Source organism: Eulemur rufifrons, chromosome 8 (assembly GCF_041146395.1).
Source record: "Eulemur rufifrons isolate Redbay chromosome 8, OSU_ERuf_1, whole genome shotgun sequence".
NCBI lineage: Eukaryota > Metazoa > Chordata > Mammalia > Primates > Lemuridae > Eulemur > Eulemur rufifrons.
Window position 1 is genome coordinate 86,476,029 of NC_090990.1, and position 144,179 is coordinate 86,620,207.

The 144,179-nt window shown below is 45.5% G+C and overlaps 1 protein-coding gene across 1 annotated transcript; it reads right to left on the reverse strand.

Annotated features, from left to right (window-relative positions):
- Positions 1-607: 607 nt before the first annotated feature.
- Positions 608-80,522, reverse strand: TNR (tenascin R). The gene is made up of 21 exons (XM_069478382.1): positions 80,024-80,522; positions 77,071-77,547; positions 70,906-71,169; positions 68,067-68,182; positions 65,642-65,792; positions 60,439-60,708; positions 54,180-54,365; positions 43,007-43,096; positions 41,689-41,952; positions 40,826-41,095; positions 39,516-39,635; positions 38,479-38,625; positions 35,534-35,653; positions 32,518-32,661; positions 31,728-31,858; positions 30,658-30,790; positions 9,285-9,436; positions 7,761-7,857; positions 5,899-6,060; positions 1,680-1,843; positions 608-730 (listed from the first exon to the last, which is right to left on the reverse strand). The coding sequence occupies exons 1-21, from the start codon at positions 80,520-80,522 to the stop codon at positions 611-613; spliced, it is 4,077 nt and encodes a 1,358-aa protein (XP_069334483.1). The 3' UTR covers positions 608-610.
- Positions 80,523-144,179: the final 63,657 nt, after the last annotated feature.

The window sequence follows — 144,179 nt, forward strand, 5'->3', positions numbered from 1 at the left end:
TCAGGGCTGCAACAGAGCCACTAGCTCTTGAAAGGTAACAGGACACTCGGCTGGTAAGAGCAAAGGTGTCAGAAGATGAGAAGCTTTGGCCAATTAAAAAGGACTTAGGTTGTCGGGACAGGGTGCTATTGATCTCTTTCTCTTAAGGGAGGTTGGTGGCAAAGCTCTCGTGCTGAGGCTTCTTTTCTCGGCTGATGTGAGAACCTGGCCACCAAAGGCAGCAATCAGACCACAAATAACCTGGAAGGTGAAGGACATCTCAGAAGAAGGGTAGAAAAAGAAGGTATGAGCCTGTTACCACAACAATCTGCACTCCACGACTTGCCGTTGAATTGGTCTTTTAAGAAAACTTCCCACTTGTCCTCCTTGGTGGGATAGGAGGTAAAGGTTAAGGGTGACTGGATGGGAGGCAGAATGGAGGCTAAGGGTCAGGATCTAGGGCAGAAACCAAGAGCGGATGGTAGCCAGCTGATTCCTGCTCCATCCCTGCTTCCTTCAGATGCTCTTAATATGTTGCAAAGCACATTACTGTTACCCTACCCCCTTTTTTCATTTTATAAAATACAAACAAATGACAGAAAAGATTGGTTGACTCTCAGCTGCCCACTGCTCAGAACTGTAAGGACCGGCGTTTCCTCCCCGCCGAGAGACGGTGGTTGTAGGGGCGCATCTTCATTTCCACAAAGGGGATGGAGAACTCGTGGCCTTTCCAATGGTACCAGTTGATCCCCTAGTGTGAGAAAGATAAGCATGTCAGGTTACCCCCACCCTACCTTCTCCGTGGAATACACTGCTTGAAAAGAAGGGTAATGATGGGAGTAAGGAACCCGGATGTGGACTTAGCTATTCTCAACTAACAGGAAGCTTTGAGTTCCCAATGAAGGGAGAGGAGCAGAGTCTCTTTCTAGCTTTCCCCTTAAACATGCATGTGGCCTGGACCTTCGCTGGGAACATGTTTCAGGTCACTCTTTGTCAGTTTTATGATTTTGGCTTTCAGGAGTGGCGTGCACCAGTACATGGTGATCAATTTCAAAATCCCAACAGTGTGGAAACATTTGGAAGGGAATAGCTGTGCCTAATGGCTCATGCCTGATGGATGACTCAGGTGGCTTCTACCTAGGATGACCAACCCTCTTGGTTTACCCAGAACTAAGGGGTTCCCTGTGCATGGGCCTTTTGGTGTTAAAACCGGGAGTACCAGTTGGTCCATCTGGTCTCCTTGTCACCCAGCCTGGCCTATGGACTTGTAGTCTCTGATGGGGAAAGATGGTCCAGTCCACATTGGTATTTCTGATCTCTACTGTCCTAGGACCCCTTTTTAGGTTAAAGGTGAGCCCTTTAACCTAAAGGGTTGCTGTCCTCAGAATTGATAAGCTCTTCGTGGGATCTGCTAGATGAGGAGATGAAATGGAACTTGACTGGTTGTCAAGGGCTCCTCTGGGTGAGTTCTAGCTCCTGGGTCCAGGTGCTTTCCTTTCCTTTCTCTGGCTTTTCCTAGGCCCTGTCCTCATCCCCAAGCGACTGCATTACTTTTCTCTCTTTGACAGTCCTTTCTCAAGACTCTAAGTATTTCTTTACAGAAGGGAGATGCAAGGCTCACATGCGTGTTTAGGACATAAAGCCTGAGCTCGGGTTCCACGGCTCAGGGTCACTCATGGCAGCCACAGCGTGTCACCCACCTGACTGTGCCTGGACTCCCCGTACTTCCCATTGAGGTTGGTGCGGTGGCAATTCTTGTACCACCAAGCTCCCTTGTATGACATGGCACAGTTGGTAACCGCAACATCATTATCTCTATCCTCTGTGGAGAAAGGGCGTCCCTGATGGTAGCTGAGGGAGTCCCCTGCAAAAAAGATACATTTGTGAGGCTGTCCCATTTATCACTTCTTCATCAGGATTTTCTGGACATTTGGCCCACTCCCAGCAAGCCTGGCCTCCACTGACAGAACCTTCTGCCTACCTCTGCCATGTCCACCTGGTTCCTCACCCCACTGTCCTGAGCTCCTGCCCCAGCTTACCCCAGGGTGGTCCCCTTCCACGCTGCTCTCTCCAACCCATCTCCTCATCCCCAGCTTCTTGCTGAGAACCCTGCCCACTTAGCCCCCCTTACCAACCCTGGGGCTTCCCCCAGGCCTGCACTGGGACACAGGACACTCAAGGCTCCTTTTGTCTCCAGAGGAGACAGTGATGAGTCAGGCTGACCTGGGCCATTCTGGGTCACCACTGCGCACCCTCAGTGAAGACAGCCCCTCCCTGGTTCACGTGGTCAGACCACACCCAAAAGCTCACATTCAGAAGTTGGTGCCACATGTCGGAAGGGACATTAGCAAACTGGAGTTCCCATTCATACGACACAGGATGATGAAGAATCATGGCCATGTCAAAGCAGCAGCGGGCTCAAAGGGGGCCCATGATCACTGTGGCCAGATATGCGATGTGCTACTGAGAAAAAACACATAATCTCTGTGGGGAGGTCTGAGGACTCGCAGGTGGAGCCTTAAAGAGGCATGTTGTGGCTAAGTATACATGGAGAAGTTACCTGGACATTAGAGCTGTTTACCAGTGGAACAGCTGCTTGGCGATGGGAGACTTCTGTTCTTAGAGGGAAGCAGAGGCTGGGAGTTCTCTTTGGGGGATATTGTGAATTGAGTATTTGAAATGAGGCATCAGAGTGTAATTGAGTATAACAGTTGGGGAAGCTTTTAGGAGGATTTGTGGCTAGGAAGGGTGGGAAGGGTGCTCATGCTATTTACTGACTGGAAGTGGGCTTAGATGCTTCTGAGCTTGCTTTAAGCTAAGAGACAATAGTCTGATTCTGTGGCTTCTGGTCCATGCTGACAGTGGCCACTCCATGCTTCTGATGTGTCCCATCACAATTTGACTCTCAGGATTGGTCTTTGTTTTTTAGGCGAGGCTGACCTCTCAAGGGGAGTCCCTAACTCAATGTGTCATTGTCTCTGTCTTTCCCTCTTCATCTTCTCCTTCAGCCTCCAAGGATTCAGAGATTGTGTCCATCTAGAGCTAATCCCACCACCTGCAACTCATTCTTTCCCATCTCTTCCAGATCCTGGAAAAGGCAGACAAGATTTCTTACTTTTTCCTTTTATTTTCTATTTTTTAGCATTTTCACCTCTTCCTTGCCCCAAGTCACGTCCTTTACCTTAAAAATTATTGGATTAATCCTACTCCCCAGTGATGGTCTCTTCTACCATCCAGTCCTTGACTATGTCTCTACCCACATCCCTGTCTTCTCCCTGTACCTCAGAATCCGCCCTCCTCGCTCCGCTGGAGCAATTCTCTCCGGCCCCGTCTGACGCTGGCTGCTCTCATCTCTGACATGCTCCCAGCATTGGTCTTGTGTCCTCCCAAAGTCTGCCTCCCCTTCCCATTTCTGCCTCATATAGCCACCTCATGTATCCCACGTTAAGTCCTGGTTTTCTCTCTCAGACCACAGTTCAGATTCGTACTCCCCCTTAATTCCCGACATTAGTCAAGGCTCCTCTTATCTCCTGTCAGCATGAGCGCAGCAGCCCCCAGCCGCTCTCTCTGCTCCTCACTCACACTTACTGCATCTTGTTCACGGCTGTTACACTGATCTTCCCAAAACCCCACTTTCCTTCTGCCACTTGGGACTCACAACGCCCGTTGCCTGCCATGCTAAGACTAACTTCCTCTGTTCTCTCGGTTTCGGGCCCTTCAGGCTCTGGCTCTACCCGCTCTCCCAGTCTTCCTCCTGTTCCCTCTGAACGAATCCTCTGCTCCCAGCCAGGCCTGCCCCAGCCTTCCCTCCTCCATGGCCACTGTTTCTTCTCTCACTTCTCTTCTGGGGTTTGTCCTCCTGGCCATGGGGGGATCCCAGGCATGTGCTACTGCCTGCATGGACCCTCCTCACCCACCCAGAGCCCCTGCTCTGGACACCCTTGAATCGGAGGTGAGTGCCGTTTATTGCGTGGCAGATGAGTTACATCCTAATCGTTTCTTTTTGAACTAGATGATTAGTTCTTTAGAGGCTGTGTTTTGTGCTTCTTTTGAGTCCCCACGACTTGTATAGTAAGCCTTTAGGAGTTGCCCAACAACTTCCTTTTGACAACTTGATTGGGAATTTTCCATTCCAATCCAAGTAGAGTCCTAGGTAGACTTGAGTGTTCATAGCCTTGAGACACCGGAAGCAGAAGAAAGGGCTGAACTTGTACTAGAGGCCCTGGGGGTGGGTTATTGCAGGAGGGCCTTGAAAAGTGAGCCATGACTAAAGATAAAGGCCCGGGAAATAGAGCTGTATTAACCACCAGAAAGAGAGGGGATGGGCTCTTCCTACCCGTAATCTTTCTGATCTAGAAAGAACAACCCTTGTGTGGAGTGGCCTAGAGAGGGGCGGCAGCCTGAATAAGCCCAGGTTTTTCATCTTCTGAAGAAGACAAACCAGATATTTGAGGTGAGGGATCAGACCCTGATTAATTTATGGTGACCAGCCAAACCGTTGCAGGATCTGGCTCTGAGCCAAGAGTGGTTAGTGCAGCCCAGAGTCCTGCCGTCCATGGGCCCAGCAGCAAGGCAGAGCCAGAACAGAAGCTGCGGGCTGGGCCCAGGTGAGGCGGACAGAAGCACAGGCTTGGAGCAGGACGAAGACGAGGGAGGGAGGAGACCTGCAAGGAGTGGGAGGGCTCACTTCTCCTCCGGTGGGAAAAGTCAGGATGGCTTTTCTACAGGCGCAATCCTAATCTTACGGGTGAATTGGCATCAGGTGATTTTTGAAATGATTTAGTATGACATCTCATTTATTACACTCCATTTCAATGGCTATTTTATGCCCCAAGTGTGGCAACCTGGGCCTTTTGTTGGGGCACTTCAGGCTGGTCTGGCTGCGGTTGGGAATGATCCCAAATGTGAACAATACCAGAGGAAAGTGTGTCTTCTCTTTGGAGTATCTGGCTGAGAAGAGGCATAAGTGAACAGATGCAGTAACGGGAAGGGCAGCACCATGAGTGATGCTCTTCTTAATTCCAAGAGGCATAAAAATATTGCTAAACTTATATGCCAGCATTTAGTCCCAGAATTGGACTTAATGAAAGAGCCAATAATTCCATATACCAAGCAGTAGAATATTTGGCAAAGCAGGTTTTACGAAATGGGTTATAGTACAGCCCAGGAAACAAACAGGCAAAGCCCAAGAAGCAGACTGGATATTATGTTCTGATGAAACTGGCAATGCAACAGAGCTCGCTGAGAGGCTTGTTTTGCTTAAGAGAAATACAGTAAAAATCTATACCACAAACCTGGCCATCTGTGTGGTTTTCGTGGAGGAATGAAAAGAAACATGGCCAGTGAGGAACATTTAAGCGGCATTGTTTGCTTCTTGACCGGGTGTTGCATGACTGCTGATGGCCAGGGCAGGGCTGTGGGGGCATCTCACAGTGGAGAGAATCTGTATTATTTTCATTAGTGCAAAGGTGGTTTTCCTAGATGTCATTGTAGAGATTTCTACCCAGACAATAGGTGATTCTGCTCTCACTGGATAAGAGCCCACAGTGATTAATCTAGATAAAAAAAGCAACCTTTTTGCTCTCATGTTGCACTTTCTTTTTCTAACCTTGAAAGCACTTTCACTGCATTTATCTCATTATTTTCTGAGTACTTGGTGAAGTAGGGCAGGTGTCATTATTACGATTTCCAGATGAGGAAACCGAAGTCCTGAGGAATGGATTTTAGGCCAACTGAGCGATCAGGGAGGGCTGGGCCAGGAGCCAGTGATTCCAGGTGTCTGGCCCTGCTTGCTGGCTCATAGAGGGTTCCGGACCCCGTGGGGGCTGCCACTGCCCTATGCAGCTCAGGCCTAGGACGTGGGACCCTTGTCCTGCCACACGCCCCCTGCCTTTGGGGATTGTCCAGGGGCATAGGTACCTGCGGTGCCGTTGTAGACTCCTATGCGGAGTTTGTACAGACTTCTGCCGTCCTCAACAGAGAACTTGTCATAGTAGGCGAAGACAGCCTCCTGGCCGTCCCGCATATCCACGCGCAGCTCGTAGCGGCCCTGGGAAGTGATCCTGTGGATATTGTCCAGCCCTGTGGAGAAGAGCAGAGGACCCACTGAGCCTGGCCCCAGCAGCTTTGGAGATGGGAGAGAAAAGGCAGTGGCCTCGAAACAGATGTTGTGGGGAAGCGGAGGGGTGTCCAGGATGCCTCTGCCTTCAGTGCTTCTCAGGCTGTTACCAAACAGATCCTGGTGGACTCCCAACTTCCTCCTGAACGCAGCCCAGCCTGGTCCTCTGATGAGCTCCCACCAAGGCTGCTCAAAGGTCCTAACACCTTTTCTTGACCCTGTAACTGACAAGCCCCCAGCCTCAGGATACCTGCCACCTCCCATGTCAAACTAGGGCATCAGACAAAAATTATGAGAGGCATGACCTACATTGGCCAACACACATCTGGGTGTCTAATGGGCGTCCAATTAATTCTTATCATTGGTTGGTTGATGGAGATCTACATTTTAGGTACCTACTGTCCCCCAGGAGCTGTAATAGGTAGTGGCAATAAAAGATATGGTCCCAGCCCTGAAAGAAGCCTACATTGTGTAGTCAGGAGAGACAGGACATAAAATGGGTGCTATGATTTGGGCCACAAAAGGAGGAGTAGCCACTTCTCCCACAGGCAATGGGTGAGAAAATTGGTTAGGATGGGTGCTGTGGAAAAGAGTGTAGCAATGTCTTTGCGTACGTATGGACAGATGCCAAGGTGTGAGGGTGAGGGGGCAGCCCGCTGAGAGAGTTCCTCACGGGGGAAACATCGGGGGTCTGCACGTTTGGAGACCGGTGCTGGGGGGAGTGGGAGAAGAGCAGGTGGGGTCCACAGTGGCAGAGACAGGCTCTGGAGGCAGGCTGGCGAGGGCTGTGCCTTGGCTAAGGTGCTCGGCCTTCACCTGGTGGCGATATGGAATCACTGAGAAGTTTCACAAAGGAGGTTAACCATCCGTTGCTCAGATTTGGGGTGTGAGGAAGATCATTCTAGTGGCCATGGGGACAATGGGTTGGTGCTGGAGGCAGGGGTCGTAAGGAGGGTGTTCTCTGGGCATCCAGGAGAAGGTGGCAGGGCTTGGATGAGAGTGGCAGGGGAGACAGAAAGGAGACCATGAAGGTGGAACATGATTACCTGCCTTTCTCTCTGCCTCCCTGCATCACGCCGTGAAAATCTACCCACGAGGACGTGCAGGCAACGACACATTGACTGCGTTCCGGGCTCGGTACCGCCGCCACCTGCCTGGCGCGGGTGTGTGTTTACCTCCTCACACCAGTTTGCTTCTCAATCTGTAACTCCTAGTGTCAGACCTCGAGGAAATTGCCAGTCACCTCTAATGCCACTTTCATTTTTTTCCCCCTTTCCTTCCCAAGTCAGGTAATAACATTCTCGAAGGAACGAAGCAGAGTGACTGGCCCCATTCCCCGACCTGCAGGCTGGCTGGCTGGGGCTCCTGGTGCCCGCCCCACCAGGCAGCTCACTCACTTTGTAGTAGTCTCATGTCAAGACCCATCAGCATAAGAGACTATTAATGAGGATGGGAAGAGACAGAGAAAAGAGGAAAACACCACAATAAGATAAAAACAGATCAATAGTGGAGCCAAACAGAGCAAGAGGTTCTGAAAGCAATTCACGAGCTGTCAACTTCTCAGCAAACACGGGGTTTCTGATAATCCCAGATGGACACAGGAAGAAGAGAGATGGACAAAAAGCCAGAGAAGCACATCAAGGGAAAACAACTTAGGTGCTACCCAGCCAAAACTCATCCTCCAGGTTCCCAAAGCCAACACGGTAATCAGCCCATTTCCGGAAAAAATCAGTCTGGCCATTCTGCCGCCTCTGGAATACCTAAGAAGAGAAAGAAAAAAATGAGGAGATGCTAAGGAAAATAAACTGCAATAAGTAAAATGGATATAAGTGGGCTTTATATCTGCAGTGACAAAGATGCCCAGATAAGGAACATTTCAGAACAGAGCTCAGTATTTACGCAGCAGTTTTTGTAGGCGATGCTCAGAGCTGTTCTGTTGAAGGCCAGAGGCCCCTGATGAATAGGCTGGAGGACGGTGCTGACACTAATTTGCACCCCTGCAATGCAGAAAGGACTCGGGATACATACCAAGCCCCTAAATAGTCAAGGGAAATAGGCTTGGCTCTCAAATTAATCTTTTGCACCACAGAGTGCAGCAGAAAGCATTTCTCACCACAAGAACAGGACCAACTTCAAATCAGCTAGTAACAGTCATCATCCTGTTGCAGGCAAAGCAAGCGCGTATCATTCACTTTCCAAGCTGTTTAAGAGCTGATTTCATTTAACCTCCAATACATCAGCCTTGGCTTCAATTTCCAATTATGCTTTAAGAAGGAGGCACAAATATGTCAGAAACATAAAAGAAAATGTCTCCCAAGAGTAGCTGTTATGAGCACAGCCACCATTTAACTCTATTCAAAAGCCACCTATTTTGCACCAGGAAAAATCCAGTGCCGTGTGCTAGCAAAGCTAGAGGTGGGGCGCGCAGGAGGGCAGAGGGGCTGGGTCTCCATCCCGAGTCGATTCCGCTAAGGCTGGGCTGCCGTGGGGCCAGGCTGCGGGAACTCCCCCCGCACAGGCCTGCCCGTTTGTGACGCTGCCCTTTTTCTTCCACCTGTCCTGCCTCTCAGGCGTGGGAGGAGGGTGGTGACAGAGAGTGATGTCTCTCTTTCCCTGCCCACTGGTGTTCCCTGAAGGCTGTGACAGCTCTGGGGAAGAACCAGGAAGGCCAAGCAAGGATGGGGATGGGGTGGCCTTTGTAACTGGAGGTGGCTGTCTGTGTTCCACCTGTCATCATATGCAACCCAGGAAGGAGGCTCCTAATCACTTCTCCACAGAGAGGCTCCACAGCGCCTCCTTGGCGTTGCCTCTTCCTCCGCTGCTGTGCCGCAGCTGCAGGCCCCCCACAGGGAGAGCACTTCTGGAGCCACCACTGCCTTTCCCCAGCGCCTTTCCGCATTGACTGTCCTTGCAGAAGGAGCAAGAGTGAAGCAGCCATCAGAAGGCCCCTTCACTGGGCCAGGCCACTGCAGCCTTGATGTATTTCGTCCTTCTTCTGCCCAGCCAAACCTGCGCTTGGGCTGCCAAACAAGGGCCCTAGGGGCAATGAAGAGCCCCAGGGTGGACATGGAGGGCAGGATCAAAGGATGGCCAAAGGACGGTGCAGTTTGGCTCGGCAGGTGCTGGGCTAGGTGCACCAGAGCTCTAAAGATGTTTTCGTGCAAGGAGGGTGGCTGCATGTACTTACAATCCAGCCACCCCCGTTGGTGGTCATGTCGCAATACACTTGCAGCTTCTGGCTCAGCTCCCCATTGAGGAAGATGGTGTAGACCCCGCTCAGAGTGTCTCCATTCATCAAATGCTGGGCACAGTCTTGAGGATGAGAGAATATCCGGCCCCCTGCAAGGAAAAGAGGCAATTTCCAGAAAGGATCCTTTCTCCCACTATGTATAAGAGCCCCTCGAGTCACAGAGGGTTTTAGAGGGTTCCTGGTACTTCATACAGAGCTGGATCTGCATGGGTGTGAGGACTCTGCATCACCCTGCTTTCTCCCTTTTCAACTGATGGTGAACTTATCCGACGATATATAGTTTTATGGGACCTGAGGACCAAAGGGCTGGCTCCTCTGCTTACCTATTTGTTTGACTTTAAGCAAATGGCCTGACTTCCTTGGGCATCAGTTTTCTTATCAGCAAAATGGGGATAATAAAAATCTCCCCCTCGCAGGGCGAAGATGTGTTAGTGCAGCTATTGACTGGTTACTCAGGCGATGGTTAAGATGCATGGGCCACAATAAATCCCTGTAGGGTCCACTTTTCGAAAGTATGAGAGGCATGAAGCAAAGCATTCTGTCATCTTCACAGTAGCCATTAAGGAATGCCCAAACAAGCTCAGTGTTAGCGAGAAGATGAATATCTATTCCCTGTGCAAAATCATCTCCTGATTGGACTAAACAATCAAATGGCCATGTTTTACAGTTCAGTTTATGTTTAAGGAGAGGGCAAGGGAAGTAAATTGCAGCTCATCTTTCAGAGAGAACAGCCCAATTTGTAGAACAATATCTAATTAGCCGAAAGTGAAACTTAAATCATGTGTCTTGAAAAGCTTAGCTTCAGGGCAAATTTTAATGCTTAGCAGGCAAACCAAGAAGCAGAGAAAGCCCACTGGAGGAGTTTTTCTGGACCGCAGGAGCTGATAGAGCAAGCTAACAGTAGAGCTTGCAGCGTGAGGAATGGTGGTTTGGGTGCTCTGTAAGGACAATTATCTCCTGGGTCAATGAAGACCGGGCTGCAATTTTTTTTTTTTTTAATTTCATCTTATTGTTATGGAGGATACAGAATTGCAGGTTACATAAGTTGCCCATGTACCGCCTTTCCCCCCAAGTCAGAGCTCTAGGCGTGTCTGTTCCCCAGGTAGTGCACGTTGCACCCATCATGTAAGTATATATCCCTCCCTTCCCCCCCCCTTCCCGAGTCAGCACCTTCAAGCGTTACCATTCCCCAAACGGTGCGCAATGCACTCATTGTGTAGGCATACCCCCATCCCCTCCCCCACCCCCCACCTCAGTCTGATATCCGATTGGTGTCGTTCCCAGATGTGTATTTAGGTGATGTTCAGGGAAACCAATTTTCTGGTGAGTACATGTGATGCTTGTTTTTCCATTCTTGGGATACTTCACTTAATATAATGGGCTCCAACTCTCTCCAGGAGAACCATAGAGATGTCGTATCTTCATTATTCCTTATAGCTGAGTAATATTCCATGGTATACATATACCACAGCTTACTAATCCAATCGTGTATTGATGGGCATTTGGGTTGTTTCCACATCTTTGCTATTGTGAATTGTGCTGCTATAAACATTCGGGTACATGTGTCTTTGTTACAGAATGACCTTTTTTCCTTTGGGTATATGCCCAGTAATGGGATTGCTGGGTCAAATGGCAGGTCTACTTGAATCTGTTTAAGATACCTCCATAATGCTTTCCACAGGGGTTGCACTAGTTTGCAGTCCCACCAGCAGTGTATGAGTGTTCCTGTCTCTCCACACCCATGCCAATATGTGTTGTTTTGGGTTTTTTTGATAAAGGCCATTCTCATTGGGGTTAAGTGATATCTCATTGTGGTTTTGATTTGCATTTCTCTGATGATTAGGGATGTTGAGCATTTTTTCATATGTTTGTTAGCCATTTTTATATCTTCTTTCGAGAAGTTTCTATTCATGTCATTTGCCCACTTTTTGATAGGGTTGATTTTTTCTTGCTGATTTTTCTGAGTTCTAAATAGATTCTTGTTATCAGTCCTTTATCTGATGTGTAGTATGCAAAAATTTTTTTCCCATTCTGTAGGTGGTCTGTTTATTCTCTGGACTGTTTCTTTGGCTGTGCAGAAGCTTTTTAATTTAATCATGTCCCATTCATTAATTTTTGTTGCTGCTGTGATTGCCTTGGGGGTCTTCTTCATAAATTCTTTGCCTAGCCAATGTCTGTAAGAGTCTTTCCTACATTTTCTTCTAGAATTCTGATTGTATCACGCCTAAGGTTTAAGTCTGTTATCCACCGTGATTTCATTTTTGTGAGAGGTGAAAGCTGTGGGTCCTGTTTCAGTCTTCTACAAGTGGCTAACCAATTCTCCCAGCACCATTTATTGAATAGGGATTCTTGTCCCCAGAGTATATTCTTTCCTGCTTTGTCAAAAATTAGGTGACTATATGAGGATGGTTCTATATTTGGATTTTCTGTTGTGTTCCACTGGTCTGTGTCCCTGCACTTGTGCCAATACCAGGCTGTTTTAAGAACCACGGCCTTGTAGTATAGTTTGAGGTCTGGCAAATTAATACCTCGCATTTTGTTTTTGTTGCTTAAAATTGCTTTTGCTATACGGGGTCTTCTTTGATTCCATACAAAGTGTATAATTATTTTCCCTACGTCTGTAAAGAATGATGTTGGTAATTTAATAGGGATTGCATTGAATCTGTAGATCACTTTGGGTAGTATAGACATTTTAACAATGTTGATTCTTCCAATCCACGAGCATGGTATATTTTTCCACCTATTTGCAAGTTCTGCTATTTCTTTTCTCAGTGTTTCATAGTTTTCCTTATAGAGGTCCTTTACCTCTTTAGTTAGGTATATACCTAGATATTTTATTTTCTTTGTTGCTATTTTGAAGGGTATTGAGTGATACCTTCTGCATCCTTGAACTGCTGCCGTCCTGAAGAGAGGCGGGGGAGGGACCTCACATGTCAGTCACTGCAGTGTCCCCTAGTGGCAGAACCAGCACACTACAGGCATGGCATAGGGCTATTTGGAAGGCCTGCTTGTGGGTCCGAGTAAGTGATAGCATAATGCCACACAAGGAAGGTGACATAGCAACCTCACTGGAAGCCCTGGCCATCTCAGATCCCATCTCAGATCACCAGTGGAGCCTCCTGTGTTAGGAGGAGGTCGTTGGAGTTTGGTAGACTTTATACAAGACCCCTTCGGAGGTGTGTTATCTTCTCCTTGGACCAGGACTGCCCTTCAGTTTGCTGACACGCCAGGGTGAAGGGGGCACTCATTTAGGGTAGTTTAGAAGAAAGGCATTGCCTACCGTAGGTGTGGTTATGCCAGGGAATAATAGCAATATATTTCTATAGAACTTGTCTTTTCCAAAGTGTATTTTTATTTTCATTTAATTTTTGCAAGAGACTTGAGAGGAAGGCAGATTGGTACAGATAACAGACTCATTTTACAAAGAAGGAAACTGCACTCAGAAAAGTCACGACTTATGCAGGTTGCCTGAACTCATGTTTTCAGACCCCAAGTCAAGTGCTCTTTGCACTCAATTAAAAAAGGAAATATAACGTGTGATAGAGTTTACTGGAGATCTACATCTATCCATACAGCAAAAGACTAATTAATATCTGTATTTACCTTATAAGCATATAAAACTCCAAAGTTCTATATTCTATTAAATACAAAAAGTTCTATGTTCAAATTAAATATCTTTACCTCCCAAACTGATTTCCTTAGTAGCTACAGAAAAGCTATTATGTGTCATCTCCCTCATGTCTTAGAACTCTTTAAAGCTCCTGATCCTACCTATTCCTGTAGGTTAGTTACAGCTCAGGTGACAGGTGTGAGTTGCTTCTGTCCCCTGTCCCTGTTGCTTTGGGAGCGTTGCTGTGACTTCCTGACTTCCAGGCCATTCTTGACCCGGTCTCTGGAGCAAGCAGCTTGTCTGCCTCCCTTTCTCCCCTCTTTTCTCACTGCCAAGTTTCTCATTTTAGAACATCAGCACATAATGTTCTTGATCTCTGCTTACTCCTACTTTATGCACGAATAGCCCTTTCTCTCAAAGAAAGGTTTTTTTCATTAAATCAACTCAACTTCTTAAAGGAGCCAGACTCCCAAGTTGCTTCTAATACCCAGTGTGTCCCCAACACAACATCTCCCTCCAATCTCAAACAGCAATCTCATACAAATACACATATAAAACCAAACCACACTTCAGACTAGGGAAACAAGTGATTTTGTACAGGTGTCTTCCCATCAGTAATGTAAACGATTTAATGTTTATGTTACAGATACTTTCAAAAGGCCCAAACATATTAGTTACATTAAAGCTAGACCTATGACAACCACATATAAGTAAACTGAGCTGACTTGTCCTGAAGAAGGGGAGTTTTGAATACCTGAATGACTATCATATAATGAGAGATTAATTTTTTTTAAGTCAGAAAATGGGAATAAAATTAACTTAAGATAGAAGCATTGTCTAAGGGGTGCCAAAAGGTTGGATGGGGTAAAGGTCCCAGACTGCACCCTGGGAGAGGAAGGATCATGCTTTCTTTCTTCCAGGCCTCTAGCACTGAACTGGTTGGCGGAGGCGCTCTCCTGTGTGCGTGAGGCTGACAGGTGCACCGCCCCACCCTGGACAAATTGCAAGGCCATCTGGTTGTTTATAGGTTCAGCTGGCTGCAATCTAGTCTGTGGCATTAACGTAAAGACAACCAGCATGCACTTTGCTTGTGCAGACTATCAGAAGCAGCAACCTGGATCTTCGAGAAGATATGACATTTACCATGAAACCACTTCTTTCTGACCTGCACCTGTCTTCAACACTACCAAAGTTTTGCCTCACCCTACAAGTCCTTGATCAAATTATTATTCTTTTCACCATGTAAGAGAAAGCAGAGGCTCACTAATAGTTCTCAAACCAGGGACTTTATTAAAATTCATATTCCTGGGTTCTGTGGCAGGCAGATCTACTGAATCAGAATATCAGAGGGTGGGTCCCTGGGATCAGTGTTTTACCAAAGCTGCTCAGACAAGTTTGGAGCCCAGGTGGGCTTGAATTCCACTGTTGGTAGGGCATATTCTCCTCTTCTCCTCAGAGAGGTCAAGACGTGGAATTGGTCAATTAGACAGTGCCCAGAGAGCCCTTAGGTCTACTTTCTCTGCCTAGAGATCCATATGGCTGGGTGGATGAACACCGTAGGTTAAATCTCTCTCTCTCTCTCTCCCTCCCTCCCTCTCTTCTTCTCTCCCTCCCTTTCTCAGTAGGTATGTCCTGAGTGGGCTGGTCTCAAGAGTTAGATTGGGTGGGATGGGAAGGAGAGGGGATGAGAGATCCTATTTAACCTCAAGTTTAAGGCTTATGTTCCCATTTTTCTGATTTCGTTCTGCTTTGGAGGCTATTGGACTTTGGCTTAGCTAATAATAAAGAACATTGATTCCCGTTCTGCTGTGCTCAGTGTGAAAGTACTGGGGCTTCATACATTCTAGGAAACTGTCAGGGAAGACTTCAGGCATTCCTAGCTCTCTGGATGTCGCACCATTTAGTATCATCAGAAGCTCACCTTTAACCCTAACATAGATCATCCCAGTAATTTTTCCCAAGGCAGAAGTTTTAAGACCAAGAGCAAAACTGGAAGGCCTTTCTTTCCTTGGAGCAGTAACTGGAGCCTGGCCTGATGAGGAAGAATTATTTATTTTTTTTTAGCACAGGCTCTGATGGTTACCAAGTTAAGAGTAAAGCAATGCTAAGTGACTGGTACAGTGAAATGTCTCATGGTTAAGTGTTTCTAGATGTAATTGTGAGATCAACATGAACAGGGGACCCCCAGAAGAATTGCTCAGAAATTGCTTTGTGTTGGGTGTCGGAGGCTGAATGCTGAGTCGAGTGGAGTGAGCTTCATGACACACAGTGCAATCAGATGGCCCCAAAGTAAAAATATAGTATATAGGATGAATAAGGGATTTACATATACCTAAAAATAAATGAATTGGAAGATCTGATTAAGGAACTCTTTGAGAAGATAAAAAAAGGATAAAGAGAAAGGAAATATAAAAAGCTAAGATATTTGGAAGATATCCAAATATCCATTTCAACATCAAGCTAATAGAAGTCCTAAAAAGAAAAATAAACCCAGGAGGAAATGCTTAAATAAATAAAGAAGATAAACATCTCAGAATTAAAGAGAAAGCACCTTAGATTTAAAGAGTTCATAGAGTGTCAAACTGAAGACAGAAAGATAAATGAACTTCAAGACATATAATGAAATGTAAGCATTACAAAAAGAAAGAAAAACATTTTTAAAGCTTCTAGAAAGAAAGAACAGATCACCTACAGAAGAACAAGAATCAGATTGACATTAGCCTTTTAATGGCAACATTGCATATGAGAAGACAATGGAATATTATGTTCAAATATGATGGAAACAAATATTTCTACCTAGTATTTTATATCTGATCAAATTGCAGTTCAAATGTGAGGGTATGAAAAAAACCACAAAATTTCCTCGGGTATATGAGATTTCAGAAGGTTTGCCTTACAAAATCCATTATTGAAAATTTAGAGTAATTACACAAATAAGAAGAGTGACAAATCCTGAAGATATGAAAAGTAAGAGTGATTAACTACTTGAGGAAAATTTCTTATTTTTGTCTTAAATGAAAGGCTGTAATCAGAGAAGAGAAAAAAAAAAAGCCTATCCGTAACAACTCAGAGCCAAAATCTAGACAGGGTTTGTTGGGTGGAGGTGAAGTGGGTAGGGAGTGAGAAGGAGTCCAGAGGGATTTGATAGCCTGCTCAAGTACTTGGATTGTTACAAAAGATACTATGTTGATGCATTTAAGAAAGTAATAAAGATAATTAAACATGACTGTGGATCTGAAATCTAAAATCTGGTTCTTTGAAAGTATTAATAAGAGAAATATATCATTGGCAAGACTGATTAAGAAATAAAGACAGAAATGAAAAAAATTAAATGAAAAAGGGAAAATAGCTACAGATACAGTAGAGATAAAAAACAATAAAAAGTCTTTTGAAGAATATTAGGCCACTAAATTCTAAAGCTCAGATGAAATGAATAAATTCCTAGAAAATTATAAATGATCAGAATTGGTAAGAAGAAATCAATAACTTAGATAAATAATTAATTTTAAAAACCTACAAGTGGTAGTCAAACATCTCCCATTTCCAAAACAGAGAAACCAAAAGAAACAAACAAGACAACAACAACAACAAAACATGCCCAGATGGTTTTTAGTCATGAGTTCTGTCCTAAATAAATTATTCAAAATAAAATAAAATACAAAATAGAAAAGAGAAAAAAGAGTGAAAGCTGAAGCTGTCCAGATGTTTTAGAGAATCAGGTAAGTGAAACAGGGATATTAGAACCTAATAAAGAGGTGTATACAAAAAAAATGTATAGGATAATCTCATTTATGATTATAGATATGAAAAGACTAAGCAAATAGTAGCTAACCAAAAAAAATCATATAATAAACTAAATTGGTGTCATAAAAACAATTTGAAGAAGTTTAACAACAAAGTTTATTATAAAAACTCTTAACTTGGAATAGAAGAAAATTCTATAACTTCATGAATGTTTTAAACTTCAAATCTAAGCAATGTTCTTGCTTAAGGTTAGCCAATTATATAGTTTCTTTATTTTAGAAAAAATTAAATAAGCCTTTTTATCTAAAAGAGGTTTAAAAATGAAGATTTATCAAGGATCATGCAACATGAAGCTTTAGTTGTATTCCCTTTGAGAATGGGAGCAAGTCAAGGTTACCTCATATAACTGTGACTATTTAACATAGTTCTAGAGGTCTTAGCTAATGTGATAAGGAAAGAAAAATAAGAGGTATAAGAATTAGCAGCATAGAGATCAAACTGTCATTATTTATAGATGTATAAAACATTTACCTAAAAATAATAACAGAAACAATAGATAGTTAGAATTAATAAAAGTGTTCAGCAAGATTGCTAGATACTGGATCAAGACAAAAAAATCAATAGTATTTTTTTACATCAGTAATAATCAACTAGAAAATACTTATTTTTAAATTAGATCAAAGTCACAAAACAATAAAAATTATATAATGTTCTGAAATTAGCCAACAACATAAAGAATGTCTATGTTATGAAGATAAGGAAAAACTTAAAACTCTACTTAGTTTTAATAGAGTTCATAAGGATGATTTTAATAAATGAAGATACATTACATGTTTTTAGAAGGGATGACTCAGTGTTAGAAAGATGTCAGTTCTCCCCAAATTGTTAATAACATAAATTCATTGTGATTCTAATCTAAAGTCAAGTTGAAATTTCTTTTAGGGAACTTGATAAACTAAACTTTATAAACAAAGATGCCTATGAAAAAATAAAAGTCACCAAATAGTAAGTTAACCTTGAAAAAGAAAACCAAAGAAATTTGTTCTATGACATAGTAAGATATTAAGCTATAGATATAAAAAACATAATGTTGTGTTTGCAAAAGAACACATAAATAGAGAATGGAGTAGAATAGAGAGCTCAGAGGTCAGAGACATATCCATGTACATATGGAAAGTTAATATGTAATAAAGCACCACAAACCAATGGAGAACAGATGGATTATTAAGTAAATAATGTTGGGAAAACTGGTACTGTATAGAAAGAAAAATGAAACTGTATCCCTACCTAGTACCACATATGAAATAAACTAAATATGGAAAATAAATCTAGAAAGCTAATAGAAGAATATATTGAAGACTACCTTTTTGGCCTACAAGCAGAGAAGGACTTCTTAAGAAAGATTTCAAAAGCTTAAATAATAATAACTAATACATATTTAGTACAGGAACCCTGGTGGGGTTCCATAGAAAAATGTTTCCAAAAGAAAAAAGAAAAAAGAAAAGACAAGAAAAATGGATAACTATATGAACAGGCAATTTACAGAAAAAGGAAACTCAAAAGGCTGACAAACCCATGAAGAGATATTTAAACTCAAACTTACTATTATTTAAAGAAATGCAACTAAAACAGTGAGATATCAATTAAACCTATGAGATTGTCAAAAATTACAAAGCTGGACCCTGTTAAGTCATTAGGAATGATGCATATCATTAGGAAATAGGAGCCTTCATGCACTGTTGGAGAGAGTGTCAACTGGTACAGCCATATGGGAGAGCAGTACTTAATTAAATTATGTAAACACATAACCTAAAACCGAGCAATTCCTCTTCTGGATATATATGCCAATGACATTGCCTCACTGTTCCATAAGTGGACATGTACAAGGTATTTACAGCAGCATCTTTTGAGGTGGTGGAAGGTTGGAGACAATCTGATGTCCATCTTTGGGTGAATGGAGAGGTAAAATGTGATGGGTGCACACCATGCAGTATTTTGCAACAGTTGGAACCAAAAGACTATACACATACAGGTTTCAAAATGGTGGCATAGAAGCAAGCTGGCTTCGCTTCTTCCCACAGAAAACCAAAAACAAATATACAGTGCTAAGATTATCACCAGCAACATCTTAGAACTCAAATATGAGGACAAAACATTTCTGGGGCCACAAAGAAGTGAAAAATCTCTGCAAAGATGTCAGAGAATTAAATTTCTATGTCTGTGATGCCCTTTCTCCCAATCTGCCCCGCAACAAGTGCATGGAAGATTTCTTCCTGATTCACAGTTTGTACACTGGAAAAAGTGAGATCAGGTGGACAACTATCTTCCCCACCTTCTTGGGTTCCCTAGTAAGAGATCTGTCCCTGCCTTAACCTATGGGGCAGCATAAGGAGTGCCATCACGGAGAAATATCACTGAAGACAACCAGAGACAAAGTATGGTATGGGGTGCGTGGCTGGGTGGGGACTACCATCCCCAGCCCTGGAAACTCTGCTCTGTAACTTGGCCAAAGGAGATGTCAAATCAGAGTGGCTGTTCAGCAGCATCATGCTGTAGGAGGTTCGTTCCACAAGTCCTCTGGGCGTAAACTCCCAGCCAGCCTTCCCACACTAGCAGAATATTCCCTTTGGGACCTCTCCCATTCAGGACTGGCGGCACTCTGATTGTGTACTAGAGTGGAGGCAAACCTGGGCTTAAGGTGCCATCTATTGCTAAAGAGGAGACAGCAATCTAGCAGGAAAAAAAGACAATCAACAGGTAAATTACGGCCGGGCGCGGTGGCTCACGCCTGTAATCCTAGCACTCTGGGAGGCCGAGGCGGGTGGATCATTTGAGCTCAGGAGTTCGAGACCAGCCTGAGCAAGAGCGAGACCCCGTCTCTACTAAAAATAGAAAGAAATTATATGGACAACTAAAAATATATACAGAAAAAATTAGCCAGGCATGGTGGCGCATGCCTGTAGTCCCAGCTACTCGGGAGGCTGAGGCAGGAGGATCGCTTGAGCCTAGGAGTTTGAGGTTGCTGTGAGCGAGGCTGATGCCATGGCACTCTAGCCCGGGCACCAGAGTGAGACTCTGTCTCAAAAAAAAAAAAAAAAAAAAACAGGTAAATTACAAAGAATCTCTAAGCAAACATATCTGATAAAAACTAAACCAAGCCAGATAGAGAAGACTGGAATAAATAATTAATACTTCAGTGCAAAGACAAAGACATACATCCACAAGAAACAGTAGCAAACATGGAACTATGACCTCCTCAAATGGACAAAACAAGGAACCAGTGACTGACCCTAATGAGACTGCTATATGTAAACTCTCCTACCAATAATTCAAAAAGCAGTTTTAAGGAAACTAAGTGATCTCTAAGATAACACCCCCCCCAAAAAAAAATTCAAGAAATTAGAGAAATTTAACAAACAGATTGAAATAATAATAAAAAATCAAACAAATTTGGAACTGAGAAATACATTTGCTGAACTGAAAAATTCATTACAGGCCTTCAATAGCAGAATGAATCAAGCAGAAGAAAGAATCAGTGAGCTTGAAGACAGGTTATTTGAAAATACACAGAGGAGAAAAAAGAAAAAACAATGAAAGGTAATGAAGATAACCTACAAGATATAGAAAATTACCTCAAAAAGACCAAATATAAGGATTATTGGTCTTCAAGATGGAGCTGAGGAAGAGCAAGGGGTAGAAAGCTTATTCAAGCAAATAATAACAGATAACTTTCTAAAACTTGAGAAAGATATAAATATCCAGGTACAGGTACAGGAAGGTGAAAGAACACCAAACAGATTTGACCCAAATAAGACTACCCCAAGGTATATAATAATCAAATACTCAAAGGTCAAGGACAAAGAGAGGATCCTAAAAGGAACAAGAGAAAAGAAGTAAATAACATAGAGGAGCTCCAATTTGTCTCACAATAGACTTCTCAATGGAAATCATACAGGGCAGGAGAAAGTGGGACAATATTTTCAAAATGATGAGAATAAAAAAATACTGCTATTCAAGAATACTGTGTTCAGCAAAACTATCTTTTAAATATAAAGAAGAGAGAAAGTCTGTCACAGACAAACAAAAGCTGAGAGAATTCACCACCACCAGACCCATCTTACAAGAAATACTAAAGGGAGTTCTCCAATCTGAAAGAAAAATAATCACTAATGTGCATAAAGAAAACATTTGAAGGTATAAAACCCACCAGTAGGCTGGGCAAGGTGGCTCATGCCTGTAATCCTAGCACTCTGGGAGGCTGAGGTAGGAGGACCACTCAAGGTCAGAAGTTCAAGACCAGGCTGAGCAAGAGCAAGACCCCGTCTCTACTAAAAATAGAAAGAAATTAGCTGAAAACTAAAAATATATAAAAATAATTAGCCAGGCATGGTGGTGCATGCCTGTAGTGCCAGCTAGAGCAAGACCCTGTCTCTACTAATAATAGAAAGAAATTAGCTGAAAACTAAAAATATATGGAAAAAATTAGCCAGGCATGGTGGTGCACGCCTGTAGTCCCAGCTACTTGAGAGGCTGAGGCAAAAGGACTGTTTGAGCCCAGGAGTTTGAGGTTGCTGTGAGCTAGGCTGACACCACAGCACTCTAGCTCGGGCAACAGAGTGAGACTCTGTCTCAAAAAAAAAAAAACCAAAAAAACAAAAAAACCCACTGGTAACATTAAGTACACAGACAAACCCAAAATACCCTAACACCATAATTGTGGTGTGCAGCCCACTCATAACTCTAATATTAAGCCCAAAAGACAAATCTATCAAAACAGTAGTAGCTACAGCAACCTGTTGTAAGATAGGCAATATAAAAATATGTAAATTGAGACAACATAAAATCAAAAAACAGGAGGAAGGAGTTTAAGTGTAGTTTTTTTTTCAGTTTTTCTTTCTTCATTTCTATTCTTTTATTTCTGATCTAAGATGACTTGTCGTCTCTTTAAAATAACTTATGATATCTATGAGATGTTTTTTGTAAGCCTCATGGTAGCCACAATGCAAATGCCTATAATAGATTCACTAAAAATAAAAAGCAATGAATTAAAATATACAACCAGATAAAATTACTTAACCACAAAGGAAGACAGTAAAAAGGAATAAAGGAAGAGAGGAGTTACAAAACAACCAGAAAATAAGCAACAATATGGCAGTCATAAGTCCTTACTTATCAGTAGTAATACTGAATTTAAATGGACTCAGTTCTCCAATTAAAAGTCATAGAGTCGGCTGGGCGTGGTGGCTCACGCCTGTAATCCTAGCACTCTGGGAGGCTGAGGCGGGTGGATCGCTGGAGGTCAGGAGTTCGAGACCAGCCTGAGCAAGAGCGAGACCCCATCTCTACTAAAAATAGAAAGAAATTATATGGACAACTAAAATATATATATACAAAAAATTAGCCGGGCATGGTGGCACATGCCTGTAGTCCCAGCTACTCGGGAGGCTGAGGTGGTAGGATCACTTAAGCCCAGGAGTTTGAGGTTGCTGTGAGCTAGGCTGATGCCACGGCACTCACTCTAGCCCGGGCAACAGAGTGAGACTCTGTCTCAAAAAAAAAAAAAAAAAAAAAAAAAAGTCATAGAGTCTGAATGGGTAAAGAAACCAGTCCCAAATATGTGCTGCCTACAAGAAACCCACTTCTGCCTAAGAACGCACATAGACTGAAGGTGAAGGCGGAGAAAGACATTCCATGCAACTAGGAACCAAAGAAAAGCATAAGTAACTATACTTTTATCAGATAAACTACAAATCAACAACTGTATAAAGAGACAAAGAAGGTCATTATATAATAATAAAAGAGTCAATTCAGCAAGAGGATATAACAATTATAAATATCTATGCAGTAGAGCTCCCAATAGTGGAGCTCTCAAGTATATAAAGCAAACATGAATAGATCTAAAGAGAGAGATAGATTGCAATACAATAATAGTAGGGAACTTCAACACCCCACTCTCATTAATGGACAGATCATCCAGACAGAAAATCACAAAGAAACATTGGAGTTAAACTACACACTAGACCAAATAAGCCCAACTGACATTTCCAGAACATTTTGCCCAACTGCTGCAGAATACATATTGTTTTCATTAACACATGGAAAATTTTCCAGAATAGACCATATCTTCGGCCACAAAACAAGTCTCAACAAATTCAAAAAAGTAAAAATCATATCAAGTATCTTTTTTGACCACAATGGAATAAAACTAGAAATCAATAACAAGAGGAATCTCAGAAAATACACAAACATATGGAAATTAAACAACATGCTCCTGAACAACCAACGGGTCAATGAAGAAATTCAGAATTTAAAAAAAAAAAAAATTGAAACAAATTAAAATGGAAATACAACATACCAATATCAGATGCAGCAAAAGCAGTACTAAGAGGGAAGTTTATAGCAATAAATGCCTATATCAGAAAAGTAAAAAAGTTCAAATAAACAACCTAATGATACATCTAAAGGAACTAGAAAACCAAAAATAAACCAAACCTAAAACTAGTAGAAGGAAAGAAATAATAAAGATCAGTGCAGAAAAAAATGAAATTGAGACTTAAAAACTAGATCAATGAAAGAAAAAGTTGGTTTTTGAAAAGATAAATGAAATAGACAAACCTTTGGCTAGACAATGAAAAAGAAAGAGAAGACCCAAATAAATAAAATCAGAAATGAAAAAGAAGACATAAGAACCAAGCCCACAGAAATATAAGGAATCATTAAAGACTTTTATGAACAACTATACACCAATGAACAGGAAAATCTAGAAGAAATGGATAAATTCTTGGTCACATACAACTTACCAAGATTGAACCATGAAGAAATAGAAAGCCTCAATAAACCAATAATGAATAATGTAATAAAAAGCCTCCCATCAAAGAAAAGCTCAGGACCTGATGGCTTTACTGCTGAATTCTACAAAACATTTAAAGAAGAACTAATATCAATTCTATTCAAATGCATTAAAAAAAAAAAAAAAACCTGAAGAGGAGGGAATACTTACAAACTCACTCTGTAAGGTTAGCATTACTCTGATACCTAAACCAGACAAGGACAGAACAACAACAACAAAAAATCTACAGGTCAATATCACTAATGAACATAGATGCAAAAAACCTCAACAAAATATTAACAAACTAAATTAAACAACGCATTAAGAAGATCATTCACCATGATCAAGTGGGATTCATCCCAGGGATATAAGGATGGTTCAACATATACAAATCAATAAACATGACACATCACATTAACATAACCAAAAAACAAAAACCATTTGATCATTTCAGTGGATGGTGAAAAAGCATTTAATAAAATTCAATTTCCCTTTATGATAAAAACCCTCACCAAACTGGGTACAGAAAAAGCATACCTCAAAATAATAAAGGCCACATATAATAAACCCAGAGTTAACTTCATACTAAATGGGAAAAAATTGAAAGCCTTTCCCTTAAGATCTGGAACAAGACAAGGATGTCCACTTTCAACACTTTTATTCAACATAGTACTTGAAGTCTGCAAGGACAGAGCAATTAGGCAAGAAAAAGAAATGAAGGGCATCCAATTGGAAAGGAATAAGTCAAATTAGCTTTGTTTACAAAGGACATAATCTTAGAAAAGCCTAAAGACTCCACCAAAAAACTGTTAGAACTAATAAATGAATTCATTAAAGATGCAGTATACAAAATCAAGATACAAAAATCAGCATTATTTATATACTCCAACAGTGAACAATCTGAAAAGGAAATCAAGAAAACAATCTCATTTACTATAGCTACAAAGAATGCAGATAACTAGGAATCAATTAAACCAAAGCAGTGAAAGATCTATAGAAGAAAAACTATAAAACAACGATGAAAGAAATTAAGAGGACACACAAAAAATGGAAAGATATTCCATGCTTATGGAAGAATTCACATTGTTAAAATGACAATATTACCCAAAGCAACTTATAGATTCAATGCAATCTCTATCAAAGTACCAATGACATTCTTCACAGAAATAGAAAAAACAATCCTAAAATTTATATGGAACCATAAAGGACCCTGAATAGCCAAAGAAGTCCTAAGTGAAAAGAACAAAGCTGTAGGCATCACACTATCTGCCTACAAAATAAATCAGCATGGCGCTGACATAAAAATGGACATATAGACCACCAGTGGAACAAAACAGGGAACCCAGATATGAATCCATGCATTTACAGTTAACTCATTTTTGACAAAGTCACCAAGAACGTACAGTGGGGAAAGCACAGTTTCTTCAGTAAATGGTGCTGGGAAAACTGGACAACCATATGCAGAAGAACGAAACTAGACCCCTATCTCTCATCATATGCAAAAACAAAATCAAAATGGATTAAAGACTTAAATCTAAGACCTGAAACTATGAAACTAACTACTAGAAGAAATCATTGGCAAAACACTCCAGGACATTGGTCTGGGCAAAGATATTTGTGTAAGACCTCAAAAGCACAGGCAACCAAGTGAAAAATAGATAAATGGGACTACCTCAAGCTAAAAAGCTCTGCACAACAAAGGAACCAATCAACAAGGTGAAGAGACAATACAAAGAATGGGGGAAAATATTTGCAAACTATCCATCATACAAGGGATTAGTAAAAACCAGAATATATAAGGAGCTCAAATGGCTCAATAGCAAAAAACCAAATGATCTGATTAAAAAATGGGCAAAAATATGAATAGATATTTCTCAAAATAAGATGTACAAATGGCCAACTGGTATATTAAAAATGGTCAATATCACTAGTCATCAGAGAAATTCAAATCAAAACCACAATGAGATATCATCTCATCTTAGTTAAAATGGCTTTTATCAAAAAGGGAATAATGGATGCTGGAGAGGATGTGGAGAAAGGGGAACACTCTCACACTGTTAGTGGGAATGTAAAATAGTACAGCCACTATGGAAGACTGTATGGAGATTCCTCAAAAAACTAAAAATAGAGCTACCATATGATCCAGAAATTCCACAATGGGGATATATTCAAAAGAAAGGAAATCAACATATCAAAGAGATATATGCACACCCAGGTTTACTGCAGCACTATTCACAATATCCAAAATATGGAATCAACCTAAATGCACATCAATGGATGAATGGATAAAAAATGTAGTATATATATACATAGTGGGTATTATTCAGCCATAAAGAAGAATGAAATCCTGTCATTTGCAAGACCTAGTGTTTGACAGATCAGTAGGATAACTATACTTTACAATAACCTATTGTGTATTTCAAAAGAGATGGAAGAGAACAATTTGAATATCTCTTGTATAAAGAAAAGACAAATATTTAAGGTGATAGATATCCCCATTACACTGATTTGATCTTTGCAAATTATATGAATGTAATAAATTATCATGTGTACTCTGAAAATATGTACTTCTATTATGTATCAATAAAATTTTTAAGAGTCTATATACATGCAAAATAACATGGATTGGTCTAAAAGAGAGTGCTAAGTAAAAAGTATGAGAATAGGGAGTGAGTTATGTAATCCAATACCAGCTGCATATATTTAAAACATTTGTATTCAAAATAATTTTATAAGAGCATTTTTCGAAAACACATAGGAACAAAAGGTTACAGATTTAACACATCAGAATCATTGCCTGTGCAAGGTGGAAGAAGAGATGAGATAGAAATAAATAAATGAGTAAATACAGAGAGGGACCTTGCTGGAGACTGATGTTAGTGCTATGTGATACACTGGGCAGTGTGATTCATTGAAACTTGGATCTGACACCCATCCGTCTATTCACGGGAATGGCTTGTTCAGATGGGATGATTAGTGCCCTACTTCCTTCTCCACACCAGGTCCCAAAGAAAAAAGAAGTTAGACCCCTCGTTTCAGGAATTACTTTTCTCAATGAAGCAGGAACTCAGCTGTTTCTAAGAAGTGGAGCAGAGGGAAGCCCCATCAGCCACCACTTTGGCAAGGAGCACATGTGGCATGTATAAGCGTAGATAGCGATGGATGGTGATCATTAGGCTTTCCTTTCCAACCGGAATACCCGATAACTATGTGGATGTCCATTATCCACTATCTATTGTCCCAGAGTTTAGACTTTGCCAACCTTCATTAATTTTCACCTCATAAACTGAAGCTTCTGTTAGAGTAGACTCCAGACTTTTCCTACAAAGCACTGCAGAGCAGCTCTGCCTGGATGTGTGACAGTGGGGACTGGAGCAAAGGTAATAAAAGAAAACTTCTCATTACCCATCTCTGGGCACCTCTGCAAACGATTGTCTTCACTTAACCTCAAGGTCAAGGTAACCTATTTTATAGTGTTCACTGTCTCTTAGGACAAGCTTTAGCAAGAACCTTGTTTGCTTTTTATAATATTAAAAGAGGCAATGAAACCTGTCTCTCAGACTATCATTTCACCAAGTCCTGGCTGCTCTGTGGGGAATATTTGTTTCCTCATTTATATTCATGTCTCTAAAAGACAAGTAGACCTTGGATGAAATTTCAGGTGACAGTAAATTATAAATAATGTATCCATATTTTTTCTCTTCCATACTACTTGTATTTAATTCCCCCTAGAGTCTTGTGCAAACACCAGAGACAAGAGGATAGGAAGCTATTAACATGATGGAAAGAATGAAATGGACTTATGTTATGTGGCAGGAACACAGCAGGGGAAGACCTCTTGATCAAAGGCGGTTTCTGAGGGTTTCTGAGGGCCAGTTCTTCCCTTTTTTCCTTCTTCTTAATTTTGTTATTACTTTTTTGACATTTTAACTCTTTTCCAGACTATTAGGTAGGTATCTTGCTTGAAATGAATTTCTTATCTTCGTCCACTCAAGATAGGGGGAAGATTTGTCATGGATGGAGGCCACTTTGGGGCCAAATTTTCAGCTCTGTTGTTCCATCAGAGTAGGCACAGCAAACACGCAGGATGATCAGCTGAGATCGGCTCATCCTAAGTGTAGGATTCTGCTAAGTGGAAAACTCAGGTACTGTCAATGAAATTGGAAAGGATGCTAACTGCCAAAAGAAATTAGCCTAAATCCTTTAGCCCTGGTTTGCCATCACCTAGGCTTCCGGTGCTCCTCAGACTTCTTGTCCAGCAGAATGATTCATGCCTGTGGGGTCCAGGTGGCAACACTCCAATCTTGCATTACGTGAACATACTCTGTTCTTCATTTTTGCTTCTTCCCCTTCCTGGTAGCATTTACATCCCCACTCTTTGGAAGCTCATACCCTTGTATTCTCTTCCTCCTTAATAAAATACGCTCTCGCAGGGGTGGAAAAAGTGGGGGAAATGGGTGGCGCAGGCAATGAAGATTCATGAATATCAACATGCAAATGACTACATAGCCTAGTGTAATGTATTCAGGGAAATTTGCACTGGGGTGGCAGACAGAGCTTGAAATTAGAGGGACATTGGGTATCACTCTCTGCAGGCTATATCTCTTTGACAGTGCCATCCCCATAGGGGTTATCAGGAATCCTCTCCCTCTTTGTCTTTGTTTTACCAGAGACCTCTCTTTGGTGCTCTGCAGCTGGATTTATCTATTCAATGTGACCAGTATCTATTATGTCTGTGTGCCAGGCTTTGTGCAAGTTACTGTCATGTGCATTATTTGTCCAAGAAGTTTTTATTCTGTAAACAGTCATTGCAGTAGGTTCTGATAAATCTCCAAGACAAAGTCAGCAGGATTTGGTATGTATTGGTGACCTACATTTAAATTTGAGCTTTTCGGTAAAACTGCAAAAGCTTTCAAACATGGACATATCTTTGCCATGTACCACAGAAGTAATACAGAGCCTTCTCTGGTACCTCGAACTATGCACAGGGCAGCTTGGTCAATAACTACACTCATTGCCTAGGAAATTAGGCTCTTCAGTTTTCTCCTTTGTGAGTTGGCATTGGTCATGCCCCAGGAGCCTAGGGTCAAGCGGAGTCTTGTAAAAACAAACAAACAACCTAAATACATTCTGATGGGCCCCTGCACTGTCTACCAAACCAACCACTATTCTGGCCTCCTCTCCAGATTTCCATGTGACTTGTTAATCCTCTGCTTATTTGATCCTACTGAGCCCCCAGCTGGATTTGGGATCCCAGACCCAAGCTACTGCACACCCTGCAGTGCAGCTGCATCTAAGAGAGGGAAATGAGGGGCACAGAAGGTGGTATACTTTTACAGCCCAGGTGGGTCTGGAGCAAGGCACAGCTATAAGATACCACAGAAACTTCAGGCACATTGTCATACTGCTCACAACTGCTAGCTGTGGCATCACCTGGATGGGAATTAAAAGCTCATACTACACTGAGCAAGCACTGAAACCCATGCATTTTGGGGATAAAATGATTAATTTGGACCTAATAAATATGCAAATTGGGAGCTCTGTTTAAGTGTCTGTCATCTATGTCCTTTTTATGGGAAATAAATTCTTAATTCAGTGGAAAGCTCAAATCAGTGGGTCTTTAAATGGTACCACGGGGGCCCCTTTAATTAACCTGTGAATGTGCAGGGAAGGACTTGAACAAGAAGAAGCTAACACCTTAGTTCTGAGATAAGACACCTTTGAAAGCATAGAGGGAGAGCTTACTTGACTTCAACCCCATAAAAGAGATCAAGGGTCCTCTAAGTTCTACTTGGTAAAGACATATCTTGGATTCATGTGTTGGTTACAAGACTAGGGTTTATTTTTATTTTTTAATTAAAACATTTGTTTTTCTGATTAATGTGCTCATTGAAAATGCTTTGTGAGGTTTTGAAAAGTATGAAAAAGAAGGGATAAGAGGACTTGTTCACAGTCTCACCACCCTACAGAGCCACTGGGGAGGTTTTGGCATATTTGATCAGGGTCCTGCTTTGTCGTTTAGAATGAGTCCAGTGGGGTGACACCTGGGTGGGCCTGGGGGACTTTCTGTCACCTCTTTGGGGATGGAGGGCTGGGCTCTGGGGCATAGACAGGGACCCAGTTGTCCTGGTGTTGTGAGATGGCAGGCAGAATGTGTCAGAGCGTAAGGCACATGCTCACAGCTTGCGGGCAGCCGTACATTACAGACTGCAGAGAGGCACCGAGGGACATGGCAGAGAGACAAGTCAACAGCACAGACCCCAGAGATAGGGCATTTGGGGTCACATCCCAGCTCTCCGTCTTAGGAGCTATGGGATCTTGGGCGAGTTACCTCACCTCTCTGTGGCCCAATTTCTTCATCTGTAAAAAAAGAGGTAATAGTCCATACCACAGTGGCTGTTGTGAGCATTAAATTAGATAATATATGTACTGCAGTTAGAGCAGTGCCTGGCTGTTCGATAATGCTCAACAGTTCGATATTAGTTTATAATATTTCCTGTTACAGGTATTACAACATTTTTTATCTCTTAAGGGCATTTTCCAAGTATCTTCTGCTGACTTAAGGAAGGGGAGGCAGGAGGAACAGCTGGATTTAGAAGTAGAAGACCTTGGTTCAAGCTCGGACCTGGCTACTTACTGGCCATGCTAGCCTTTGATTCCAGGCACCTCGTTTCACCAGCTGGGACATGGGGATCATGAGGCTGTCCTCACCAGTTGTTGTAAGGGCTGAGTGAGACCACAGGGATGTAAAATGCTTTCTGTATGGAGAAGAGCTGCAGATTTAATATGGAGGGTTTACTACTAATACTTTTACCAGGTGAGTCTTTGATTACAGACAGGCAGCAGAGAAAGGAGGGAGGGAAGGATGGACTTTGCTGGACAAACATTTGCAAAAGATCTGAACAAGAAGGGACCTGAGGTCTTTACTTGGTGCATTTGTTGGTTCAGGTAGACCAGGGGTTTGTGCTCCTGGGGTTGCCTTGTTAGTTCATGGCAGGACCTCGGAAAGGGGGAAGGACGGAAGAGTTTTCTTGATGGGCTCCTCCAAGCCAAGCCCCAGCAGAGGCTGCTGAGGAGCCAAGCATCAGGCAGGGGCGAATAAGGTATCACAGTGGCTACTCCCTCACCTGTGGTGAAGGCGGTGGCAGTGGTGCTGCTCCACAAGGCATCCTGGGCGGCCTGCAGGAGCACCGTGTAGTCTGTATTCTCCGACAGGCCCTCCAGCCGGATCCAGGTGTCCTCTGCATCCACAATCAGCTCCTGCGTGATGGGCCAGAGGAAGAAAGGTGGTAGGAGTGTCTGGCTTGCAATATGGGAAAGGGGAAGGGAAGTCAGAATCCCACGGGCAGCTAGGTCAGTACTGCAGTGGCAATACCCTCTGTCCCACAATAAAGAGAAAACTATGCCAATAAGCAGAGAGGCGAGCTCCCATGTGAGATTTAGGCCAGCTTCTATCTCACAAATGCATATTGGGATAAATTTAGGTACCTGGGTTATTGAATCTGCGTTGCACTGGGTTTGCTTGAGAGCAGAGGAAGAAGCTGAGGAAGCAGGATTCTAAGCCTCCTTATTCCCATCAAACAGACTAGCTTTGCTTAAATCTATTCTGGGGATTTGGCTTCTGCATGTGATTTCCCTTCAAAAAACGATTCCACTGCTAACAAAAAATTTGAAAACCAGTTTTCTAGATGGACTGTTTCAACTGGTGACATTAAACAATTTTTTTTTTCTGCAGACTATACAGATGTAGCCTTTGTAATGCTTACCAGGAGGTACAAAAGCCTGTTGAATTTGGTATCCAGATCATGTTTGCTTGGCCTCGTTGGTGAAAATTATTCTACTACCATGTACTTGCAAGTTTCCAACGTGCTTTGTGCTATCATTTTGGAGGCACCACCACAACCTAGTGAAATTGCAGGGGTAGATACCCCTGTTATTGAGAGAAGAAACTGAGCTTGGAGAGGGTTAGCTCTTTGCCTCAACTTACGTAGAGAGGAGTAGTAAAGCCAGCACTAGCTCCCAGCTCTCTGGTTCTCTCCTCACCAGCAGGCTGTGTAACCACCATGGGGAACCTAGTTCATTCCCTGTGGATTGCTGCCTTCCCCTCCCTCCAGTTTCCCCTGGTCATTCCACTGGTCAGTTTCCACATGACCTTGCTTGAGAGAAATGGCCTTTCACCTTTCCAGCAAAATCTCACCTTGCGGCTTCCATCAGCAGATTTGTAGGTCAAGACGTAGTTCTCAATCTCTGCCCGAGGAGGCTGCCAGGAGATCAGGGCACTTTGTCTGGTGACTTCACTGGCTGTCAGGTTTGCAGGGGGGTCCAGGACTGCAAAGAGAAGAAAATGAGAGGAACTCTCCAATTCCTCCCTGCTTGATGTCAGGCATAAATATCTATATACTGACCCCAGCTCTGGCTTGGACAGGAGCATGAAGGGCACTCCTGGGTCAGAAGATAATTGTTCAGTGCCATGACCACTCTTGCAGCTACTCCCCCTTCCCTCACAGGGCCTCTGGACTTGGGTGTGACTTATCCCAGTCTGACCCTCTATGCCTGGGACCCTGATCCTATTAAACCCTCATTTCTGCAAGTTCACTCTTGAACTTACGACATTTCCACATTTACCCTTGTCTACTGTACTCGTGGTCATGATCCCACTCGGCAGCTCTGTCTTCCATATCCAGCCTTTTAATATCCATCAGACTTTCCTGGGCCAGGTGCATTCGCAGTACTGGCCTCTCTTGGCCTGGTTCTACTGCTGTCACCCAGACTCAGAGTGAGAGCAGAAAACAGACGTGTCTGCCGGCCAAGAGCTATAGGTCACTTTTGCTGAATTTGGGCTGCAGTCGACCGAAATAAGAAAAGCTCATGGCTGCACTATCCAAAGCCTATAGAGTGCAATCCAGCCTACCACAAAGAAACTGATCGTTTTTAGGACCCACAAAAGCCTCCAGGGATACAGGGTATAGCGGTGGCCATGTACTCACGGGTGGAGAAGTTGGTGCTAATGCTGCCACTGGTGAGAGGCCCATTGGTGGCATACATGGTGACAGTATAGTGGGTGCTGGGAAGCAGGTCGATAAGCTGGAATTCCTCACTGACTCCATCAACCAGGATGGTCTCTCCAGCAACTGAAATCAGGTGCATGTGAGTGAGCTTTGAATGAGTCCACTCAATTTAGGAAAGACCTGCTAAATCCAAAGGCATTTCACAAGGACTTCATGTGAGAGAATTTTGGAAGAAGTCTTTTATAGATAACCTAAGTTATCTAAAGTCTTTTATAGATAATCAAAGTCAGCACCTTATTCCATGAAAAGATCCCCTCTCATCTCTTTTTATATCTTAACTGAGGAAAATATTCCTTATATAGAGGTCAAATTGTCTTTTATATAACCTCTATTTAGGTTTCTGGAGTTACAAAGAATAAACCGAATCCTCTGTTTACATGGCCCCTGTCTCCCCGCCACCCGTCCTGATCAAGTCTTTCTCCTCTAGATTGAGAAAATTCAGCCCCCACCTCCTCTTACATTTATATGACAATTCTAAAACCTTCACAATCCTGGCTGCTTTTCTCTGGACAAGTAGCATTTTATCAGTGTCCCTGCTGAAATGCAAAACTCAGAAGAGAATAAAGAACAATAATTGAGATGTACTGACCAATGAAACAAGCAGATTCGGGCTGTGCTTCTATTTGTGCCATTTATACTAATCCATCAGCTTTTGGGACAGCCATTTAACATTGTTCTCACAGGTTGAGATTATTACAAATCAAAGCAAAGATCTTGTTTATAACCGCTCTTCCTCCCTCCCAATACAACCTTGTTAGTTGATTTTTTTGCACCTGTGGACAGAGCTTCACATTTATTTCTATTGCATTTTGCCTTGTTGATTGACTCTTGGACCACTGTTTTAGCTTATTGAAATATTTTTGAATTTGGATTCTGTTGATCACAGTTTTGTTTTACATACAAATTCGGTAAGCGTATCTTCTCTGAATTCATTCAAGCTGCTGATAAAACTGCTCATTAGATCAGGGCCAAGCCTCTGTTGGAAAATTATTAACAGCATACTTCTGAATCATTCTGCATTTTACAAAGTTTACTAGGCACATCTCTAAAGTTGGTAGGGCCTGAGGTTTCAAGTTTCTTAGGATCTAAAGACATAGGAAGGCATACAAGCAAGTTAAAATCCAAACTAATACTTTGGAAGAGCGTACCCAACACTATCTTTTTAACATCCTCTTTTGCCCATCATGCCATCAGTCAGTGCTCCAGCCACATCCAACCATGGCAGCTCCTCAAACTCCTCATGTGTCCTCACTGCTCTGCAAATGCACACAGGCTGCTCCTTTTCTTGGAATTCCCTTTATTCACCTCATTTTTTTTCTTTCACTTTATCTAAGACCTTCCTCTTTTCCTCCCCTCCATGCCCTGACCCCAGTCATAATGGTCTATCAGATGTGGCCCTGGGTGTTCTGTGCTTGCCTATATTATACATGGCTCATACAGAGCTGTAACTCTTCACTTCTCTGTACCGTCACCAGAGGGGAGTTCTGTAAAGACAAGAACTCATATTTTGCTTCTGAATCCTTATCGTCTTATAGAGCATCTGGCCCATGGGAGGGCATCAAAAGTATTTTTTGAAAGAATAGAAATTAACTGCTATGAGGGAGCTGTGTGTTTTGTACCTGTGAGCAGGTGTGTGTCTGACTGCCTTAAGGGAATAAAGGAAGTTTTGGCAGAGGAGGTAGGGTTGAAACAGAGACTTGAAGGATGGGGTTTCTAGGCAGACAAGTGGGGAGAGAATTTCCTGCTGGAGGAAACAGCATGTGCAAATGTGAGGAGGCTTGAGAAAGCATGGTGAGAGTTAAGAAATGAGGGATCAGGGTCTGCAAGGAGGGGTGGTAGGAGTTGAGATGGATTGTGCATGCATAATGAGGGGTTAGGATGTGTCAACAGGAATGATATCCATTCTTTGAGGAAGTTGTTCAATCAACTACAGTTCCCGCTAACTCCAACAATGATCCACCATGTACTTTTCCATCTTAACTAAGGATTAAGTGATAAGTGGGGTTTTCTAATGCGTTGCTGAAATACAAATGTGCTAGTAGATTTGCCAATAAAAACAAGGACATAAAGTGGTTTCAATAAAACATTTATAGTGAATCTGCACTTGTATGTGGTAATCACTGATTCCTTTTCCAAGTTGTTTAATAGTCTCTTTTAGTTTTTACTTTCCTCAGGCTTTGATAATATGTTTACTTCTTTGCACCTTACAGAATTGACTTTCTCTACCATTTTTGAAAATCAAGACATCTGTCTGCCTTCTGTCTTCTGGTGTCTTTGTTCTCCGGATTCCTGAATATAATCCACAACAATTCTGTGATCACATGTTTAATTTAGGCTTTGTCTCTAAGCCTAGAAACTTGGAGTACACAACCCTGTTTTGCTTTGGGCTTCTCTATCCAACTTCAAATAGGATAAAGTGAACAAGCATAATGAAGAAGACATTACATTCAAGATTTTGTGTTGGTTCAACCTGTTGGGCTGGATATAGGTGGAGAAGACAAAAACAACAGGAGAGTTTAGCAGTTCTGAATCCTTTGTCACATGTTATATTCATATGTTCCAAGCATGGTCCTATAATGTCAGTATTTTTCTTACTCTGTAAATATCTAGAAAAGTCTTCTTCCTTGTTTGTAGCATTTTGGGACAAGTCTTAGCTTCATTCTGAGTTTTTGTCTTCCTAGTGCTATGCTATTTCTCTGTTTTTGTATTTGCCCTTGGTCACCTGCCTTTCTTGCACTGTTCAGATTCAGCTTTCTCAACTGCTGGAGTTGATATATTTTGCAAAGTTTGGGGATATCTTGAGGGCTTTATAGTATAAGTGAAGCTGGAAAATTTCTAATTTGTCCCTCATATTCACAGAATGGTTTGTTTCTTCACTTTCGTTCTGGTCTACATCATCCCCACCTGCCTGATGCACAGGCATGCAGACACCTACCTGTGAAGTGTGTGAGAATGATGACGTAGTTCTCCACCTCACCCACTGGCGCCTTCCACTGCAGCAGGGCTTCTGTCGGGGTGATGTTGGTAGCAATCAGGTCCACAGGATTGTCCATGGCTGAAGCAGAATAGGAGAGTATCAGTTAAAAGTACCAGCAGGTGCAGGATGGAAGTGTAATGAACTAGAGCAGAAGTTTCACCCATGATGCACATCTGCTGCTGTGCTATACAAAATAGTGCAGCGAGCGGAGACCTCTTCCCTTTCTGCACTTCTGGTTCCATCAACCCCTTTCTCTTCTCCTTTTTCTCCTTCCTCTCAAGTATCCAATCTTCCCTGATTGTCCCCAGCTCTTCCTTTTAATTTATTCAACTTCTTATGTGCAGAGCACTGTGTCAGGTGTTATAGGCGATTTTGAGGTATGGCTGTTGTGTTTTAGACATTTAAATCTAGATGGAGAAAGTAAGAACATGCAGAAATTGTTGTAATTCTTTAGGTGATGAGATAATCATGTTTACCCAGTCTATTTGCACTTTTATAAATGTAAGGGTATGCCTTGTGGAAAGATCTCTGTTGATGAACTTCAGGAAATGTGATGGGAGCTGCCAAGGGCAGGAGTATCCCCAGGATAGAGAACTTTGAAGGTATTCAGTAAGTACTTGTGGAATGACTGCACAAGGCTCAGGTTGCTTCTAAAGGCATGTCTGATTATTGCATTCTTGCTTCACTCTCCCAAGGCTCACTCAGAGCTGAGTCCTGGATATTCTTTTTGTTGCATTGAGAGTCAAGGGCATTTTTTATAGGCTTAGGCAGGCCAAGAGTGCCTGTCGGGGAACAGAGTGTGCTTGTCATAGGATCAGCTTCCTATTCTCACTTGTCCATGCTCTAAGCCTCTGCTTTGTTACCATGCTTCTCTTCCATAAAGTTAGAATGTATTTCAGAAATGGATGTTATTATAACTGTTTAGGCATCAGCTCAACCTAAGCATCATGCCGTTTACTTTTGGGAACCAAGATCTCCTTGATTTGATCCTGTTCTCTAATTGAAGGTTTTTGCTCGCCTATGTCCCTCACCACAAAGTAGCAACCAGAAAATATTTCTATACTTTTAAAATTTAAATTGTATCCATAATCTATGCCTTCAAAGAGTTCTTAAAATGCAGTCCTTAGGAAACTACAATTGGCTGATCTCTCTGAGACATGCTTGATACGATGAGACAAGCATGACACCCTGAAGGGGTACTCATTTCCAAAAGTTGTAAGACGATATGCCTCAAGTTTAAACAACAATCAAAAGACAACATAATAAGACCCTTCTGAGGCAAGCTAGTTATTGGAAGTTGCCAAAATAGCTCTGCCTAAACTTGAAGGAGGGCAATTTGGGTTGGTAAACCACTGGAGTTGGCTCCCCAGGTATCTGCTTTAGAGGCACTAGCTGCTGATGTGCAGGAACCTAAGGAGTAAGTTTTGACCTCAGTTGCTGCTCTCTTTTGTCTTGGAAATAGGAGCCTCTTGAAATCCATTTCATTGTCCTCAACGGGAAAAATCCTGATTTCTTATATATGAATTTCTAGGACACTCAGGACGGTGGGATTGTGGAATGACTGCATGAGACCTAGGTTGTCTCTAAGCATTGGCTTATGGGACATCACTTTCAGTCAATGCATTTTGGTACTTTAATGGTCATGGATAATTTGATGGATAGGGCAAGACTGAATAAAAAAACGGCTGGGTTATCTGTAGTCATAGGCCTGGAAGGGGACTAGGGAAGATCAGAATATTCTGTCCTGTCTGTAGAAGAATAATTTGTGTGTTTCTGAAGGAATATTTCTTTGGCTATTGCTTTAAAGATGCTGTTTCTGAGCTTGTGAGAACATCTACGAAAGCAGTGAGAAACTCCAAGGTGTATTCCCCTCGTTCAGGAAATATCATTTTCCAGGGAAATTAAGCAAGCTCAGGAAATCCAGGTGTTCTCCTAATGAGGCAAGCTGGATACTTTCCCCTGTGCTGTGTGACCAATGCCTTAACTAGGAGATTTGGTCTAGGGGTTGGGAACAGAAAACTTTAGCTGTGCCTTCTAGTGACTTCTACAGCAAATCTTTGCTTGTTCTGCCTGGGCACTTGCTGAAGGGCCAGACAGAGGGGCAGTGGAGCCACTGAAGGAGCTCTGTCCTCAGGCCCATCCAAGGGGCTTGTTTTCCAGAGGAAGGTCATGGGATTTGGACCACCCTTCCCCTCTTTCCCTTATTGCAAGCCGGTCACTCCCTCCCACCTCCTTCCTCTGGCTCATTGCACAGAGGCTGACTGAGGCTGCAAAGGACATGTGCATCCAATTGGAGAGTCTGTCAGAGAACCCGGACTACACCGTGCCCTGCAGGTGGCCCAGGACAGCAGCATCACTGCCACCGCCTTCACCACAGATGAGGGAGTTACTGCCACGCTGATGCCTTCTTTCTCCCTGAAGCATAAAGCAAGAGCAAATGCAGCTACTTTGTGGTCTCTGGCCGTATGTGCTGAAGAATTTTATAACCCTAATTTCATTATTGGAATAACAACCCTTTTCTGAAATGAAATTTCCTTATCTGAGTCTTTTAAAAAATCAAATGGATGATTCAGATGTCTGTTCTGGAATTTACTTCCATTGTGTGTGTTGAAAGGGCACTTTTTGTATTGAAAGTTCCATGAAAATTCTTAACCTAAACCAGGAAGACTCCTAGAGGGTGACTCTGTAAACTCTTAGCATTAAAGAAGAATATCCGGGGGAGAGAAACTGCAAATTGCCCTGCATGACACGGCGAATCGGAGGAGCATTCTGGAACAAAGGCTCGGACCCCAGAACCTGTGTCTTCTGTCTGAGCCAGAACAACTTCACTCTTTGCTTCCTCTGTTTGCTGCAGGTCCTCAGTCAGGGCCCTGACCCGACAGGCAACAGAGAGACACGCCTACCTGTGTGCACGAGCGTGCAGATGCGCTCGCTCTCCTCCCTGCCCCGCACACTGTTGAGGCTGATTTCGTATTCGGTAGCGGGATACAGCCTAGTGATGGTGAATTCTGTCACAGTGTTGGGCACCACTGAGCTGTCTAGTCGTCCCACTGAAGAAGAGCAGAATGCACAGTTACAGTTCAGCGGCTCTCTCAGAAACACAGGCCGTGGTACAAGGGCTCCTGGTGGCACCTTGCCACGAAGCACAGATGGGTGCAGGATAATAAATGGCTCATGGGCTGGGAATGTTGGAGTTTGAAGAGGCCTTGCATCCCAGTCTCACCCCTTCATTTTACAGGCTTTTTGGAGCAAAGAAAAGTAAACTATTCAGGAGATGGTTTTCTAACAGGCTGGTCTTCTCTCAGGCAATTACATTATGGAGTTAGAGGGCATGGCCACAGAAAGTGGCCTACACAGTCCAAAGACAGGGTAGCCTGGAAGGCTGTCCTCCCCCCTCGCTGGAAGTGAGCGTGCCCCCTACTTTGTTAACAATGCCACATGTATCAGCAAGAACTGGCAGGATGCAGGCAAGGTCTGGGCCAACTTCCTCTGACTCATACTTGGCTGAAGTGGCAGAAATAGGACCACGTCACTGTGGTTCCCTCCAAGGCTCCATCTGGCTCTGCTGGGTCTTTAGCCATCTTCCTGGATTCTAGTCTTTGACTTTATTTTCTTAGGAAAGTGCATGTGACCTGGCTCTTGGCAGATTCTTTTGGGGCTCTCTGTTTCCCATTATACTGCCTAAGTATTGGTGACCAGCCACCTTTGCTGGTGAAGGGCCTGCTGTCTGGGTGAATGCAATCAAGCCTTTCTTGGGAGGTGTTGGTGAGTGCGGGGTTTCTTGGCTCATCACCTGACTTTCTGATGGAGCATGCCACAGACAGCAGGAAAAACACGGGCAGGGGTTTTGATGTCCTGTGGGATGTGCTGCTTCTCCTATAATAATCGTCACTCAGCCCCAAATCCCATTCATCTTTAAGAAATCTAATCAATTTATTACCTTGGGTGGGTCGATATGATACTCGGTAGTAATCAAAAGATGCAACAGGAGCGCTCCAGGAGACCGTCACTGAGTCCTTGGTCACGTTGCTAATTGTGATGTTTTTGGGGGGATCAATTCCTACAAGGACCCGGGTGGTTGTGGGGAAAACACAGAAAGCACAGGGTGAGACAGGAATTCTCTTCCCTGATTGCATGCCGACTGGGAGCCAATGGTGTCCCGAACGCAGAGGAGGCCTTACTGTGTAATAGGGCACCCTTTAAACCACGATCAGCCTGATGTTTCACCTGAAACCTTAGAGGTATGGTCAAAGCCATGTTCGTGAAGAACATTTTAACAACACGAAGGCACGCTGGCAAGGTGTGTGCCTGTGCAGCAAATATTACTGACCTGCAGGTCAACTAGGAGCTTTCCTTAAAGTTCATATATTTTGTTTTGAACTGGGAGTAACATAGTCATTTTCTCTGGGGGAACTTCTCTTAGATAAACCCAATTCTACCTTTATCTCTTATTTTTTTACCAGCCATCTTTGGTTCAATTTTTAAAAAAAACTGCCTATTGACTGTACGGGGATTTCAGAGTGCAAGTCCAGAACAAATCCACTTTTCTAAATTGTATTTCATTTACGCTGTGTACTTTTTTTGACTGCTAGGGAATCACAGGATTGAATCAGCTGAGTGTTTAATCCACTTGTCCAGTTTGTGAGTTCTTGACAGTACGTAGGAAACTACCTAGACTTACGTGTTCTTACCCCATGCACCTTACATTTGGGTTTGTATTTGGGACTGATGAGATGAGACTGATCCAGTTCATCTCAGAGTGTGTGTGTTTTCCAAACAACGGTCAAATCAACCCCATTCTCTGACTGCCAGGTTACTACCTGGTTGGTGCTAGTCCCCTGTGAGTCTGAGGAAGCATCATTTGCCCCAGCGACCTTGCTGGGCAGTCAAGAGATGGCTCTCCAGAATAGGAACAGGTGTCTCTTCACGGTAGAGGGATTTCTCTCGGGGACTAGCTTTCTCCAGGGCTTTCTTCTAGGCTGGGAGTGGGAAGACCTTTGGATTGATGCATTCAGGCCTTTACCTCCTCAAGACATTGAGTCTGTCCTGCCTTCGTTTGAGAATTTCCCATCTAATGCATCTTGTGCAGCACTGGAAGAAGTAGCTGTTTCAGAACAGCTCACAGACCCCCCTGTAGCCATGCAGGCAGTGCCCTACTCCCTGGGTGTTTCTCTCTTTAAATTCATTGACTTGTCAAAGGCGACTGTGAGCACCCCCTTCACCACCTGCTGTCCAGTCCTCCAGCCTCACCTGTGGTGATGGAGCCTACGATGGGCTCAGAGGTCACTGTGCCATGGACAGCCACCAGGTTCACAATGTACTCGGTGGCCGGCTGCAGGCCCATCAGGACAGTATGCCTCTTGGTGGCATCCAGGGAGACCTCCTTCATCTCTTCCTCCTCGTCCCTGGGGCTGTAGTTCAGAATGAGTCTGTCTGCTGGGGGAGACGGGTCGCTCCAGGTGATGTTCACACTGGAGGAGCTCACGTGAGAAAAGTGCAGGTGGGAGATGGGGCGGAAGCCTGTGAAGCAGAGAGGCGACGAAGCACGTGTGAGGAGAGGCGCTGTTGGCTTAGAAGAGCTGCCTGACTGGAGGCATCTGTGCTCCTTGCTGATAAGGGCTATGCCTTCACCCGCTTGCCCAGATGGCCAACCCCTTGCTCTTCAGTCCTGCCCACTCCCACTTTGCCAAGCCATACACTGAAAAATAGATTCTGGCAAAACCAAAAATACCTCTGGGAGTCATTCAAAATGCTGACCCAGGATGTAAAGCCTCTATTCTGGAAGGCATTTGACGTGATCCCGTGGGTTCCCTGATGTCTGCTGACTTAGGGAAGGAGGGCAAGATGGGCGGAATAGACGACCATGTCCCGGCCATGGGAAGCCGGACACGAGTTTGCAGGTAGATAGCAGCCCACTCACCTCCCCCTTTGCCTCCACCCCTTCCCTCTTGATGTAATTATTAGTTTTCCCTCTAGCTCTCGTTCTACCCATCTCTTCTTTCTCCCTTCTCTGGAGGAAATGGGGCTTTGGAAGAGCGGGTGGCCCGGATGGCCATCTCACACTAAGCTCCATGGATCCCTGAACACGGCTGGGATTTCTGCCACCCCGGTACCTGTGAAGGCGTCCACAGTGGACTCCAGGCTCTGCTGCCGGCCCCTCTCAGCAGTGACGGAAATGATGTACTCCGCCTCGGGCTCCAAGTCTGTCAATGTGTATGAGGTCCTGTCCTTGGGCACAGTGACCTCTGAGGCGATCCCCGAGGACGGCGTAAAGGTGATTCGGTAGTGGTCGATGGGGCCACTGGCCTTGGTCCAGATGAGGGAGATGGAGGTCTCCGAGGAAGCTGTCACCATGAGGTCTCGGGGACTGTCAAGTTCTGTGGATCGACGTAAGTGGCCCGCTCTACACAGTTTCCCCAGGAGGGCCACTGTTTGTGGGCCCACTCTGTGTGTTTCTAAGCTACCACAGGCCTGCTGAGCACGAGCACTGGCTTGTCCTTGCTGACACTTATCTCAGTTTGCTAAGCCCCTTCCCTCTGAAAGATGGCCGGGGGCTTGGCAACCAGACGGACCATCTGAAGGAAGGCATTATTAGCTCAGATGCCACTGGAATACATCCGCCTCTGGGACAAAGCTGCCTGCTGGTTTCCAAGCTCTCCATATTCATTTTCTCTCAGCCTTTCTCAGTAAGCCAAGCAGGGCAAACAGGAGTCACAGTCAAGTAGGGATGTGCCTTTCCTGGCAGCTGTAGTGCACCCCTCCCCGACCCTGAGGCCACACTGACTTGTCTAACCGAGGGTGTGCAGGCAACTACATCTGAGGACCCTGGAGAGCCTTTCCATGCGGCTCTCTAGAGAGAGCGTCTATGCTGGACTGAGCCCGGACAGGCATTGGTCTAACATCCCCAGCCTAGCCCAGGCTGCTTGTACCGAAGCTATTGGAGTGATTTTGACATTTACCCAGGAATTGTAAGGAAAACTGCTAGATCCAGAGCAGCAATGGTCTCAAGTGGATTTTTATGTTGCCCTTGGGTTTAATGGGTTGTTCTAGACCTTCAATCCAGCGGCCTTTTTGAGGGCTTTTGTGGTGCAAGGTGAGGTATAACCCTTTCTGCCCGCTGTGTGATGGATGGCCTGCTTTGGGACCAACCTATTTGGGCTTTTCCACCTCTGCTCTGCACAGCTCTGGGCAGCCCTTCAGACCATGGGAGACCTAGCACAGGTCTATGGGGAAGGGGGGGGGACTCCATTCTGCATGTCTGATTTCAGAGGTTAGGCATAGGGTGGATGTCGTCCTAGGCTGACATTGTCACCATTGACCTGTTCACTGGTGGGCATTGCCTTCTGACTAATTCTTGCCAGGACATGCCTCCATGGCTACTCACACTCACAGGCTAACCCAGTCTTCTTCCACATCGATCCACCTACTCACCAGTCCTGGCATTCATGGTGGCTGGCACGCTTTGCTGTGAGTCCATGACGGCAGATATTCCAATGCCATACTCGGTGCCAGGTATCAGATCTGTCAGTAGATGGAGACACAAACATTATTCTATGTGTGTGTTGGGGACAGGAAAGGCTGAGAGGAGGGAAGGAAATAATCTTAAACTCCTATTCGTATGTTGTGTTTAGTCCTTCTTGAATGGCCTCCTAATTTTACCTATTAGGAAATTCCAACTTCACTACTTATACCAAGTCCATAGGATGAACCGGCCAGCGCAGAGCTTCCTGCCTGCCATCAGGCTCTCTGGGGACGCTGCCCTTGTCAGTGACCTTCAGAAGTGTGCTTCCCTGCATATGTAGACACTCGGGGTGGCTAGAACCAGTGAAGTGAAGTGGTTTCTTGCTTAGATTGTGAATTGGGGGAGTATGTAAGTAAGAGGGGCAGTGTGGGCATGGGCCTTTCCCATGTTTCTTGAATGTGTTATATGAGGACCTAGCTACACCTTTTATAGGTAGGAGCTGAGGCCATATGGGGACTCCTGGGTCCCTTCTGGGGAGCAACAGTGGATGGATTGTTTTCCTGAGCACAGAGCTGTCAGCCTCTGATGCAGTGGTGTGCAGAAGCCTGCTGCTGCGGGCTCCCCACCAAGGTCAGTAATTCCAGCCCCAGGGCATCTGAAGCTATGGATCCCACTTTAGGGTGGCTTCTGAGGGAGTCCAGGAGGGTGGAGGAAATGCAAAAACTGTTTAACTAAAGGGTGTAAGCATCTCAGGAACTCCTTTGGGGGATTCAATACAAAGGATCACTGAGAGGCTCCCAGAATACCTGGAAGTCTCTGGGTTCTCTCCCTGCCCTCTCCCACATTCATTTTCAGACTGACTGATTTGACTGGTGTATTTGTTTCCTATGGCTGCTATGACAAATTACCACAATTTAGTGGCTCACAACAGCACACATTTTTATCTCAAAATTCAGGAAGTCTGAAGTCTAAAATGGTTTAGCAGGGCTGTAATCCTTCCGGAGGCTCTGGGGGCAATCCTCTGCTTTTTCCAGCTTCTAGAGGCTGCCTGCATTCCTTGGTTTATGGTCCCTTAAGCCGTCTTCAAAGCCAGCGGCTTGGCATTATCAGATCTGTTTCTCTCTCTGACTTCTGCTTCCATTGTCACATCCATTCTGACTCTGACCTCCCTGCATCCCTTGTATAAGGATCCTTGTGGTTACATTGGGCTTGCCCAGCTACTACAGGGCAATCGCTCTGTCTCAGTGTCTTTGATCACACCTGCAGAGTCCCTTTTGCCATGTAAGGTGACATATTCATGGGTGCTAGGGATTAGAATGTGGACATCTTTGGGGGCCATATTCCATCCACTGCAACTGGCATCAGCTCATCCCATTTATTAGGACTGACATTGTAGAAAAATGCAACAAAAATCAAATTATCACCCCAGGTGTCTCCAACACTCAGTATGGGTCCTTCTGGTAGGCTCTTTGGGGGGCTTTTTGTGGGCTCCCCAGAATCATGGCTGATTACAACGCTTTTTCTGCATTTATATAATATTTGTGCTTTTCAAAGTTGCATATATTTTACAGCCTCATCACAACTCTGTGAGGAAGGTGGGATGGGCAGTCTTTTCTCCATCTGTGTTAGTTTCCTGTGGCTGCTGTTACAAACTATTGCGAACTGGGTGGCTTTAGCCAACAGACATTTATTCTCCCATAGTTCTGAAGTCTAGAAGTCTGAAGTCAAGATGTGAGCAGGGCCACGCTCCCTCTGAAGGCTCTAAAGGAGAATCCTTCCTTGCCTCTTCCTTGTTTCTGGTGGTTGCCAGCACTCCTTGGCTTGTAGCTGCAGCACTACAATCTCTGCCTGTGTTGTTTGTGGCATTCACCGTGTGGCTGTGTCTTCTGTTCTTATAAGGACACTAGTCATGTTGGATTTAGGGCCCACCCTAACCCATTTTGATCCTATCTTAACTTGATTGCATCTGCAAAGAACTTATTTTCAAATAAGGTCACACTCACAGGTTCTGGGTAGATATGAATTTTGGGGGGACTGCTATTCAATGCAGTACATCATCTTTTTATAAAAAGAAACCGTGGCACAGAGTAGGTCTGTGACCAGCTAGAGATGACCCCAGGCCTCTGGTCTCAGGGTTCAGGCTTCTAGGAGGATTGGAATGCCCCTTCGCTCCCTCCCACCTCATTGGCTCCCCAGGCCAGCTGTCACTTCCCTAGCATCCTTAATTTTGAGAGAAAATACTTTAGCAACCTTTCCTTAACAGATGGCTTGGTTTAGTCCAGGGGAGTACAGCGTGGGTAGCCAGAGGGCTCTACATCCCCTTCCTCTATATGGCTTTAGTTCAGCTCTTGCAATATATACCCCCATGCTTGGGTAAGGTAGAGCCTGCCAGGTCTTACTAGCCAGTTCCCTTGAATGAGTGCAGTCCCAGAGCCCTGGCTGGGCAGGCAGTATAATCAGCCCTCTTTCCCTTTCCTGAATAAGCTCCATCTCTTTTCCAACCCTTAGTTCTTTCTTACTCTAAAGTGACAACACCAGTGGAAGTAAACTTTGAAGTCTGGTGAACTTTGAAGTCTGACATACTCATGTTAATATTCAAGCTCTGCCACCTTCTACCTGTGTGACTTTGATTACTTAATATCTTTGAGCCTCAGTTTCTGTAGAATGGGAATAACAAGAGTATCAGAGAGTCATTGTAAGGATTAAATGAATCGATGTGTTTAAAGTACAGTGCCTGGCCCATAGTGATAGTAGCCAATATTTTATTACCTTGCATAGAGAATGATTTCAGGATTTTGAGTCCTTTTTTAATAAGTAGTCTCCTCTGCTTTAAGAAATGCCCTAGGCATGTACAGGCTGGTCCCAGGTACACCTGTTGTTGTCGGTGGGCAGAGGCTTAGCCTGTTGGCTCTGCTGGAAACCAGTGATTCAGGGAGCCCAGGTGTCAGGTTCAGTACCTGTCTCTAGATTGAGTAGGTGATTGCAACGCCCCCAGATCTGTTTGAAGCACACATTTATCTCCGTCAATATGTTCGGTGAGTCTCAGGTACATCCTTGGTTGGAGAAATTAGATTACCTTTTGGACATAAACTACTTTTCTCAAGCAACTGATCGAGACCTTCAATTGCCTATAATGAAGTAGAAATTCTCCAATGTACACGAAGGGTGACAGATGAGGGAGTAAGACAGAAATTATACGTTGCCAAATGGATCCAACATGTAACATTTTCATCCTGGTTTCTTATTTATGAAGCTTAAATGGAATGTTCAATAATTTACAATGGAATCATCTTCTCTCAGAAAACTGCAGAGCAGAATTTAAAGCCCTCTCTTCCCAGGTTTCCTGTCGAGGGGTTGGGGAAGTGGGGCTCACTCATAGGTTGCTGCCTGCTGCCTGCCTTTGATTTTCAGCAGCTTTCTTCCTCTGCTGCAGTGAATTGTTGCTCTCTGCCAGCAGGTAAAACACACTTCTGCTGGAAAAGAAAACGTGTATCCAAGGCACAGCTAGTGCACTTACATATATCAGTGCTTCGAGTACTCCTAGGGATTTCGCACTTTTTAAAGATCCCATTGCTCTCTATCAATGCTCTCTTTATCTTTCCATCCAGCTTCTGCAACTGGGAGCATATAAATGGTTCCTTTCTTAAAAACATCTCAGAAAATTCATCCCACAGGACACCACCACTCTCCATTCCTTATAGAACTTCCTTTGTGCTGCCTGGAGCCTCTTGCTTCTCTCAGTTCTTCCACCTCACGTCCATTCTTCTCAGAACCCCTAAGGCACACACTTAGCTACTCAACTACTATGATTGAGGGTCTCCTTCGTGTCAGGCATAAGGCCGTGTGCAGGGGATACCAGGGTGAGCTGAACAGACATTGCCCTTCTGGGGATGAAAAGGAATCTGTCCTGAAAAAGTAAACTAATTATTTAGTGAGCACCCATCACATGCCAAGCACCAGGCTACACGCAGCAGGTGATCTAGAAGAATAATGAAGAACAAAGGGAGGGAGGTAAGAGGGGTAAAAAATGAAGGAGAATTTCTGAGTGTGTGATGGTATAGAGTTGTCTAGTTATAACTAAGCTTCTTAGAGGGCTACACATGGCATCTTATCTAATTCCCCTGCAGCCCTGCTGGGAGGGTATGGGCTAGGAGCAAACAGGGGCTCAGAGAAGTCCATCCCTTGACCAAGGTAACAAAACTAACACATGGTAAAACTAGGTGGGAACCCCAGCCCCTTGCTTTTTCTGACACATCATGGCATGGTTCCTGTCCTTGAGTCTTTTTCAGGTTAGTAGAGGGCAGTGGAGGGGGCGAACTGGGATTTGAGAGTTATTTGGTGTCAAACTGGAGGCTGCTAACTAAGAGCCGTTTCAAAGGGAGAGCGAGATCGGCATGGGCTGGGGTAGCTGGAGAAGGCTTTCTACAGAAGGGACTTGAGCTGGACCTTGAATGCAGCTAAGATTAGGAAAGGCAGGGGAAGGAAATGTGGAATTCTCTGTGGTCAGGTGGGTCCTGGTGAGCACTCATAGATTAATGAGGGCCAGAGAGGAATGAGGACTAGCACATTCTCACCTGCACTGCAAGGCCCACGGCAATGAAGACAGAATGACTCATCAAGAAACCTATTCTTCATGCTTGCTGCTGCTAGCGGGGGCAGTGGTAGAGAAAAGGAGGCCCAAAAAACTGAGATTGTTGTCTCTTGCCAGCAAAAACATGAATAGGACACTTAGGATCCACAGGCCTGGCTGGGTGCAGGTGGCCATGTGGAAATATGCACACTCTCCATCTCTAAGTCCCTGGGCTCATATCCCAGGTGCTCCAAGTCTATCAAACTGGGGTTAGGAATTTGGTTGCCACCGTGCACAGGACACCTGCCTTCACAGAGAGGGACAAGACTGGGGGCCCTATCCCTGAGGAGCTTGTAGCTAATCTCTTAGTTTTTATAGTTATTATGTTGTTATTGTTAGTTTTCACATAGGTCTCCTCATAGACTCTTAGGTCTTTGGGTCAAAGGACTTGGTTTGGTTTTGTGTTTCCCAGTATGTAGCATAGTGAAAACTACATGAGGCATAGAGGCAGCACGGTGGCTGCGGTAGCAGGAGCCTTGGGAAGGAGCCAACAAAGGCTACCTGGACGGGGTTTGGAAGGGTCTGTGGAGGTTTGGTTGGGGGAGGGCATCCCAGGCAGAGAAACAGCACATGCAAAAGCAGCTCTGGCAAAATAGTTCATGAAAACCAGGGACCTAATATGGGGTCCCTCATAGAGAAATATTCCAACACTGGAACTTGGAGACCAGGGGTTTCATAGACGGTGAGAGATTTGGAGAGGATCTTCTGAGACCCCTGAAATCACACCAGATAGGCAACCAGTTTTAGTTACATGGAGAACCGGGCTCCCGGGCTCCCTACTCTCATCTTTCATCTCATCAGGGCTCCAGGATGAGCCGGCCTTTCAGGGACACCTCCCTGCTTTCTGGGTCACCTCCCTGCTTTCTGGGTGTGCGTGATGTCCACACACCAAGAGCAGCAGTCAGTTCCATTCTGGCCCCACAAACCTATATGTAATCAGAACAATGATGCTACTAAGGACCGTTCTCAGATGGAACTTTTCTGCTGCCAGTGAAATCAGTGAGACACCCCCGTCCCGCAGGAGCGGCCCTTTTCTGGGTCTCTACTACAGAAAAGCACCCCCTGCTGAAGCCAAAGCAGAGGCTGAAACATTCCCACCTGGCTTTTCTTCTGGGCCCCTCTCCCCAGCCCTTTGACACCGACAAGGGACAGGCCCCTGTGCCCCAAACTCCGAGAGGAGGAGGCATGTGCAAGCCTCTGTCCTTTCCCTTTTCTTCTACCTGGGTGTCTGCAGCCCACTCCCACCTTCCTGCCCCCACAAGGCGACACCATGTTTAGAGGTGCCTTACCAAAGTGACCACTTGGGGTCACTGTGACTTCACCCAAAGGAGGCTGAGCACAGTCCCGCCCAGACCCCCAGCCCCAGCCCCAGGGCCCCCCTCCTCAGAGGAGTCCGCACGGTGAAGGTCTGGAAGGTCTGGCGCTGGGCTTGGCGCTCAGGCACTGGCGCGTCAGGGGAGTGCAGACGGGGTGAAGTGGACACCGAGTGCCCGGGTCAGTGTTGCTTTGCCAGCTGGACTCCTCCTGGAGTCTAGAATTTCTTCATGGAAAGTCTTCCTGTGGCCAAGCACAGGGCCTGGCCGTGCACCCTGAGGAGCCCACCTTCTCACCACTAGACCCCCGTTAGGACCCTGGTGAGAAAATGTGGGATTTGGTAGGTGGCCCCCATTCCATGTCTCCCAGCAACCAGAGGCCTGGAAGGTGACAACTCCCAAAGCCTGAGTATGCAGTGTGCATGTGTGTGTGTGTGTGTATGTGTACATGAATGAGTGTGCATGTGTGGTGTGTATGACTGTGTGTGGGAGACTATGTGAGTGTGTGCGTGCAAGAATGTATTTGTGTATGTGTGTAAGCGTGTATGTGCATGTGCCCGAGTGTATGTAAGCGTGAGAGTGTGTATATGTCTGTTTGAGTGTGTGTGTACCTGCGAGTGTGTACTGCCTAAGTGTGTATTGTGTGTGGCTGGCTGTAAGTCTTTGTTTCCTTGCAGCCCAGTGTTGTATCATGTCTGTAGGATTGTCAAGCTTCTGGGTTTCCTGGGCCCTGTTGGCGGTTTTTCTGATGAGCAGCTTGCTGTGGGGAGACACAGGCAGCCCCTGTGTGGGGAGAGGTGGCTGGTGGGGGTGTGCTTCCATGAGGCACACAGGTGGGCGCCCCGTGGGGTGGGTGAGGGATGCACTGAAGGGCCTGGGTGGCTGGGTGGGGGCACAGTGCTCACGGGGCCCTGTGGGCCAGCTCCTTTTGCCTTGTTTCCGGGCCATGGGGGTCCTCAAGTGTAGGCATCTACATTTCATCACGGCATCTGTTCGTTAAGGCAAATCCGGTGAGAGCGTGGATGTCTGAGGGCAAGCCCGCTCCCCTCCTGCTGACACGCTGCAGCCACGTGCCTTTCCCAGGACAGCTTAGAGTGGTCATCTCACATACAAAGGCCAGAGTAGTGTTTACAACCTGCATTAGTCCTAGGCAGGGGAGCTGATTTTTTGGACCAAATCCCAATCAGGGACTGAGACTCTCTTTCCCTCCCTCCCTTTACTAGGAGTTTTCTATGTGATGTATTGTTTGTTTGTTGTGGTCCATGAAGCAGAGTGGTGTTGCAGTCCCTGTTAGTGCCAGGTTCTACCCTGGAGGGGCCCCGATGAGCCTGCAAGGTGTATAACACTCAGGGAGCCCTCTGGGACTACAGGTATGGTACACAGGCCAAGAAGGCATCATCCAGGAGAGGATGCTGACCCTAAGAGAAGACTTATCATTGAGGACACAGAAGCCACCAAAGCAGCGAAAAAAATCATTGTAGACATTGAGTGTGTTGTTCAGAAACAAATTGGGAATTCCAGAGGGAATTCTCTGGGCATTGCCTACAGAGAAAATGGGGGAAAATGTTTGGTATTTTGTGCCCCAGCCTGGGCTTTATGCAGCAAAGCGGGAGGTTGGGAGGTTGCTGCCGTGAGCCCTGGGGATGATCCAGAGACACGAGAGTCAGGAAGGGCCTGAATGCTACCATGAAGAGGTAAATGGTGGCCTTGGAGACAAGGGCTTCTGCAGTGAGTAGCAAATACAGGTGCCATGAAACTGTAAGGGTGGAGAGTCAGCTGAGAGAATAAAGGGACCTGACCTTGTGCCAGCAAAAGGCCAGGCTGCCCTGGCTCCAGGTCTAACTTTGTGGGATTAAGAACAATAAACAATCAAATGCATACTGAGTGCTCACCATGTGCCAGGCTCCATCCTAAATGCTTAAATAGAGAGATATCTGTTATCTCATTTAATCCTCATAACTCTATAAGGGAGATGAGGAAACTGAAGCCTAGGGAATTTAAGAAATTGGCCCAAGGACACACATCCATGAAGCTGGTTTCAAACCTGAGTGAAGTGACTTCCAAAGTCATGCTCTAAATGAGCACTCCTCACACTTTAATGTGTACATGAGGTCCCTGGGGGATTTCTAAACTGCAGGCTCTGATTCGGTAGCTCTGGGGGAAGAGGGCTTGGACATCTTCCAGGGCGATGTCTGTGCTGCTGGCCTGTGTGCCACACCGTCAGAGGCACTGTTCTACACCCCGTACCACACGGATTGAAGGGGGTCATCCTCGGCCATCCATTAGCTCACAGACCTCCTCATCCTCTTTCTTCTTCACCATGATCATGTGCTTGCTGAGTAGCTTACTGTGTTAGAAGTACTACCTTAAACTCATTAAACATATGGCCTCATTAAAGTTTCGTGATGACACTATGAGCTAAGTGCTATCATTCCTCTTTTACAGGTGAAGAAACAGAGGCTTAGAAAGGTTAAGTCAATTGCCCCAAATCACATAGGAAGCGTTGAGCCTCCCTATGGAGTTCAAAGTCTGTGCTCTTAACACTTTGCAAAGAGCAGAGCATTGAAATGGGACTCCAGGGTGTGAACACAGGCCTTGGAGGCTGAAAAACTTTCCTCTTTAGGCTTCAAGTTGGGGAGTGAGGGAGAAAGTACAACTTTCTAGGGTTAGAATCAAACTTCTCCCTTTTGTCCCTTCTCTTGTTGATGGCCCTTCCTTCTCTTCCCCCAGATTCCTCAGCAAAAAGCCAACAATCTTGCAACTAGCGTCTCAGCAAGTACAAACATACTTGATTTCCTCATGCACCTATAATTCCTTCTTAAATAACATAACGCTATTTGCCCTTGTAAATCTCCCAGCAGTGAGCTTCCTGGGATAATTATGTGTAATATAAACATTAATATATTAATTTATAATTTAATGTATTAATTTATAATTATATATAATATAATATATAAAATTATGTGGGCTCCCTGGGATAATTATATATAATATAATTATATAACTTTATAAGCCCAACTCTAACACAAAAACTCAACCTATTTCAGCCCACTACTCAATAAAGCTTCCCCATGCTTTAGAGATCTGTGGCATTTAAATTTGGACTGTCTCTTACATTTCACTCTGTAGTAGAAGCAGGCATGGGAGGGACGCAGAAGTGACTTTGAATCTCAGCCGTGCCCCCTGCCAGCTTTGTGAACTTTAGCAAGTTTCCAAACTTCCTGAGCTTCTGTTTCCTCACCCATAAAATGGGGATGCCACCAGTGCCTGCCTCCTGAGGGTGCTGCGAAGGTCACATAAGCTGTAACTACGGGGAGGTGTCTGGAATAAGGCAGAGGATCGAGGAATGTAGAACCTTCTTTCTTCCTGGTAGTGGGAAACGATAACCAGGATGTGACTGGGTTCTCCATATCACTCATGATTTTGTGGTGTCTCCTCCCTTTGAACAATAGCCATCGTTTTCCTATAACTGCTAATTACCAAATTAGCCTGCGGCTCTAGGCAGGGATGGGCTGTGCCCAGAATCAGTTCCCTCCTGTATCATTTCAGGTTTTTTTTTTTGTTTAGTTTAATTTTTGTGACTGTTTCTAGCTCTCTGCAAGGCCCTACGCCAGCTGGTCTGTCCTTTCTATGTCTAATTCACCCCCGTTAACCTGCTTGGTCAGCAAATCTTCCCATCTCCTTGCTGTGCTTTCCGGAGTGCATCTGTCTGGAAAAGGCATTTATTATATTTATTTTAACTAGTCTTATTTGGCAAGGCAGCCCGGGATTTCATCTCAGGAGGAAAACAGTTTTGATTATTCTGCCCTTGTTTATTGTATGCACTCTTTGCTGTGTATCCCTTGTCTCCTAAGACGGCAAATACTTTTTCAGGAATCCAAGACACAAGTTAAACAAAGTCTGTCTGTGAGCACGTTGGCAGCCTCTGGTCCTCGACTGCTTTGCACAGCATCTCCCTCAACTGAAAACCACGCCCTGTATTTCCAGTTATCCACCCATCGGTGAGGTTGGGCAGGTAGGTTTTCTTGGATGGGTGAGCCAAAGGCCCCAGGAGGAGCACTGACTAGGACCCGCACCCACCAAGGGGAGAGGGAACGCTCCCCAGCTGGGCATCATGGTCACCCAGGGCACTGCCTTAGTCCATACTGCCATTTTCTCTCCCTCTGACTCCAGCACCAGCCTCCTGGCCAGTCCCCTGCCTCTGGCCTTGCCTGCCTCTGTACTGATCTAGTCGTTACATCACCTTATTTAAAATCCCTCAGTGACTCCCCATTGCCCTCAAGAAGAAACCCAAACTCTTTACAGGGTGTATAAGGTATGACCAGGCTCTCACCTTGTCACTGGCCTCTTGCAGCCTATGCGCCAGCCATAGTGAGCTTTTGCAGTTTCATTCATTCATTCAGTCAAGACTCAGAAACGCTGATCTAGGACCTAGCATGTGCTAGACGCTGGGCTGGACCCTGCGATTCAGTGATGAGCAAAACCAAGTATGATCCCAGCTTCACAGAGCGCTAGGCGTAGGGTGGACACCTGACAATCAAATAATCACGCACACATGTGTGAAACGGTGCCTTGAGAAGTGCTGAGGGGCGAGTCGTAAGTGGATGGGATGATCCGGCCTCACCTGGGAACCAGACGGGCCCCCCGAGAAGCCACCAGCGACACGGATGCTGAGAGGGAAGCCTGTGTTCCCCAGGTGAAGAGGCTGATGAGAGCCTGATGGGGCGGAGGGAACAGGTGTTTGAGGAGGGGAAAGAAGCAGAGCTGTGGGCCTGGAGCGCAGATAGCCGGGGGCACGTGGGCGGGAGGTGAGACGGGAGAAGGGGACAAGGGAGTGGGTCACAGCAAGGGTCTGGGTTCATCCTAACAGCGCGAGAAGCCCTGGAATGTCTGCACAGCACAATGGCGCAACCAGACACGGACTTTGAAAGGGTCACCGACGGTGTGAAGAGAGGATGTGAAGGAGCAGAAGAGAATGTGGGGATTCTCAACCATTGCAGTACTTAAGATCAGAGATGATGGTGGCTTAGCCCAGGCGATGGCCGTTCGATGGACATTAGTAGACATATTTGATAAGGACTGAAGAGATGAAATCTATGGGAGTTGGCGGTGGGTTGGATGTAAGAGGGAGGGTTGGGGAGAGAGCTGTGAGGGTGTAGACTCAGCAACCCCATGTACCCAGAGGTAGGCTGTACTCACCTGTGAGGGTGGCCCTGGTGGTTGGGCCAAGGCCCTTGGGGACCAGCACCTCGTGGTATTGCTCCCCTGCCAGGGTGCTGTACACAACCTTGTACTCCTGAACCTCTGCCTCACTGTTGTCCCACTCAAGGTCAAGGCTGGTGGCTGTGCGGGAACCAACTCGCAAGTTCTTGGGGGCATCAATCTCTAAAAACAGACAGACATCACCAACATCACATACGATTGTGTACATTTGTGGTGCATTTTGCACTTTAAAAAGCTTAGAGGTGGGAGTCCACACTCTGGACCTCTGCTAGCATTGAGTGCACCCTGTGTCCACCCCTTGCTTCTCAGTCTGCCACAGTGAACTCCCTGGGCAGGCTAGAGTTTTACTTGAGAGTCAAATATCAGCACACTTTGTGCTTTCCCCGTTTCCACTCAGGAGTTCCAGTGGTGTCCTAGAAACTTTAAAATGAACCAATTAATGTCATAAGCTTAAGAACAAAGCAAGGGAAACCCCAGTAGGATAAAATCAGAGACAACTCCTGAATGATTAAGATGGAATAGGGCAATATACTATTGGACCATGAAGCAAAAAAAGACAGTTGATTTCAAGATTTTGAAGCTTAAGATGTCTTCCCCTGTGCTCATTTGCGCAGACACTGCTGTAAGGTTAAGATGTAGAAAGAGGATGTGATGTAGTGGAAAGAACATAGGCTTTGGAGTCAGGCCTCAGTCTGAGCCCAGCTCTGACACTTTTGGTAGTGGGACCATGAACATGTCTTTTAACTTCACTTGGCCCTGATGACCACTTCTGTGAAAGGGACAAAAAATGCTGACATTTCATCTTGTTGTATGGATTAGACAATGACTGTGAAGTACGTGGCGTGGCGCCTGGTACAAAAATAAGTGCCAAGCCCGGGGCTGGCTCCCTGTTGCCCCTGAAGCTTCTCCTGAGTTCCGACAACATGGCACCTGACGCCTGCTCTGGGGCTGCGATGAAAGGACCTGGCCTTGGGTTCTCTCTCCCAGCATTGGCCATCCCCTCGGGCTTATTTGGGTAGAAACAACCTAAACAACTTGCAGTGTAATAAGAAACTGCCACTTAGAAAGTTCCAAATACTTCCTGTCTTTGAGGCTTGAACTTGACTTTGGAGTGAACCAGCCATTTGTTCTGAGAAAACCTCCAGTGGATTGTTTTAATTTGCAAATGCAAGGCAGGTTTCCACCAATTGTTCTTGTGGAAGACTGAAACCTCTGAATCAATCTGAGCAGAAGCTTTGGAGTGAGAAGTGTTCTGTTTAGTGATGTAAATTGGTGAATCTCTTAGCAGATTTATGTCTCTGAAGCTTATTTTTCTGAGAAATGTTTCCGTAGTGTACTTTAGCACGCCAGACACTGTGCCTTCTTGACATGTCGTGTGTCGTTTCTCTAGCAGTTGGATGGACGGGCTTGGAGGGACAGGCATGTGGAGAGACTGCGCAAGGGGCTGGACTGGGCTTGGGGTGTGCGGCCCGAACTGAACTGGAGCAAATTGAATTTAGCGTTAGGGTTGAGGCTGAGACCTGTACTGAGTGCCCTTCACAACTAAAAACCTAGACCTTGGAAGTGTTAGACTGTGGTTTTGTGTTTTTGGTTTCGGGGTGTTTTTGGTTTTGATCACAGGGCTTGTGCCCCGTGGAGAGGGGCAGTGTTTTCTCTGAAGGGTTCAGACACTTTCAATGTCAATGATCCTCAAAGAGGTCAATCCTGAGAACAAGGACTTGGCAGTGGAACTGCTTGCTCCCCCGGCCTTGAAGCCTGACCTCTAGGAGGGGCAGCTGAAGGGCAACCCTGTTGGTGGAAGCTGAACTGGTCCCCACAACGTCAGCAGGCCCCAAGGCAGGCAAAGACAGATGTCTAGTGGAGCCCCTGTGGAGGGGTGTGGCACTGCGGACTCTGGCGATAGCCCTGTCCAGCCTCTAAAACATGCATGAGACCAAGTGATTCCCCTGGAAACAACTTTTCCATTGCTTCCTATTACAAATGCCTGATCGTGGTCTGCAGGGCTCTGCGTGACCTGTCCCTGCCTGCTTCTCAGATATCACCTGGGAACCCGTGTGCCCTTATTCACTGTGCTCCAGCTCCAAGCACAACAAGCCTATTCCTACCTCAGAGCCTTTGCTCTGGCTACTAACTTTGCCTGGAATGTTCTTCTACAGATCCTCAGGCTTAGGTCATTTAGGTCTTAGTTAAAATGTCACCTCCTTGGAGAGACCTTTCCAAGCTACTCAATGCAATGTGGCCATCCCTCTACATCACCCATTCACTTCTCATCACAGTACTCATGATTGAAATGATTTGGGTGCTTGTTTTCCTCTCCGTTGTCCAGTTCTCCCCCTGGAATGTAATTCTTGTGAACCAGGATCTTGTCTGTTTTGTTTATTCTGTAGCCTCAGTGCCTAGAACAGTGCTTGAGACCTGGTAGGTGTTCAATAAATACACGTTAAGTGAGTGAATGAATATTGTCAGTTCTCTGTCTTGTTTGCTACCTCAAAGCCTTTAGAAAAGTCTTGTTACCTATTTCAGCGGTGGGGCTTTGAGGATGCTTGGGGTGAGGTGGTGCGGGGAAGAGAACGGCCCTGACTGAAGGTACTGGCCTTGCAAGGGCAGGAAGCCCCTCTGCGGTTTGCAGCCAGATTCTTGGCTGAGGTCCAAGTGCCATCCAGGTTGAAACTGTGAAATAATTTCCTGGAGAATCCTAGAGTGGAATCACCACGAGCTGGCAGGGGCTTGAACTGTTGTGACTTGGGAGTTCCCTATTAATTTCCCATGGCTACTGGGTGTCTTAAACAATTAGAAATTTATTGTCTCACAGACTGAATGTCAAGGTGTTGACGGGGCTGCTTCACCCGAGAGCTGTGAGGGGAATCTGTGGCATGCCTCTCTCCTAGCTGCTAGAGATTTGCTGGTGATCTTTGGCATTTCTTGGCTTGTAGAAGAATCTCTCCAATCGCCGTCTTCATCTTCACGTGGTGTTTTCCTTGCATGAATGTCTGTGCCTGTGTCCAAATTTCCCCTTTGTATAAGGACACAGTCATACTGGATTAGAGGCCCACTCTAATGACCTCATCTTGATTTGATTATCTGCAAAGACCCTATTTCCAAATAAGGTCGTGTTCATAGGTACTAGGGATTAAGACTTCCACATCTTTTTAGAGGACACAGTTCAACCTATATCAGCAATAAAGAGACGTCTGGGGCATTTACATCAGCTGTCAAAGCAGCAGCCTGTGGTTGACCGAATGCTCTGGTGGCTGTGCTTGGTGCCGTGAAGGGATGTGCTCAAAGCGGAGGCCTCCCGTGGAAACGATCCCAGCAGCTCCTCCACGAGAGCAACTGAAGTCAGAACTGCTGAGGACAGGGATGGGTTTTGGGAATTGGCCCCTGGGCTTCCTTGGGTTGGCTTCTGTCCAATTCTCGGCCTTTGTGTGCTTCAATCAGGGTTCTTTCCTTTTTTCAGCACAGCTCTAAGACCCAGGCAAATATCCCACTCACCATGCAGAAAGCAAATCTCTGTTTTAATTGCCTGTGCAATTAGTGCACTCCTAGTGTCGAAGCCATCACCTGGAAAAGCACTTTGGCTAATTGGAATTTAAGCAGAGTTCTGAAATGACTGAGGGCCCTGCCGAGAGGGTCTGGGTACCTTTTCATCATTCGACTGGCACCTGCCAACCCGGGCCTTGAGAATCTGTCTGCAAAGCTGTTTGCGTCTTCCCAATCCTTCTTTCCCCTCCCCCCCCGCAGCAGAGGGGAGAGGCTTGGGGTGCAGGCTGGGGCTGCATCCAAAGGCAGCCACCTAACAGCTGCCAATCCACCAGGCAACCGGAAACAGAAAATCATGCCACAATGAACCGAGACTCAGGGGGAACTCCCAGGAGGCAGGATGTAATTGTCTTGATTGGAATTTTCCTGGGCCACCAGCCAATCCTGCTTCCATCTTGTCGACCTGAACATCGAGAATTTGTTTTCATCACACTACTTGAAGCTCTCTTGTTCTGCTTTGCCTCTTCAAACCCCTTATCAGAGCAAAGCACAAAGAAACAACTTTTCAAACAAAAACTATCTTGAAATTAAGAAAAGAATGCAGGACTCATGGTTCATGGGAGATACCACTCCCCCGAGTAAGTGGTGTTGTGGGGGTCGGGGAGAGAAGGCTGACCTTGAATTAACCAAGAAGAGACATTGTGGGATGTCCTTCCTCATGCTCAGCCCTAAACATTTTTGATTCAGTGCTGGAGAAGGAAGGAAGAGAAATGGGCAGAATTTAGTTCCTTTTTTCAAGGAGCACATGCAGTCACTGGGAATCCCAAGATATGTTCAGTAAAAATCTTTCTGGGCACCCCCTGGGTGGGAATGTGGCATCTGGCACAGGAGCTGGAGAGAAAACCTAAAAGAGCCTTTCAGAATGAAACCCTTCCTTCTCCACTTTGCCGGTGTCTATGCTTGCTCCCCTTTAGGAGGGAGCTTTTCCCCTCCTGGTGTTCCTTTCTGTGTCTGGGGAGCCTGGTCACAAGACTCCTGGCCTCCCTGTGCGCTGAGCTCTGCGGCAGGACCAGGCACGGCCCTTCAGCTCCCGTCTCTCGTGGGACAGGCTGCCCCTGGGGTTTCGGCCTCTACCTGTTCCTCACGCTGTAAGTCCTCACCTGAGTAGCCCTGGCTCCTGCCATGTGGAGACACTTGCCAACTCCACAGTGGCTATCCAGTTTGCAAACCCACCTGCTCACACTGAGCTACGTGCTCCAGTCTAGGGGGTATTTTGGTGTCCATCTGTCTTAAGCTTCGCCTTATTAATCAATTGATTTCAAACACAGGCTGCGCAGAGAGGTGCTATTTCTCCAGTCCCTCTGAGCCTCCTTGAATTCCCTGGGTTCACCCCTGGATGGGCTCTTAGGACACAACCAAAAGTAGGATGTTTGAATTAGTGATTCTCCTTCTACTTTACCCCATCAGAAGACACTAGATCTCAGATCTTACAGTGTTATCAGTTTTCTTTGATCCCTGGGACAACTTGGAGTTGGCAGAGACATTCCTTGACATGTGACCTCCCCAAGGCAGAGAGGCCAAGACCAAGATTCTGGGTTAGATAGAGATTCGATCACTAATCTGTTCACAGGCCCTTGTTGACCCAGTGAGGGAACTTTCTGACACCTCCTTTGGATGGTGCCCATCCTACTTGTCTACTAGTTGTCAGACTGATGGGCGCTGAGAGAGGGAGCAAGTCTTCCTCAGGTCTGGCATTCATGACTGTTGGTGAAGCTCTTCAAGAGTCCCGACAGCCTGGGGAGGGGGAATGGGTGGTCATCGCAGCAAGGCAGGAGGCATTCATAAGGGCTCCATTCAGCCCCTCGTCTATGGGAATCAGGCCTCATATTAGCCTGACTGCTAGTGCATACCAGTGGCAGGTGAGTCATAGAACCTCAATGCACGGTCTGCCTATGGCTGTACAGGTTGGACTTTACCACCTCATGGTGGTGAGGTCATTATAGATTTATAGAATTATTACAATGATTTCCAGCAAATGGCAACAAAGCATCTTGAGGAAGAGGCACATTTCCTGAATTCTCACAAAATTGTCATTTGGGCTAGCAATATGGATGCTTAAATGTGTTCAAGACAAACTTGTCATTTCATAAACAGGAAACCTGAGGCCCATAGTGGGGAAGGACTTACATCCAGTCTCAGATCTGGCTGGTAGCAGAGGTAGGACAAGAACATAGTTCTCCTTACTGGAAGTTCACTGCTTTTCCTCTATGGCATGATGTCGACATCCTCAGAGGCCCTGAAACCCGTCTCCCTTCCTTCTTCTTCTTTTTTTTTTGAGACATGGTCTTGCTCTGTTTCCCAGCCTGGCAGCAGTGGTGTAGCGTCATCATAACTCACTGCAACCTCTAACTCTAACTCCTGCCTCAGCCTCCTGAGTAGCTGGGACTACAGGCACACACCACCCACCATGCCTGGCTAATTTTTCTATTTTTTGTAGAGATGGGAGGTCTCGCAATTGCCCAGGCTGGTCTCAAACTTCTCGGCTCAAGCCATCCTCCCGCCCCTGCCTCCCAAAGTGCTAGGATTGCAGGCAGGAGCCACTGTGCCGGACTCACTTCCTTCTTGCAGGGCCTGTGATTGCCCAAGCACACCTCATCCCACTCCCTTAAAACGCCCCTTGCCGTGCGGACACCACCAGCTGGCGGGACCACTCCCTGCCCCGCGCTTGTTTGGCTCTGCCCTGTCACAGCTTTACCTGTTGTGAATTGGGTGGTGGTGGAGTCACTCTCGTTGGTCCCTCGGACTGCGCTGACTGACACCTTGTAGCGGGAGCCGGGCCGCAGGGCCTGCACCGAGTACTGGCTCAGCGGGGGCTGCAGCCGGAAGGTGGTCTTCCCGCCTTCCCCGCCCACCAAGCCGTATTTCAACAGAATGAAATCGACTTTGGCTCGAGGTGGTGTCCATTCCACAAAAGCCACGGTGTCGGAGACATCTCGAACCAGGATCTGCGTGGGCCCATCAATGACTGAGTGAGAAGGATCAGATAGAACAAAAAGTTTGGTTGAGAAAATAGCCTTCAGCATCAGCTCTGTCCTTTTCTTCTACATTGTCTGCCAGTCGGAGAGGGGGAGGGTGTTATTAGCCCATTTTATAGACGAGGAAAGTGAGACACAGGAAAATGAAATATCTCTCCCGAGGACACGTAGTTTGGCAATGGGGAACTGACACTGGAACTCAGTTCCCCAATCTCGGTCTAATTCTTTGACCAGGCTGTATCTTCCAGGTGGGGGCGTTCCCCGCCCGTGCAGGGGAAGGGCGCGTGCTAACTTGGGAGAGTCAGCCCTTTCTCTCTGGACGTGATGGGACTGGGCTTCCCGTGTTCTCAGCTCTCACCTTCCGAAAGCCCTGAGGAAAGACCTAGGAAGTGACCGGCCTGTCGAAACATCCGAGACTTTCAGCTTGGCTGCCAAAGAGGTCACCATGAGCCTTCAAAAGATGTTCCTGCGCAGCCAGTCCACCCCGCTGCCGCTGCCGAGACCGCGTCAAAACCCAAAAGACATTTGCATTTGTGGACGTGAAATATGCCCCTAGGGAAACGCCCTCTGCTGCGTAAGAAGGACCCTGGCTTTGGGTCACTTTTCCCCCACCTGTTCTTGCACATTCCTGAGCCAGAAGGGCACTGCAGTCACATAGGCCTTCAGGGCTCCCCAGCATGTGTCCCTCACAAGCCCTGGTCCCTGGCACTGTGCCGCTGAGGGCAACACCTAGAAAGCTGGTTGGTTTCCTACAGGGCCACCATCCATGTTCCAGCACCCACTTGGGGTCCTGTTCACACTGAATTAGATGATGGGGGGGTGGTGGTGAGAGAATGTAGAAGGGGAGTAGAAAAAGAAAGGGCTTAGTGAGGAGAACAGAAGGTGGAGTTCTCAACTTCCTGTGCGATGTCTGCACGGCCAACATGCCGTTCTTTGAGAATTTCCTATTCCTTGCTAAAAGAGTAGGCCCCGCTTCCGTGGTTACATTTACTATGTGACCACAGCCCTCTGACTGCAGCTGATTAATGTTAGCATTAATATTCTTCGAGGATTTGCAGTTGAAACAGAAACGCTGGTTCTCTCACTAGCCTGTGTAGCACTACGCAGAGCCAGGGCTCGTGTGGCCATGTTGCCACACTGACACAGAAATAGAAAACATCTGGTCTGCAGAAAGGGAGAGGAAGAGGGGGAGGGAGACAAAAATGAGTGACCGCGTGGAGCTTCTAGAAGGATATAGAGAGTGACTGGACTCCTGACACTCCAGTTTCTGATTCAGGTCTTTTGTGAGGCCCAGATGCATTTCTGGCCCTGGGGCTCCCATGAGACACTATATGCCTTCCAGTAAATTCTCTCTTGCTTCACCTAGTCCTAGTAAGTTTCTCTTCCTTGCTACCAGACAGGCCTGACTTATCTTTTTTCACCTGTCCATGTGGGCCCACCTCCTGCTCTGTCTCCTTCAGGACTGTCTCAGGTCGACCTTGTGCCTCTTGATTTTTCAAAGTCGGGCCTTTTCCTGGGCACCCCGTCTTCCCTCCGGGTCTAAGCCTAGTCCTGTTCTTTACTAAGCAGCTTAGGATTTTTGTTCTAGCACCAGCTAAAATGAAAATCACTGGATCATTTTGGTGCCACCTGGTTTGGAGTAGAAATGAAGTCCTGGCTTTCATATCTGAGATAGTAAAGTGATTTAACAGAACACATCCGGATGGTTTCTTTTCAGCATGCTGTACTTGGTGGTTTTAGATAACATGGGCCTTTTACATTTAATTTAATTTTATTATGACATGGAGCAAATGACCTCCTAGCTATTGTATAAGCATAATACCTGAAACATAGTGACACTCAGTCAATGGGTGTTGAGTAAATGAAATGAATGGACGGTAGGTCCTCTTTATTCATGAGAAGAAGGGGAAGCATTTCAATGAATTAGAGCTTTTTGGAGAAAAAAAAAGGTGTCAGGGAAACTCAAATGACCACATAAGGCTTTTGTCCTTCAACTCCTTACATCCACAAAACCCTAATCATAACGGATTGAAAGTATTGGAATGCGATTATGTAGCACAGAGGGCTCCAGCAGCAGGGGGTCTTGTAATTTGCATCCACAGAATGGCCTGCCTGGAAGAAGCCAGTCTGAGTGCCTGCTGAGGACACAGAGCTTCGCAGCAGGGGGTTGGTGTAGGTCAGACCTTAGCAGAAGGAAATAATTAAACAATTGTTTCCTAAAAACAGAGACAGGACAGGGAACCAGCCGTCTTTTCTGTAGCCACCTTGGACTCTGCCCTTTGGCTGGCTACTTGGTAGCAATGTTCCATTCCAATCACGGAGGTATCAGCTTACTTTCAATTTAGGTCCTCATTTCTAAACAAACACAAGTCCTACTCAAAAAGTAAACTGGAATAAATGTTTTTCCATTTCCTCATGACTCTGTATATGATGCCAAAACATTAAGGAATTTTTTTTCTTAATTGAAAAAAAACCTCTGCCTAGCTTTACCACAGATTTCTAGATCTGGAACTTTAAACTTTAATCTTAAGGAAATTCCAAACCAAAACACACTGCAAATTTTGTAAAACTGTGGTTTGGACAACCTAAGACAAGGTTGGACCACCTTTTCTAAGCACTCGCAATGCTTGAGGAGAAAAACATCTTCAGCTGTAATGTTCTCTGTCCTCTTAGGAGCCGTCTTCTCCTTTGCAGTCTTTTGTCTTCTACTAACGCTTTCTTAATATCAAATCACAGGAATGACTTGGACACCCTGAAACTTTCTATATCAGAAGAAGGAATCTGTACGTGCTGGCGTTGGGCTCAGAATAGGACACCCCAAAGTATGGCGCCCCAGCATGTTGAGTGCTTGGAACTAATGGGGACTGAAGGGCCTCAGAAGCAGCCTTAGAAGCAAGGTCTCTCTGACCTCTCCCATCCTCCTGCCTCCTGCCCCTCTCACTCCCCCTGAAACAATTCACAGAAATCAGAATCTCTCTTCCCTAAGGTGGGTCAGAGAAAGTAGAACTCCTCTCCCCCAAAGCAAGCCATAAAACCTGGAAAGGTCACTCTCTCTCTTCTCCCTTCTGCCTTGAAGACCATCATTCCAGAGGGCTGCTGCCCCACCAGGGAGGCCGAGAAGGAATGCTGCAGAGAGGTCAAGAGGAATCTGAACAGAATGGCCTGGCCGGTTTCCCCACTTAGTCGTCACAGCCATAGATCGCAGCCCTTGTCCAAACCCATTTCTACACCACTGTCTTTTCCTCATCAAACCTAAGCATAAAAATAGAGTGTTCCCAGGGTCTTCGGATCTTCATTTCTACAGGCTCCCATGTCACGTAAAACTTTGTCATGCTTTCTCTTGTTAACCTGTCTTTTGTTATGGGAATGTTGGTTGTGACCCTTGTGATGGGTGAGGAAAGGTATCACACCTTCTCCCTCCTGTATCAAATGTCAGCTCTTCAGGTTCCAGCAAACCCTTGGGAACAGAGCGGTGGAAAAACTCCAGCCACTGGCCTTCTAGAGAGATTCCTACACAGCACTTTAGGTTTTGCGGCTATGGGGTTTCTTCTAAAACATACTATTTGGATCAAAACAGTGGTTTTAAAGTCTTGGGGGGGGGGGCGGGTAAAGCTCTTTTTTTTTAAGAACAAAAGTTTAAATGCCTGTACAAAATACAAAACAGATCAAAGTGGAGCTGCCCTGGTTGGAGGCATAGAAGAGGGAGTTGTTAGAGGTCTGGCTCTCCCCTGATCCTTGCCTCGAGGCACTGCCATGGAACCCTAGTGCACTAAAGGAACATAAACGAATGCCACGATAGTTTTAAACGCATGTTTTCTAGATTGGGTATGAGCCTCAGCACCTGATGCTGTTTAGTTTGGATTCAAGTAGCAAAGTATGAATCACTAATCCATAAAAGTGGTCTCATTACATAGGGTTGTGCTTCCTTTTTCTGGCCAACTTGGCCTTTTCTCTTGGACTTGAGACTGGCTTTCTGGGGTGTCAATTTCTGTTAATAAAAGATAAAGCTGTACCTATATTCACCTATCTCAATTTCTATTACCAACAGGGAAAGTTGCTTAATCTCTTGAGTTTTAGCTCTCCCATCAATACAATGAGAACCCAAAATTATACCAGATGCTATTTGTAACTTTTGAGACATTCTTGGTGAGGGCACACACATATGCATCCCAATTGCTAATTACAGCATTGAAGTTGAGCATCCTTTTTAGCTAAGAAAATAATAGTAAGGCAAAATATGACACAATTAATGAATCAATCCTGGAAATATAATGATTTTGAATGAGATGAACTATGAGAATGAAATAATAATAAACTTTAGCCATCACCTTGAAGAGTGACCCGCCCTACCCTACTGGTTTTGAATGACTGGTTTCCTACTGCTTTCACTTCCAAGTCTGTTCCCCAGGTGTGCATGTATGTATCAGGTATGGAACACTTACACTCATCCACATGGTGCTAATCACTTTGTATGCTTTACCTAATTTAATCTGCATATTAACTTAAGGAGGTATTGTTGCTTATCTTTGTAAAATGAATTGAGATTTGGGAAGGTTTAGAAGATTTTATCCAAATATCACAATAGGTAACAGGGAGTCTTCCTGGTTCCAAAGCTCATGACACTAGGGCCTGGCAAATGAGGCTTCTTAATGAGTAAGATCAAAAGAAATATACTGTAAATATTAACAAAGAATTTTACCCATAGTACACTCTCCCAGATGTCTGTGCTTGCAAGGATGAGCAAGAAGGAAGAGACCAGCTAGGCAGCTGGTAGAGTAGCTCCATCTCCAACTATCAAAACCATCTCAGCTCTGGAAGAAGTTCTAGCAGCTCTTTTGTCTCTCCACCTCTTGGGCAGCTCTGCAGTTCTTTGCCCTGAGTGACCTAAAGGGTTGTCATAAGAGAAGGCTTGGGGGCACTCACCGGTGGAGACGCTGGCTGAGGTTGGGGGGCTCCGGGCCTGTTCTTTCAGAGCCACCACGTTGACAATGTACTCCTCCCCAGGCTTTAGCCCCGTCTGGTTAAAGGACGTAACATCACTGGGGACCTGAGCAATCACTCCTCCTTCATTGTTCTGGAGAGTGGGGAGAAGTAGAGAAAAATCACTGGGAGAGAAATCTGATGAGAGAGAGATAAAGGTGTGGAACACTGACTGTGAATGTCTGTTCCCACCATGCTGACAGCCGAGGGTCTGGGGCCACAGACAACTTCTAGCAGGCTCAATAAGGATGCCACCACTCTATGAGGATTTGGCAAATGGAGAACAAACTTTTGAGAACATTTCTTTGGCTTCTCCTGAGTTTGCCAATAAAAATTAGTCATGAGGTGATGCAGATTGGCTCTTGCCAAAGATTAAATGTTTGATGGTTACGGTTAACATCCATCAGAGTTTTTTTGGCACTTATTGTAATGAGCATGCCCTTGGCTATTTAGAAGAGTTGTGTGTGTTTGTGTGTAAACATCTTCAAACTCTTACATTCCCAGATTTTTTTTTTATGATCCAGAGCTATTATTTTGCTATATCTGGAGTTTCTCATGGTGTTACATTGGGTACAAATCTGTCAATACCCTATTTACCCTTCACTCAGATGAGTTAGGCCTCAGTGACACAACCAACTATGAAGTACCAAAAGAAAAAAAAAGAAAGAAAAAGTAAGCATGGAACAAAGAATAATACAAAGGAGAGAGGAAGGAGACAAATTGGTGGAAGAGGAAATGAGAAAGAGAAACTGGACGTTGGATCTAGGATTCATTATTTATTATCTATCTTTCTATCTTATCCTTATCTATCTATCTCTCTATCTAACATACATTTTCTATGCACATCTCTGGAAATGGAGGAGACAAGAGGGCCCTTTTTAGGGCACTGATCTTCTCCCCTACCCTTTGGTCTCTATTTATGTCACCCTGAGTGCCCTGTATGTAATTTATAGCCATCCTCTTAATATGGCTATAAGTTGATAAATACCCCCAGTGACCTCAACCTACAGACCACAACAATATCAAACCCCGTGGCCAGGCAATGGACCTTGGCGTGCCCTAGCTAGCACCCTCTTAGAGTTTTACACATTGGATGTAAAACAGGAGAACCTGTCATAATTTTTTCTGCCTGAGCAACAGGCAGATTCTCTCTTCCCTGTTATAAACCCAATTGCCTGCTACACTTTATTGGCCATTTTAGCTCAGATAAGACATATAATAAAATATTTGTATAGAATGTCTGTTCAGATATACTTATCTTGCCATGATATGACATGACTATATCCACATAAGAGAATGGGGCATCCAGGTTTGGTGGACAGAGCCCTGGATTAGGAGGTGGAGACCAAGATACTCATTGTAAGCTGTCACCAAATAGGTGTATGATGTTCTTTAAGTTTTCTGTGTCTTAATCTTTATAAACTTAACTACATGTAAAATAAGGGTCTGCACTCTGTGAACTTGAAGGTGTTTTATAACTCCAGCAGTCCATGGCTCTAAGAATTTTGAAGTAAAAGAATGGTGAAATCATAGTCTTGTTAGCCAAAAATGTGTCATTTGTCATTAAGTCTGATGAATGACTGAAAAAATGCTCTTTGATGTTGAAGGATGAAGACAGAGGGAGGGAGTATGAATGAACTTTATATCCCCATGAGTGGTATAGTTAGGGAGGACATCAGTCTGGTCAGCAAATTCTGGAAAACTGGAGCCATTCAAGCACCTCTGGAAATTTGGAGAAGTAGGTTTTAGGGTTAACAAAATAAAATACTGCTTTAAGGAGTAGAAAGAAATCTTAGGATACTTTTAAACTCACAGACTGACAATATAATTTCTTTAAGGGAAATGTTGCTTAATTAATAGGTTACAAATTCATTATGAATAATTCAGGTAAGCCATGGTGTTTTTTGTGATATGCCTCTAACCTTTAGAGATTGAAGCCATGCAGGCTGGCTTTTTTTTTTTTTTTTTTTTTTTGTGCATCTGTCTGCACAGAATGAAGTTTTGGGTTGACTGTGTTTGGCTTCTCTGATAACCTAAAGAGAGGGTCTGGTTTTTGTGTTCATTGAAATAATGGCTCACCAAACCCTGGAGCTATCTCAGCAAAGAGCTGGAGCTGTGGCTGCTTCCCACATCCTTCAGTTACCTATGCCCAAGGTGCCATTCTCAGGATCACTCTTGTTAGTCGGTCCTTACTACGCCTGTGTGAAAGAAATGTTCTACAGCCCAGCCATCCACAAAATGTTCTTTGGTGCCTTTAATGACATGGAGAGAGATACTGAGTAGTGCCTTCTTTGCTGCCACTGATTCCAAGTTGAAGGTACAAATACTCCAAATGAGGCTGTTTAGCAGTCTAACAAGTGAATGTTACCTTTGGGATGAAGCTGATCTCCCACCCATCGAAGGGAAATGAGAAGGGTTCCCACTGCACCTCCACGGTGGTCTCTGTGATCGTCTTGAATTGTAGCCCTTGAGGAGTGGGGAGATCTGGAACACAGAAAGGTAGGTGACAATGTCACGGCTATCCCTCAGGACAGAGAGCATTGCCTGGTGCTTTGTCTTGGTAAACTCCCGCCACATCCTGGGTGTGGTGGTGTCTGGTGGACAATCCCAATCTTACTGCAGACACAGTGAGTCCCAGGTGCAGGTGGCCCACTCCATTGTGTGCTGGTGCTCAGTGTTGGTGGAATACATGGGTAGACTTAAAACACAATCTGTATTCTATATAAATCGTTTTTACACTTTTTATTACATAATAGGTCACACTTCCCTTACTTATGTGGCAAATCTTGGCATTTAATATATAATACAATGCCTTTTTCAGAGGACTTGAACACTATCTTTAGAAGCTTTACAGGATTCCTGGGAGGTAATATCATGGCTAATATCACTGTTCTCATTTTTCACACAGAACAGGGAGGAACAAAGTTAGCTAAAGATGCAGAGGAAGCCAATTTTGGAATGAATACTAGAACGCTTTTCTTGATCATCTCATGTGCATTCAGAGTATATTGTTTAGCTCAAATCACTAAGTCTAGGGTGGTCTGGATTTTTCATTTCATGTGCACAAGCAAAACAAAGGCATACACAGAGGACAGTAGCAGATGCTGATATTTTGCTCTTGTTATACTTTCTCCTTCTTTTCTCCAGTTGTTCCTTCATTATTTTTCTCTTCTCTTCTTTGCTTACTTTTGCCTCACTTTTGCCTCACTTATCTTATTTTTTCTTTTCCTTTCTTAATCTCCCTCTTTTCCTCTCCCCACCCCTTCCCCCGCAGCCACACAGACACATACACATGCACGAGTGTAGTGAGGTGGAAGTGTGCTTGTCCCGGTGGAGTTCCAATTACCAGCCCTAAAATACGACAGCATGACTTTTCTCAGTTCTCCAGGGAGCCTGCTCCCATTCCAGCTCTGTCTCTCACAGGCTATTCCCGTTGGAAAACTGACAGATTTTCATCCTTCCTGTGAGGAAGCTTCCCATGCTCTCTGGTTGGAAGGCAGGACTGACTGTGAACCCGTGTCACAGTCACGTCATGTCAGGTGGTTTACATGATTTTGTCCTCGTCACCTGGGAGCTTGCCTGAGGGGATGCCCTGAATTGGCATGAATCAGCGCCACAGGAGACGGGAACCTCATCCCTGCATGTGCACGTGATCAGAGAGGAGACACTTGGGAGTCGGGCCAGACATTTGGGTGGTGACTCATCCTGGAGCAAAGTGGGAAAAGCAGATGGTGACCCGCCTTTCCACAATCATTGTAGATATTTAAAACAGGATCTCAGGCACCAAGAGAATTTTGTTTTTAACAAAGTTCCAATATAGATAGAGATAATTATAGGCATATTAAGCAAGGGGCCAAGGTGACTTCTTAAATCCTTTCCCCTCTGCCTGTCTCTGTCCTTGCAGCCTTCAAAGCTCCGTTCAGTCCTTGAGCTTCCATGAAGCCTTCAAGGCCAACTCTTCCTGCCTTGACCTTGTCCTTTTCTGAACTTTCTTGGCATTTGTTACCAAATACCATCGTGCCATTTGAGACCTACATAAAATGGGCTCAAGTCTCTTACCCCTTACCTGGTGACAAGGCCCATTTACTGACCCAGGGGCTTTCTGAGTTCTACAAGGCTTGTGTTCTCATGGTCACCTTTTGGTCCACTTTCCTGTTACGGCTAAAATCTCTGTATCATTTATACCTCATCTCCTTTGAATGTGCTCTTCTCTTTTCCCAGAATTTAATCAGATACAGCCCCCTTTCCTCGATATCTCCAAAGGCTTTCCAGGTGAGGCACACAGGCATTTGTGTGCACTATGGTTCTGTAGTAAACTTGGTGATGAAAATCTCTCTCACCTATATCCCTCTGCTTGGCTTTTGAAATTCCAAAGTAATGCAGGCTTATTGTAACAATTTAAGAATTTAGAGGTGAATAAAGAAAAAAATGCTTTTCTATCTCCTTATTCCACTCTTTGATGTAGTCCGCATTAACAATTGGTATGTGATCTTTCATATTTTTCTATGCTTGAACATATACAAAATATAGATGCACACCTATAGAAGTTTCTCCTGTTGTAAATAAAAAAGAAAAATTATCCATCTCTTGTGGAGAGCAGTTAAACTTGTTCTCTCTTTTTCTTCCCATCGAATATTTCTAAACTATGTTCTAGAGCTTCAACTTTTATGACTAAAATGAACTATCGATATTTTGCTAACAAAAGACCATGAAGAAATTATGCCACTTCTCTATCAGGAGAAATGGATGTTGTCAGTTGTGGTTTTAAATAAGATTTTTTTTTCCCACTCTGCTATACACTTACCATCTGTAACATACCATTTAGCACTTGCTTATTATACATCCTGTTTCATATCTCCTGGCTTTAAATCCCTAAGTAGATTCAAAGTCTGTATAAGTCTCATATGTTATTTGACTTCTAACCAGAGTATAGCTTATAACAAGACAGTGCTCAATAATTAAATTACTTTTTGTCCTTTTGGTTCTATAATTTATGAAAGGTGACTGAATTTGGAAACTCTTAATCGGAAGTGCCTTTTTAATGTTGTGCCCTTTCTAAGTGGGTCGTGTCTGCAGCCCTTCCCCTCAAGACCAGTGATTATTTCAGGCATCCCTGAAGAATTAAGAAAAGACACTGCCATCATGAATGTCCATGATCTCATGTAGGAGAAAAGAAAAATGAAGTAGGATGGGGGAATGGTACGTACGGGTGGCCACCTTGGCAGTGATGGGAAGGCTGGGGATGTTGCTAATGACAGCGTAGACGCTGATGTTGTAGGTGAGACCTGGCTCCAGCTCCGTGATGGTGACACCACTCCAATCTCCAGGCACCCGCTGCTGGAGCTGGAGGCCCCCCAGGGCCATCGGCTGGTAAGAGATCACATATTCCGTCACTGCCATCGGCCCGTCCCATTCCAGCTCAATGGACCTGTCGCTGATACCAGCCACTCGCAAGTCCTCTGGAGGGGCAACTACCGGGAGGCAATACACAGACAGCATGAGCTCAGAGGATTGCCTTCCCCATGCTGGACTCAACTTTCATCTCACCCCCATGCCATGTCTATACAATTCCACTGGGCTCAATGGCTTTGAGTGATTCATAACTCCCTTTGTGGGCAGGGTCCTGACTTTTCTGTGCTTAGCGTCCCAAGCTCCATAAGGCCATGAGCTAGTGGTGTGCTGGAGCCAGCTAGCTCCTACTGGCTTGTGAAAGCTGCTTGTCAAATTTTCAGGAAATTTGCAAAACCATTGTTAAATCCAGCCATTATTAAAAATTTAAATTTTATAAACTATAAGCAAGTTATATTAAAAACAAAGGTAATAAATGCTCAAAAATTATCAATCTCAAAACATTTCACTATGTGTTACTGTTATCTATGCCCTTAAGTTAATGCACAAGTGTTGTATCTCTCTGGCAGAAATACTGTATATAATTGTGCTGGACTGCACGTGTGTTCCCAGCTTTCTGTTTAGTGACATCATGGTGGGAGTTTGAAATTGGCCGTGGAGAGAGTATTTACCATGAAAATAGGCAAATGCTACTAATCAGGGCTTTTAAGTTTTTATTCCTTCAGAGATCCAGTTGTTAGATATTTAACAGCAAACCACCGGCCAGATGAAAACATTCAGTGGCCCTTAATTGTAGCATTTTCCCTTTTAAAAGGAGTCCATTTAAGTTTTGAAAGAAATATAACTTGTGTTAATTTTTATTAGCCTTGATCTTGGAGATGATGATAAAGAAGCATTCTTGAAGACTTTGCTTTTCTCTCTTGTGCTACTTCTCAAATGCTACTCAAAGAGTCACCAAAGGTTAAAATAAATTGAAATAGCCTTTTGTGTATGATTGCCTTGGGAAATGAAGATTCACCAGTAGTATGGGCATTAAATGATTAAACTTTTAAGACTAATTAGAGGCTAACTCCAGTGTGGCTATAATTGGACCTGCCCATAGGTTGAATCAAAGATCAGGCCAATAGTTAAAGGGTCATAATTAACTTATACATTTATATGTACTGGGGCTTTGATTAGTTTAAGAGTTGTCCCTGGTTTTGAGTTTCTCCTCTGGGTAATCTCACCCTTTCACCTGCACAAGCCCATAGGCCTAGGCCAGTGGCTTTTCACAGGCCCACGTGTGTGGAGAGTGCCTGCCTCTCGTGCTCACAGGCGCTCCCTTAAATCCTCAACAAAAGCAGATAGGAGAATCCCACTAACAGATCTCAGGCTCACAGGATAGAAATTAGCAGTATATATTTGCAATGCTGCTCATTTGCTTTGATTGATTTTGTTCCAAACGCTTCATTTAATAAAACAGTCTAGAAAGTGGAGCTTCCTCTGATTGAAGATGGCAAATGTTGACCAAAACAAAAAATTAAAAATTAATTTTTTAAAAATTTATAAAACTAAAAAATTATAAACTAAATGAAATTTAAATAATTAAACTTTCAAATGATGTTTTATAGACTTGTATCATTTATAATTCTGACATTATTAGAGCCTGGAACAGCACTGACACCTCTGTATAATGCGTACATAATGACTCCCAGACTAAGGAAAGAATTGGTGATACATAGGACCCATTAGGGTTTTGCATGATTATACTGATCATTTGTTATATGCTAGGTAGAACGTTAACCACTTTTACATGGATTATCTTATTTCATCCTCTCATTGACACTATGGGATAGGTATCATTATTGCTCCTATTTTATAGATGAGGACATTGGGTCACACGGTCAGCAAATATAAAAGGTAGGATTTGAACCCAGGCAGAGTGACTCTAGAACTTCTTAGCCAATATACAATACCACTTTACATTTGTATAGCATTTCACAGTCTATAAAACATGTTTAGACATATCATCTAACTACAATTTTAAAAAATCCTTTAATAGCAGCCCTATGAAGCAGTTTGGGTTGCTATAATTATCCTAAACTTACACATGAGAAAACTGAGGTATGTGGCATGTCCCAGGTTAAGGGATGTGCCCCAAGTCACATGGAGCTGGGTCATAGCAGAACTGATTCCAACCCAGATCTTCTATGTGTAGAGTTCTTTCCCTTCAAATGGAGGCATCGTACCAGGTGCCTTCTTTCATTCACACACAGTCCCCCAAACTAAACTATATTAGGAATAATTTGGATGATCTTATGGGACATGATCTCCAGACTGGTACTTTTCCTCGACGTAAGAAAACTATTTTTTAAAAAAGGTTCTCTAGTGCCTGTCTCTTGTGGTTCAACACACTGGTCCCAAGTTTCCTGTGCAGGCCTGCTCCTGTCATAATGACAGAAATGGCCATTCCAAATTTCAAGTCACCACTAACCTGTATGGTATTTGTAACAAGTCAGAGTATTCCTCTTGATTCTTTCTTCCAGAAATAAAACTAATAATGACAATGGAGGATGATCTAAGGAGAGCATTATGGGATTTTAAAACAAAAAAATAGGTGCAAAAGAATTTACTATTTTGGCCACCTAACTTGAAACGTGAGCCTGGTGGCAAACATTGCCTCCACTTCTGACTGCGAAAGCAGCAGCTGGTGTTAGCAAGGTGGAAGTAGTCCTGTGAGTGGTGGCTCAATGGAAGAGACCACCACACTGGCCCTATAGCTTAGCAGTAGCTGTGCACACTGTCAGTGGGCCTTACAAACTGAAATGACATTGAACTACAAAACAAACTATAAAAGAGCCTTATGCCTTGACTCAATGAGTTTATGGTGGGTGCAAAGTATTCTTGACTGAGAATAAGTCTTACTAAGTCTTACTTTTCTGGGGGTTCCAACTTTGACAGTTGAGGAAGCAGGCTACTGAAAAGGAAAAAACGATGGCTTGAAACACTGGGGTTGCTTATCTGCAAAGATGCCATGCTCTTTCCTTTTAAGGTCTTGCTTAAATGTTGCACTTATGTGGTGAGAGCAGTTGGAATTGGTTCCGTGATGTGTCTTGCTCCAAAGAGCAAATGGTTTCAGGTGCCAAAGGTTGGGCTGGTGGCCGTCCTGACAGAGGTGACAGTGATGAATCTGCACAGGTCTGACTGAAGTCCAGAGAACAGCTTTCTGGATTGTTTCAGGAGCCTGCTGTGATGTTTCTTTTATCCTGCTGACTCACAGGGAGTTCTGGCAGCTGCCTGGCCAGCCCCACCTGAACCACCATCACTGGGGGCAGGCGTGGACAAATGGTTGATGTGTTTCTCCACCTCACCTCCAAAACCTTGTTTTTTACCATTTGACAGGACTCAGCTTTCATATCAAAAGGGCTACTTCTTTGTGTATCTGGCTTTAACATTTTTATTTTTCAATTCTGTTCTACTTAGCATCCCAGAGGAGATTAAAAAGTGCTAGAAGTTGGTAGGAGACCAGGGTTCTCATTCTTACTCTGCCATTAATTAGCTGCCTGGCTCTAGGAAAATCTCTGTCTCTCTAGACTGCTGCTGTTTAAATCTGTGAAATGAAAAGAAGCCTGGAGTAGCTTCTTTCTCAGGGCTGTTTCAAGTGCTCATATTCATGAATTTTTTGTTCTATTTTCTGTAGATGGGCAGATAATGGAGGCAGAAAGCTTGAGATTTTGTCCCATGACACGCTGTGAGCACAGATCAAGGCCAGGAGGCAAGTGTAGTGGCCCTGGCAGCACTATTCAATCGCATTTGAGCACTGGAGACCTAGGGACCTCAGAATGCCATCCACGCAATGGGCAGCTACTTTCTATGCCCTTGCCAAAGAGAAGAGAATGACCTATGAGGAAGTGTATTTTGTGGCTCTCCATGTTTTCACCTTCCTACCCTTCTCTCTCCTCTCCTCATCCCTGTGGGCAATGGAAGCAGTCGCGCAGTAATGCGTGCACCTGGCCAGAAATGTCAAACAGTGGATAAACAGCCCCTTCTCCTACAGCCTTTTCACAAAAAGCAAGTAAAGTAGCACTTTACATAATGACCTAGATACTTCTCTGGGAGAGACCTGTGGTTCTTGGTTTAAAAGACAGGCCTTAAGAACAGACCTCCTGCAATGAGTCGTGCCTCCAGGGTTGCTATAGAAACAGATGGAGATTATGCAACTGTCCTTCCTCACATGCTTTGGGAATCTGTAAAATAATTTATCTGGGCCTACAGAGGTTTTCCTCAAGCAACACGTGCTCATGGTTTGGACTCAACCCAATTGTAGCTATGCTAGCAGCTGCTGAGTCTTCCCTGAGGTAACCAGGAGGGTTTATCTCCAGTTCAGTTTGGACCCTGGCTCAGATCAAGATTTTATTTGCAAATGGACCCATCCCTGTAGAAAAAGCAGGGTCAAGAACATGACAGGTATGTCCAGGCCAACAAAGATGGAGTCTACTAAGAAGCACGTGAGCGATAGAACAGCATTATCACAGCAATGGCCCCAAAGGACCCTTAGCATCCTCCAGGTGGGGCCTCGTAGAGCCTCATCCTTTAGGTGGGGACTAGAGCCATGCGTCAGCCTGCTTCCCAGAAACTGCCTGGTGACTTCGGATTCAGAAACAATAAGGCTTAGTTTTAGCTTGAATTTTATCTAGGGACAATTGGTATAGTGACTATCAATATTTTTAGAAAGATAGTTCAATTCAGTAAACAAAATAGGGAGGCTACATGAAATAATTGAATATGGAAAAAAATTAAGAAAAATTATGAAAAAAATTTTTTCCTAAGCTGCACATTACTATTGTTTTTCTTTTCATTGTTGCCATTGACCTTTTAAACACAGTAAGTTGAAGTCCCGTGTGCAAGAGCCTCCTCTGCCGTCTAGGTGGGGACCACTGATGATGCTGAGGGACAGAGGGCTGGTGCCATGGGCTTCATGGGGCTTCTCCCTTACACTGATGTCAGATGGTTGATCAGAAAATTCCCAGAACTGCTCAATTAGAAGGTTTTAAAATGTTTGATTGTTGTTATTGTTTACTTTAAATCTTCCCAGTGGGCACTCTGAGTGCTAAATGGAAAGGATCAATTACTTAATCTGTACTGCTTAAACCACAAACAAATATATGACCAATAGTCACTGATTTAGTCAGAAGAGGAGGAGCAATAATGAAATAATGAAAATAATCTGATTTAGGTAAAAAAAAATTCAGCCCAAATGAGATATTGATATTTTTCTCTAAATCACTGTTGGATTTAGATCTCCATTTTAGGACATCACCTTTCTCTCAGTTTCCAGTTTCCACTACATATGGGGTTGGTTCCAATTTGTTATATGGTCATCTTGAACAAAGTGAGTCATAACCTTTTAATATGCTGCACTAATTGTTAGAATGTTAGTTGTTTCTCAATGTCTTTAGTACTTTCTTCCTGTTTACTTAATTCCTGGCCTACATTTTTCTCCATGTGGACACACCGGATCATTTCATAAATTAATAACACCTTACAACTTCTAAGGTCCGAGATAATTAGACAGCCCCACAGCCTAACCACCATCTCTTGCAATAGCTTGTCAAAGTTTTCCCCGGAATATGGGAACAGGTGAGGGAGATATTTTTGAGCAGGTAGAACTCTTGGAATCCCTCTGAGTTAGAGAAGGGCTTTGCCCATGTCCTCAGTTTCTGCCTTCCTCACTTCAAGGACAGTGGGGTGTTGTCATCATTGTTACCATTGCCTTTGTTCCAGTCTTGGGGGTAAGGACCCAGCTTTCAGCCAGAACTTGACCTTTTCTGATTTCTGCTCTTTATCCCCTGTAATCTGTCTCATCAATTATTATTGACTCAAGAAATCAGCTCTCTTGGAAAGCACATGAGTACCACCCAACTGGGAATTATTTTGCCTAAAATTCACCTTCCCTTTCATCCCTCTTCCCCAGCTGCCTGGAGGTGTCCAGTTAGTTTGCTGGACCACCCTCGCCACACACCCTTCAGAGTTCCCTTTCCTACCTGCAGAGCAGTCAGGGCCCTGGTAGCCCTCTTCACAGACGCAGAGCCCCTCCTGACAGTGTCCTTGCCCACTGCAGGCGTTCAGACACCACCGCTGGCCGCAGTCCTCACCAGCATAGCCCTCCTGGCATAAACAGGTACCATTGGCGCATGTCCCCTTCCCCGAACAGTCCCCGGGGCACCTCAGCTCCCTGCAGTCCTCGCCAGTGTAGGGCTCTTCACAGACACACTCCCCGTCCACGCAGAGCCCCCGTGAGCTGCAGTCTGTCGGGCACCGGAGTTCGGAGCAGTCATCCCCGCTGTACTCGCTGTCGCAGATGCACTGGCCGTCCACACACACGCCCCGGCTGGAGCAACCCAGCGGGCAGTAGGGCTCTGAGCAGTTCTTGCCAAACCAGCCTTCGTTGCAGATGCAGCCACAGGACTCAAGGCTAAAGTTGCCATGGCCACTGCAGTGAGGGATATAGTCCAGTTGTCCTGGAATGGTCAAGGAGAAGGTCAAAGGGCAGCAGTGGCCTCTCCTGTCAGTGGTGCTGGGGAGGAGTGGGCAGACACCTCTACTCATTCTCTGAGCACATTTGTGTTGCTGAGAGTCCAGCTCAACATGGTTTGTACATATTCAATTTAATAAACATTTTCACCTAATGTGGGCTATCTGTGCCTAGCACAGTGCTGGGGGTGAGGATGAATGAGATCCGGCCCCTTGCCCCCAGGAGCTCACCTTCAGGGTGTCTGAGGTTGGGTTCCCTAGAAGCAGGCCTTAGATGAAGATTCGTGTAAGAGTGATTTATTGGAAGGTGTTCCCAGGAACAAGTCCTAGGGAAGAGGGGAGGATGGGGAAAGGAAAGTGCCCAAGCCGGGGTGTGTTGTCAGCAAAATCCCAGAGAGAGTGACTTGGGTTCAGTCCTGCAGGTCACATCTCATCGTGGGTTAAGGGTGGTCCCTGGGGGCATGTGAATTGCCAGGCCCCTCATTCTCTCTTTGGGCAGGACAAGAAGGTTCCAGCAAACTGAGGACAGCCCTCTGACAAAGATGCCCAGATGCTGGCTGTGGGGACTGAGAGGCGCCCAGGGGGATGTAGGCTGAGCACTGAGCCAGCTACGCAGAGGACATTCGTAAGTGGTACAAACCTGTCCCGCACCCTCCCTCCCTGCCACTTAACCGACTCTGCTCATTCATCAAAACCCAGTGCCAGGGCTATTTCAAAGACTTCCCAGAACCTCGGTCTCACTTAGGATCTCAGGATTCTATGCATATCTCTGTCCTAGCCCTTACTGCAGTAAAACTACAGTGGTTAATTTATCTGTCTAGCGTGAATCAAGTAAACTTATAAAGCAAACGCAAAGTGAGTACCTGCTCAGCATCCTTCTCTGCAGTTGACCCAAGTATGTACAGTCCATTGGGTTATATCCTTGTTTAATTCTACCACTTCTCACAGCCCCCATGACCTGAAAATATACTATGCTGACATTGCTTAACATAGCTCTTCCTTGTAGACTTTTTCCACAACTGTGAGGGATCCTGGTGCAAAAAGCCCACTTGTGGGAGCCGTCTGGCTTCCTGAGCAGCAGAGTCTATGTCCACAGAAACCTAGGATTTCCTGCCATTCTCCAGACTCATTGGAAAGATGAACTGACCTGACAGTGCTCACCGAAGACCAGGGGACTGAACAACTGGACTTGTTCCTCTATTCTTCAGATTGTTATTCACAGTGTTGGTTATGGGAAGAGGAGGTGAGAAAAACCCATGGCATATTTCACTGCTCAAAGACTGCACCTAGTCTTGCCGTGTCTCAGGCCGAGGGTTTCTGGCATCCCTCTGGAGCCTGGGCCTTCTGGGCTCTGCCAGCACCTGCCCTCCTGCCTTCAGCCCGTGAAAGCCTCGAGATCACGGGCTCCAAAGAGGTGAGTGCTTAAGCCCAAGACGATGAGATAAACGCCTCTTCTCATTAAAGAATGGAATTGCGTGGGTCTAAGGTAGCTTTTGGGAGAGGAAAGCTGGGCACGAAAGGGATGGACACAATTCCTGCTCATTGGGGGTCCACTGATAAGAGCCATTGTTTCTCTGGTGTGTACTGGAGGCCAGGCTCTCATCCGGAACTGATGCGTATATATTTAATAACTCCTTGCTGCTCTAGTCTAGCGCCATTTGTAGATGGGGAAAAGAAGGCACAAGCTGTGGAACTTGCTTAGATCATAAACCAGGAAGTAACAGAGCCAGGATTTAAACTTGGAAGTCTGGCCCTGAAGACGTAACCACGTCTCTCAGAGAGGTAAAGGTAAACTCGTAAGGTTACTAGTTGGAGAGTGGGCAAGGCTAAAGGGAAATCTCCGGAACATTCAGCCTTTTGGAAGATGGAATAAGCTGTGTGTGTGTGTGTGTGTGTGTGTCGTGTGAGAGTGTGTATGTGCGCATGCGTGTTTGTGGAGGGGGCAGGAGATAAAAACTTCCATCTTGCTGGAGAAGATGGGGACAGGTCCTCTGGAACCTTAATGACTATCATTTGCTCAGATGGGAGAAATGCTGCGATTGAGTGAGCAGCGCGCCTACATTCTCTAGTCCCTCAGGTTAACATGGGCAGATATCAATTCAACAGCCTGTGAAAACCAAAGATGAATGAAGACAGACATCAAATTCCCTGCTCGCCGCCGAAGTCGCTGTACTGAACCGATGTACCGTTACCTGACTCATCCCCCCAAAATCAGGCTAATGTATTTCAAACCAGCTATGCGGTGTAGAGAATCCCTGAACTGAATCCCCCGGGAAGGCTGCGTTTATATCTTACAGACGTATTAACCAGCAGCTACAGACTGGGGCACTTTTTTTTTTTTTGACTGTGCGAAGGGATGCTGGATTTCGCACGGAGTGCATTGCTGCCTCCCACTTGTTCTCCCTTTCTTCTCAGCCTCTCTGTCCCCTTCTAAGATCACGCTGCAGGCTCCCCAGACTCTACCTGTGGCGGCGCTTTCTTGGCAGCAGTTGGTGTTGCACTGGTCCCGCAGCACCGACACCTCCCTCTCCAGCATCTCCACCCGGCTCAGCAGCTCCTGCAGCATCTGGGCCGAGCTGGCACATGGGCAGGCCTTTTTGGGGAGGTTGATCCTGTGGGTGAATGTGACCTGGCTCTCGTGGTCTGAGGTCTGGCCTGTGTACTCCGCCAGAGTCTCGTCTTCGGCACTCACCTCCTGCTCAGCAGAGGCCTCCAGCCCCGAGGAGCAGAGGCTGTCCAGGGGCACATTAATGTTGTACACGTGGTTGAAGACCATGGGCTGCTCTTTGCTGGTTGTGTTGTAGCTGGTAACGCCTCCTTCCTCCTCCACTGCTTGTCTCTGGACCCTTTCTGTGGTGACCTCCAGCTGACACTCCGAGGGCTTGAGCATGGAGCCCAGAAGGATCAGGTTGACACCAATGAGCATGTTCTTCAGGACCACCGTTTCCCCATCTGCCCCCATCCTCTCAGCCAGAGCTCTGGGCTTAAGACTGGCCTGCAGCACACAGCATGGAGTTGTGGGAATCTGCAAGAAAGACATGGAACAAGACAACCTCTGAGACCTGCACCTCGGCACCATGGCTCTTCACAATCCTACATAGCTAAACACTAGGCAGCCAAAGATTTTCAAGGGACATTGGGAGGGGACAGTGGCTGCCAACATTATAAAGGTCCAGGACTTTGTCCCTGAAAATGGACACTGCTACTGCAGAAGGCTAGTTTGTTTTCCCAAAAGGCTTTTCTAGAACACATGGGTCTGGCCCTCGTGCTGGGCAAGTGGTTCCTACGGGCATGCAAGGGCTTGGAGGCTGTGAAGATAGGCTACTCATCTGAGGAGGACTCAGAGCTTCCTTTGTTCCAGATGAGAAATCAGATGAACGGGACCTTGGAGCCTTAGGCGTACTCTCCCATTTTCCCAGATGTTTATTGTGGAGGGCTCCACCAGCAACTTCAAAATAACTTCTTCAATAACTCCTCTAAGCTCATCTATTCAACACAAGTTGACTTTAGAATAACCAACCAGGCAAATAATATAGTTCTAGGTAACTGTGATTGTTAATAATCCTTGGGTACATTTGTGATTATCTGGGACTGTGTGAGCTGAATTTTCTTTTAATCTTCTCATTAGTATAGTCCCAGTGCTCTGTGACAACAGAGTTCCTTTCTTCTGGGTTCCTGTTTAAATTGCTAGAATAATGAATTAGCTCCTCTGCTGGTTACCTAGTCACCAAGAACCACAGAGCACAATAAATTCACAGTAATGCAAATATGTTTTTCAGAAATTATATTCCCTTTCCATTCTCTATATAAAAGGGAAAAGAGATTTACAAACTTTGGTTCTGAAAGTAATGTTAGAGCTACTGAGAAGATTAAGGACTAAGGGCCCAAGTGGCAGCGACTGTGAGTCTGAGAAGAATGTAGCAAGTGCTGGCTGGGACTGACTGCGTGTGAGCTGTGTGCGGATTGTGCTCTGCACCTGAGCTTGTGCAGCCCTCAGGACAACGCTGTGAGGGGGCATTGTGCTTAGCCCCATCCTATAATGGAGAAAATTCGACTTTGAGAGGTTAAGTTTTGAATGCTGGCCTGACTGACTTCAAAAGCTGTGTTCTTAACTGCTATACCCCAGAGTCTTTCTTGAAAGGGGCATTCCCTTTTCTCTGGTCTCTGATGGAAATTGTGTAAATTCTACGATCTTCCCGGAAATACTAAGATTAGAGACTTTTGCTAGGGCTAGATTCAATGTTCCTTCCTGCAAGAGCATTCTTCTCTCATCTTTTCCCTCCGGTCCCCTCAGCTATCCCCCCAACCACAGGCTGGATTCATGCTGCACCCTTCCAGGCCCCTCCCTGCTTGCTGCAATTCCATGCTAGACCACGATTTCCTTTGCCTGCTAAGTCCACGTCGGTCAGACCACGTGTTACCTGCAGCATGTAACCGTCTCTCCAGGACAGCGAGAGTGCCCAGTACATAGTTGTTGCGTGAATGTATGAGCGGATGCATGGAAGGATGGGAAGATAAATTCATGCATAGCTGCTCAGGGAGGAAAAGGTTGAATCATTCTTCAACTCACCGAATCCCTTCCCATTATCCTCAAGTAAGATACCGTTCTCTTTAATTTCAGTTCTGGGCAATGTTCTGGGTTGATTTTATTATGAGTAACCTGTGTTAGTGACTAGTATAAAATCAAGTCTTATTATTCAGCCCTTATATTGTATATTGGACTATAATCTGTCCCTGTTTTCAATATAGAGAGGAAACAGGGCAGAGCAGAGCTATTGAGACTATAGTCTCTGGAGCTAGACTGCCCATGTTCAAACCATAGCTCCTTTGGTTTCTAGCTATAGGAAGATCCTTTAACCACCTTGTGCCTCAGTTTCCTCATCTGAAAAGTGGAGATAATAATGTTTCTGTAACTATAGGGTTGGACCGATGGTGGAGTTATTGTCTGTATTATTCTTACCTAATGCTTTGCATTAACTAAAATAAATAAATATGGTTTGTGGACAAGTAGAAATAACTGTTCTGGTTCTTGCCCTGTTCAAGGACTGCCCTGAAATCATTGGAACATATGAAGTGTCTTATCTGTCAGTGCACAGCAAGAAAGGCCAATCCTCAGCATACCCTTGTCCAAAGATGGCTGAAGTCCTTGGAGTGATGTGGAAGATGGTGATATGTTGGTCACTTCCAGATGAGACAAATCAACCTTGGGATAAGTGGAATGACATGTCTGAATCAAATTGCCCTCCTACCTGTAAGCTCTTCCCAACCCACCTCTCATCCATGGCTCTACTTGCCTTCCCATTTTCAGCTGCTCCAGGAATTACACCCTTAAGTGTCACTTGGGCCCTTCCACCACAGAAAGTCTCCCAGGAATGGCTCTGCCATTAGTCATTTACATACAGAAGAACCCTTAGTTATCTCTCTTACTGAACTAAAGTTTATTCATCTGATCCACATTGAAATTGATGAGTAACTTTTTTCTTCTGGAAATTGTAAAATTATCACCTAACCTCTCATAGCACTTAATGCAGCTTTTTTGCACATAGTAGACACTCAATAAATAAATGAAAGAATAAACAACATTATAGATGAAAAAGCAGATAAGTGACAGGAAAATAAAGAGGGAAAAATGTTAAGTACCACACTTAGTTCCAAAGCAACAACTACAAAATTATAGAGAGAGGGAAAGGGGCAGCTTTGTGTGTGCAAAGCCCTCTAGATTTTAGTCAATAACTAAACTTAGTATGAGTCAGTCCACAGTGTGATTTTTGTAATCCCCTAAATCTTATTTAAACTTAGGGTTTATTAATTGAAATATAGAATAAAGACAGACAAGGAGTTGTTCTGCTCTCTACTGCACTGGGCATTCGTCACTTCTTGGTGGCCGGGAGGTTGGAAGGACTCAAAATTCTCGTCCTATGAGAGAAAGGAGCTCAATATTTGGGTCCAGGCCGGGCGCGGTGGCTCACGCCTGTAATCCTAGCACTCTGGGAGGCCGAGGCGGGTGGATCGCTCGAGGTCAGGAGTTCGAGACCAGCCTGAGCAAGAGTGAGACTCCGTCTCTACTAAAAATAGAAAGAAATTATATGGACAACTAAAATATATATATATATACAAAAAATTAGCCGGGCATGGTGGCACATGCCTGTAGTCCCAGCTACTCGGGAGGCTGAGGCAGTAGGATCGCTTAAGCCCAGGAGTTTGAGGTTGCTGTGAGCTAGACTGACGCCACGACACTCACTGTAGCCCGGGCAACAGAGTGAGACTCTGTCTCAAAAAAAAAAAAAAAAAAAAAAAAAAAAAAAAAAAAAAAATATTTGGGTCCAAAGATGTGAAAACTCAGGGAGTACATTTGTATATTTTCTGTTCATTTGACAAATATTAAGTACCTACTATATACTGGTCCTTTTATGAATAGAAATGTCATTCAAGTGTATATGTGTGGGCAGGTGGGGCCAGCAATAAATAAACACTGGAAAAAAGTAATTATATATACCATAAATAATTACCATATAATACAAATTATATGATACTTAATATGTGATTAGGTAGCATGCATTAGTGTGTGTTTGTGTAAGGAAGTGGTGACTACAGTGGAGGAAAAGAAAAGAAAGGAAGGGAGCAGGGCAGTTAACAGGGCAGGGGTCGTGTTGACGTCTCATGGGCATGGTCAGGACAGGCTTCTCTGAGAAGGTGATGCTGAGCGGAGACGGTGACAGAGTGGGGTGGTGGCAAGCCAAGCAGACAGGGAGGACGCTTAGCCCAGCCCAGGGGGCACTGAGCGCAGGGCTCCGCCGGAGGAGCTGGCGGGTGAGTTGGACAGACAGTGTGGCTGGGTGTGAGAGAAGGAGGGGGTGGGTGGGGAGAGGAGGAGACGGAGTTGGAGAGGTCGTGGGGGCCAGATCTCGTGGGGCCTCGTAAACCACTGCAAGTTCTCTGGCTGTTACTTTGGATACGTGGTCACTGCTCTCAAACACATCCACGTATTGAACGTTTATTATGACCTTGCCTGTCCTCAGGAAACTCTCCGTCTCATGGAGGAGATGAAAACAGAAGTAAATGTGACAGTGCAATGTGATAATTACCTAATACACAGAATGCCTCGAGAGGGCGGGAGGTGATACACGTCCCGGGGCGGCAGGCAGCGCCACGCAGAGTGAGCGTGGTGACCGTCAGTGCTGCTGCCAGGTACACAGTAGGACTGCATTGCCCGGCCCGCTCTTGGTGAGGTGAGGCCCTGTCACTAGTTCTGTGACAATGAACTGTGAGAGGAAATGGTGTGTGTCATTTCCAGGCTGGTGCATTCCACTGCTGACGGGAGACCTTCTAGAGCTTTCTCCCTCCCTGGGTGACTGGCGGTGTTCAAGATGGTGGCTGCTCGGTCAGGTTGGGTCCCTGCTGACTCACAGCGGACATGCAGTGTGGGAAATAATCCTTTGGTTTTTGAAGCACAGATTTTTGGGTTTGCTTTTTCCCACAGCATGACCTACCCTATCAGGAAGTAATACAGAACTTGATTTTAATGGATTACTCTTTAGGCAAAGAAGGCAAAAGTTCACCCCACTCAAAAGAAATTGCATTTGCTCAGACTCTCATTGAATTCAAGTATTTGAAGGGCTGTCAGATGCTAAGGGGTTGGACCTTTATATGGCAAAAGTTCCTAGGGAGGTGGTTTCCACCAAATAGGGAATCTACAGGGAAACATATTTTGGCCCAATATACAGAATAGCTGTCTTACTAGTGAGAGCTACTAGACTGTCAGGACAGGTGGAGAGTTCTTGGTCACTGGAGATGTTCAGGCACCAGCTGAAACACTCCTTAATGAGAATGCTGATCGGGGATTTCAAGCATCAGATGGGAGACTGAACTGAACATTAAGGTCTTCTCTTTCCTGATACTTTATACATTCATGGTCTTAGTGGGCTTTGAGGAGTCTATCAACTGTAATACCATATCTATGGGTAGAATAACAGAACTTTACTCTTCCCCAGGATAGAAGTCCAAAAGCAAGGTGTCCCTAGGGTTGGTTCTTCCTGAAAGCTCAGGTAGGGGATCTATTCCATGCCTCTCTCCAATCTTCTGGTGATTGCTGGAAGTCCTCAGGCATTCCTTGGCTTGTGGATACATCACTCCAATCTTTGCTCTGTCTGCATATTTCGTCCTCCCTGTGTCTTCACATGGTTGTCTTGATATGCACACCAGACGTATCGGATGAGAGGCCCACCCTACTCCTGATAACTTCCTGATCTTAACTTAGCTGCTTGTATCCGCATGACCCTATTTCCAAATGAGGCCACATTCTGAGGTACTGGGGGTTAGGACTTCAACATACCTTCTTAAGGGGGGATGCAATTCAACCCATAACAAATACCAATAGTAATTGGGCCAAGATAAGCACTTTCTTCGTATTTTGTTTATTCCTAGCAGCAACTCTATAAGCTAGCGAGGAGTGATATTTAGGAGTCAAGATACTCCTCGACTGGTCTGACTTGGGCTGGCACCAGTCAGAAGGGGGCAGCAATCAGACCTGCTGCGGACAGCCAGGAGGGCTCTGGGTGATTTGGCTGTGATGGTAGGTCCTCTTTTTACTTCCATTATTTGAGATGAAGAAAATGAGCTTCAGGAAAGGCCAAGGAACCTGACCAAGACGGTGCAGTTAATGAGAGAGGAGCTGAGACAGAACCCTGATCTTGCTGACCAGAGTGTGCTTTGAACTGCTGCTTGCAGCCAGCTTAATTATGGGCCGCATAACATTCTCATGGAAAGACTTTGAGCTCTTCCAAGTCAACACTCTCCTCTCCTGGGTTCAGATTTAGGACTTCCTGACAGTGATGACTTTTAGCTTAATATTTTCCCCACCGATCTAGCTTATCTCCCCAGAAATTGCTTCTATCTTCCTTGAGAGGAGGCTTGTCTGATGGTTCTATATTTAAAAGCACCCAGCCTCCACTGTGTCGTAAGAATCAGGAGTGATTCTAAAACAGAAAGCCTTGGTCCTAGAGGAGTTGGGGGACATTTTTTTAAACTCACCCTCCTCCAGGACAGTTCTCCTCCAAAGTAGCAGTTATGGAAAACCAAGGCTTTGCATGAGCTCCCTCTGGCTTCAGTCACTTCTCTGAGCTCCCCTGAGGTGTCCCTACCCAGCTCAGTCACAAGCCATTGTTACTCACACCAGTGCCGCCAACCTCTCTGCTTCTATCTTGCATTGCTTTTCTGGGGAAGGCAGAGACAGAGGGTGGGATGAATGGCATCAAGTGCTCCATTTTTCTCACTTCATCTGAGGCCTGCTGAAGGGGGAAAGGAAGTGAAACTAACGTTTATTAAATGCCTACTTAATAATGCCCCCAGTGTTGCTAAGCTCTTGTCACTTCATAATTATTTCAAAGTGGCTTTCTTTCTTGTGTCCCTGGAAGCTTCCATTTCTGGCTTCACTCTGTATCTCCACCTGCTATTCCTCTGTATTGCAAAGAATCCTGACTGTTCTGCAGGTGGGCCCTTTCCTTGGTACTTTTCAGTGATGCTGGTGGGCAGACTTGCAACTTCCCATAAGCAAGGCCTGACCCAACACCATGGAATGTCCAGTAGTGCTGCATTAGATATGCTCGTCTCCTTTAGAGGGGTCCCACCTGTTCCGAGACCCATGCCATGTCTTTGGTATGAGGCAGTGAGTGCATGGTTAAGCCAGATGCAAAACCTTTGTCTCCAAAGGCAACTTAGGAGGCTTGAGGTCACTAGCAGATCTTCCTCTCTGCCCCTCACTGTCTTTCCATATCTCAGACAAGTCATTAGACTGGAACTAGTAGACTCCAGGACTGGAACCAAAATGGGCCAGTCGGAGAGATAAACTGGTAGCAGGAGAAGGAGGATGCCATCGTCTGAGTGTTTGTGACCCTCCAGCATTCATATGTGAAATCCTGCCCTCAAGGTGATCATGTTAGGAGGTAGGGCCTTTGGGAGGTGATTAGGTCACGATGGCAAAGCCTTCATAAACAGGATCAGTGCCCTTATAACAGAGGCCCTGGAGGACTCCTTGCCCTTTCCCCATATGAGGATGCAGCTAGAAGGCTCCATCTAAGAACCAAAGAGGGAGCCCTCACCAGAATCAGATTTCGCTTCCACCTTGATCTGGGACTTGCCAGCCTAAAGAATAGTGAGAAATGAATTTCTGTTGTTTATAAGCCATCCAGTCTATGATAGTAGTACCCTAAGCAGACTAGGACAGGGGGAAAATGAGGGAAAATCAGAGAAGGAAGGTGGAGAAGAAAAAATGGAAGAGAATTTGGCTGGTGAGAGAAGCAGACAAGAGTTCCACAGGTAAAGTGAGAAAATATAAAGCTGAGGGATAGATAATAGACCCAGGGTTCAATGATGCACTCTCAGTGGTGAGCAAGACAGATGGCTAATGACCCCACAAATGGGAGAGCAAGAGAGTTGCAGTGATTCCATAGATTGATACCCAAGAGATCCGTGCTGTTCCATTGATTCATTTCCTCCACTCCAGCGTCCTTATCAATATAATTATCATGGGCAGCACCAGAGGTGTCTCTGGGTAATTTGTAGGTGGTGGATAACAGCATCGTCCTCCAGGCTGATTTAGTGCTGTGTTAATGAGGTGCTCCCACCTCTCCAGGGAGGCCTGCAGGGAGAGGTTCCGGTCACCCCAGCTTGGCTGAAGCCCATGTCCTCACCTAAAGTTGTTCTTAAGTGGCTTTTTATCCTTTATCCTGGACCTCCTCTGGCTCTATTTCTTCACACTGAAGAGCTTTTCTAAGGTTACAGAAAAAATTCCGTGAGCCATCCCCATTCACGGACATGGAGGGGAAGAGGGGAAGAGCTGCCTCAGGAAAGCTGGGGCACGGCCGGGGTGGGGGTGGGCGGACGAGGGCAGGAGGGGAGGGAGGGGAGTGGCCACACAGCACCCACTGAAGCTCTGCCTTTGGGCTTTTTCTTTTGCTTTTCTTTTTTTCTAGAGTCAGAGAGGGGATGGAAGAGACCAACATGGGCAGAGGGTCCTGGGGGTGAGGGGAAAGGGAGAGAAAGAATGAGCATGCAGGTTGTGGGGCAGGTGACCTCCTGAGAGCAGGTGGCCAGGGCTCTGTTTGGATTTTCTAGCTTCTGCCAACCTTAGTCCCTACTCTGCCCTGGGGGTGATTTATACACCAGAACTGTATCTGTGGAAAATGACACTCTTTTTTTGTGCTTTTTTTTTTTTTGGTTAGAATTAGTTTAAAAATAGTTCCCTCCCTGCCGTTGGATGCTCTGTCACTTGGAGAAAGAGGGTAATTGTGAAAGACGAGGGTGTAATGTGATTACCGCCGGCCCCATTGTGTCAGCGGAGGCAGTGAGGGGCTGCGAGGAGAGCTCAGAGCCGGCTCGTCTGCGTCAGCCCTGGGCCTTTATTGGGCCTGGCAGGTTTCTGAAAGGACCTGAGGGCAGAAAACTCCCGCCAGACAGGACTCCACGGCTGGCCCAGCGCTGTCAGCAAGGACTGGAGCGGTGTGCAGGCCAGACTGAGTGTCGCCTCCCTCCAGGCCTGGCTGCCCCATGCCCTGAACCACTGCACTTGGATGCGTCCTCATGTGGGAATCTGCAGGAAGGGACTTTGGTTCGGAACCCGAAGGACCCACATTCATTTCTCAGCACATGCAGTCGGCCCAATATGTTCGTGGTTTGTGTCAGTGTGGATTAGAGAAACCACAGTGGCAGGGAGGTGGCAGCTGGCTTCTGGTCTTGTACCATCCAGGAGAACTCTAATTGACATAGCCTTTCAGAGCCACTCCTCCTTCATCTGGAAAACGGGGTCGTGAATATCAATCAAGGGAATGATACCAAGCGAGTAGTAAAAAATCTCCTGGTCGGAAGTGAACACGAAGTCATCTAGGTTTGAATTCCCACTTCACAATACAACTGGCAAGGCTGGGCAAATCTCCCCACCGGCCAGAGACGGGCCTCTTTCTTTTTGGGCAGCTGTGGTTAATTGAAAGTCTGTCTTGTATTAATAACTTTAGCTCTAAAATTTTACTATGCATGATATAGGTTTCCCCATGAATTTTGGTAAATAGAAACCCCATTTAGGTGAGAACTTATGCAATTTTTATAGACTCCAGAGAATTCTTAATACCTGTAGAGTATTCGACAGTTAAATGTATGTAATTAAACATACATACCCAAACTATACATGGCCCCAATTAATCCTCACAAGAGTCAGTGGGATTTTTTTATAGATGAGGCTTACAGTGTGGGGATGATTTGTCCTATTACACACAGGAAGTTAGAGCCAAGCTACGTCCTGAATCCTATTCCCAGGCTCTTAGCTCATAGGAGATGCCACGGCCTCCTTCTATCAGCTGCCTCTATCCTTTGGAAGGAGGTAGGATATAAATAATGAATTCCTAATTAATATACACTATTTTGGTAAAAAATTCTTCCAAGAGTCTGACCTTTTGCTATCATTAATGTCTATTTTTTATCCCTGTTTCTTGAGCTTGGAGAACAGCATGTCATTGTTTGCTGTTCAGTTATTCTTCTTGAAGAGTCATACTACCTTTCATCTTTCTCTTCTTTACATTTACTAAAACTGTGAAGAAAATTCCTTCAAGAGAAAGATTGCCAGCCAGACTGTGGCCCAAGCTGATGGTTTCTGTTTCCTGCCCCCATCTTAGGACAGATTGAGAAATTGGTTCAAAATATAAGAAGTGGTCTCTGCCCTCACGGGGCTTATAACCAAGTTGAGAAGACTAGGCTGATGCACATGGAATGAAGGACAGGACGAGGCAGTCCGTTTGTACGTATTGAACCGAAGAGCACCCATTTTCAGTTCACGGGCGTCCCAGGGGTGAATAGACATCAGTGTGGGAGAAGTGGCCAGAGAGGGCTTCCTCAGAGGTGGGGTCTGAATCTGGATGGAGGGGCGGGGTTGGAGGGTGGCAGGAGCTGTGGGGAGTGCGTGGGGAGAGGGGACAAAGGGTAGAGAATGAGCAGAGTTAACTGGAGCCCACAACTAAGTGCCAGGAAGTCTGGCCTCGGACGGGGCCATCTTCAATCTTCACAAAGGCTTAAAATCAGTTAAAACTAGATTATGAAAATACTACTATAAAATTGTGTGTGTGCCGGTGGATAAGGGGCTGGTCACTTATAGCAGTGCTTCTGGAGCTTGATGTACCCAAACCAGTGGGACCATGCTAACTTATAAACACGGGCTCAGAACTTCTAATTAATTAAATCTGTAAATACAAGAACTGATCGCTTGTTTTTTCAGAACATTGAAACCCATTAGAAACAAGCAAATCTTAGCAGTAGTCACCTTTAAAAATTATTCCTGCCCACATCCAGAATACCAGAGAAATTCATCTGCCCTAAAAATACCTAATGACAGACTCAATATCAAATTCATGCTGTTTCCAATTATATGACATAACTATATTGCAGTTGATCCTTCCAGCAGGAGCTGAATAATTGCTTTCATATATTGGATAGCCATTAATTTCTTCAGATAAGTTGTATGTTGGAGGTGGCAACTTATTAAAGTTTGGCTCTAGTGGTCTAAAGGAGTTATTTACTCCATTGTGTAAAGTAAGTCTTTTAGAGCATGAAATAGCACCACCCTGACCCAAAGATTACAAGTAGGTGAATTATATCTTTTAGTGCATGAAATAACATAATTATTTTCTACCTGAAATTTGAGGAAGCTCAGAGCACTGGTATATGGAGCACAACTTGCTTAATTAAATTTAGTTACACACTGATTGCATACCAGGAACTGGGCTAGATTCCATTCCAGATGTTAGGGCAGGCTAGAGAAGTCTCAGGCAACTTGCTGTGTAAGTGGGAGAAAGGTATTCACATAACAAGAATAAATAGCAGACTGTGATGAATTATGGGACGTGTACTGTAGCAGAGTTATGGGACATGCTTCTGGGAGCCCAGCAGAAGGAGTCATTTCAACTGTAAGACACTCTAGAGAAAGGTCAATGGAAAATGTGGCCTTTTAGCTGGGTCTTGAAGAATGAGAAAGATTTCGAAAGGAAGAGGCAATGGAAAAGGCAGTTGACGTGGGTGAGGAGCAGAGAAGGAGGAAAATCGAGCTTGAGGGAGGACATGTTTGCTGGAGTAGTGGAACACAGGGGTGTCTGTGTTCAGGGGTGAAGGGTACGAAGAAGATGTCAGAGAACCGTGATTGGCATCTTTTGAAATGTGCTCTGTGTCTGTTGGACTTGTTGAGCCAGCAATATTTTTAAAGCAGGGCGTGACATGATTAAGAAACCCTTTGACATCTGCAGATGCAATTGGCTCCAAAGATGAATTTTGACCTGAAAAACACTGAAGATTTTTTTTGCCTGTCGTTTATCTTATTTTTCAGTTATTTAGCCAGTAAGGCTCAGATTAGCCTTCCTCATTACTTTCGAGAGTGGTTTTCCAGGGTGCATAATTTCTTAAATTCCTTTTCTCTAACTCTCTTTTTTGACAAAATGCATTTTTCTCTCCATTAAGTTATACTGCATCATCTTTGTTCATTATTGTTAAAAGGGGACACCAATGGAATTCGAATGCTGTTTTATTAACTGCTAAATCCAGGATATGTATTGTAAAATATTGGACTTTTAAACATCTTCAATCTGAATAAAGACAGGAGCTGACCATTTAGCTCTGTGCAGCTGCTTTTCTGATGAATGAAGAATACAGATGACTCCGAGTGGGCTTGGAGGGGCGTCAGTAAGCAAAACACGTTTTGGGCACTCCCAAAGTTCATGTGTGGTCCACATAGGGTATGAAAAAAGCCCACTGAAGGGGCACAGAATGTTTCAGGTGGTTTCAGGTCTATACCTGAAATAAATTGTGCATGGTGTCCGATTCTTCCTCCAGCACGACTTGCCTGCCTCCGCAGCCTTCGCTGCACACCACTGTGCGGGATTCCTTCTCTCCACACACCCCGGTCTGGAGCTCCTCGTTTGCCCCTCCAGATCCTCTCTGCGTCCTTTTCCTCCCTGATGTCTTGCCCTGGAGCTTCCCATCCTGCCAAAGGGACGCCCCAGCCAGAGAGCTCAGCGTGGAGGAGAGTCCGGTCCTGGCTGCCTCCCTGGGAGATTGTCCTGGTGGGCTGTGCTCCGCTGCGGAAGGGACTCTGCTTCTTTCAAAGTGACCTTCTCTGTGAGACTGACGTGACTGTCTTTCTGGGTTCTGGTAGCCTCTTATCCACTCCCCTCATATCTTTTGGGCCTTAAGGATAGTAAGAGCTCAGCTTCTACGACTAGTCCCAGACCACCTGGATGCAGATCCTCAGTGACCAACCCATGGCTGTCCAGTTCCTGTCCCTGCAGGTGCCCACAGGAACCTGACTTCCTGGGAAGGGCTGTTTACTCCAGACATCTCTTCCTGTCCCCAACTCTGCTTCAAACTTACCTTCCACTGTGTTTCATTCCCTCAGTAGTCAAATGCCAAAGTAATACAAAATACAGTATTGGCAATAAATTAATGCCTTCCAAAAACCTATTTGGAAACAGGCAGGCCTTATACTATAAATAACAGTGACATTTTCATTTTAACAACAGCCTTCAACTAACCTAACAGTGGACATGGTTCAGTGTGGCTTCATGCTATAGCAGAGAATAAGATTCATTGCCTGTAAAAGGTTTCAACATTTTTTCTCACATTGATCTTTCTACCTTTCCCCTTTTGAAAAGCACTAAAATGAGTCAGAGTCATAGAACACCTGGCATTTGTAGAGCTTATTCTGGTTTTTAAGATGCTTTCATACATATAATCTTGGTTGATCCTTCTACCAATTCTGTGAAGTATGTAAAGTTGACATAGCGCTCCACTTTACAGACGAGTAAACTGAGGCTATGCCTATGAATAACTAGCTATGAAGTTGGTACTAAAGAATCCAAGTGTTCTGAATATACTCTGTGCTACCTCTGAGAAATATACAGTATAAAATGGAATCTAGCTTCTTTAGTTTGTTTTCCTCGCAGGGAGAACTGGAAAAATACAGTGATATTTGAAAAAGGAATGAAGGCACAGGCTTATATATTTATTTTTATTTCTCAGCATAAATATGTTCTCTAAATTAAAAAAACAAACTTTTAGCCTTCTACTTCCTCTCCTCTCTGGGCACTTACAGTTGCTTTCATGAGCAGCTGGCTGTGGTGGGAGGAGGGAGCTCCCTGAAACTGACTCTAAGCTGCAGAGCTGGAGGTGGGTTGGGTCTGGCAGCCAGGGAGAGAGGAGAGTGAGTGGAGGAGCCCAAGCCGGTCAGTGTAGAGGGAAACTGCTCTGTTTCTATCTGTGGATTTACTCCACAACCCTCCCACTCCAGGGCTGGAGCACCGTGACCCAAGAGGCTCTCAGGTTTCCACAGTAACAACTCAAAACTTGATCCTTTCCTGAGAGTTTGCAATGGGAAAACCTATGCCTTTGATCCTAGTTTGCATTATCAAATGGGATTACTGCAGGGAAATCATTATAAAAGCATTCCCCTTGCTGAGCAAGACACCAGCTTCATTCACTAAATGGAAAGCCCAAAGCAGGTGAGCTATTTCTCAAAATCAACTCTGATAATTTTCCATGCCTTATTCATCAGGGGCTGTGTTTGACGATAATTATGAGGTAGGCAGTGACATATCCTTCTACTGTTCTGGAATATTTTACTTCCATTAGTTTAGATCCAGAAATGTGTCTAGAACAATCCAGACTTTTGATCTGCAAGATGATTCCACAGTATTAGGTCAACAATGAATATTTATCACCTTTTCCCAAAATAAGAAGATCTCTGGGCTTTTCCTAGATGACCAAACATATGGGACTGGTGGCTGGGTTTGCCCAAACCAGCTGCATTTGATTAGGAAGGGAAAATCCCCACTCCCTTCAGGCTGAGCCAGTCACATAAGATATAAGCACATGGCCCAGAGTCTGTGAGTTGTGCCCCTTGCAGCGTGCATTTGGGAGTACACTGTGAAGGAAAGGAAGGGCTTTCTTTGACTGACACGTACATAGTCTAGGCACATGCTAGGCAGTCTTCTAAGGGCTTTATATATTAACTCATTTAATCCTCACAGCAATCATACAGACTACTATTATTGTCCTATTTTATAGATGAGGAAATTGAGGCACAGAGAGGTTAAATGACTTGTCTAAAAATTGCAAAGCCGAGGTGAGGGTACCAAGCCAAGGTTGCTTAAGGGTACTTAAGCAACCTGGTGCCAATGCCTTCTCTGAATGTGAAGAGTATATCCAGTGGATTGGGAAGCCTTTTTATGAGAAAGAGTTTGTGACAATTATCTCCCTCTCTGAGCTCAGGCAGAACTTGTTACGACACTTATGATAGTTATCTGCAGAGATGTTTGTTTCTCCCTGGAGGGTCTCTAGAGGCGGGATCTATAATCCAGTTTTCAGTTATCCCAGCATCCGGCACAGAGCCTGAAGTCTAGTAGGTCCTTTCTCCCTCTCTCTCTCTCTCTCTCTCTCTCAGCATATACATACACATACATGCGACGTGGTTCCAGCCATCCTTACCTATTCAGATGTCCTGCATATTACCACAAATCCGTCTTTCCTCCTTCCAAAGTTTCTGGAATTTTCCTCTCTGCAGTGTTACCTGGGAGAACTTCTGCTGAGAGTGTGCAGGGTGGCGCTGAGAAGACTGGCACACACCGTCCTGCTAGCCATGAGCACGGTTTATTGTTAGGGTGACAAATGTCCTACCTGGCCACTTCCCAGCCTCTCTCACTGAGGCTTCCGTATTACAGGTCTCCCGCACTCATATTTCTTTTGATTACTACTGCCTGTCATATTGTTTCTTATCACTGACCTTGGCGCCTGTCAGACCGTCCATACCCCTAATTGTCTTTACCCACCACATGTCCATCTTCACTGAAAGCTGGTTCCTCTGACTGCTCAGGCTCTCTCACTATCCCACAGATTTATTTGCTGCTTCTCAGAAATGCAGGAGTGATTTGTGACCTTCCTTGCCCTTGGACTTGATGAGGTGCTTGGTTGTGAGCTGGGTCATACATGGTCCCCTCCAGGGGGCAGACTTTAGAGAGGGGTTATTGCCCGGTGCGCAGGGCACCCACCTTAGAGACACACATCTGTCTGTGTCTCCTGCCACTTCCATCCACTGGCTTTATGAGCTTGAGCAAGTCTTCTGACTGCTCTAAGTTTTCTTATCTGTGAAGTGGAGATTATGTGTAGTGAGAATCAAGTGTATAAGAAAGTATTCCAAAAACTATTATGAGGTGGCACGTAATTGATGGGAGGGTATCAGCATTGTTAACAGATCAAAAATAAAGAAGCACATGGTCTCCATTTCTCCATGGAGCAGAGGTTCATTCTGGGACATCCAGCCGTGAAATCATCTTGAGCAGAACTGAAGATGCTCAGGTGACACTGAGTGACAAATCCCACGATGACATTTGTAGTGTGTCTTCTAGACCCATAGGTGTCGATAAGGACCATTATTTCATGCAGATGATCAACAACCCTCAGGGAATGGTCAACTGAACTTTCCAGATTGGGGTTGATTAGAATGTAAATTGAGACCTCAATTCCCCAGGAATCACAAGGATTCCTAAATTATTCCTTGGTAGTTCCTGGGCCGTGTGATCCCTAACACTGGGCTCTGAGAAACCAGAGTGGCACCAGGGTGGAAGCTATTCACCTGGCAACAGCAGCCGGATGTGAGGCCCGAGAGGCAAGCATGGGGCCCAAGGCCAAGGTGGCTGTCCTGAGCCAGGCCGGGCGAGACTCAGGTGGATAGTGTGGCACCTCCAGGGTGCAGCCAGGGTCAACTGACAGTCACAGGGCTGGGTCAGAGCCACTCAGGGCAGAACCAAAAGCAGAGGAGGCACATCTACACAGCTGATGTGCGAACCCCACGTGGCCGGCGTCAAGGTGTATGCCCTCCAAGCGCTATGGGCCTTGGCAGTGAGAATCCCTGCGCCAAAAGGCTAATGCTAAATCGATACATCTATTTTTAAAAAATGTTTTTTCTGATTGGAAAAACAATACATATTTATTATAAAATAACCAGAACATACAGAAAGGTTGTATTTTTATTAACAGTACCCTGACCCAGCAAAGGTCACTACTGATTTTGGTGTATTTTTTCCTCTGTGTTTATTTCCACAATCGAGATTGCACCCTATTTGGAATGGATATTTAAACCACGAGCCCAGGTGGCAGGTCGAAGGTTGACCTTAGTCCACATTGGCAGCTGCTCTGCAGGTTCAAGCAGGTCAGACAGATGCCAGGGCTGGCCAAGCAGCGGTGGGAGCTGGGAAGATCCCAACAAGGGAACGGCTTCCATACCTTCCCCGCTGCCAGGGCACCAAGCACCTGTCTCTGTAAGTGGTGGAGCCCCAGTTAGTGTTGACAGGGTGACCAGCTTCCTGTCCACAGCTCTCCTCATTAACTGGCGTGAGGAATTGTGTCTGAACCCATAGCGGACATTTTTGTTTTGGTCTCAACTGGAATAACAAGCAGGCCCATTCAAGAAAGTCCTGTAGGAGAGAAGGGCCTGCTCCCCTCCCCGACGCTGCGATTTCTGGCCAATCTGAACAGCAGGGCCCTCGGGCAGGAGGACCTGAGCCCTGGAGAAGAGAAATTCCAGCAGCGACGGGAGTGGCTGGACTGGGGACCGCGCAGACGTGACAGATGGGGTTGAAAGCCCCTGGGCTCACTCTCCGCCAGCATTGGCAGCTGAAGCTTCAAAGGGAAGTAGGAGGGGACAGTGGCCAAGTCTGAGTGGAATACAGAAGCTGCTGGCTTCTGCCTGAAGGGTGTGCTTGGAAAGAGCTTCAGGTACGTGGAGACCCAGCGAGAAATACCAAGTCAGAGACCCTGGAGGGTGACTCCAACCAGAGGGCTCTGGGAGTGTCATACCCACCAGCGTACCTGTGGGGCAGGGAGAGGATGGCTTCCTGCCTTCTAGAGAGATCCTGAGAGTAATTCTCACCCTAAGCACTACAAACTGACCTGAGGGCTCAGATTTGTGGATGTTATTTTGGGCTTATCAAATCATTTTCTAAGATCTTGTATCAAGAATACTTGAAATAGGAAGCAGGATGGTGCCACAGGTGTGGAGCTTGGGCATCATATGGGCCTGGAATCTCGTCTGGCTGTACTAGCAGTGCCACTGTGTGCAGGTGACATATTCTCTCTGAACCTCAGTTTCCTCATCCATAACATGGAAGTACTTACTAACAGCAGGGTTGTTTTAAACATTTAATATATAATATCTAGTAAGCATTTGACACAGGGCCTAGCACAGAATTAGTGCTCCAAAAAAAATTGTTAGCCCAACCGATAGTGTTTTCTGAGCTGCCACGTGGGACTCAAAGTTAAGTGAGCGCTTACTATCAGGGGTGTTCTGATACGGCTATGCTGGGTAATTCAGGAGCATGGATGGAAGTGATTTTATCAAACTTGTGATGTCAGTTCATGAAGCAATGTCCTTATCAGCTATGAAGATGGCCTTCATTGACAACTTCTGAATAGGGTAAAATGGCAGCTGGGAGCAATGGGACGTGTCTGTACCTTTCTCCTTACACATTGCCCACTGCCACTGTACTTGAATTTGCAAAGACTAGCAGTTTTTCAGTATCCCCATAGACTGGGACCTGAGAACATAGAGCCCCTCTGTCCCTTCTTCCCTAAGTGATGAGTTAGGTAAAAACAATGCTAAGAGTTCCAGGGTGTTGTTAAGGTTAAGCAGCTGTTACAAGGAGGGGAGCCATAGCTTTCATGGCTTCTATGGCCTTGTGTCACCCACCAGCCTGCGTGGGCTTAGCCTCTGCCACCTATAAGGCAAGGGCTATGTAAACCATGGCTCACCCGCACTGTTGTTGGGTCCTAAATCAGCCTGGAGCCAGTCCTTTGACCCCCAGAGGAAGCTGCTGCAAGAGCTTGCTGAGATCAGTGAGACTCAGCCTCCAGGAAGGAGCAGTGGTTGAATTTTTCTACTGTAATTACTTCATTGTGGGTTCCCTGAATAGTCTAGAGAGGACACTTTTCTGGCCACACAGGGATGTGTGAGGGAAGAAGCACATCTCTATGGGGAAAATTAGTAACGTGAGGTGAGGTCTAATTTGCCTTTGAGGGGAGTTGCCTCTTCCCCTGCCCAGGATGCTTGGGGTGCTGGGAGGCTGTGTTCACTCCCCAGCCTTCATCTACCAAGGCCCCAGGAGCCACTGGGCTTGACGGCTGGTGCTGCGCTGCTGCCCACGCCAGCCAATGGACTTTTACTATCTGCAGGGATGGAAGAACAGGCAGTGCGGCTGCCCTTCTCTCTTCTTCTAGCACAACCTCAGGAGAGGCTGCAAAGCTGCCGCGGGCAGAACTCGAGTGACAGCACTGCCCTGACTCGTACCTGAATCTCAGGTACAAGTCATAGCCTTGCTGTTTGTGCTGACACTGACTCAAAGAAGCACTGTCTCATCATGAATAATTTAGAAAAGGGGCATTCAAACGCTTTTACTCTATTGACCATAAAAATGCATTTTGCTTTGTAACCCAATATCTAATACCATATATTCTAATTCAATCTATTTATTCTATTCTCCTTAAAAAAACACAAGTTGCAGCCCATTAAATTGGTTTCAAGATCCACTAATATATCACAATTCACAATTCTAAAACCATTGCATTAGAGCAGTACTGTCCATTAAACATACAATGCAGGCCACTGAATGTGAGCCACAAATGTAGTTTTAAATGTCCTAGTAGCCACACCAAACAGGTAAAAATAAACAGGTGAAATTAATTTTGATAATATATTTTATATGGATAATTTTTATATGGCTAAAATATCATCATTTTGACATGGAATCCATATGAAAATCGTGAGTGAGATATTTTACTCTTTTTATGCCTACTCTTTGAAATGTGGTGTGTATTTTATACTCACAGCACAGGACTAGCCACATTTCAGGTGCTCAATAGTCCCATATGGCTGGTGGCCACGGTATTGGGCAGGGCAGTTGTAGGGGACACTTCAGGAAGAAGAACCAAGTGTTTACCGGCGTGTTTACGGCTGCGTGAGGCACTGTCACACGTCTCCTTCCTTCCTCCCTCCCTCTCCTTCCTTCCTCTGAAGCTGCAATCCCAGGCACTCTGCCCCAACACCAAGAAACGTATTGTAGCAGAATGGACTTTTGACTGGTGTCTGGATTTATTCACAGAAATCCTATCTTTTTTTTTTTTTTATCTTTGGGGAATAGTTGAGAGGAAGGTTAAGGAGAAGGACACTCATTCTGCCTCTTTAAGTAAGTCTCAAGGTGTGTAAGTTAATGAATTCAACAAATAGTTATTGAGTAGCTACTTCACATCCATAGTAAGCCAATGTCTTAGCAGCTAAAGGATTTTTGAGGGGGTCTTTTCATCAGAGGTAGAAGATAATTTAATTAGGGTTTGTCCCTCCTTTGTCCTTAATGGCTTTTCTTTTATCTCTGTCTATACTCGGGGGCTGTGTACCCTCCCTGTGTGCCTACTGGGGACTGGCAAGCCCTATTCATGGGGCAGGTCTGGAGGAGATGGCTGGGAGGACCACTGTGAGCCAGTGTGGCCGTGCTCCACACTCTGCTGTTATTACGTCCATGATGACAGGACTTGCAGTTGACATTGACATCAAGCTTTAAAATTAAACCTTGCTTACAAATACATCATCAGGTTTAATTTTCCCAGCAACTCTGGAGGTTGAAATTATTATCTTCATTTTGTATACAAGGAAATTAAGGCTTAGGGAGGTGAAGTAAATTGTTCAAGATCACACATATGTTTTCTGAGCACCTACCAGGCACAATATTTCATGTTGGCTATATAATATGGAATAAGGTTCCAGCTATGGGCAAATCTCTTTAGTGCTAATTTCAAGCTTTTTCTTCCATACTACACTATCCTTATTTTATGTAAGTGGAAATGCTCACCGACTACTCTTATTTTGTTCTTGGCTTAACTTGACTCATCTGTCTGTCATCTGTCCTCACTTACTTAAACAGTTAATTGGAGGCCAGGCACAGTGGCTCACGCCTGTAATCTCAGCACTTTGGGAGGCTGAGGTCAGAGGATCACTTGAGGCCAGAAGTTCAAGACCAGCCTGGGAAACATAGCAAGACCTCGTCGCTACAAAAAACAGAAAAACTAGTTGGGCATGGTGGTGTGTACCTGTAGTTTTCAGCTACTCGGGAGCTGAGGCAGGAGGATCACTTGAGTCCAGGAGTTTGAAGTTGCAGTGAGCTAGGATCATGCCACTGCTCTCTAGCTCAGGCAACAGAGTGAAACTCTGTCTCAAACCAACCAACCAACCAACCAACCAACCAAAAACCCACAATTAATTGGATATTCAGGGACAGAGTCCATTCTGTTCTCTACATTTATCAACTCCTTTTAAACTCATTTAGGACTTAAAAAATTGGACAATCTCCCCTGGGTTCTGAGTCACCTAGTTATACTAATATTGATATAAATAAAGCAGAGAGCTGAACTTAGGATTCAAGATTCTCATCCTTCAGAAAATTATCATCCTTGAATTTTTATAGCTAAATCCTCAGAATCATATTTTCATGGTGCTCTAGAACATTCTGTGATATAGGTTGTTAACAGAAGCTAAGTGAAGAGAGAAAAATGTATCTATAGCACATTCCTTGTGTCAAATAAGTTAAAGAATCATAGAATTTAACAGAGTCCAATAAATTTCTTTACAGAAGAAATTTTCAGAAACTTTAACATGCAAATGCAATTTGTGGATAATCAAGATGGATACAGATATAGATGTAAATGTAGATTTAGAATTGATAAGTAGGTAAAGGTACAGTTTATAAATATAGACAGCTATACAAATAGGAGGCAGCATCATGTAGTGGTGAAAAGAATAGATTCTAAATTTAGATGGCCACAGTGAACCCTGACTCCAGTAGTTGCTAGTTGTGTGACTTCTCTTGTTTCAGTTTCCTCATCTGTAAAATGGACATAATAGAGTTGTTGTGAGGGTTAATTTAACTAATACATGCAAAGCATTTAGAAGAGAACTTGTAACATGATAAATGCTCAGTAACTATTAGATGAAAGTATTATTAACTCTACAGCTGTATTTGGCATACAGAAAATCCCAAATATTGGACCAACAGCCCTTCTTTTAAATAGCATCTTAAGAGATTAATATTACATGAAACACTCTTTGTAAAATGCTTCTCAAGGATTTAGAGCACAGGTTGGAACAGGTGAGGAAAATGGTAGGATCTGGGGCCATCTTTTAGATGATAGGGGGAGAGTTTTGTATGTCACTGGTTAAGAAAAGACATTTCCAAGGATGGTATTTGGTCCTCACCATTATATTAATAGTTTCAGTTCTGAGAAGGCACAGGTTGGTAGCCCAAGAGCCCAGGAGCCCAAGGATAGCACATAAGTGGCATGTGTGTCCCTACTTCTGCATTCTTTCCTCATGACAGACATTGCTAATTGATTGTGGCACACCCCCCTGCCAACCTTTTCAATATGGCACTTCGTGAAACTCTCAAAAAATGATAAAATTTGTGTGTGTGATAAGCCTACTTTATGTCCCTGGGTACAGCATCATTTGGTGGTGAAAAAAGTGGCAGTACTTCACCATAGCTGGTTGCTGAAACCCTGATATGTGGTTTGGACAATGGATTTTATCGAGCCACCAAATTTTCAGGCAGCTCTGTTTAGCGCTGGCTTTGCTTAGAGCCTGAGGAAGTTAAGTCATAAGCAAAGTCATGGTGGTAGTAGTCATCATAAAAGTGAGAAGGAAATTGGTTAGTGAACGGTAACTTGGGTGAGCTTCAGGAATTAATACCCTGAGAAGGATTTAAGTCACGATTCCTGAAGCAAGAATTAGACAACAGTCTAAGTGAGAACATTTGTTTCTTCATCTCTCAGGCTGTAGGATCATTCTAGCAGTTGAGATTATGTCATGTCCGAGAATAGTTCCCTGTGCTCTCTACTCCCATCTCTGTGTACTCTCAGTGAGTGCAGACTCCAAATCATGGAGGCAGAGGGCAGAATTTAGAGATCACTGTAGACCATTTTATGTGACAGGTGAGGAAACAATCCCCATTCTTAGTGGTGGGGCTGAGTTTTGGATGTGGGTCTCCGGGCTTCACGCTCTTTCCTCTGCAGAGGCCTCCTCCGTCAATGCTGCCTCATACTTTCCCTGTACTTCCGAAGAGCACCGTGTTTTTCACTGGAGTCTTTCCAATTTCTTCTCTACTTCCCTTTCACTGTCTTTAGATAAAACTTATTTGTGCCTCCCACACAAAGAAGAGTGCCTAGTGAAATGTCATTACTTAAAGGAAAAGTATTACTGCAATAATGGGTTCTTTCATATTTTATAGTAAAAAAGTGTAATTTTTTATGAGAAGGAAAATTTTGTATTAACTCTACGAGTATTTTGGAATCTCTCTGGGGTCTAATTTGGGCATCCTTATTTTTCATGTGTGTATATGGACTGGGGGAGATGTCTGACCTCATCATCGTCTGCTTTTGCTCATAAGAGCACCTATTCCAGGAACAGACTCATTCCCAGCTCCCCATAGGCCCCGGAAGCAACATGCATTTTGCATAATCATCTGCATGACATTCAGCAATGGACATTCTCAAAACTGACTTTTCATTTGCGGACTGCACCAAATGGACCTTTAGGGAGGAATAAGTCCATTGGGAGAAGAATCAGAACCTGAACCTGTTCCTTGGAAGTCTATGATATAAAGTTATTTAAAAATTTATTTATATAAGGTCTTGTCCATTCAGCAAAAATATAATAAAAAATAAATTATTTCGGTTTGTGTCTCAACTATGTAGTGCTGAGAAACAATAGATGTTTTCTTTTATATTTGTCTAACAGGTATCAAATGCCACTGTGTGTAGACAGCACTGTGTTGGGCGATAGTATAAAATAGACTGAAGAACACAGTCTGCTCTACAACAGCTTAAATTCTCACTAAGGTGACACCATAGGTGACACCCTCCCTCTTCCTCTTCTCTTCCTCCCAAGAGGACTTGAACTAATATCCACCCAGTGCTTTAGATTCAAGGATGGTCCAGAATAAAAATAACTTAATCAGAATGGACACTTTCCCTCCCAGGTGGCCAGGACAGCTTCTGCTGCTGATGAAATTTCTCTCGTAATGGGGCCAAGCCCAGGCAGAGGAGGAAGCACCAGTGCTTTTCAGCACAGTCACAGATGAGGCAGGCTGTGGTGGCCTCCTGGTTCCTGAAGAGCAGGGCCCAAAAGCTGGGAAAACAAATGCTTGACTCCACGAAAGGTGATTACTTCATAGGTAATCTAGTAAGGAGATCAGCCAGTCTTTGGCTCTCACTGTTTCCACATTGCTCTTGTTTAGAGACCATGATTTTTTTTTCTCTCTTTCTCTCCAGGCTACTAATGGAGGTGAGAACACAAAGGTATCTTCTGCTAAGTCTTGAGAGATTGTTGCCCCAGCTGGCCAGATACAAGAAGGAATTGTGGATGAGCCTCCTCCTATGGGCTGGGTGGCAAGGGGTTGGGGTTGCTCGCTGGAAGTCTTGAAGCTGGGTCTGCACATCACAGGTGGAGAAGCATCCACAGGAAGGCCCATATTCACAGCAGAGTCTCCTATGGAGGTGTCATATGGAGAAGCAAAGGCAATGTGTCTAAGGCTGTCAGCTACTGTCCAAGAGCCTGGGCAAGGCAACAATTTATGAGGTGCCTTTGACACCGAGTGTAAGATGAGGCTTCATCAAGCAGATTTTTCTGGCTGTGTTGTATGTACATTCACAAAGTAATTTACAGTTCCCTTGGAAACATGAAAGAGTTTTAGTCTAAATTTAGAGTGTTCACTCTGAGCCGGTGTAATAGGCTCAAAGCATATTCAGAATGAAGAAATGTGGGACAATTCGCCCATAAATCTGTACACATCAAGACCATCTATCCAGGCACGGAGATCACAGTTGCTCCTGTAGGAGGTCAGTACCCCCTCCCACTGCTCATAGTCAAAGGACAGAGGGGAGGTGACCACTTTTCTGCCTGCTCCAGGAACGCTGGTCCTTGATGCGTTGTTTTTTGGTTTACTCCTTTGCCTTCTCAGTTGTGTGAGGCCCCATGACATTTTCCATCTGTCTACTGTTAAATTTTCTTGCAAAGTGTCTCTGCGTGTGGTCCCAAGGCATTAGCATACGAAGCTCTGGATACAGCCAGATTGCATTTTCAAGATCCGTCCACACACTGGTTTCTCAGGAAGGCTCTGACAGCCCCACATCCATTTCCAGAGAGCAGGTAGGTGTGAGGCAGAGCTCCGGGAGGAGTGAAGCTCCACCTCTTATGATGACAACATATGCAGTGTCAACTGTCTCTGGGAACAGTGTTCCTTTCCTGGGCCTGGTCACTGGCCACCCCTTGCCTGAATTGAATGAGTCCTCCAACTGCTCTTGCTCTGCCTCCTGTGTCCCCCCCTCCCCCCACCCCCCGCCCAGCCCTCCTTCGCACTGCCGAGGGCGATCTGGCTAACACCGTGTGCATTCCCCCAGCATCACGGCTGCTCACTGACATCCCCTGCTGGACTGTGACACTGTGACCTTCCTGCCTTTGCCCAGCAGTTGGCACACTGCCTATGCTAATTCAGAGAAGTTCATTGAGTTTCTGAGTGAATAAAGCCATCTGACAACCTTGCAATGTCTCCTTGACGTCCAAGCTCACTAACTTGAAGATTAAGCTGCCCTATGATAGGACTCTATTTAGGTCTCTAAACTTTTTCCTCTCCCGGCCTCTTGATTTACACTTGGGAATATTGTATGCATGTTCCTACCCATTGTGGTTCCTACTATGCTTTGGTATGCAGCATGGAGTTGCTGAATTCTCTGAATCTGCCCCTGCTGCCCATCTGCCTACAATGCCCTTGACAGACCTTCCCTGTTCCCTACTCCCCTGCTGCTCTCACCCCACCACTTGCACCTTACTTACCTAACTCCTCCTTAATTTGAAGACACTGATATCTCCTCTTCTGGGAAGCTTTCTATGATCCTCCCCAAGCTGGGATAATTGTGTCTCCTTATCATGCCCACAGCCAGCTCTCTGTCATTGCACCTTCTACATTGCTTTCAGAATGCATTTTTATATTTGTCTTCTCTGCTGGACTGTGAACTCCTTAAGGGCAGAAACTGAGCTGAGTTGGGAAACCATTGAAGGGTTACAAACAGAGGAGTGACATGATCTGACTTATGGTTTAAAAGATCACTTGGCTGCTTATGGAGAATGGTCTCACGGTGGGGGAGGGGTGCAAGTTGGAAGTACGAAGACCAGTTAGGAGACGGACCTCATGGTACAGGTGAGGGGTGATGGTGACTTAGACCCGGGTGGTAGTGGAAGAACGGATATGTCATCATCAAATTCTGGATACTTTTTGAAGGAAGAATTGATGAGATTTGCTAATGGGTTGAATACAGTAGATAAAAGAAAAAAGGAGTAAAATATGGTGCCAAAATGTTTGGTTTGTGCAAATAGAAGGTTGACATTGCATTGACTAAGATGGGAAAGACTACAGAGGATCAGGTTTAGAAGAGGGAGTAATTAAGAGTTCAACTGGGGACATATGAAATTTGTCCCCAATTAGAATACCAACAGGTGTCATGGAGGAGAGCATTGGATACATGAATCTGGAATTCAAGGGAGAAGTTGGGCTGGAGATGTTAATTTGGGAGTCATCAATGAATATTCATGGCAATAGGTGCAGTGAGTATAGGAGGAGAAAAGAAGGATTCCAAAGACTGATTCCTGGGACACACCAACATTTAGAGACTTCATTGATGAGAAGAGACCAGCAAAGAAGAATGTGAAGGATGCCAAGTGAGGACAGTGCTTCGGGGGGGAGGAGGATTCAGTGTATGAGAGCTGAGAATAGAAGCAATAACATGAGGACTGAGAACTGACCATTGGTCTTGGCAACGTGGAAGTCGTAAGTGACTTCAGAGGAGAGAAAAATGGACGATACAGAGTAGAGAAGATATTTACTGGACTGACGTCCTTGAGTAGGAGAGAGAGGACAAGATACACTAGTCAAATAAAGGGGCTAGTTTTAGATAATAACCCAGTCACTGGCGGGAAGACAGAGTGTATGGCCACGCAAGCAAGCTGACTGGTAGATTGGGAAGTGGGGGTGGGCAGAATTTCTCTGCTGATTGTTTCCTTTTCTCAAAGAAATGAGAAGCCAGGTTATCAGCTGAGTAGGAAGGTGAAAGCACATGTCTTATTCATGTCTCTTTCAGTTCTGTGTCCCCAGCAATTGATATGGTGCCTGGCAGGTGGTTGGCATTAACGTAGGTTGGTAGGTGAGTGGACTGAAGCTGTGTCATGTGGCTTGACATTAAGGTTTTTTCTTTTCCTTCTGCTTGTCTGGGAAGTGTCAGCTCACTCTAGTTTTGAGTTGTCCATGTGTTCAAAACACTTGTTGGAATGGTGCAAAAGGAGAAGAGAAGATCTGTGGTAGAAAACAACATGCTTTGTGATGAAAAATATTAGATGAGTGTTTGCACACTGTATGCATGTAGTGTGTTTATATGTATGTATGTATATGTATGTTAATATACATACTTTAAAAAATGAAACCAACTTAAATAGTTCTTAATAAGACTATATACTATATATTAAATAAGAAGCAAACCCATTTTGGATCATTGTTCTTCCCTGTTATAGACATGGGCAACATTCTGTCAGCTGTAAAAATATACATCCTTTCAAAAGATTGTGGGAAGATCAGGGGAGGAACAGTGGGGCGGGGGTGAGGGGAGTTTCCAGGTAGCCCCTTGAGCTACATTAGAGAAATCACTGCACCTCATCTCCCTAGCCCTCAAACTGGCCTGGGTGGGATCATGCCTTGCTCCCCCTTCCCAGCAATGAGTTCCAGCCAGCTCCTTCTCAGTGATTTTGCCCAAATGCTCCTAATACTCTGTCATATTGCCAAGAGCAGAACATGAGGAAAGGCTTTTTTAAAAAATCTAAAAACTGAAATGGTGGGGGTTAGATAAGCAAGGAAGAGGAGTGTGAATTACTAAAAAACAGAACTGAAAAGTTCTGCAGAAGCATGACATATTTTGCATTTGGAAGCCTTCCCAGCCTGGAGCTCGCTGCAGTGGGAACAGAGGGGGCAAAGCTGGCATCTGTTGGATGACGGTGGTGTCTCTGGGACTGCGGTGGCTTCAAGCTGCACAGGGGCTGCCTGTTCCTCTCCTCCCGAGTGGAGGCTCTGGAGGAAGGCAGCAGGTAAGCAGCGTGGTCCATTTTAGTTTGCTTCTGTGATCTCCTTTTTTTTCACATCTTATTTTTCTCTTGTTTTTTCTTTTGTCCTCCATTCCCCTTTATCCTTCTTCAACCAATTTGTAGAATTCACTGTGAAAAGCAGGCAGCAGGACATATGAGTATCCTCATAGGTTAGGATGAGACAACTGCCATCAGTTTGACTCAGAACCGGGAAAGTGGTAGGGGACTTAAGGAGAAACGAGATGAGATCGCATGGAGGGAAGTGCCTCGGGGGTCCTGCCAGAGGACAGGCTGGACGAGTGGGAGAGAGGTGGGTTGAAGCCTTGATGTTGGATCCTAGGGCTCTGAAATTATTATATCGACTGGACTATCAGAACATGGAGAGTGAGGGGGTGGTCTCAGGGCCGACGCAGAGGCAAAGAGAGGTTGTACTTGGAAGTCCCAACCATGACAAGGTGGGTTGTCTACCAAGACAGATACACACAAAGCAACCTGAAGGAAGAGGAGAAAGCTTTCACCCACATCCACCCTGGTGTGCTTCAGCCATTAGCACTTCTGTTTCTAAGCATTAAAGTATAATAAACAGGAAAAATCCTGTCAACTGCCTGAGACCATATTTATTCAAATCAGCCAGAGCAGGTTTCTAAAAGCAAATGCCAACAAATCAGAAAGAGGTGGGGGATCTGGGAACATGTAGTTCTGAAACAACTCCAAAACAGGTTATCATACTCAGAGACGACTGATACATTGCCAGGTTCCACAAACCTACCAAAGTTGCATACCTTGTTGTAAAATACCCATAGCTTTCCAAGCATTCAACACTAGTTTGGTTTTAGAAGGCTGTAATAGTGCGAAATGAGTTGTAAAGATAGTAACATATTCACCCGTGTATATTTACAGCACATTCCTGCAGGCAACTTGTAGCTCAGTGGAACATTTACTCTGTAGTATAATTTTTCAATAATATTACATGCATTAATAAAGGTAATTTAGAAAAAGCCCCATAAAGTCACTTGACTTTTGCCAATTGCCAGAGTAATAAAACGCCTTTACGTTATGGTGCAATAGAAAAGCTGTGCCCTTTTACTTGATTAAGTCCCTTCAGCATTTACAACTAGATATTTGTGTGTCACTTTATTGCCATCTTATTTTAATTTGAACTGTGGATTTCCTGTCTCTGGATGGCACGCCCCTTACAGTTTTGGAGCAGGGCAAGGGCACGCTTACCCTGCACAGCCGGAAGATCGGGGTTGGGGGTGAATGCTGGCCTGGGACGTCCTATCTCTACCATGTGCTCATGACACTGAAGTTATACCCATGGACTCCCAGGTCAACCAGTTCCTTCAATCAATGCCTACCAAGTGTTTACGGATCACCCACTATGTGCTCAGCTCTGTGGGAGGGACGGTGGGGGATGCTGAAGCAAGATTACAGTCTGGGGTACGATGTTTTTAAGAAGCTTTGCTAAGAGCCTGAGGTAGAGGGTGAGACAGCCCTAGGACATGTTTCAGCTTCTGTAGATGATCACTACATTTCTCTGCCAGAGCCAATGAGAGATGTTTTGGTCCTGAGAAAGAGGAGAGAATGGAGAGATGGAAAGAAAACAAAGAGATGGCTCATGAGAAAGGATGATGGTGGGGTAGTTGGAAAGGAAGAACAAAGAAGAAAGGAATGCAAAAAAGTACATTCTGAGATTCGTTACTCCTTGGTTTGAGATGATTTCCTTCTTTGCAACTTCTAGAACCTTCAGAAAATTTTACTGTCCCTACAACTGCTCTGATTAGGGGTTGATTTAGTGGGGAGGGCATCTGGAGAGGAATCTAAGGGAGAACTGAATTTCTAGGTGATGTGAACTGGAGGAAGGGGGCTCATAAAACCGCAAGTCTACGGGAGCTCTTTAGGCTTCCTCTGGCCATGGACTTGGGGGTCTATGTCCATTAAACTTAGATCTCTCAGGGTAGGGAGGTCCCAGCCAATTTCTGGGTTATGTCAGAATCAGAATTTCCAATCAAAATACTTAGAAAATGACAGGAAAATCAAATCAGCATATAATGCCAAGGTGTCTGATAGAGACAAAATATAATTAAGTGGTAAATTGAGAGTTAGGGCTATGATGGTCAGAGGAGAGGAAGGAGCCCTGCAGGAGGAGGAAGGGTTTTGAAGAGCCTCTTGATTTTCTGACCAAACAATCTAAGATCCTTTTATAGGAGGAAGTGAGACTTGATGGGAGCCTTAGATGATCTAAGGATTTGGGTCTGCCAAGGGGAATTTGGGAGCGTGCCTAGAGAGGGGTACATATAAACAGGTGTGCTGCGGGTAGAGGAAGTGTGGCCAGCCCACGACTGGGTGCCTTGCCCCTTGGTCTATGGGCAGAGCTTCTTGGGCCTTGATGCCTGCAAATATATGTAGGTTCTGACTCACACCTGTCCTTTACGCACCACAAAGAAATCACAAATAGCACAGTTCATTCATTCGTTCACTCAACAAATAGATAGCAGGCAGCACTCTTGTTGCTAGAATTACAAGGGTAAACAATACAGACACAGTCTCTGCCACCCTGTCCCATGGGAGAGACAGAGGGCTAGCTTGTAAACCCACAACCAAAGAACTCTAGACTGTAATCAGTGACCTGGAGGAAATCAACAGGATCCTGAAATGGAGACTGCTCTGGGGCAGGCAGAAGCTTAAGAAAAGGAGTTCAGCTGGGGGCCTCACTGAGAAGGTGATATTCAAGCTAAAGAAAGAGAAAGAAAAAGTCATGCAGTAAGTAAGGGTAGACGAAGGAATGGCTCAGGGCAGGGGGAAAGAGTGTGCAAAGGCCATGATTTGGAAAGAATTTGGCACTTCCGGAGACTCGTGAAGACCAGCGTGGCTGAAGCTTGGTCAGTAAGGCAGCAAGAACATGACACAGAGTTTGGGAGAGGTTGGACCAGGTCATTTAAGGCCTTACAGGCCAAACAAAGGAGCTTAGATTCTCTTCCGATTGTAACGAGAATTCATCAAAAGATTTTGAGCAGAAGTTTTAAGCCTGTTCAAGGATATTTTTATTTCTTGATTTCTCTCTGCAAAAATTTTCAACAATAAGTTCTCAACACTTCACAGGCGTGTACATGCCCCAGCCATCTATGTTACAGAAAATGGTATCACCTGCTAAGGTTTACTCATTACGGGTCCCTGGGCAGCCAACAGATGGATAATAGCATTTAGTCATTGCCGACTGGTAATTACAGTATATATTTAAAGAAGAAATAACCACATTCCCTGCTTCAAGCTTTCTTTTATGAAATGGAGAACCAATATCTCCTAAATTGTATACCAGAGATGCAATCCATAGTTCCCAGAATTGATAGAAAACTCCCCGAGGTTAATAATTCATGCATGACCTGTGATTGCAGTTGTAGGTTATATCTATTTTCATTAGATGTTCTCTTTTATTGAGTTTCCACAGCGCACATCAGGAGCCTCTGTGTACCCTGTTTGAAATAAGCTGCTTGCTTTAAAAATGTTCTGGACTATCTAATTTTGTTTGAACAATTATGGAGAACACATAGTTCCTGTGTGTCTGGCTCTTAAAATCTTTTCACACTGATAACTAAGACTGTGGTCTGGATATTGATCCCAAACTTCCTGGGTCTAAAGAATCGTGGCTCTCATTTTCTTATGGATGGATTTGCTCACCCTGCTCCTCAAGGCAGGTCTTCGTGGTCCCAAGAGGGGAGTTTCTAACTCAGGGCATTTTGCAAGAAGGCGTTGCACAGATTTTGACACGAACACAGTCCTTGGTCTGGGTGCTGCAGGAGAACGACATCTCAGCCACTCTGGGCCAAAGCTGGAACGCAGGGAAGTGCTGCATCAGAACTGGAGCTTGGAGTCTGGCCTGGCTGTGCACCAAATTCATAGGTCAGAAGCTGGGTTTTGTCACTTTCTCCCTTAAGGGACATTTTTTCCATCCACAAGATGGCTTTTATTCTTCCTTCATTACAGCCTTCTGGGCCTATCTAGAATTCCTGAAAATAAGGGCTGCCTTGTAGTTACTGGTGACATAATCTAACTTAGAGCCCTTGTCCTTTTCTATCTGATTTTAAAGCCAGTTGGAAAAGGTATAAATCATATGTATAGATCTATAAATATATACATACACACACAATTTATTACTAGTGGCCATCTCTGGATGGTGGGGTTTTATTTTATTTTTTAACAGCTTTTTTTATTTCAGAATATTATGGAGGTACAAACATTTAGGTTACATATATCGCCTTTGCACCATATGAGTCAGGGCTACAAGCATGTCCGTCCCCCAGACAGTGCATACTGCACCCATTAGGTGTATATATACCCATCCCCTCCACCCCACTCAGTGGTGAGATTTTAATTCTTCCTTTTGCTTATCTATATTTTCTATCTTTTTTGAAATGAATCTGAATTATTTGTATAATAAAAAAACCAAAGTGGCTAGCTGTGGTGGCTCATGCCTGTAATCCCCTCACTTCGGAAGCCAAGACAGGAGGATCTCTTAAGGTCAGGAATTCAAAAACCAGCCTGGGCAACATAGCAAGACTCCATCTCTTAAAAACAAAAAAGCAAAGATAAAAAATTCCTGATGCCTAGAGCAAGGGACCTCCTGACTGTCATGGCAGGGTGGAGAAAGGACAGAAATTAGGGCCATTAAGATGGCCTACAGGACCACATACCCTCCCCAGGATACTCAGGTTGTGGGCACTCTGGACGTGTGTGTGTGTGTGTATGTGTGTTTGTGTGTATGTGCATGTGTGTATGTTTCAGAAGTTTAAAACCTTCCATGCTTCTCCCTGTGACACAAACCAGGACTCCACCTCTGGGATTTCCTCACTCTTAACTTGGGTTTCTATCTTAAGGAAGTAGTGGTGACACGGAGTGGGGTGGGGCTAGGTGCTGAGAGGGTGGGGGCAGAGAGCCCTGGTTCCTTCTCAGAGACCCCCACTAACAGTGAATTTGGTTCCGTTCCTTTCTTGGTCTTCTCCCTGCTTCTCTGAAGACTCTTCACTTCTTCCTCCTCCTCTTCTCCTTCCTCTGCCCCTCCTCCTCCTCCTATTTTATTCCTGCTCCCTTTTTTGGAAGGGTGGGGGAGGGGAGAAAGGCATGGTCCTTACATTGTTCATTATCTGACACTTTTGGCATTAAGTCCCTTCTGCTTTTGACAATTAATAAAGTCAAACTTTTGGAACTTAGAAAACATTTTCTCTATAAAACAGCAAATCAAAAAGTCTTCATGTGTTTGAGAATCAAAAGCACTGGGACTTCAAGACTGTTGACTTTTGCAATGCTTATTTGGAGAAATAGTTTCTGTGTTGTCTGGTCTTGCTTTTTGTTTGTTGGTTGTTTTTTGTTCTTCATTTTTATCCTCCTATTTGTGGGCGGAGTGGTTTCCGAGGCAATGAAGGCCTTGGCTCCCTGCAGTCAGGGAGGTGTGTACAGCTCAGCAAGGGAAAATTGCTCAGCTAATATCACCAAATCTCATTCCGACATATGTAATGTGAGACCAATTATGTACCTAACTCTTAAGGTGGTTATGAGGATTTAATGAGCTAATCCACGAGAACCTTTAGCACACGGCCTGGTGCTTAGTGAGGGCTCTGTAAATGTTACCTGTTGTTATTATTACTGTCACAGTCCCACTGCTCCTTGCTTTCCCCTGGGAAAACAAAACATACTCCTGGATTCTCCTTCCCCAGCCAGTGAACAGAGGAGTCTTGGAAGCCACAGCAGAACTCCAGTGACCTCCACCTGTGCTCTTCCCCTCATACCTGGCTTCTCTGAACCAGGTGAGCTCCTGAGCCCTGGCAGGTGGCTTCACCTTACCTCCCACTTCCTGCCCTCAGGAGCATGCAGGAGTTTTACTGACTGCCTGGTCTGGTGGTCAGTGGCCCGCTGTGCCCCCCATCCACCTCTGAGCAGGCCAAGGTAAATGGTCACATGGAACACACAAGACCTAGGTGTGCCGGCTCAGCTGGAGCTGCAAGGCGAGGCTGACCAATCACATCTCCTCCCAGGGGGGAAGCAGGTGCTTCCAGGTTCAATGTTCCTGATGTTCACTTTGGTGACCTTGGAAGTCTACCAGCAAACCCGTGGTCTAGGACTGAGCTTGAAGTTGTTCCCAGCCCTAAGACAGGCAGGGGAGTGTGGGGAGGGAGTGGGTGTGGCCCTTAGTGGTCCTGCTTCTCTCCATGCCAAGACTAGCCTGGTCTGTCACTGTACCAACGAGAGGATTGGTCCAGTAAATGTTGAGGCTACCTGGGCACACTTTAGTCCATCCTTGGGTCAGGAAAACCCTGGCTCCTACCTAAGAGGATTATTTTTCTGTAGGGTCCTAGTATCTGACCTAAATATCAGTCTCCTGGTATTGCCACCTGCTGACACAATTAAGTGATGGCAGATTGTGGGAGGTTCTGCAAAGACCCTGAACTGCCTTATATCTGCAATAGTAGAGGCTACTTCAAGTTGTAGAAAACACTGTGTGGAAATTGCTGCCTGCCCAAGCAGCCTGATTGGAGGACATCTGCAGACCTCTATAGAACCAGCTGGCAAACACTCCACTTTCCCAGGGAGCTCTGCTGCTCCTTTGCTCTCACACATATATAGGAGCACACATGCACACACATGAATACACACACACACACACGCATGCACGTATACACAAACACACACATGCCCACAGCAATGCTGGGTCAGTTGCTAAATGAATAGCCCTGAAGACTAGAAACTCAGTCTAGTGTCTACCACTTGTCCCTGTAAAAGCATTTGTAAATATTAAGGTGAAGGGGAAACAAAAAGAAATGAAGCCGTAAGGAAACACAGAATTTCCTAACATGTCAGAGGAAGCAGGAAGCTAACCACCTGGTGGTTAGCACGCCGCGCCCCCACTGAACTGGGCTGAATTTTTAAAGAGATCCTCTTTCACCTGTTCACACAGGGGAGCAGAGAACCTCTGAGTCCAGAGCGCTGGGGACAGTCCACCACCTTTCATTTGAGGTTTGTGAGGCAGAGCCCCCTCCCAAGGCTTCCTTCTTTGTAACCCAGGAAGTTTCAGTTCTTCTGCCTGACACAGATCAGCCTCATCGGCCACCACTCCACTCCTGCAGTGCACCGTGCTCTGTCTCGGGGGTCCCCGCGCCTCCACCCACACTGGCTCGTGCCCCAGCAGCCTCTGTTCCGCCCTCAGCCCACCCCTCCTGCCTTCCCTCCCTTCTCCCATCTGGCTCCAGACCCCAGGTCTGTCGCTGGAACCACTCTCCCTCACACTCTCATCCGTGCCCTGCATCTCCTGGAAAGACCTCAACACTCCGTCAGCCAGACCCTCTGCCTCACATGGCACTATGGGGAAAAACTGTTTCCAGTCTTGTCATTTGGTGCCATGCAAGATTCCCGGCCTCTGGCTTCAGCAAGGCCCACATTGGGGCTTCATAATCCCTCTTTCTCCCCCCTAATCCCCCTCAGACGCACACTTCTATCCCCAAGCCCTGGTGCTACCATCTCCCCACAGTCCCTCGTCACTGTGAGCTATCTTAACCTTCAGTGATGACAAAAATAGAGATCTTAGGGTAGAATCCCCTAAGACACAGCTCAGGCATTACCTCCTCCAGGGAGACCTCCCTGAGAGCCAAGGCCCCCTCCCAACGCTGGGTTAAGCTCTCCGCTCAGGGCTCCATGGCAGCTTGTGAGACAGCTTGTGGCTCACAGCACGGACCACACCAGAGCAGCCCATTTGCCCTGCGCACTTGTCTTTCTGGACGGTGAGCTCCGGGAGAACAAAGCCCGTATCTGTCATCTCCGTAGCTGGAGTGCCCGGCACAAAGTACGTGCTCAGCACATGTTGTTTGACAAACGAGTGAATGAAGCTCATCCTTCATGGGAACGCGGCCCATGACCAGGTGGGCTGTGTGGGACACAGGAAGCCATGAAAACCCAGGGGTCCCAAGAAACCCTCGGCAGCATGGGGGTCTGAGCGCACAGCCAGCTGCGTCTGAATGACAGTGAGAAAGCTGTTGTCATCAACTGGCATCCCACAGACTTTTAACTACTCATTTTGGGGGCAGAGGGAATAATTTCCTCTCCTGTTCTTTCTGTCCACAGAGCTTAATTCTCCCACACGTCCTAACTCCAAGCTGGCGCGAGGCAAACCGTGAAGGGGATGAATGCAGTTTGTGGTCCCCTCTCATCCCCTTGGATCTCTCTCGCTGCACCTGTTTGCTGCATCTGACCAAAGAGCTCAAAAGCTTAGAATTTCCAAGTGAGACGGGCCTTATGGATCATCTGGCCCAATTATCTGCTTTTGCACTTGAGGAAACCGAGGCCCAAAGAGGTCTAAATCCTTCTCAAGGCACCTAGTTTGTGAAAGGGGTGATCTAGAAGTCAGGTCTCCAGGCCTCCAGGCTGGTCCTGTGCCAGCCATGCCACAGGGCTCCTAGCAGAGGGAGCCGTGTTGCACCTTTCCAGTGGCTGTTTGGTCACGGTGGCACCAGGACAGGGGAGATGCTTTCCCACAGGCTGTCCCAGCCCCGCAGAGCAGCCATGTGGGGCCTGCCAATGTAGCGTGATGCTGGCACCCTCAGCCCGTTATGGAGCCTGCCAGTCTCAGCAGCAGGTAGAGCTGTCTATCCCCAGCTTGGCAGGACTGTAGCTCTTATTGATGGAAGAGAAGTGGAGCCAAGCCTGAAAAATGACTTAGCATTTTGAATGCTGGAGAGACACAGACTAACGGGCTCTCTCCTTATATATATTATGTGGTTCGGTGACTTAGGTGCTCTTCGATAAAGAATTGCTGGGGCCAAACCCAGCCAGGTCTCGTCTGTCATCACCGTGCTCTCTGGGAACACAAAGCCTGACATAGCTGAGAGTAGACATATGCCTTGGGTATTGTATCAGGTGTACCCTACCATGCCAGAGGCTTCTCTGTCCCACACTGCCACTTGGAGGCAGCCAATGCAGCAGCCAAAGGAAGAAGCAGCAGAAGTTAGCAACTGAGGCAAAGATGTAATTGTGTGGCTTGCCTCTCCCTTTGGGGTCCTGGGACTCCTCTATCCTATCACACTTCCACTCTGGACTGTCAAATCAGATCAGCACCACAGGCCTCATTTGACGTTGTCCTGGGCAATCAAGATGTGTGGTCACCTTACCTATGTACCAGCTCCAAGGCCAGCAGCTGTCCCCGATCACATCTCCTGTGCTGTCCCCTGTGCTCACTCCTGTGCAAGCACGCTGGCTTTCCTGACAATTCCAGAATAGGCAGGCAAGTTCCTGCCTCAGCCTCTCCGCACCTCCAGGTCCCTCTGGCTGGGGTGCTCCACCCTGCAGAGTCCCACGGCTCGTTCCCTCACATCCTCACGTCAATGTCATTTCTTTGCAAGGCCCTTCCTGCCACCCTGTTCAAAGTGGACTCTCTCTTTTTCCTTGCTTTGTTTTTCTTATGGCACACATCATCTTATACTATTCTATGTAACTTACTGTTTATTTTGTTAGTATATTCATCTCTCCTCATTAGAAGGCAAGTTCCCTAAGGATTTTTGGCTGTTTATTTGCTACTGCCTCCCTAAATGTCTACAACAGTGCCTGGAACATAGTGGGAGCTTCATAAATATCTGGTGAAAGAATTTCCTAAGTAAAAATAGTTGACTCGTCTCCTTAATGAAATATAGTCTAACAACGAACAGTTCAGGCAATTTGGCCTAAGTGTACTTAAGAATATTTTGCGTGAGAGATTTTTTTTAAGTTAGTAGCTTTTGAAAACAGCCAAGAGCCATGTCTAGAACAAAATGTACGGCCCATGTTCAGCACAATTTTCTGTTATAAACTTTCCCTCCACGTCTCTTAGTATCATAAATTATTATAGCTAGAAGAAATCAGCTCTAAAATTCTATGATTCTAAGTGACAAGCTCTATTATATCTTAAAAGAATTGAAATGATATATTTTCTGGATAGGAAAGAAAACTGGAGGTCAGGGTAATAAGGGGAAACTGAGGATTTGGGCAATTTATGAGTCAATTTCTTGGGCTGGCAGACTACTGGGACTTCTCCCAAGTGCTATGGGGGGCATTTCAATCTGCCGTTAGCTGCTGGAGTAATACTTCTTCCATTTCCTTAGCTCCCCACTAAAGTCTACAGATTTGGGTAGATAAATTGTTGGCAGTACTTTCCCATTTCTGAGGCATTAAGCTTAAATCCTGTTAAGGTTCCTCATATATTAAAAATAAAACTTCTATTAACTTTTCCCCTGTCAGTGTGATCAGAGTTAAATTAATTTTTAACACTTAGGTAGGGCAGCGGAAGAGAAATGTGCCCCAGAGCCACTGCTCGTGGCCTCTGGCTGGTTGGGGAGGCCTGGACAGTCCGACTCCAGGCAGATGCTGACCTGCCCCACTGGGGTGTGCTGGGAGGGCTCTGTTCCCGTAGGTACACCCCTGGCAGAGTGAGAGATGTTGGTGGCCTCCCAGGCTGTGGCCCACGGGCCATATACAGGTGGATTGCTGAGCGAGACATTGGGTTGTGGCCCGGCATTAGACCGCTGAGCTGGCCGGCCAGGCAGGCTCCCTGGCTTTTCACGGATTCGGCCAGGCGGCATCCTCGCTCCTGGAGAAGATGCTCTGTGGCTCAGCCTCTGTGCCCAGGGAAGCAGCTCAGGTTTGAGGCTGAATCTGCGGTGCATGAGAGCAAGGGCTCTGTACCAGACCCGTAACTGGACCCGTTTTCATCACCTGAAGCTAGGACACACGCAGCAGAAAAATAGAGAGAGAGAAAAAACAGCTACTACTGACTGAACACTCACTGTATCTTGGGCACTGAACAAAGATAGCTGTGTGTGTATAAAATTCATAATATTAGTTATTTATAGATTTATAATTATTGTATTACTCTCTCCATAAGAAGGAGAGATTTTTCTCATTGAGTCCTCCCTAGTACAAGTAAGTATTATTTTCCCACTTTTTAGATGAGGAAACCAAGGTCCAGAGACAATAATTGATTTAATAAAAGCCATGCAACTGGTAAATTACAGAGTTATTGTTTGAATCCAAAGCTGGTACTTTTAACCATGAGGCTATAATGCAAATTATTCAAAATCGCTGATCCTAGCTTTTCCATCCGCGAAATGGGGAAATAGTATGCCCCTCACAGGCTCATTGTAAGGACTAAAGAAGATAATGTGTGTGAGCTGCCTAGCTCAGAGCCTGGTGTAGGGCTCAACAAATATTAGCTATTATTGTTTTAATAGTATTATTATTAGTAGTAATTAAATTCCCTTTTTCTTATAAGTCCTGAGATGATCTTTATGCTCAAATTAATTTCATGATTATTGTACTATATACCATTATGCCATGCATTTTTTTGAGAAAATAATAGCACCTAGATTCATCCATCCATCCATCCATCTGTTTGTTTAGTATATATTTATTTAAGGGGTCTGGGATGTAAAAAGGACACCATTCCTTCAAGGAGCTAACAACGTGGTTGGGGCGATCAAACACACACCAAGCTAAAATAAATGATAATGAAAGTAACAAATGAGCTAAGACACATGAGCAGGGTTTAGGGAGGGAGTTGCCATTGGCCAGCGGTGTGGAGCTGACCGAGCTGGGTCTAGAGCAAGCGGGATCTGGCTTTCAGGAGAGAATAAGGTCAGGACACTCATCCCCAAAGTCGAGAAAGTACTCTGGGCACCAGCAGGCAGCCAGTCCCTCAGAAACAAGCTTTCATTGTGCAGCCTTTACTCTGTGATACACAAAACTGGATGGGAATTCAGAGAAGCAGTTTTATGGAGGTCTCATCAGAAATAGGAGCAAAGTGCTTCCTTTTAAAAGATATGTCCTATTCCCTAATGAAAATTCTTTTGAATACAAAGATTAGATTGTCACAATGAACCGTAATACACAGACCATGACTGTAGACACCACCACCACCACCATCATCATCACCACCTCCACTGCCTCCATCATCCTCACTTCTACCACCACCATCATTACCACCACTGCAACTGCCAGTGTCACCTCCACCACCACCACCGTCACCTCCATCACTGCTACCACACTGACAGCATCACTAAGCCACCACGACCATGATCTTTGTCACCAGCACCAACACCATTATCACCACCACCACCCCCTCTGCCATCACCGCCACAATCACCACCATCATCACCTCTACTATCACTACTAATACCACCGCCATTACTACCATAGCCATCGTCACCATCCCTCTGCCATTACCACAACTTCCACCATTGTCACCAACACCTTTGCCATCACCTCCCCCATCACCACTATCACCACCACTGTCACCACCATTCCTACTGCCATTACCACCATGACAATGACCACCACCACTACTTCTACTGTCACTACTAACACCATCACCATCGCTACCATCATCACCACCATCGCCATTACCTCCAACATCACCACTATCACCATTTCCACCATCCCCACTAGGCAAAACTCCCAACTTTCAGCTAACCTGATTGTGAAAAGGAGTGGTCTTCATTTTAAGGCTCATACCAGTCCAAATTGAGTAAGAGATTTATTTCTTCTGTTCCTTAAAGTGAGGCCATATGAGAACTGGCCTTGACTCCAAACAGACCTATTGGAAATACCTTCTCCACCTTGTGACAATTTGTTAGAGCCAACGTTGCAAAGAAAATGCTTTGAAAAGGTACTTGCCTTACTCTGAGCTGAGGTTCCCATCTCCTCAAGTGCGCCTGGAGAGCTGAAGAGAGATCCGGTTATTTACAGTTCCAGGAGGAGGGGTGGCAGTGGCGGTGGCCATGGAGAGCGGAGCCTGAGAAAGCCTGGCAGACAGGGACTATTTCTCTCCCACTCGAAGCGCCCACTCCCTTCAGGCAATAGACAGCTCTGACTGCAAACCCTAGCCAGGGACACTGCTGCATGAGTAATGCCCAGAAAGATTCTATAAATGGTTTCTTTCATCTCCCATTGAAATGAAAGAACAAGAGAGAGAGTAGAAATGAATTGTATTCTTACTGCAGAGAGTTCATTTGATAAATAATGTATGTAGAGTTTGCAGTAATAACTGCTCTTTTCCGAGGCAGCATGTGCGGGTGAGTTTTGACATATATTCTCCGTATTTCTAACAGACGGTGACTGACCGGTGCCTGGATTGGCATTACGAAAAGCAAGGCAGACTGCTAACATTTACTGCAGTGTCAGAAAGGTTGATCTGGCTTCTCCCCTGAGCGGGAGGCAGGGCGCCTTTGCCTTTCAGCAGAGGTGTGGAAGGGGAGGCAGGAGATGGATGGAGGTCTTGTCTTGCCCTGGGCTGCTCTGAATGGGAAGCAATACGACGCGTGCGCACGGTAGAGAGACCAGGACTCAGGCAGGCAGAGAAACTGCATTTTGAAGATCTTGCTCTCTGCTGCCTTATGCTAGCGTTTTTCCCCTTTGACATCAAAGCAAGCCCAAGAGATCCACTGGGCTCTGGAAAGAATGCAGGGACAGGCACCCAAGGCCATGGGAGGGCACTCACTCCCACCAAGAAGGAGAGCTACCAGGACATTGGAAAACTTTCTTGATTCTCTGAAGTTCTCCCTCCGCCAGCCCTTGGAGACAAACACTGGAATCATGTTGAAATATCAGTAATTTGATCATCACATATTACTTTCCATTTTGCCCCTAAAACAGCGAGAAAAACTCATATGTTTCTACAATGTGTTTTGGCTTACAAAGTATCCTCACATGTTACCTAATTTGATCCTCACGATAATGGGGCAGGAATCATTACCCCATCTTTCAGATAAGAAAACTGAGGTTCACAAAGGTTTAGTAACTTGCCCGTGGTGGCAAAGTGCACAAGACGAAGAATAACAAAATATTCTCGTTAGGTTCTCTGACGCTAAGGGCAGTGCTTTTTCTACTCAAGGTTGCCTCTCTAGAGACACTTCTAGAGAGAGCTTGCTGCTATGTGTGCGTGCGGATGTGGGGGGTGCGCGCACACAGAAACACATGCATACCTCACACACTCGCATACATGCACACACAAGCCCACATGGATGTGAGCACATGCACACATATGCACACATGGGTGTGCACATATTAACACATGCATGTGCACACACGAATGCTCACTGGCATGGCTGAAGCCAGAGGGGCACTCCCCGCAGGGGAGAGTTTCTGTTATTCAGTTTATTTGCCTTTGCTTCAGTGAAAAATTGCTCAAAGCCTGGAGATTCACTCCCTCCCTGGTCCCAGATGGGTGGGTGGAGCAACCTGGGAGCCCCAGGAAATGATTTTCACCCTGCAGGAGTCTGCAATTCTGGAGAATCATGATCCAGTGGCCTCTTTAGTCACTGACCTCCAGTTGGGGGTCATAGCAGTTGGTGGCTACAATTTGCCGGGACTAAGATTTATAGCGCTCAGTGTCCAGGAAGATGTAATCTACCTCTCAGGAGGGACAGCATTTTGCTCCCAAGAAAATGTTTTACCTCCCTTGGTTCACCTTTAGATTTAAGAAATCACTCTGAGAGGTGAGAGGGTGTCTAAAATTTTAAATATTATATCCACTTCCCCAAAGATTAGCTAACATTAATGTCAGAGCTGAACTGTAGTTTTATCAGAGGTTCTTTTCTCGATTCTCCACTCAACCTACAGGAACTGTCCATGAAAAAACAGAAAACGAATTCTCTACATCTGTCTTATATTTTCCTTACCACTCTCCTCCTGATTCTCATCTTTTGCTTTGATTTCTTTCTGAAATGTCTCTTGGGAAATCTTATTTCTTCATATTTTCGGTGTTTACTACTTCTGCTCATAATTTATCTCCTGTGAATTTTTAGTTTTTTTTTTTTTTTTTTTTTTCAGTGAGACCTTTTGCTTCTACTCCTACGAATTCTTAATGGTTTCTTTCTACTAGTTCCTGATTTCTGCTGATTGTTTTGCTCTTCTTCCCTCGCACTCAGGGCCACTTTGTCCTTACCTTTCCTTCTCCTATCCCTTGCAAGGAGGTGTTCTGGGCACAGTGAGGACTTGGCATGGAGAAGAACATCAGTTTGAGTCTAGACTCTATCCCTTTAATAGCAGCATGACCTTGGAAATCTATTTTCACTGCTCTGAGAGCCCCAGTTTCCAGGTCTGAAATGTGGGTGTAATATACCTACAATTAGAGTTGTTTTCAGAATTAAATGAAATACTGTTTGAAAGCACCTATCGCAGGACCCCACACACAGTAGGTACCCATAGAATGTCAACTGCTCTCGTTGCTTTCTCCTTTGATTACAAAATGTGTCCACTCCTAGTTCTTTTGTGATTCAGTAATTTACCTGCCTTGGGTTGCATGTGTTAATCAGGCCATAGGAAGGTAGAAATGCTCCTAACTTGGTATATGCAGAAGATCACAAATGAGGATGGATGGTTTGATTTGACACCGACTCTAATAAAAACACAGAAGCAACTTAAACAATGAAGGAAATGATGAGGCTGAAATGAGTCAAGGGATCAGTCTCCTGGTGCTCCGTGTGTGTGTTGAAAACATTTTGATAAATGGGGAAGGAGAAAAATCAAAACGTGCTCCTTGGTTCAAACAAGCTGTCATAGCTCGTGAGATAAAGATGTACTCGTCCACAGAAGCCAGCTCCTAGACACATACCATCATTATGCACAATTTAATAATATACACAGGCACTCTCCCGAGTTCTTATTTGGCAGCGGCCGACACTCTGAGAGATGATCTTGCTAATTTTGTGTATTTGAATTCTGCGGTAAAACAAGCAGTCTCAATATTTGGGTTCACTGGGAACCAGTTCTGGAACTGTAATGATGATTAAGTGTGGGAACGTCCTCGTTGCCTGAAAACTTAGTTAATTTGTACTGACAAGGTGAGTGATGATTTGCAAATAACACCAGCCCTACCAATAACAACACCCACCACCACCCACGAACAACAACAGCGACAAGCCGAGGACAGCTGGCCAGAGAACACAACAGTGGTTAAAAAGGCTGCAGGGGAGGGGCAAAGTTTGCACCCAGCTACGGTGGGAGGTTTTGAGTTAATAATCTACTTTGCCAACAAGATATGCTTTTGACATAGTGATAGACCATGTTTTATAAATTGTTTCTGTAGAATGTAGACTTGTGTTGCTTTACTTTTATTAGAGGAGAAACAGACCAACAGTAACTATCTAGAAGCTAGAGACCAGGGCAGAAGGGCAGTTTTCTTTGAATCGTGCTGGAGAGGCTCCACCTTAAAAAGATTCTATATCTGTTTTCACTTACAGGAAGCCTAGAGTCCAAAGCAAGAGTCCTGGAGTCCTAGGGACAGCAGGTGACTTTTAGGCAGGGCCTCACTAGGTTCACTTGTGTCACTTACTTGAAGGTTGCAACAGGAGCTCCTGATTCCTCTCTGTTTTCCACAGATTTCAGTCCCTTCCTGGGTTTGCTTCATAAACTCTGTTGAGTCTGCTCCTGCCAGCACCCTCAGTCTTTATTCTTTTACCATCCTTTCAATGTATGCACTTATCAAAAGCCAAAGCATTGGCAAAACCAGTTTTTAACAGTTCATTGCATCATCAAAGAATTAGGTTATTTCTGTCCTCTTACACCAACATTCTCATTCTGTTGGGTTTTATTCTCAGGCTAGAAGCCTCTTGATCGTAAAACAGCTGCCACAGCTGCAGTCATCACATCCTTACCCAGCAATGTCCAAAATTCAGAAGTTGAGTAAGAGGGACTTTCCCTTCCTTATATCTCTTTTTAACAACAAGACTGTTCTCTAAAGCTGCCTCATAGTGCCATTGACCAAAATTGTGCCACGTGCCCATTTCCATGACATTTACTTGCAAGGGAGAACAGAGTTGTCATCATCGGTTAGATGGATCATGACCACTTCCTCCTAACCGGAGGCTGGAGTGGGGCACAGCCTCCTCCCATTGGGATTTTGCTACAAAGAGGAAATAGGGGAAGCGTGCTGGGCAGATGCCACACAATGCATGATTTCCAGTGGAGCTGGACATAAGCAGGAGTAGATAGAGCAGAAGGCTGCCATGGAGCAGTGCTCTTTTCCTCCCTGGTGTGATCTGTCCCGGAGTTCTTAAATCTGGACCACTGACGCTCTGTCAAACAGAATGCGTAGTTATCACATAAGCTTGCTAATTCTCAATAGCTGATCCCTTGATCCTCACATGACTAATCACTCATGAGATCTAAACCACAAATCTCTTCTCAACACTTACCAGAAAGCCCTGAACCCACAAGGGAATAATCAAGGGAAAGAATGATTGGATAACAGGACACAGCGCATTGCATTGAACTCAACACTCCTGAACGAGGGCAAATCTGTTTTGCTCACCAGGTTAAACAAACGCGGTTAACCTTTGCTCCAGGAGCCCCAGGGCTTCAGAAAGTCAATATCTAGAATTAAAGTATTGAGTAAAATGCGAACAATCCTGAAGAAGAGCAAGAAGCCTGTTAATAAAGACTGGATGATACAAAGCTAGAAGACACTGCCGGCTCCAAGGAAGCGAGAAATGGGCCAAAGGAATGGGGAGAGATGGAGAAGCAGGGATTAGCCCCAGCAGGTCGGGAGCTGCTGGGACAGACACACCCCGGATAGAGTAATACCCAGCACAGAGGCATTCCGGCCCCTGGGCGCCTGCTGGGCTGTCCCGCAGAGCACTCCTTAACAACAGGCTGAGCAAATGTTACCAGCAGAAAGGATGTCAGTGGACAACCACCCACATGAGCTGAGGTCATTTTCTAGAGCAGAAAAGCAGCCCTTTGGGGACCTTCCACTGTCATATTGCATTGACAGTAGCCAGAAAATGCTCATTATGAGAGACAACATTTGTTTCTCATTGTCTCCCACTCTACTGATTGACTTTATTTACTTCTTTTTCTCCTGTTGTAGTACCACGGAAGGGGCACTGAAAATGAGGACACTTATTCAAATGCAGGGCTTGAGAGAGCTTGTCACCAGTTTGCAGCTGGATAGCGGGCCTTGCCCTGCCTGGAGCGGAGAGGGGAGAGGGAAGGGGAGAGGGCTGTCAGCATGGCAGGCACTCACTTTGCTCTGCCCATACCTAAGTGGGCACTGGTCTGGGTGGGCCTGGACAGCCAGCACGCAGATTGGGTTGTTTGTCCCAATTCTTTCAGGGGCTGGTGGGAGAAACATCGTTATACTCCAGCCCTGTGGCAGGTGGCAGCCAGGCATGACGAGGAAGGAGCAGAAGCCCCGCTGGCCCTGCCTAGAGGCCCCATCACACACAGCTGTTAAAAGCTCAGCTAGTCTTGACTATAATCCCCTCTACTATTTACTAACTGTAAGATCTTGGGCAAGTTCCTTTACCTCTTTTAGCCTCACTTACCTGATCTATAAAATGGGGATAATGATACTATTGAGCTCCTAGAGTGGGAGGGTTGAAATAAACAAGCCATGTGAACTTTTTAGCTTGCTGCCCCACATACGATAAATGCTCGATAAATGCCAGCTGTTATTTTGTGCCAGTCGGTGGCACAAAATGAGACTTGATGACAAATGCTTAAGTAGATTGTCAAGCAAACTGATCATAAAACAGCCAAGTGTCCCTGTGTGATTTTTTATGAGGTCTTTCAAAAGTAAGAAGGTACTTGCTTTTCCCTTGGAGTTAGTAGGGCCTGTTTCCCAGCCTCTGCATCCCTGTAGGTTTGGCCCTCTCCAGGTTCCCAGGACAAGCCTCTAATGCTTGGCACAAAGTAGGAGATCCAGAAATATATATGATGGGAACCAGGAAGGAAAGAAGGAGGAAGGGACAGAGGGAGTGAAGAAGTATCCAAGACCTGGACCATCCTCACCCGATGCAGCCGTGCTCATGGCCCCAGGCAATTCTCTGAAGCCACCACTGCATGCCTGGTGGGGCCATCTGCCCACACCCACCCTACCTCTGGTCCCTTAAGCCCTCTCTCCTTATAAGCAGACCTGCTGGTTGATATAACTACTGGTGGGGCCCAGGTCCCACTTGGTCCTCACAATTTCGTACCCAACCCTGTTTCAGTGACTTGGACCCTGGCTCTGCAGCCTTGACCTCCATTCTGTCTCTGGTCCCTTGACCTTGCTGTGCAGAAGTGGCCTTTCCACCGCTGCACTGACAGTAGAGCTTTCATTAATTAAGCCCCTACTTGCCGTATGTAGGCATCACACTGAATGTTATTATGTTCCTTTCCTTTGATCCTCAAAAAAATCCTGTGAATTATATGTTATGAACTCCATTTTATAATAGGGAGACTGAAGCTGAGAGAGGTGAAGTGCCTGATTTAAGGCCATGCAGCTAGGAATTAAAGACTAGTCTCTGGCCCCAAATCACATGTTATAGTCATCCTTCAGCCTCAGCTTCTCTGATGGACACCACCCTGGCTCTCAGAGTCCCCTCAGGCCTCAGGGAAGACCCCTTGTCCCCCAGTTCTAGGTACGTAGAAGTCAGTTTCCCCATTTGATTACTTAGCTGCTGTTGCAACTAGACAAACCTGCAGTCCCTCCGTCTCCCCAGGAGATTTCTATGCTGCTGACCCAGTCTTTCTAGGCTTGGAAGCAGTGTTGCTCTCAGAGACTGAAGTCCTGACCCTGGGTCTCTGCCCAGTTACTGGGCCCTGACATCTGTGGGCATATTTTCCTGGCTTGGCCAGGAAACTGGTAGTCATACCAGTTTCCTATGTAGGGACTCCACATCACTGATCTTCTTACGTCAGCAGGTCCTTATTCTTATTCCAGATCCCTGATGCCCACTGCTTGTCAGAAGGACTGCTGGACATTTTCTGACCCTGTGGAGTACCTGTTCAACCTGCCAGGCTGTCCTTCTAGTTCCAGACATAGCACCTACACATCACCACTCCTCATCTGGCATGTTCCACACCCAGCAGACAAACTAGCCTGTTCAGGAGTCTGGGCTCCCCTCTCCTACTGGGCTCCCCAGTAGCACCTAAGCTGCCAAGCTCCACATTTGGGACATAACACAGTCCTAAACCTCCCTGACCCCTGCTCTCTGGGGTCTGATTAAACTGTGGCAGAAGTGGGAGAAAGGGGCCCTAACCCCTGAATCCTCAGAACGAGGGGGCTGGGATTCCAGGGCCTGGCAAATGATTAATGGGGCTGGCATATTAAATTCGACCCGTCAGGGAAACATTAAATGTGATTTATGACTTGGTTTTAATTGAGATTTTACTAAATTATTTTTCGATGCAGAGACAGACCTGGACTAATATTCCTAAGTATCCTAGGGGTCCTGTGCTCAGAGCTGGGTGAATACGGTCTGCCCAAGGGTGATGGCCACTCTCTCCCAGCATGAGACCTGAGGAAGCTTCTTGCTCTGCCCACCGTCCACCTCTGCCCGACTCCATCAGCAAGGGTCAAATGTGGGCTAGTGGCAAAACAAAGCAGTTTGCTTTCTCATTTTCCTTAACCCCTTCAAACCCAAGTTCAAACCATAAGTTGACCTGGTTTGCAAAATGAAACAATAAACTCAGTGAAGTTAGGTGTGAGTAACCTCAAGGAGAATTTCCATTCTAAATAAGGACAGAAGAATTAGGCTATGCTTCACTGGGAGGAATGACCTTTCTAACAGTGGAGTGTCGGCCCACTGGGGAGACGATCGACGGGCTTCTGCGCAGAGGTATGGAGGGACAGCCATGAGGTTTTGTAGCTGCGAGATGAAATGACTGTGCTAAGTCTTGAGGCCACCTTGACCTGTCGGGCCAGAGAGTGTAGTTGCCCTGCTGACCACTAGGGAGCTGTCCTGAGCGCACTGATATCAGAGGGGACAGTGGGCATGAGGACAGGGAAGAGGAAAAGGAAATATTCAGGAATTCTCTCCCCACTCCCCAAGGCTGCTCTCTGACTTACATGTGGGAGAATTGGGCTTAAACAACATTTATTGAATTTTGAACTACATTGGGCAAAGAAAATTACTCATTAATATACAAAGCACTGCATTTCCCATAATGCAAATGCCAGTAAGAAATGGATTCATGCTTGCTTCATAGAGAGAAGCCTGCCTTTAAAGTACCAATGTGGATGTGTCCTTAGGGAGAGAGGGAACACAGGACAAATTAGATAGAGGTTTGTGATATGATTTGGCAGCAGAGAAAGCCCACGCTCATCTCCATGCCTGCAGACAAGCCGGGATGAAGGAGGAGGTCTGCAGAGTAGCTGGAGCGACTGGAGTGAAATGGGGCATCTTGGTCTCGGGGAAGTTGGAACATCCTTCCTGGATATTCCGAGGGCATGAGAGCTGTTGCAGCTGCTCGGGTGGAGGAGGCGGCATAGTGTGGGGGAAGGGCACGGGCGTGAAGATGTAGATGCGGATTTGAATCTATGCTCCATCTCTGGGGGATTATCTTCTCCGAGCTCTAATTTCCTCAGTCGTATACAGATGGGGACACTAACACTTGTCCCACGGAGTTCCTGTGCGACTTCATTGAGATGATGCATATGAAGCGTCTGGTATATACTATTAGTTCATTTCCTTGATCTTTAGACATTCCTTTAACAAAATAAGTTCACTTATTCAATATTTATAGAGGACTTGTAAGGTACACCATGGATCCTGACCCCAAGGACCATAGGATATTGTGGTAAGCGCAACAGTGGTGACATGCCAAGGAGATTATGGAAACATGGAGGAGATGGAATTAATCCAATCTGAGGAAGTGGGGAGAAGTCTGAGGAGCTGCCAGGAGGAGGCAACTCCTATGTTTTAGTCTTAAGTACGAGCAGTGGGAGCCCAGGGAAGGGGCGTCCTAGGCAGGAGGGTCTGTGTCAGTGAGAGTCAGCACAACGCGTTAGAGACCTGCACGAGTGTCAGTGTGGCAGGAGCCTGAGGTGCGGGCAGGGAGCAGGAGGAGAAGAGGCCAGCATGGTAGCCATGCAGGAGCCGTGCTAAGGACAGTGGGCTTTTGTTTTGTTTTGTTTTGAGTAGTGAAAGGGAACTTTTGCAGGGTTCTCATCAAAAAAGGTGAGTGTGAAGTAGGCAGTGTGTGGAGGCTGGCCTTGAGCAGGCTGGGGCAGAGTGGCTGGTTGGCAGGCTGGCGCAGCAGCCTGGGTGACAGTCCATGAAACCCGAAGGGGGGTGCCAGTAGTGGGGTGGAGAGGAGAGCAGAGTCCCGAGGGGTATTTAGGAAGCAGAACGGGCAGAAAGTAGGACTCAGGGAGGACTCAAAGTGAGCTTCAGTTTGGAGATCGCCTCCAACTGAGATAGAGAATTCAGGAAGAGGAGCATTGGGTGAGGAAGACCCTGAGCAGCTCAGGTTTGGGCTGCTGAGTCTGCAGGACCTACCCAGCCGCTGGTGGTAGAAGACCAGCGAGTGTGGGCCACGGAGGGCTGCACAGGAGAGGTGCACCTGGTTCCTAGGCTCCAACAACGGTGAAGACATAGGCTCTGCCTTTGAGGAGTTCACTGTCCCGCCAGGAGGCAGATGTTCACGGGTAAAATTATAACAGAGGCCTCATGATTGCTATGAGAACACAGCTCGAGGGGCGATTGACAGCGTATTGTTGGGTCAGGAGAGTTTTGAACTGGACCCTCTAGGATGAGCAGAAATTCCCCAAGCAGGGGCTGAGGTCGGTGTGTGGGGGGGGTGCTTCCCAGCCGGTGGGAAGAGACGCATAAAGACGTGGGAGAGCCTCAGTGTCGAGCACGGGAGGGTTTCTGGTCTCTTGCGGCTAGACTGGGGCCTGCCTGGTAACTGGGGGGAGCAGAGGACAGACAGAGGTCTGGAACCGGACTGTGAGGAGCTTGGAAGGCAGGTTGGGAGCTCCGGCACAATTCGAGAGGGAGTACGATCTGCCCAGCAGTCTTAAACACAGGAGACGTGGGCTTTAGACTTGGGTTTGGGACAAGTTTCTTTGGCATCGGTGTGGTGAATATGCATAGAGTGAAGAGAGCAGAAGGCACATAAAGGACACAAAGACATGGCTGAAGCTGAAGACTCAAGGGACATCAGCAGCAGAGGAAGACAGACTGCAGAGAGCTGCGAGGTGATGAGGGGTTGGAAGAGAACTGGCCGGAAGGCCCGTCACAGAGGTCGGGAGCAGAAACAGGCCCCTTCTAGCCTGCCTTGGTGCTGCCAGGCCTCCATTCCCCAGGGTGCACCTGTGTGCTCTGCGGCTGGGCATGCCCTTGTTTCCCCATTAGCCTCCGACTGCGGAAATGCGGGGCCACGCCCTGTGTCACTGTTGGCTGAAAGCTTGGCACAGCGCTGGGCACACGATGGGAACTCAGTGAACATTTGCCAATGATTGACTAAGAGGTTAATGCTGCTAAAGGTTGCAGAGTCAGACAGAATGAAGAGAGAGAGGGATCTGGATGCACTGGGAATTTTTCAGTGTAATGGTGGTAGGATGGTGGGGCCACCGCAGGGTGGAAGGAAGAAGCCAGTTTGTGCTGCTGAGAACAGAAGGCTCACTGCTCTTGTTTGACACATCCGAATGAGACAGCGAGAAAAGGGCAATAAATATACCACAATTAGTAAAACAGAAGAACTGTCTTATGAGTCACGACAAGACTGAAGTTAATATGTCGGGCTGAGTAATGAACTCATTTACGTGCTTCCCTGCCCATCTCTGTACTTGTGGCTTCACAGCTTGTAAAGATCTTTGCTTGAGTCCTCGACAGAGCTTGTGATCATGTCAGTCTGTACCTGTTACAATATTAACACAGTCACGCGCCATTTAACCTTGGGGCTACGTGCTGAGAAATGCGCTGTTAGGTGATTTTGTTGTTGTGTTAACATCATAGGTTGTACTACACAAACCTAGATGGTCCAGCCTGCTGCACTCCCAGGCTATATGGTACAGCCTGCTGCTCCTAGGCCGCAAGCCTGTGTAGCGTGTCACCACTGAATACGGTAGGCGATTATAACACAATGGTAAGTGTTTGTATAAACATATCTAAACATAGCAAAGATAGAGTAAAAACACGGCATAAAAGATGAAAAACAGTACATCTGTATAGGGTACTTGCCATGAGTGGAGCTTGCGGGATGGGGAGTTGCTCTGGGAGAGTCAGCGAGCGAGCGGTGCGTGCGCGGGACACTGCCGCACGCTGCTGTAGACTTTATAAATGCTGCACGCTTGGGCTGCGCGACATTTGTTTTAAAAATTTTCTCTTGTCAATAACAAATTAACCTTAGCTTACTGTAACTTTTACTTTATGAAATTTAAATTTTTAAAAACTATTTGGCTTTTGTAATAACACAGCTTAGAACACAAACCACATTGTGCTGCTGTACAAAAATATTTTTCTTTATATCCTTATTCATAAGCTTTTTTCATATTTTAAAATTTATTTATTTTTTTACTTTTTATACTTTTTTGGTAACAACTAAGACACAAATAGACACATTAGGGCCACACAAGGTTGGGATCATTGTCTTCCACCTCTACATCTTGTCCCACTGGAAGGTCTAACAGGGGCAATCACATGCATGGAGCTGTCATCTGTGGTAGCAGTGCCTTCTGGAATACCTCCTGAAGGCCTGTCTGAGGCTGTTTTACAGTTAACCTTTTTAATAAGTAGAAGGAGTCCACTCTAACAATAGAAAGTATAGTAAATGCATAAACCAGAAACATAGTCATTTATTATCAAGTATTATGTACTGTACATAATATGTGCCATACTTCTATATGACTGACAGCATAGTAGGTTTATTTACAACAGCACCACCACAAACATGTGAGTAATGGTTGAGTTGTGACATCACCAAGCCTATGATGTCACTGATGACAGGGATTTTTCAGCTCTGTTATGATGGTACCACTGTAGTAGCTGGAGTCCCACATTGACTGAAACATCGTTACGCAGTGCTTGACTATCATGTACTGTATGTTGATTTGCAATGATCGGAGGAGCTGCTATTTCAGGAAGGGGTGATATCTTGGAGGAAGGGGGTATGTAGTTGCCTGTGTTCAATTTGGGTGCCCCTGGCCTCTCAGCTGCCCGTGCAGACCAGCACTGCAGGGCCACTGCCACAGTCTGTCTCACAGCCCGTCCCTGTGCCTGGGGGAGCAGGGGCATCCAGCTTCGGAAGATTATACTGAGGCAGAAGTTAAGATGGGGTATAAGGACGGAAGGATTTGGAGCAGAGATAGAGAATGTAGTAGTGATGGGAGAGGTGCCTGTTTTAATATAGGCAGTGGTCCTGGAAGAAATGGTTTTGGCAGGATTAGCCCTTAGCACTTAAGCCCCTCTTGCTCCTCTTGAATTGTTATATTTGAGCAGACAGGAATCCTGGTGAGGATTGTTCAGCTGACTGTCTAAAGACAAGCCACGACTCTATCTCAGGCTGCAGGAAACCCCAGACACGTGATTTCCTCATACAACTTCTTTCCCCAGCTGCCAAATGCATTTTCCTCTTGTTTCCATCAAAATTCTGGTTTCTGTTCCTGTCCATACAGTAACACACACATGCAGGCACACACACGCTGATCACAAGCAGACCCCCAGAGATGCAACTGCCCTGGTCTCTGATCAATACTGTCCCTTGAAGAAGAAACACCGTGGGAGACTGGAATGACTCACATCCTCTCCTAGGGACTGGAAGCTCCAGGTTGGAAAAAGCAAGCCAGGACTCTGGCAGTGGCCTCTTGGTCATGGAGGAAGGCCAGCTGAGTGGGCAGAGAAGATGGCTGAGGCCCAGATGCCTAAATAGCCTTAGAAACGCGATTTGGGTGGCTCCTGACCGTGGCCTGATTCTGCCCACTCGACCCTAGTGAGTAGCCATAGAGATGCTGGAGGGATAAGGCTGGAGCACTTTGCCTTTGATTCTTGCTTCCCTTTTATGTGTGAGCAGTTAACAGAGTGTGAAAGTGCACTCTTTAATGTACAATCTCCCTAGAAAGATCAATGCCAGCTTAACATGCATTTCTGTCTAATACTCACTTTGTCAGGTCTTTGTAATAAAAAATGCTGGTTTTAATGAAATGCATTAAAATGAGGAGATTCATGCTAGCCCACATGCTTTCATCACTATCGCCTCCCCTTGAGCTGTCAGAGCACAAGCCGTTCCTTGGAAGCAAGGCAGAGGGATGTCACTTTAGGAATCACACACACAAAAATTCCCTGTTTTTGGAAAGATCCATGTTACTGGTGGATTATTTCAATTTAATGCACATTATTTCTGTAAGATGAGGTCTTTCCAGAGATGTGTCTTTGGGAGAAAGTTGCATGATGAGCCAGGTAGGACAATGGAAGGAAGACACCTGTTATGGGCTGAATTGTGTCCCCTGAAATTCATATGTTGAAGTCCCTAACCCTGGGTACCTCAGAATGTGGCCTCATTTGGAAATAAAGACTTTAAAGGGATGATTAATTTAAAATGAGGCTGTTTGTGTGGGTCCTAATACAATCTGACTGGTGTCCTCATGAGAAGAGATCGGGACACACAGAGAGACACCAGGGGTGCATGTGCACAGAGATACCCATGAGAAAAGTCAGCAAGAGGGGGCCATCTGCAAGCCAAAGCGAGAGACCCCAGAGAAAGCCAACCCTGCTGGCACCTTAATCTTGGACATCCAACCTCTGGAACTGTGAGGAAATAAATTTCTGTTGTTTAAGCTGCCCAGTCGGTGGCAGTTTGTTATGGCAGCCCTAGCAAACTACCATAAGGTCCAAACCTTGAGATTGGAGCAGTGGGCTCTGAGCTCATTCTTTGGGAGAGGAAAGTGATCCAAGGGCAGGAGAGAGCATCCACGGCCAGGCATGCCCTGAAATAAGGCCAACGGGGACGTCTGGAAACTTCTGGAAAATAGAGAATGAGGGTGATGATAGTGGTTTTGAGCTCTGTCTTTGAATGACTGAAATACAGCCACTGAACCATGGGTAAAGTGCTTGCATAGGTAGGTACATGCTCAGCTGGTATGTGTTGAATGTTCCTGAATGAGATGAGTGACAGCACAGCATAGCTGTCAGAAGCAGAGACACCAGAACCCCAGACACCAGAATCCCAGCTCCACCGCACACCAGCTATGTGACCTCACCATGCTTCGGCTTTTCCATCCATGAAGTGGTGTAATGACGGTACCTACCTCATGGACTGTTGTAATGATTAAATTAGTTAATGTTTTTTGAGTGCTTAGAACAATTCCTGGCTTGTGGAGAGTGTGCTCTAAGAGTTGGTTAAGTAGTGCATGGCTTGGGCTCAGGGTGAGGAAGTCCACTGCCGCAGCTGCTCAGACAATCTCAAGGCATCCGGGATGCCCAGTGGGGTCTTTGTCACCCACGTTGCCAAGTCCTGCCTACCACCTCTGTGTCCCCTGATCCCCCTTCCCTCTGTTCCCCGGCACTGTTTCCCTTTAGGTCCTCACTGACTCATCCAATCTCTTCCCAACATCTTTTACCTGATCTCCTTGCCCCTAGCATCAACCCCCAATTTCTCTCCCATCCCTGCCAAAGTAAAACTTTAGGGATCACGGCATGTTTCTGCTTATGATCCCTATCACCTAAGGGCTTGTGGAGGAAGACGGGTGGTGTTGGTGAGTTGATTAAGGCATTTCATGAAATGATATGCTAAGTGATGTGGATACGCTAACATTTGGAAGGAGAGGGACAAACCCAAGTTCTTGGGTACAAAGGAGGCCTTGATAATGTGATTCTCAGTATACTTCTCTGATTTTATTTCCTATTATTTCCCATTACTCGAAGTTTCTGCTACACAAATGCAAAACGCTTGCAGTTCAGGCAACATGCAGTTCTGGAACAGTGCTGCTGTGCCTTTGCACATGCTGTGCCCTGTGTGTACCTGTTCCCTGGAATACTCTTTTCCTTCTTTTTATTAATCTGATGAATTTATGTTCATCTTTCAAAATCCAGATTGCCTCCTTCAGGAAGGTCTCCCCGGTTACTCTTCAAATAGAATTCAGACCCTGCCCCCCCCACATGTTCCTGTTTCTATTCTATCCTAGATGAGAAAAGAAAACTTGTTCCTATCCAACTTACTTATTGTCAATATGTAAATATAAGGAGGAGAAAATACAAGAAATGATGAGAAATTTGAAATCATCAAAGGACTAAAACTGGCATTTCTTCCAGAGTATCTGGATGCCCCTCCAAACTTCAGTAGTCTCATCACAAAATAATATTTTATGGCACAAGCTATCTCTGTAGGAAAGGGGGAACGTTAAGGTCAATGACACGAAGACCTCTGTGGCAGTAAAAGAGAGCTGGACAGAGGACCAAATGCAGCCCAAATGGAAGAATCAAGGGAATGTCACGGTGGTGGTCAGCCCAGTGGCCATAAATTCATCAACACACCTATGCTTGGTAACCTGCCATCTGTTCTCACTCCATTCCATCCTTGGACATTGGGGACAGCAGGTGGGAATCCTTGGCGATCATGTAACTGTCCCCCAGAGCCTAGAAGCAGTCTACCATGTGCCATGACCATGGGACAGGATGATCTCAGGAAAACCAGTCTCTCTGAGCACCAGTTTAGACATCTATATAATGGGATTTCTAAAATCTAACTTACAAGAAGATGTATGGTGAGAGTAGCTTCCTAACAGTATTATGATACTGTCCAGATTGCCATTGTGCTTTGGGGAGGAGCCGCCCTGTCAGGGGTTTTGGTGCTCCACACTCCACTTCCCCGTTTGGACATCTCCCTCCTTTGAGCACCTGGTCCCTAGTCTCCAGCATCCCCCTGCTGCTTAGGGACCCCCAGTCCCCAGCATCCCCCTGCTGCTTAGGGACCTCCCAAGACCTGCCTGGGAGCTGGGAGCTCTGGGCCTCCCTTCTTTGGAGCTGTCTGAAGCAATTCACATTCCACTCTTTCTCCTCTTCCTCCCTAAGCCACACTTCCCAATTAAAAGACCAACAGTCCCTTCCAGGCTTGCTGGAAAGTGGATTAATTTATCTGCTAACTGATTTTACAAAAGCATTAGTAGGTAATAACAGGTTTATGTGGAACCTCTGCTCTGTAAGTAACAGAGACATAGTACCTGACATATCACCCAAATCCTAAATGGTGACCCTTTTGGGAATTTGAACTCTGGAAGCTCAGAGTTGGGGTAGGGGTGGCAAACACATAACTGTGAGTCTTTGGAGCCCATAACAGCGCCAGTGAGGCTTCTGCTATCTAGGCCTATGAATAAATTGCAGGATCCTGTAATCATATTACAATTCCTTCCTCTAACTACATTTTAAGCAGAGTATAATGGAAAGGTAAGACAGCATGGGAAGGAAGAGTCAAAAGAATAGCTCTTAAATGTTTCTATATTTTGGTGATATGCTAGCAAAATATAAGGAAATACATCTGCAAAGATAAATGAGATAATAATAACCATGGATCATTTTTAGTTCCTGGGAAAAAAGCACCATATAGATTTGAGGTGTTATTATTATGCATATAATATATATAGACATTGTATATTTATGCACAGTGAAGCTCACATATGTCATTCCCACTAATAACATTTTCTTTTCTAGCTCCCGCGTAAGAGGAGCTGTGCCATTTTCATATGTTCCACACAAGCTCAGAGGAACCTGCTTAGAATATTTTTGCTGATGAAATTTTCTGGGTTGTAACATTTATCTTGTTGAACAGCTCGCTTCCTCTAACCCCACATGGAGAGTTGTGCTTTTACCTCTCGTTGCAATGCTATCTACATGCGGATTTTTGTGTCAACCGCTTATCTCGAGTGCTAGCCAATTTCTTTTCTGTTCGTATTGTTTATAAAATGCTGGACATACATAGTGCACAGGGCCCTGGCTCCCTGCCCTGTGGAGTGCACCTTCTGAAGAAAACACAAGCCCAGCACAATGGAAATTATAATACAAATACAAGACCCGGAAAGATGCTCCTGGCTTGGGAATCAGGGCTCAAATAGAGGATATCTGAAGAAACACGGGGAAGTATTTGGAAGAAATTTAGGTGAAGATGTTCTGAAGCACACATATGCAACACAAACTCAGCCAGTCCTCACATAAACACAGGGTTGGAAGAAAGCTTTAGAAGTCCCCTGTCCCCTCCACCTCCCTGGGTGTGTCACTCCTCTGCAGAGTCCTTCATCCTCGATGGTGCGGGGAGGCCATTTAAGTGTGGATCTCTGCAGAGCGAGTGTTTGATCTCCAGGTGGCTTCCCCTGCCAGCCAGCAGGCTTCTGGGTGGCTCACTGCCTCTGCTGTCACTTTCTGGGTGCTCAAAGAATGTAAATTCACTTGAGTACTAGTGATGGCAAAGACATAATAGAGAAATTAAATGTGCTGCAAATAGAGGGGCACATATTTTATTCTCAAACTAAAAATGAAACATTTGGGGTTATGTGTAATTGCTCTCTTGGATTTTTCACTTTTTTGTCACTTCTCTTCAGAGCAGATAATTGGGAACTCCCAGTTTAACATATATACACAGTGCTGTGTAGTGCAAGCTTTTACTGTGAGTAACCAACTTTTACTACGAGTGCATAGATTGTCCACATGGAGCAACATCAGCATGAGAGGAGGAGAAGAGGAAGGAGGGGAACAGAGCAGGCAGCACTCAGTTGAGTAAGTGTAGAAAGAAACAGAGTGCAACAGAGAGCACCAATAGGGTCCAGTCCGAACACTAATTCATGGTCTCACCTTGGGTGAAATGACGTCAGCTCCCTATGCTCCAGTTTCCTAGTTGGATTGTGCACTTTGTAAACTTTCAATTGCCTTTGAGGTGGGTTCAAGAGGTAGGGCAGACCCAAACCTGGGCTCATCTTCGTGTCTGTGAAAGAATTATATCTGGTCCAGCATTCTTTGGGGGCACCTATCCTCCCCCTACTTTTAAAAATCCACCATCCACACTTTCCTTCAAAGAGACAGTGGAGTGGATGATGTATAGAGGGTGGAAGGAGATCAGTGCCTGGCCCAAAATTTCTCACCACCATGGAAAAGGACACGAAGGAACCTTGTTGATACGCCGACCTATGGTAGGATCTGCTCTTGTGTTTCTAGGAATTGTGCTTAAGCTGTCGGCATCCTCTTGCTAAGTTCTGCTTACTACTGTTGGCAATTAGGCCAGTGGGGCTCATGCTCTACAAATGCAGACATTAAAAGGAAATAGGACTTTACACTATGGCTACAGGCTAGTAAGTCCTGGCATACGGGTCATATCAGCCTACGTATGTTGAGCACTTACCTCTGCCAAGTTCCTCACATATGTTATTACCTCATTTTGTCTTCACAGTAGGAGCTTGACACTGTTATCCCCATTTGATAGGTGGAAAAAAATAAAAAATTAAGGTTCAGAAGAGAAAGAAAAAAACCCTGCGAAGATTACAAACAAAGTAGAGCTGGGATTCAAACCCTGGACAATTTGTTCTCACCCTCTGGCAAGATTTCACCCCGTGTGGACTCTCTTACTTACTCCCCAGGTGGCTGCCCGACCGCCCCTCTTTGAAATGGGAAAGACACTGTCTCCGCTGATGGGATATCCCTTTGGTTTCCTTGAGGACTTTGGGGTAACTATTTTCCTAGCACTGGGCTGGAATACAACCAGCGAGCCCCTCCCAAGGGTTCCCCCTGATAATCCCCACACATACCAAGGCAGTATCCCTGACATGCTTCAACCTCTTCTACCTTTATATGATTAGGCTGCTCACGTGGGGACCCTCCAAGTGGGTGGGGTAGACTTCACCCCCCTCCCGTCCCTAGGGATACTAATTCTGGTGACCTACCACCTCAAACTCAGTGCCCTAAATTCTCTGAGTTCTCCCTGAACCCATTAGCCACTACTGCACACCAGTCTCCTGGCTGAACTTGGCAGCCAGAGTCCTGAGGTCGGGATTCAGATTAGCTCCACACACTGCCCTTGGTACCAAGCCAACACAATAGCACTGCTTGGGTGCTCCTTGACTACTGACCCACAGAGGCACTGGACCCCGAACCACATCCGAAATGTGGGTTTCTAAGGATCTTATGATGTCGCTCTGATATGCTTTGCAGCTGGTGGGTTCCTTTGAAAACCCTCCCAGCTGCTGTGGGTAGCTGCATTTTCTAGCCAAGCTAATGAGGAATGCTAATTTTGGAAGATGAGTAACCATCCACAAAGCTACCTCCCATCTCCAGGAATAGGATTCTGGTGGGATTCTAGATAAATACTGAGACGTAGCTCCTGTCTCCATGTTCCTCAGACTCTTCTACAGGTCTCGGGACTGAGCCACGGCCCCATTCCCCAGCTGCGTAGGCAGGAGCTGGGTGTGGCCTGGAGGCTGTGCTCCCTGAAGGGGGTCTGCAGAGTTGACAAGGCAGCGCCAACAACTGGCTCGGAGAATGTGACGAGCATTTGGACTTGGTCAAACCGTGAGGGGTGGAGTTGGTCCTGCCTGCCTCCTCAGCCTCCCAGATGACGCATTCCTGCCTCCAGTCATCATGACTGGCCCCACGTTTACCGGAGGCTTCCATTATGCCCAGCACTATGCTGAGTGTTTCCCATGACCTACACAGGAATGATAGCTCCACTCCCACATGGTAAATGAGGGTTTTGGAGAAAGGTTTAGAGAGGGTGAGAAGCTCACCTGAAATCAAATGCTAATAAATGAGAGAGGTTGAATTTGAACTCAGAACATATCCCCCAAAGCCACTAGTTTTATTGCCTTTTCTCTGACTTCCTTCTTTTCTGCAGGCTCCTAATGTCCTAAATTCTTTTTTAGCTCTGTGAGTCTCATTGCATTACATCATCGTAGGGGCATATCCCGGATCACTTCTTATCTTTTTATTAATCCAAACTTACACGGTTCTGTATTTATTCACCCTAAGGATGCTTTTTTTTCTAATAGAATAAACTATTTTTTGTAAAGTGTTAATGACTGCCGAGGAGGAATATGTTACCTTAAACTGAAAAGCCTCTGCACTGTCACGTGGACTACCCTGCCTTCACACCAGCGAGAAAGGAATTTGCATATTTCAGGCATTGTCTGGACTGGCGAGAGAGAAAATTGGGGGTTAGGGAAAGGAGAGAGGGGCCTTCTTCCTTGTACCCTTTGAATCACATTATCTTATTAGTCTTACATATAGTAAATGTTCAGTAAATGTTCCCTGAAAAATTACTGACTCAATGAGTGAATGAACGAAAAAATGAATGAAAATGAAAATACCAGACAAGACATAAGTACGTGGTAATGCTGCGTCTGGTCAGCAGAGGCCACTGTTAACATTGCTCACCTGTGCTAGTGCTAGTCGTTGAAGGGAGAACCCAGGGCAGCGAAAATTCTCAGGCATCCTAAACGTTGCTCTGGGGATGAGATTCTGAGATGAATTCCAATGTGCTCCCTTCCTTAGACCCTCCTCAAAGAGGTTTTCAGGTACAGGCAAGGGGTTGTTTTCTCTGCTACTTGGAGAGAAGGCAGGACGCCTCTCCAATCCTGGGAAGACCAGTGTTGCTGAGGCATCCACAACACAGAATGAGACAGCCCCAGTAGAACAAGCAGAGCAAAAACCTGACCCGACTTTGTCCTTGTGAGTGGCTTGCAAAAGAGGATGGTGGGTGGGCTGGTGGAGGAATTGACCCTTGGCTAAGTGTTCGGTTTTGCTTTCTGGTGTATCTTTCTGATTGGAGCACTGCTAGAAGACAGTATTCCAGATAATCCCCCAGTTCAAACCTTACTCTGGTGTCCTAGAGAGGAATGTGGGAACCTAGATTGGCACAAAACTTTTCTCTAGGAGCAACCATGCTCTTCCGCCCAGAGAGCACTGTCCCGGTGCCTCCTGTGGGGAGTTGGGGGCGATATCAGTTATGGTTGGCATCGCTCTCTTCCAGAGCCAATAGAATCCTACCTGGGGTCACCTCCTCCGTGCAGCCCACCTGATGTGCTCTGCCTTCCCAACCACACCCGCCTCAGGTGTTGTCACATTATATGCCAACATGGAAGGGCCAGTTTATTGTCATTTTGTGGGTGTGTAAGCTGTGAGTTCTTCAAGAACAGGGACAGTTTTTCTTTTCTTTCACCTTTGGATGCTAGCACCTGGCCCAAGACCAGGTACAGAGTCCTCAATAGATGTTTGTTGAATGAGAGAACAAATGAATAGAGCTCACCAGGCTGCACTGTGGAGAATCAAATCAGCTTAGGAGCTGACAAGTCAATTAGACCCACTCTGTAACTGTCGCATTATTTATGTCACATGCGTCCAGGAAAGTGGAGAAAGTGGAAACAGCTCTTCCCAGACTTCGCCTTTGTGGCCTTGCTATGAGACTGAAAAGGATAAAGATTTTCTTCCTGAACATAATGAACCAGAGTTAATTTTATCCATGTTTGTTTTCAGCTCTTGCACGCACAACAGGAGACCCGTAATGACCATCCAACTTGTATCTTATTAAATTTGAAAAGATAAAATGAATCGCGTGAACCATAGGCTTATATGCTACCTTAGGCCAATGAGGAGCATGCTGATTAAAGTTTACTCAGCAATGGACAGTAATATTCTGCACCCTGGGCGTATGAAAATAAATGTACACTGAAAAGACCCACTGCGAAGGTGAACACCTACCTTGGTGCTTTGTAATTACCAGCTGAACATAGGAATGAGTTAACAGGGTAGAAACGATACAGTGAGTGAAGGAGTTAAGACCCCTTTGCTCCCTTCATGATTGATTATAGGATCTAAGGTTCTATAGAGTGTGGGACTTGCACAAAGAGAGCTGGAATTCAAGCCTGCCACTCGCCCTGGGCGGTGTCTGTGCACCGACGCAGCCGGCGGGTACCAAGACCTCACCCAATCGAAACCTCACCTCATGGAATCTCCCTGGGGAAACCTGCTGTTCTGTTTTGCAGACCAAAATTTGTCTTGTCTCAAATGGAAAGAGAGGTTGATCAATCCCTCCAAACCAAATTAGGGATTGCCTGCAACTCTGTTCACTGGGGACTCCTTTGCAGTCAGCTCCCCAAGCATTTATAAAGCACTGTGTGTGAGCAAGGAGCTCTGCAAGCCTGTGGTCAACAGATGAATGAACAGGCTGTGTTCCTGCCTGAAAAGGCCTTGCAGACTAGCCAAGAGATGCTGAAACATCGGGTGTGGTGACTGCTATGAGAGAGGCAGTGGGAGCCCAGGGGAAGGGACTCCTGATCCGAATGAGCTCAGAGGGAGAGGTTAAGGGGAAAGACCTTGTTAGGAGGAGAAGGAGAGGATGTGGAGCATGGGCAAAGTCCTGGGGTGAGTTCAGACTGTGTGTCAAGGGCATTGCAAGAATGTAAAAGAACGGTGGCCCATTCATGGACCTGTGACACTGCAGTATGGCTGGAACACACAGGGAGAAGGGGAATGGATAAGAAAATGGACAGAAGGTAAACACAAGCCGGAAGGAAAAGGCCTGGATGTAGGAGTTTGCATTTGATCCTGAGGAGAAGAGAGAGCCACTGAAGGGTCCCAGGACAGGTGGCAAAGGGGGCTACTCTGGGATTTGGTCCTCTGTTCCCAGGTTAGAGATGACTTGTCAGGTGTCACCAACAGGTGTTTGAAGAACCAAAACAAACCCCAAGGCAGCCAGATGTCGGGGCTGGGAACCAGGAGATGGGATTTGGAGTCCAGGCTGCTCCCTGAGGGTCTGTGAAGCTGGCGGGTTCTAGGTGGCTGGCCTTTGCGCCTGCGGTTCACTCCCACCCACCCTCTTGCTGCCCATCCCGTGCACACAGCTGTCAGGGGCCTCTTCTGCTGGTTCCCACGGCCTTGGCACCAGCCTAACCCTCGCCCTGCGGTGCTTCCCAGGCCAACTTGGTGATTTGTGCCGACTGGCCTGTGAGCTCCTTGTGGGCAAGGGCCACGCGTGTCTGACTCCACACTGCCCAGGGCCTCGCAGAGCCCAGTGCACATGGAGGGTGCGCCACAAACAATTGTTCATAGAATGAATGGATGGACAGACGGGTGAAAGGTCACCCAACCCTTCCTCATCTTTATTCACTTATCGGTAAAATGCAAACCATCTCTGTACTCATTTCCAGCGATGAAACTCTCCTCCAACCACCTGCAATCCCTAAATGCATCACTTTTCCTCTCTCCCACCCCACACATCTTCTTTATCCTCGTCGTCTTCCTCTCCCTACACTCCTCCTCCGTCCTCTTTCCCTCTGCGATTCCTACCGCAGCCCTTGCTCGTGTGTGTGGTGTTCTGGTTCTTCACTCCACCTTGGCTTTCCTAGTTAGTATTAGGTTACTAAGTATGGAATGTCCAATTCCCTCAAGTACTAAGTTTGACAGTTGATATCTCTGATATTTCACTTTGGTAACTTTTTGTTTTATTTTTATTGTGAAGGTACATCTTCAGTCTTTCAAATGCACAGTTTGGCTTGTGATTATCTTTCAATTTTTTTTTTTAGAGCACTTTTTGTGAAGCCATGGATAAGTGAAAAATTCATGTTATTTTAGAATGTGAGTTCCATCATAGAACCAATACAGCACAGACAACTTGAAATATCAACAAAGTGTT

Coding starts and splice junctions, on each gene's coding strand:
- TNR (XM_069478382.1), bottom strand. CDS start 80,522: ATGGGGGCAGATGGGGAAACGGTGGTCCTGAAGAACATGCTCATTGGT. Junction 77,548..80,023: donor CCAAGAAAGCGCCGCCACAG/GTAGAGTCTGGG, acceptor TGACCATTCCAG/GACAACTGGACTATATCCCT. Junction 43,097..54,179: donor CACCAGGGCCACCCTCACAG/GTGAGTACAGCC, acceptor ATCTACTGACAG/ATCTGATACCTGGCACCGAG.